The sequence below is a fragment of the Ictalurus furcatus genome, chromosome 20 (assembly GCF_023375685.1).
Source record: "Ictalurus furcatus strain D&B chromosome 20, Billie_1.0, whole genome shotgun sequence".
Lineage (NCBI taxonomy): Eukaryota > Metazoa > Chordata > Actinopteri > Siluriformes > Ictaluridae > Ictalurus > Ictalurus furcatus.
Window position 1 is genome coordinate 7,111,581 of NC_071274.1, and position 144,179 is coordinate 7,255,759.

The window sequence follows — 144,179 nt, forward strand, 5'->3', positions numbered from 1 at the left end:
GGTTCGATTCTCGCTTCTGTTCATTTGCATGTTCTCCCTGTGCTTTGGAGGTTTCCTCCAGGTACTCCGGTTTCCTCCCCAGTCCAAAAATGTGTGTTATAGGCTGATTGGCATTTCTAAGTTGTCCGTAGCGTGTAAATGTGTGCATGAGTGAGCTGTGATGGGTTGGCACCCCAACCAGGGGATCCCCTGCCTTGGGCCCCGAGTCCCCTGGGGTAGGCTCCAGGCTTCCACAACCCTGTGTAGGATACATGGTACAGAAAATGGATGGATGGATGACATTGGACATCAAGGCGAGTGAGAAAAGGTTTTAGGAGCTAACAGAAAAACCTGATTGTTACTGCTTATGTACGAAACTGGTAAAAAATTTTTTCTCTCTGATTAAACACTATTGTAAATGCACTAGCAAGCCCACGCTGTGATGACAGAGCAGCAGACAATGCTAAGCTTTCACTGTATTAACATTAAAACAGCACCAACCAACAAATAAGCACAAGAATGACTAAAATCAGGTGGCTTTTTCATTTAATCACTGGTTGATCTTGGATTCAGTTGTGTGTGAAAACATTCAAACATTGATGTACAGTATTAAATATTACTTTATTATCCATATTCATCATGTTTTGATTTAGAAGCTTGGAGGAGAAAATCTACAGCTTTCACTGAAAATGATCAAAGCTGCAAAAGTCAGTTTTCACAGCTGTGAAACAGATGTAGACTCTGAATTTGTGAAAAAGCAGAACTTGGAAATTTAAACCTTTCCCTTTACGTTTCCACAACATTTCTCTTCAGAAACCTGATGGTTGATTTTTAAATTCCGTGAACCTGGGAGGAATGAGAGACCCGTCACTCATCAGTTCATGCTGAAGGTTCTCTCATCACACTGGGAAAAGGGGTATTTAGGTGATCAGACAAGCCTGCGTTACAGGTTAACCGGACAGCATCGAGCAACGTAACTGGACGACTCCAACAGCACTAATAACAGAATAGAACCGGGTCTGCAGTCACTGGATTTCTCTGAAAGCCCGCTTTTCTACATATTTCACCTTGTGTTTCCTCTTGAACCTGCAAAAAATAAAGAGGAAATATAGAAACATTTTTAATACTGAATCATGTGATGGTGAATTGCATGATAAAACGTTACAGCACCACTTCTAGCTACAAAATAGTTTACTGCTTAGGGCTGGGTATCATAATATGATAAGAAAATACAGATATTGTGATAAGTTCTGTCAATAATTAGCTCTTTTTTTGCTGAAAATCACAAATCAGGATTTTTGTTCCAGTCAGTTTTTTTTAATTTATTCAAAACTGTTACTCAGTCTGTTAGCTATCGTACATATAATGGTATCAGACTGCGTATTTAAGAAATGTCATCGAGAATCATTTTGATATTTCTTGACGTCTCACCTGCCCACATCACTAATGGCCAGCTTTGAAAAACAATGAAAAACAATTAAAAAAAAAAAAAAAGACTCTTACTTGGCCCTCTCTCTGGGTTCGATCAGGTTCCTCTTCTGTAAGCTCTTAAAGCGATCCTTTACTATGCTGCCCTCTGGCTGCAAAATAAAGAAGCACAGGATTATTAGTGGAACAATAATGGGAGCTGAGTGTATGGTGCACACGTCTCTCCGCAGCTACACAGACAGACCTTTAGTGTGCGGAGAGAGCCTGCGAGTTCATCGCTTAACTGTACTTCCAGATCAGGAGCCTGGAACCTGAAGTGAAAAATAAAATAAAAACAGATTTCAAATTCAGGTCACAGGAAGTCACAGCTACAACCAGAATACAGATACTAAATAACTAACTAAGCCATGTTTCCATCCACGTTGCGAATTTAACTTATCCGAGAAAATGGAATATCGCATAAAACATCTGCAAACCCCCCCCCCTCCCCCCTTTCCATCCAACCTGTTCAAGAGAACAAAACAGTCACTTCCGGGGGAACTGGTGCAAAGTATCGATACAAATGGTAACTGTTACAACTGGGGAAGCCACTGCGGCTCTTTTTTCCAATACGATAAGTGACCTGCGCTTCAGACAAAACGCCATCAAAAACCTCATGTTGTCTTGCGATTGGAGACGGATGCCTGATATTGGGGAATCGTAGGAGACAGTTCTGGGAGGTTATTACACCTCAAATCATTTGGCTTTGGCTCAGACATTTCAGAATGACAAAAACAACATTTGAGATGCTGCACAAAGAGATTGGTCCACTTTTCTGAGCCAATTGGGCTATTGTTTATATTATAACTACTATTATTATACAAGTACAAGTCAGTCTGAGTTATAAAATCTGTACAAATAAAGAAACTTTCTAAAATTATTATATTGTATGTGTTACTATACTAATCTAGTCATGTGAATTAAAACAGCATGGGCCCCATTTTTTCCATATTATTTTATCATTCCATACTTATTTCACTGACGTCACTCTGGTTTCTGAACAGCAGGTAGGTGGGGTGGGGGTGGGGGGTTGCAACGGTATTATTCATGTCCTGAATTACCACCTTACCTTTGTGTTTTTACAATGAATCATTACTGTAGTTATCTCTCGGGTGAATACGGTTGTCAGGGCAACCACCGAACCAGGGCTATGAGACGCTATTTCAATACCCATCAGGGTGCCATTATTTTATCTTTCGGCAGCTGGAACAAACATTATGATTGATTTCACTGTTTGGGGCAAAACAGTTTCACTGTACGCTATGGTGTGTTGCTGACACAGAGCGACTACAATCACGCACACCAAACAGTGTAATAAGTCACGCGTCCCTGAAGGAGTACAAAAGGACATGAAACAGATGAATGCCCCTTAAGAGATGTAAGAGGAAGGGGAAGAAAAAACGTTTATACGTTAAGAAAATACGTTTCTACGTTCTTGCTACGGTTACCAGGGAGGTGTCAAGGACTGCTGAAATGTCCAGTCATCGTGTGAATAAGAACAAGTAGCCAATCAGAGTGTAGGACGCTGGATTTGCCGCAGTTCGAGCAGGAAAATACAAGAGTTTCAGATATTTCTCTCATCCCTAATGGCTTGTTTTCACTTGATTTCACAAAAACAAAGCGCAGAGACACTGCAGAGTATATAGATGTTCTAAATGACCAAACAAGTGGACCTCTTCAAGGTTCTGACAGTTACTGAAGGACAACTGAGGAAAAGTGGGATTGAAAGAGCGCCTTTTCAAAACATTTAGCTCTTTCAATATGTCTTAAGCTCATGACAAAAGTAAAACGTCGTAATTATGAATTTACGTGGTGATTTCCGAACTACCTTGATTACATTATCCCACACAGCTTTAAGGTTCATTACAATTAAACGAAACAATATACACTGTTTAACTTGTTCATCTTCACAACTCCAGAGATATGGTGGATTAATCAAACTTTAATATTACATGAACAACGTGGAATTTTTTTTTTTTTTTTTTTTTTTTTTTTAAAATCAACAATTTTTACAAAGATCTTCCAGAACAGATCCCACCATCTTTGCTGTTAAAGTACAAGAGTTGAACGACGGACATTTCTGAGTATTTCATTGTATGTTTTAACAAACTGGAAAGGTGTTTAAAAAGAAACATGAAATATTTTGGATTTTAAGTAAGAAAGCCTGATCTGCATGACCGCGCCAATCCATTAGACCAATCAAAATGGCTGCATTGTCGCAAACATTTTTATTGAAAGTCAGATCAATATTTCCACCAGTCGTCCTGCTGCAACAGTGTGAGCTTTGGTGTTGATTAAAATTCAAAACACTGTGACAGTTATAACTGCTCAAGAGTTGTGTAGTGAAAACAGAATTGGGAAAATGTGGCGGTCGGCACATATCTGTACGCGATATTTACTAAACCAGTGAACGAAACAAATAAATGCTCCACATAGGAGCTGCAATCAGAGCTGGCAAAGATTCAAAACACACATACCCTTGAACAGCAAGCTTGACCCGAACGTCACCTACGGGTGCTGACCCTTTAAGTCGTGTTTGTTTTTGTGGGACGGTTTGAATGCGCAGTGAGAAGTGCTCTGATTAATAGAAAAGTGAGTAACCTTAGCTTGCCCAGGCGGCGAGGCAGTGTTTTCTGTGCCTCCTGTTTTGCTTTACGCTTCATCTGTCTGGCCTTGGTCCTCAGCGCCCTCTGCTTCAGATCTACACCGATGGAGCGCAGCTGGAAAAGCTGCTGTCGGCTGTTGAGCATCTTCCTCTCTGCCTTTCTCCGCAGTTCCTGTTGCATGGACGGAGACAGGAAGCATGGTTCAGGACAGGATGGAAAGCAGGAAGCTCTTTAATCAACCGTCTTTCCCCACCCTCATTACCTTTATCCTCTCTGCTTTCTCCCTCTTCCTCTGTCTCTCTGTTTTTTTCTCCGGCTGTGCTGTAGGCCCGATGGCCGCGTCTTTGGAATCCTCCGCTTCCTTCATTTCCTCGCCCTCATCTTCCTCAATCAGACCTTCGATCTGCTCATTAAAGATGCTCTCCTGTACAAACACACAACATTGTCATCTTGGTCAGAAATGGGGGGGGGGGGGTGTAGTATGGAGAAAATAACTACTGCTAGACCGGAAACAAATGGTTATCTAAATACATCATGTAAAAAAAACAATTGGATGAACTTGAAGCATTCTCTGGAATAAAACGTAATAAAACTACGAGGCATGCTGGTGTATGAAAATCATGAACTTGCCTTCGGAGGTGTTTTAATCTGCTTCTACCACAGCACTTTACTAGAAATTAAATCTTTTTAATTAATGAATGACCGCATAATTTTTAACATTTACGCGGAACCCTAATCATCTACACATTCTTTGTTGTTAAACTGATCAAAACGTTTTTAAATTCAACTTTTATTATTATTACGTTTAGATTATGTGGAGTGTCCAGGTACAGAAGTTCAGGTTTGGAAGTTTACATAGCAACAACATATTGGAGTACACACACAACTCTCTGAGCTGTGCAGAAGATCAACCACACCTTCTGACGAATCAGATTTGAGCATTCTACAGCACTGTGTTATTTAAAAAAAAAAAAAAACCCAAACATACACAGGATGCAGAAAATGCATAGAAATACTGAATCACTTCAGCATTGTATTTATACTAAAGTTTACAACTTGTAACAAAAAAAAGCAGTTCTACAACTGCACCTTTAGTTTTGTAGATTTAGATTCAAATCATGGCGGGAAGAAAAAAAAAAAAAAAAAAAAATACTCGACATGAGTAGCAAAACTAGCTAAGACATTCCCATATTCGCAGCCTCATACGAGTGAGCTATGCACAGCACAGTTTCAACATTATCATCAGTCCACCCCATATACTGCCAGTAACCAAATGCCATCCACGACCCCCGAAACCCGAGCGGATCCTCAACTGACTCCTGTGTACATGCCTTTCAACAACAGGTATTCAGTAGAAGGATATCTGCGCTCAAATGACATAAAATGTGTCCTCAGATGCATGAAGCAAGAAAAAAATAAATCTAAATACAAGGCAGAGTCTGTCCACACACACTGAATGAGACTACACCACTGAGGGTCTTACCAAAATATATACACTACCGGTCAAAAGTTTTGAAACACTCGACCGAAATGTTTCTCATGATCTTAAAAACCTTTTGATCTGAAGGTGTATGATTAAATGTGTGAAATCGGAGGTGTAGACAAAAATATATTTGTGCCAACATATTCATTTCTTTCATTAGAAAACTAACATTTTATTCACAAAAAAAAATACATATTTTTTTTAAAAAAACAGATGAGCAAGTGCCAGTAAGTGTCCAGCGTCGGTGGGAACTCCTTTAACACTGTTTAAAAAGCATCTCAGGTAAATTCCTCAAGAAATCAGTTGAGAAAATGCCAAGAATACATTTCTGGAAATTCTAGACAAAAAGGGGTTTACTTTGAAGATGCTAAAATACTAAATTTTTATTTATTTATTTTGGATTTGTATCACAACATAATTCCCATAGTTCCATTTGTGTTACTCCAGAGTTTTGATAACTATTATTACTCTAAAATAAAAAATTTAAATAATGAATGAGTGTGTCTAAACTTTTGACCGATAGCGTATTTATTGCTTTAAACCTCCATAGCGGGTGTTTTTGAAGAAAAAAAAAAGACCAGTGAGCAGACGTTTCAGCCCATAGCTTTCTTCATACTATAATTAACAATATTATATAGAGATGTATTATATTATATTGCATATATAGAGATATATTATATTGCATATATATATATATATATATATATATATATATATATATATATTATATATATATATATATATATATATATATATATATATATATATATATATATATATATATATATATATATATATATATATATACACACACACACACACACACACACACACACACACACACACAGAGATAAGACCTCAGTGGTCTGGTTCAGTGTGCAGACAGACTCTGGCTTGTATAGCAGGTAATCAAAAAGTGTTTTCCTGGCAAAGATGGATGTTGAACAGTTGTACCTCAGTGGCGATGTCCATCCTATTTATTGCCAGCTTTCTTTCTAGCTTCTCTTCAGCCTTCACCTTTTTCACCTCAACCTCATGGGCCTCCAGCAGCAATGTCTTAAAGAGTAGAATACACACACACACACACACACACACACACACACACACACAATTTAGCACATCATTGTTTATTGCTGAAACTGAAAAATCATTGCATTGCTGAAACATTTTATTCGGACAAACCATGCGTAGGCCATTAAAATGGTAACATCTTAACATGTTCTACTATGTAAAGTACTGAAAACTACAGCCTTTCCAGAACTAATAAATATTTCTGTTTTGCAAATCTTACCCAGATGTTTTAGCATTTTAAAAAGTCTCACCGCTCCAAAAGTGAAAAGTGAGTAAACGGTTTTTATAAAATGCCATCGCCATGGTGACTGCAGCGCAGGAGCATCCTGGACATTTTGACTTTATCCGATTACAGACTAAATTTTAGTACGCATGTGTCTTTCACCATGACATAACCATCAAACAACCTGATCCAATCGGGGGTGAAGAAATCACAATTAGTCAGCAAGGTATTGGACATATCTAGGCAGACTGACTTATTAACGCTCCTTGGACCGAGTTATACTTGCTTATATTTACATGTACGTAAGATGGCTGCTTCACGTATTCTGTGACCATTTGGGGAGTTGCTTGTGTATGTCCACAGATATTAACGTTATGTTTCAGGTGGTGCAATGCTGACAAACAGTGGAGGCAGTGTAGCAGCATGGGATACTACAAACTAATGCAGTCACAAACTGAATCCTTGTGCACAGTTATTTAATACTAGTTTTTATTGTTATTATTACGGATAGTGTTTGAATTGAAAAAACTTCTCATCTAGCCTTCAAACCCATTGAAAGGTCTGTTCTGTGTACTGCATGCTTCTAGATTAGTAAATATTTGCGAGTGTTAAGTCAGAGTTTTCAGTATGATATGCAGATCATGACAACAATCACAATGACAGTGGAATGTGTTAAGAAACAGAGCTTGGGAGACTGTTTAACAACCCCGTGCGTGAAATCGCTACAGATTTTACAGTTTGACAGACAGGAACGTTTAGTCTCAGGTGTGCCTTCTAGTGGACGTCACTTTTAATCCTCCAGATATACACCGATCAGCCATAACGTTAAAACCACCTGACTAATGCTGTGTAGATCCTCCTTGTGCCATTACATCCTGCAGATGCTTGATCAGATTGAGATCTGTGGAATTTGGAGTCCGAGACAACGCTGTTCCTTGAAGCACTCCTGAACAATTTTTGCAGTCTGCCAGGGCGCACTGTCCTGCTGAAACCGCCATTCTCACCACTACATACCGAAAACACCTCACAAGACCCGAGAAGCTCTGACCCAGTCGACCCATCACAGTTTGGCCCTTATCAAAGTTGCTCAGATCCTCACACTTGCCCAGTTTTTCCTGCTTCCAACATATCAACTTCAAGAACTGAAAGTTCACTTACTGCCTAATATATCCCACCCCATGACAGGTGCCGTTGTTAATAACATTGATATCATTACTTCACCTGTCGGTGGTTTTAATATTATGGCTGATCAGTGAACATAAGATGCACAAGCGAAGTATATGAATGAATGATGCTGCTTTGTGAAAAACTTTCCACTTTTAATCCAAGTACTAATCGGCCTTTACTCAGCATTATTTTTGAAAGAAGGCAACAACAAAAAAATTGGTGTAATAAATTTATGGTTTCTTAAAGTTGAGGTGTCAAAGAATGTTGTTGGCAGAAAAACTATATTGATCAAAACCTGATTTTTATCTTGTGCGTGTGTTATTTTTTAATGTATGGCAGGTCTCCAATGTGAGATCTGACGGCTTTCGCAAATCGCCACGCAAATATAGGACGATGGAGAATGCACACCTTCTACAAAAGTACCAACAAGTATCAGCAAGAGCATTGGTGTACCTGGTGAGAAAGGAAATCAGGATTGTATGAGCCTCCAGGGCCGATGACTTCAACAGCAGGAAGGATGGACGGCTTCTCGTTCAGCTTCTCTGGTCTCTGAAGAGAGAGAGATTATATACAGGATCAATGAAGAATTCATGAATTGCTAATACATACAATACAATAGCCACTAGTGAGTAATACACTGGTATATAGGAGATACTGGTGGAAACGTATCGTCTGGTAAAGACGTTCAAATACTGCTCTACTCTAGATGCGCACTATACGCTCGCACACTGTATCGCCAGGATTCAGGTCACGTTTGTCTCGATTCTTTCTGTTCCCGACAACCATTTGGGCCCGAGACTACGATTGGCCGGGAGAGCACTGGGTTCAGATTTGTTGCTGGGTCGTAGAGATTGGTAGAGAAGGGCCAGTAGTGATTTCTAATCATTGGTGTAATGATTCTTCTCACCTTAACCAGCTTCTTCTTGGTCTGCTCGAGGTAGTAGGGATCTGCTGAGTCAGGGCCTGTAAGACAGGTACATGAGAACTGGAAAGCTGAATGACACAGTAATTGTTTGATATCACACTGCTTAGAAAAAGGTTCACGTCAAGCTCTTGTGGTATTAAAGGAAAATAAAATTGACGACTGGGTGGTGTGACGTGGTGTGATGTAGCCTGACTCAAACTGGAACCACCCTGGAGCTGATTCTTTTCCAATTACAGCAAGTGTTCTCTTCCTCTTATACCACAGCGATGTGCCAATACTTTTTCGGTTTATAGTTAACGTTGTGGAACATCTGCAAAACTTGTGTCATAGTAGCTATAAACAGTCTCCCACCGGTTCCCCTGCTGGTTCTTAATATTACATTATGTTATCAGTATTAGATTTCCTTGTTAAATGACACCCACCCGCCCCCTACCCCCGGACTACTCACTGCCTGCACTCCACAGATCGTAGAAGCTTCTCGCTGGATCCTTGCTGCTTAGTGGTTTCTCTTTAACTTGCGGTTGCACTGTCTTGCGTAGCTGCAGGAGCTTCTGACGGCGTGTCAGCATACCCATGGCAGCCATTTTCTCGGCCCTCTCGGCCACGCGACGCAGCTTCTTGGCATTGGGACGCTGGTACGCCAAGATACTGCACAGGAAAGAAGGAGGAATGTAAAAGATGTAACACGTACGATAGTTCCAGTCATCCATGTGTCTCAGGTAGTTGAATTCAAGTCTGATGGCTCAAAACACTGACAATTTACTTCCTCTGCTGTTCTGTGCAAAAGCTTTTTTGGTAATTCAGCAAGAGGCCCCAATTTTTGGCAGTCGCAGAGCAGATGTGTTATGATTTAAAGCGCCCCTATTTGCTATATTAAAAGTGCCCAATTTTGTTTTTAGAGGTCTCATACAACAGGTTTACATGCATCCAAAGTCAAAAAAAACACTAACGTTCTCATAATTTACATTGCAGCATCACCTCTTTTTGCCAGTGTTGCAAACAGCTCGCTCAAGGATTCATACAACTAACCATACAAATGTAGTTATATTACATTAGCTACAATTTTTTTTCACCTAGTCAACTAGGTTCCTAGGAAACCATAACATGGGACTGGGCAGCAAACTAGAGCTTTTACTTATCAAGTGAGCTAGCTAAAGAATATCATTTAACCACCCGTGAACATGCATAAAATGACCAGGAGGAAAGATGGTGTCAGGATGTGTACATGTGAAAATTAACCAAAGCGGTGACTAGTGCGACTTGCACCCACCTTCACTTTCTCTCACTCGGACTGCTCGACAGAGTTTCGATCTGATTTGCATATCAGGTTTCAATTCCGCCAACTGGACACATTATTCCTTATTACTGTAAATCCTTGTGGATGAGATCCGATCTCAATACAAGACACACGAAATGACCCGGTGGATATAAAGTCTTACATAGTTATAATTACGTGATTCGTTCTATCCGGTGTGAAAATGATCTGAATCAAACTGTTTTCAAATCACGACACATGAAGAAACAAAACACATCAGGTGGTCGAGTGAACGCAACAAAAACCAAGCAGCCCTCAGATCCTAGAGGAGCGTTCACACAACAGCTCTCCAGGTCCCAATGAGTATCTTCACATTCCCAAAGAAATACTGGGAGCGCAAGGATGGGATCATCACAGGGCTTGATGCATTTTTACAAATGAGGAATAAAAGTGTGTAGGAATTAATTTCTCATTATATATATATATATATATATATATATATAAAAAATAATAAATAAGTAAAACACACACACACACCACATTAACAGATCCAGGATGACCGGCTCACAAGTGGAAGACGTGATCTACAGGGTGTCCCAAAAGTCTCCATGCATACATGAGGAAATTAATGCTTTTTAGTAAAATATGTTCCAATATTGTTCACACTTTTTTATACATTTCCAACAAAAACATCCTTTAATGCCTTTGATAAGAGAAGAATGTATAGAAATAATTCTCATGGCTGGATCAGGAAGCTGTGGCAAGGTTGTGATGGACTAACAGGAAACATGGCGAACACAGCACACACGCACAGTTGCCAAACTTAAATTCAAAACTGGAATTTGTTCCAGTGACCGGAATGACTGGAAGTGTTACGGACCAACCGAGAAGTGGACGTCCACCAACATCCATTGATGAAGACACAAAATAGGTGCTGGCAAACACAGTCCCTTATGTATGGAGACTTTTGGGACACCCTGTATCTATCTATATGAATGAGAGATGAGTCTTGCAATGATTATACATTTTCCAGCTAGGACAACGACGCAATCTATTACGTGCCCCTTTGTTGTTATCTGTGATGCGGCCATTTACGCCCCAGACCGCAGCTGAATGAGTCACCACAAAGCTCCTTTGAGACTCGTTTGACCCTGTTCGCACCTGTACTTAGAGCTGACCACTCGTGAGCCGATCAACACGGACACATTCCGGGTGACTTAAAACAACGACGAGTTATTCAGCGTCCACTTACTCTTTAGGTGCAGGAACATGGGAATCTGGCTGCAGGATCAGATCTATCCGGAGTGGCTTCGAGCGTTTATCCTTCTTCGAGGCTTCTAGAAAGAGAAATTAAACCACTAAAATGTCGGACATGCCAAAATCACTAGTTATTACAATTTAATGCGAGAACTCAGCACAGGGAAACCAAAACATGGCTAACTTTACAAGTCATTTCATTACACATGCTCCATCAGAAACCAATACTACACCTCATAAAAATGTGTGAAAAATTATTCCATATGTTTTAGGACTTGATATTAGGATCTAAAAGAGCAAATGTTCAGACAAGGACACTAGACGCGTATGGGTGTTCAGGACAGAGCATTAGAAAGATGTCCCAAAGACGAGTCTGAATACCGCACTAACTGAGTGGGATTTCCTCACACTACAAATGTCACGCTTTGATCAAGACGTCAGATAGCTCTGTGCCATAGTGAAAATGTACTGGTTAAGAAATGTGCATTCAACATAACGTTACTATTAAATCAGGAAAGCGCTTACACATTCTTAAACACTGACAGGACATGTTTTGTTTTTTTAAACGACTGTGTGAGTGACTTTTACCTCAGGTGACGAGACAAAGTGATCACTCATGTCTCACTGCACTTTCAGTCGAAGGAAATCTTTAAATACAATTTTCTCCCTTTTCACTTTCGGGGTAACAAACATATATTGGAAAATAGGCCAACAAGTGGGAGTGTGAATGAACAGTGTTGGACGTTTACCTGGCTTTGGGACACTTTTCTTCGCTCCTGTGTCCACAAAGAAGAGACTTTCATCTGGTTTGTCTGCTATCAGACCTCTACAGATGGATAGGAAGAGGAAAAAGAGTCAGAACGATTGTGTGGACTGAAGAGCAGAAGAGGAAAAGTAAACACGAGGGAAGCTTGTATGGAGCTGAAGTAACATTCAGTACAATTTCATACCACATGAAAACAAATTCAATTCAGCTAAGGAAGCTAATTTAATACTTATAAGCCTAAAGGTTACACGCACGAACTGATAAAAAAAAATCACCACAGCCATGGATATCAGACAAGGCTTGCTCTATCTATCTATCTATCTATCTACCTATCTATTTATTTATTTATTTATTACTACATGACACGGGTTAGCTTGATGCTATCAGGACTTACAGTATATTATTAGCTACAAGGTGAGCATGTGCAATTCTTACACCATATACTCAATTAATAATTGTTTATTTATGAAATACAATGTTTACAGTGAAACTGTAAACGTTATACAGAATTAACAGTGATTAAAAACCCTTCGAGAAACTTCCTAAACAAAAGTAACGCCATCGCGTTTCAACCACGTGACCAGAAATCTTTCTCGCACGTGGGCGAAGCATGGATAACTTAAATCAGCGTCGGACTTTACACAAATCCTTCATCTAATTCAATTCAAGACTGTGCGATCTAAAACGCTTCGGATTTCAGATTAAACTACTGAAGAAGTGACACGTTCAAGTTCGTGGGCTGTGCGTGAAACACTCGCAGCTCACCCTGTCGCTCTTTGTTGGAGTCTCACGTCCTCCAAAAACTCCTCGACATCCTGAATGTCGCTGTGCTTGTTCCAGTTCTTTTTCTTATTTTTGTTGACACGCTTTCGACGCCCGAGGTTTGCAATTCCATCATCATCAAGACCTGATTTTATAGGTAAAAAGCCCGGCTGCGATGCCGCCACGCGTTTGTGTTTCCTCGCAGCGGCCATGTTACCGAATTGGAAGGGGGGTGGAGTTTGTCGAGGGGGTTGGGCGATACTTCCTGCTTTATTACCAACAGTGTAGAAAAAAATAACAATAAGACGTTTTGGTTGACTTATTTGTAAACAATTGAATCTGTCTACAGAAAAAAACAACATGTAAGTTTATATCATGCTGCATACTTTGTGAGTTAGCTACAAGGAAACGCTGGGAAAATGAAATAAGCTTATAAGAGCTCCTGTACAGTAGGTGGCGCTGATTCACTCACTATTCACATTCAGCATCAAAGGCTGAATACCAAATGCACCAACGAGTCCCTATGTAGGTGCCATAAATAGGCTCTATAATAACGAATTGTGCGCCCTGTCCAGTTTTTCCTTCTTGATTTAGGATTCAATCCCAGATGAAGACGAGAAGAAGGCGGGTTTGTCTTCACACGTGTGCGTGAAAGTTGTGTTGGAGTTTGCAGAAAGAAACCAGAAAGTAAACAAAGTGTGTAAGCAACAAATGATAATCGATTCTGCATCTGTTACTGGTGTGATTAGTCTGAAGACATATTTTGTTAATTAAACTGTGGGTTTGTTTTCAACCTTGCTGACGCTTTAGCTTGGAGCATCTCAGTGAAGATCAGTAGCTAATCACGTCTGCATCAAATCATTGCTAGCTAGCAGGCTTAACTTCCTGTGCAGTTTCTAGATTGATCAGCTCGCACCTGTTTATCAGTATGCTTGGTGTGTATAGCTGTGTGGGAATAAATTATTCACAGCACTGTTAGTTCTCTTTCTTCTTCATTCGTTCGTTCATTCTCCCTGGCAGGTTTAAAGCCAATGGCAGGAAAATGAGTCTGGTACTGAATGAGCTGCTGCTGTGCTGCCGTGGACTGGACCATGACAAGGCCACCGAGAGGAAGGTACCGAGATTTCTCTTCTCTCTTCACCTCTCAAACGACTGTTACATCAACTAGCTGATTCACTCACTTGTTATTGAGAAAAAAAATAAGTAAATAAAATCAGTTCCTGTTGGAATTCGAGAGCCAGGATAAAGAGACATTTATATACATTTTCATTTTTGCACCCACAAGACTTTTGCTGTTAACAAAAGTAATTAAACTTTTTTTTATATAGACTTTTCATGCTGTAGACACAATACAAGAGTTGAATATTTAAACAAATTACAAAAAAATGTTTTGTAGATTGTCTTATTTTAATTGTACATTTAATAAATTCTGGTAATCCTGTACCCTTACAGTCTGCGTCCAATCAAAAGCTCTGTATAGCACGTTTGTCCTGCCCCTGTAAACAAACTGTCCCCGCCCCTGTAAACAAACTGTCCCCGCTCCTGTAAACAAACTGTCCCCGCTCCTGTAAACAAACTGTCCCCGCTCCTGTAAACAAACTGTCCCCGCCCCTGTAAACAAACTGTCCCGGCCCCTGTAAACAAACTGTCCCGGCCCCTGTAAACAAACTCCCCGCCCCTGTAAACAAACTGTCCCCACCCCTGTAAACAAACTGTCCCACTCCTGTAAACAAACTGTCCCTGCCCATGTAAACAAACAGGGTGGGGACAAATCGCTCTGCAGAAGCAGCTAGTTAGCATTAAACATGGGTTGGTTGTGAAGCTTTCTACATGTTATTCTCCTTTCAAACTATCTACATGTTATTCTCCTTTCAATCTATCGACACCGTATTCTCCTTCCAAACTATCTACATTATTCTCCTTTCAAACTATCTACATTATTCTCCTTCCAAACTATCTACACGTTATTCTCCTTCTAAACTATCTAGCCTTGTCTCGCTGGGTTAGATTTGCTTGCTAGTTTGCCTTCATTTGCTGAATTAGTTCTCAAGCTCATGGTAGCTCTCACTTGCTAGTTTGAGAGAACACTACTAACTCAGTGAGGGAAAGCTAATGTAGAACAGGAAGAGGTTTAAAGAAAAACAGTGTGGGCAGATTGGCAGTGAGAAATCTTACACAGCTGAAAACAAGCTCTGTTTAAACATTTGGCTTCTTATTTAGCCGGTTTGCTAAGCAATCATTGAGCGTGCTTATATTTGAGGTGCGGCACAGGTATCAGTCAAGCTCTTTGATATGCTCCCTGACATCCTGTTTCACATGGCAGCTAACATACAGAATCAAATCACGGGTTTCACGGGCACTTAGTAGAAAACTTTAGATTTTTGTAGAACCAAGCACACCAACACCTGGCAATTGTCGTAAGAAAAATACACAACATTGTTTGAAGGACTGAGGCTGGGGCTGCTTTCTTTCTAGCCCAGACTGTAGATCAGGGTACTGTGCTTAAAAAATAACAACAAAACAGTAAAGTGCTAGTCCTGGTGTTAGCAGAAAGTTAAGTCTTACAAAAGGACAGTTTTGTAGAACACAGGCCCACATTTGGAAATGTTTTATTATTTAAACACAAACTACTTGTTAATATAATATATATTTTGGGTCGTGCATGCATCTGAGAGTTTACAAACTTGAGTATCATAAAAATAAAAAAAATTCTGGAAACTATTACTCTCAACAAATTTGCTGAGAAAAGAAACCATAACAATGATTAACATAAAGTGTGAGCCATAAGCAACTTTTTGTCCAACCATTTCAGCACAATGAACATAATTATCACATGCTGGATTGTTGTTTACTCCATTTCTCTGACGCAACAAGATAAGTGAGCCAAATTTTGTGAAGGGCTTTATTAGTATGCTATATTTAGTTTCATTTTTAGCTCCCCAAGAGCATCCTTGTACATCCTATTTACACTATATGGCAAAAGGATATGGACATCTGACCATATGTGCTTGATGAACATTCGATTCCAGATTTAGTTTGGAATCTAAATGCTGTTATAATAACCTCCACTCTTCTGGGAAGGCTTACCACTAGGTTTTGGAGCGTGGCTGTGGGGATTTGTGCTTATTTAGCCTCAAGAGCGTTCGTGAAGTCAGGCACTGATGTCAAACAAGGGGACCTGGTTCCAGTTTGTCCCAAAGGTGTTCAGTGGGGTTGAGGTCAGGGCTCTGTGCAGGCCACTCAAGTTCTTCCACTACAACCTTGGCAAGTGGTTAGTGGGGAAAGTAAAATAATAAAGTGCTTTTTAAGTTGTTTCAAGCCTGCCTCCAGCCAAATAGGTGACGTGACATTTTTCTTTACCACCAACTCCATCTTTGCTCGCAAAATGATGCACAACAATTTTCATCCCTTGATAATATAAGTAAGTAAACAATTCAATAAGTAGATAAAAGAGTAAGTAAACTAGTCAATAAATCGGTAGATAAATGAGTAAATAAATTAGCAAATGATAACAACTATTGCCCCGTCCCGCCCCCGTGCGCGATAATATCGTGTAATGGTGATCTCACAGGCTGACGATCTGACTAAGGAGAAGATCGCCCAACATTACTTTCCAGGGTGTCCCCCCCAGCCCCCCCCCTTTGCCCTGACTTCTCTGGGATAGGCTCCCCCGTGACCCTGTGTAGGATAAGCGATATGGAAAATGGATGGAAATACTGTTTCATTTTTTCATATTTTATCTAATTTTTTACATCACAGTTACCTAGAGAAACAACTGCACTACCTCCGATACTTAGCAGGACAATAGGACATTGGATATGCTTGCCATTTGTTCTTCATACTAATGAATTACTTTATTCTCCCACGCAGAAGGAGGTGGATCGTCTCCGGAGGCTTCTTCGGGATCCTGAAACGGTGCGGGAACTCGACATTGTGTCCACCAGGAAAGCCTCGGAAAGCAGCACTCAGCTCATCACATGGGATGCTTTGTTCGGGTGTGCGATGCTGATCATGTCCCTAAGCAGTCGTCATCTGGGTGTGCTCAGTGCTTAAATCATGTGTACTGATGTGATGTATTGTAAATAATCTCGCTCCAGGTTCTTGAAGAAGTACCTGAAGAAAGAGAACGAGCTCCTGAAGTCGAACAAATCGAAAGTCTCAGCTGCCACTCAAACCAACCGGCAAAAGAAGATGCAGGAGATCAGCAGCCTGATAAAATTCTTTGTCCAGTGTGCCAACAAACGTAAGCCTTCAGCCGTGCTTGCTCACATTTTGAAAATGTTAACGTATTGAGATGTTTGTACTTGATATATCGTGTTATCATGTCAATTTATATCATTCGAATGTCTACATTTGCTAGATTTTTAAAGTGGGTGGAGCACTATAAAAGTGGGCGGAGCTGTAGAATTGCTACACTTTCAACCATCCCAATCCTCTCTGCTTTCATCGTTGGATTTAGCTGTGGTTGAATGGATTAGCAGGTTAGGTGTCTCAGACAGAGAGCTGTCAATCAGACTTGCTCATTAGAATATTAGGCCACGCCCAGACAGTTCTCAGCTCAGTGTGATAAGAGCTCCTTTGGTGTTCGAGCTGGGATTCATCATATTGCTGTCTTGCATTTATAATTCAAAATTTGCTAGATGATTATTGTAAGGCTCATGTTTGCTGTCATGCAAATATTTAAAAAATATTTTAGCATGAATTATTTTCAGTAGTGTGTATGTGTTCAGCCCATTAGACCTGTCTTCATGCTTATACTTAAAGATGCAACAGTGTATTTTAAGTAAGTAAAAAAAAAAAAAATATATATATATATATATATATATGTATATTCCTTACAAATAACTTGGAAGATATATAGAACCTGATTTAAAATAAATAAATAAATAAATAAATAAAAATCAGTCGCAGGGAAAAAAACCTGCTTGGAAAACTTGCTTGTGTGTGTTTGGATGTGCTTCCTGTCAGTCATTTTCTAGACACTGTACTCTATGGGCCACTGTAGATCCCAGGGGCAGAGCCTCGTGAACATGGGTGGGACTCATTCTAAAGTTGAAGCCACCTAACTGTTAGAGAATTAATCTTGGAGGAAAAATACCTAAGACTAAACTTAATGCACATTTTAAGTAAATAAATGACTTTGTGTATGTATTGTGCCTATTTTGTGGACATCAGCGCTAACATCCACTTTGTCCTCCTCCAGGAGGGCCGAAGTTAAAGTGTGCGTATCTGCTGGCTCATGTGGTGGAGGTTCTGCAGAGCTCCTTTAGTTGTGCTGTATATGGAGAGGACTACAGCAGCATCCTACTCAAGAACATCCTCTCTGTCCGCAAGTACTGGTGTGAGATTACTCAGCAGCAGTGGCACTGTGAGTTTAAGTCTTTATACCTGGATTCATACACTGTATTGTACTTAAAAATGAAATAAAATAAATATAAATACATGTTAACTATTAATAAATATTGAAGTAAAAATAAATATAAACTTTTTTTTAAACAAATAAATAAAAAACATGCATCCAAAAATAACCAAAAAGTAACACTCCAAATAACATAAGAATAGAGACATAAATGAATCGAAAAATACTTTAATTAACACAACAAAATTGGTTAGTGATAGTTTTTATTTCGACTCTAGAGGCCGCTCTAGTACTGTATAATGACAGCAGACCCTTCTCAGATGCTCCCGCAACTGGGAAAAACAATCGTTGTGGATTTACGTTTACATTTATTTATTTATTTAGTGAACGCTTTTATCCAAACCAACTTAGAAATGAGGAAATACAAGCAAAGCGATCTGTCAAGCGGAGAACATACAAGTAGTGCTACCATCCGAGATTTATAATTGAGTTCTAGAGAAGCAAAGTGTGCAGAGTCAAGGTGTAAGAGCCAGAGTGAATTTGTACTTTTTTAAATAATGTAGGGTTGGCATTTTAGGGGTTAGTTATGTGCTCACGGAAGAGGTGGGTCTTTAGCTGTTTTTTGAAAATAGTGACAGATTCTGTGGTCCAGATTGAGGTTGGAAGTTCATTCCACCACTGTGGGACAGATAGTGTGAAGGTTCTGGAAAGGGACCTTGAGCCACGCTGAGTAGGAACTACTAAGCGTCGGTCGTTAATTGATCGCAGATTGCGTGAGGAAAATGTAAGCCTCAAGGAGAGTGTTGAGGTAGGGGGGGTGCTGTTCCAGACAAGGTCTTGTACGTGAGCATCAAGGCCTTGAATTTGATGCGGGCGGCTACAGGAAGCCAGTGGAGAGAGATGAAGATGGGTGTGACATTTTGGGCTGGTTGAAGACGAGATGTGCTGCTGCATTCTGAATCATTTGAAGGGGTTTGATTGAGCTAGCTGGGAGGCCCGAGAGTAGTGCATTGCAGTAGTCCAGTTTTGAGATGAAAAGAGCCTGGACTAGTAGTCGTGTAGCTGTGTAAGATTTATGCTGATAACGCTAGTTCCAGTCAACCTGTAGCGCTAACCTTAGCAAGTGAGAGCTAATCTTACTTTGAGAGTGGAATCTCAAAACAATTGAGAGATACTTGATGATAATTTTATGAAATGTGTGCAATAATAATCAACACTGAAAAGGTGAAAGAGAAACGAAAAATCTGGAAAAACCTTCAACATTTTACAATTTTAAAGATGCAAATAGTAGAACACTTGATCAAATCCAGAGATGTAAATGGAAAAAAAAACAATTCCTAAAAAAAATCACAATATCAACGATATCTCAAAAAATATATCGCGATATAATTTCACAATATTGATATCATATCATCATGTCACCCAGCCTTACTGTGAATATCCTGAACATACCAAGTTGTTGTTCCAGTACTTGCTTGAAAAAAAAAATGTGAAAGTTTTTTTTTTCTGTGTTGAAATTGAAATATTGGTAATGAAATGAAATATTTTCCTTATATTCACTGACTAACAAAACTCGTTTTGTCATTAGCACTTTGTGTTCTGTATTTGGTTTTTCTCACTTCACCCTTCACTTGCGACTTGATTGTCAGTAAAAACTGATTGCCATCAGTCTGCGTTTTTTTTTTAGAAAAGCTTTTTTTTTTTTAAAAGCAGCCACATTCCACTCTTGTCGTAGCAAATTCCCAGTACTGGCTGTAACGTAAAAGGTTTATATTAATGCGCTCATTCTAATTTGTTATGGTTCCTGTAGTAACAGTTCACACACAGGGACTCGTAGGATAGACACTCAAAAATAAATCTAAATGAAGGGAAATAATAATAAATAAATAAATAAACACCATGTTGTTGTGTAACAAAATGTGGTGGTATGTGGATATATAGATGTGGTGAGGCTTTCTGTTAGGAGGTGTTTATGTAACATTTATGGAAGGACTCTCCAGTGTCAGCACTTTATAAGTCAGTACATTTCCAGAAGCAGGAAAGTCTTTGGGACGCTTGCCTGGAAGCTGGAGTCTGACCACCAGATAAACCACTTTCAGTGTGCTTTTAGAAGAGGAAGGAGTACAACAGCCCACCTTATCAGATTGGAGTCGTATGTCCGTGATGGTTTTATAAAAAAAGAAAAGAACATGTGGTAGTAGTTTACTTTGACTTGGGAAAAGTAAATGACACAACCTGGAAATATGGGATTCTAAGAGACTTACATACTGTAAAATACGGTTCAGGGCTAATCAGCCTATTTTTATCTCCAGATTTCTGGCTAACAGAAGTTTTCGAGTTCATATAGGAGCTTCTGTGTCAAATTCCCACACACAAGAACAAGGAGTACCTCAAAGCAGTATCCTCTCTGTTACTCTGTTTATGATTAAAATAAATAGTATTGTAAATGTTATCGGGCAAAATGCATTGTGTAGTTTAAACATATAAAGTCACTAAGGAACCAGTGCTTAAGAGCACTGAACATTATTAAAGTACTCGCAAAAGCAAAATGGGGAGTAGACTACAACTGTCCTCCTCCGATTGTATGTGAGTATAGTTTATGGCTCTGCAAGAAAATCGTACCTGCAAATGCTACAACCCCAATTCCGAAAAAGTTGGGAAAGTATGGGAAATGGTAATATAAACAAAGAGGAGTGATTTGTAAATGTACTTTGACTTGTATTTAAACGCAAAAAAATGTATAAAGACAAGGTATATGATGTTTTACCTAATCAACTGCATAGTTTTTTGAAGATAAGCATTTATTTTGAATTTGATGCATGCAACACGTTCCAAAAAAGTTGGCACGGGGCAATTTAGGACTAATAGCGATGGGACAAGTTGAAATAAGAAGGTGATGTGAAACAGGTGAGGCAGTCGTCTAATCATAGTATATAAGGAGCCTCCAAAAAAGTCCTAGTCCTTCAAGAGCAAGGATTGGTTGAGGCTCGCCAATCTGGCAACAGATGCATCAGTGAATAATCCAACAGTTAGGGAACAACATTCCCCAAAGACAAATCGGTAGGATTCTGTGCATTTCACCTTCTACAGTGCATAATATAATTAAAAGATTCAAGGATTCCGGTCAAATCTCGGTGCGTAAAGGACATGGCCGAAAACCACTTCTGAATGCTTGTGATCTCCGATCCCTCAGACGTCGCTGTCTAAAAACCGTCATGAGTCTGTAATGGAGATCCTGACATGGGCTCTGGAATACTTTGGTAAACCTTTGTCAATCGACACCATTTGCCGCTGCATCCACAGATACAGGTTAAGGCTTTACTATGCAAAGCAGAAGCCATACATCAACACTGTCCAGAAGCGCCGCCGACTTCTCTGGGCTCGGTCTCATCTGAGATGGACAGTAGCACAGTGGAATCGTGTTTTGTGATCCGACGAGTCGACATTTCAAATAGTTTTTGGACAAAACGGCCGTCGTGTTCTCCAGGCCAAAGAGGAAAAGAACCAAGCTGTTATCAGCGTCAGGTCCAAAAGCCAGCATCTGTCATGGTATGTGGGTGTGTCAGTGCCCATGGCATGGGTAACTTGCACATCTGTGAGGGCAGCATTAATGCAGAAAGATATGTACACATTTTGGAGCAACATACACTTCCATCCAGAGCAGGACAACGCCTAACCACATTCTGACCGGATTACAAGCGCATGTTTGCATAAACAGAGAGTGCGGGTGCTAGCATGGCCTGCCTGCAGTCCTGACCTGTCTCTGATTGAGAATGTATGGAGCATTACAGTTGCGCAGCTGAAGAAATGCATTTTGGATGAATGGGGGAAAATTCCGCTTGCTAAACTTAACCAATTGGTGTCTTCAGCGCCTAAACGCTTAAAAAGTGTTATTAAAAGAAAAGGTGATGTTAAACAGTCAACTGTCCCAACTTTTTTGGAGTGTGTTGCAGTCGTCAGATTTGAAATGCGTGTAAATTTTCAAAACAAATTAAATAAAAAAAGTAAAACATCAGATAATGTGTTAATAATGTGTTTTCAATATTCTACAGGGTAAATTGAATTTTCAGATGACCACCTTTGATTTTTTGCATTTTCCATACTGTCCCAACTTTTTCGGAATTGGGGTCCTAGATACTCTACATCATCAAGGCTTGAGACGTTCCGACCTCAAACCCTTTATCAACCAGTATATGTTCGACAAATGGCAAGCGGAATGAGAAAAATGCTGAAATAATAACTGATTTGAAATAAACCTATTAAGAAAATATGCACCTACCCTTTTAAAACTCGACATGATCGAGTGGCGTACACAAGGTGCCGTGTTGCCACACCAGACTGACCCATGGGTATTTACTGAAAGGCGAAGAACCACCAAAATGCTAATACAGTAACACTCACTTGCCCTGGCCAAGCTGGTATGGCAATAAACCCCAATACAATCAAACAAACAAGTCTTTATGACTGAGGGGCTTGTGCTGTCCGGTCTCCCAGTAACATGATGGATGTGTTTTTATTTTGTCTTGTTAATTTAAAGAGGGAGAACACAGGATAGACTGGTGAGGGAATGACTGTTTATAGCTGTTACAACGTAAGCGCTAACAGGAACTATCTTGTATCGTGGACGTGCCATAATATTAAACGTATCTATACACAGTTAAAAAGCATGACGTCTCATTCATTACATTTAAAATGGTAACTGTTGGCGAATAAAACACTTAGGGTCTTGCTGTTGTACGAAAATGATCAACTTCAGGATGGATTACTCCGCTTTTTGTTCGACTGTATTACACCATCACTTCCTTACATATACACCCTCGTTGAATAAATTGGACTGGCTTTTTTTTGGCACCGTACTCAAGTATACTCGAGCATACTGGATGTGAAATGAAACAAGGGGATCCACAATATCAGGTTTATATTTATACATTTCTACTTTTAGGGCGCAGAGTTCAGTTTCAGAGTTCCTTTTGAAGGCATCTGGGTGGACCTAAAGGGGGACGTTTGACTCTTTTTAATAGTAGCGTTCCTGAGCCGTGCGTACCATTTACTATCAAAGTCATTTGGGGAAAACCAGCAGAAAAACCAGACCAACCACGCCATTATGTTGGTATCCATTGAGGGAGGACTGAGGTGATCTGCCAGGTTGCTTACTCCTGCTGTTCCTGGTTCTTAATAAATGCTTGAATCTACATGCAAAATGAAAATGTTTGCTTTGTGAAAGTCATTAGGAAGCAGGGTTTATTTTTGCGCTTGTTGTTGAGTAACTGCAAATTAAATTAATTCATTAATTAAAAAAACAAAAAACCCTTGACAAGAAATCTGTTCTTTCTGGGCACTCCGCCTTCTGATTTTTCTATCCCTGCATAGCTATAAAACCAAACCGGGACTCACATTTCACCCACTACTGGTGCAAATATCCTTAAAGTATTAAAGCGCTGTACTAAGTGAAGTGCTAAGTGTTTGCCTTGCGTAAATGAATGAAATAAGGAAACGTCTGTTGTGTTGGCCTTTGATGCCTAACGTTGTGTGTCTGTTTTTTGTTGTTGGTTGTCTAGGTCTGCTGGATGTGTTTACTTCGTCCAAATCTATAAACCGGGTTTTAGTGAGCAGGATCATTCACACCGTGGTTCAGGGATGCTGCCTTCAGACTAACGGCTTGTCACACATACTCTTCAGCTCTTTCTCAAAAGCACTCAGTAACATCAGGTACTAAAAAATAGCACGTGTGTCATATACGTAATGTAATCTGATTTATTTTTGGATTACTTCAAGGTCAATATAATATATGGTCAGCCAAGTCTAGCAATATTGGCGTCCTTCATAGCATTGACCACACACACAGTCGTTGTTTGAGTTTATGAGGACCGTGTACAGTGGGGTCCAAAAGTCTGACATCGTGTTGAAAATCTGGAACAAAAAACTTTTGAAACAAAAAAATGTGCAACATCTTGAATACTGAATAAAAGTTTTTTAGGTCAGTATTTAAATGTAAGCAAATCAGTGATATTGACCATTTTAACTTCTTTGTGCAAAAGGTCAGATTTTCTGAGAGTCTCATCCCTTCATGTTCAGATGACACATGATGGATTTGATCTAACATGGATCATCAGATTTTACATACCAAAAGAAGTCAGTCAGTTCAAGTGCACACTGCCATTAAGGCAAAAACGGGACATACAAACTACTAAGAAATCCTGAAATTCATGCAAACAATGTCAAACACAAGCAGTTTCACTGGTGGCCTCAGACTTTTGGACCGCACAGTATGTTTGATGCAGCGTAAAGCCCCCAAATCAGTGGATTCAAAATTATTGGCACCCCACAGTTAAAATACAGTAAAGCCCTCTCTGGAGAGAATAACAACCCTGAACCTAATTCCTGTAACAAGGTTGGAGACACTTGAGCCCTCCTGCATGCAGGCCGTTTCACAAATTTGTAAAAAAAAAAAAAAAAATTTTAAATATCCCAGTACCTGACCATCTGCCTCAGTAGCATTTTCTCTATGGTGATGCATGGCAAAAGGACTTTATATGTGAGCAATACAGAAACAGGAAATGTTTAAAGGAGGGGAAAAATACATTAAAAGTACTTTAGGGAAGCCATAATTTATATGTAGGCATATGTTTGTGAGATAAAATACTATTAAAAAAGTTATTATAAGAATCATTTTTGTTAGTGTAAAAATTAGAGGAAAATGGTAGTCGCACCCTCGCCCCCAGCTGGTTGATTACTGTGACAAAAAAAAGACATTGTGGACTTTTCTTTCAGAACAGAGAGACACCTGCAGGTGCTGGAGTACCTGATCTCTGCTCTGAACGTGTTTCTGCGCTCTGTGGCGATGAACCGCAGGAGACGAGTGTGCAGACTGGGAGAGGAACTGCTTCCTTCCATCATGCATGTGTGGAGCGAGATGAGGCCCAGCTCCAGTCTGAAAGAGGAAATGGTGGATTTCTTTAACATACAGCTCAGCGTGCATCATCCCAAAGGAGCCAAGACAGTGGAGACAGGTGAGGATTCTGCTCAGTGCAATATTTGCAGAAAAAAGGCGCTTCTTTAATCTCTTAACAATGCTTACAAGGGTTTGAAAAAGTATTAGTTTTCTTCTGACATCTTTCATAGATACAAAATCACATGGCCTAATGACATGCAAGCTGACAAAATAGGCTGAGCATATGTGTGTGTGTGTGTGTGTGTGTACAGTGCCATCTACTAATATTGGCACCCTTAGAAAAGAAAAAGAAAGCTGTGAAAATTTGTCTTTATTGTTGAACCTTTTGATCTTTTGTTCAAAATAATTCACAAAAATACTCTGCTCTCATGGATATCAAAACACAGGTTTATCAAAAAAAATATATATCTTTGTTAAATATAGGTGTGCAACAATTATTGGCACCCTTTTTTACTTTGTGCTGCCTCCCTTTGCCAAGATAACAGCTCTGAGTGTTCTCCTATAATGCCTGATGAGGTTGGAGAATACATGGCAAGGGATCTGAGACCATTCCTCCATACAGAATCTCTCCAGATCCTTCACATTTCGAGGTCCACGCTGGTGGACTCTCCTCTTCAGTTCACTCCACAGGTTTTCTATGGGTGGAAGTCAGGGGACTGGGATGGTCATGGCAGGACCATGATTTTGTAGTCAGTAAACTATTTTTGTGTAGATTTTGATGTATGTTTTGGATCATTGTCCTGCTGGAAGATCTAACCACGGACCATTAAAAAGCTTTCTGGCAGAGGCAGTCAGGTTTTCATTTAATAGCTGTAGATACTTGATGGAGTCCATGATGCCATGTATCCTAATAAAATGTCCAGGTCACCTTTCATCACGACAATGACACAAAGCGTAAATCCAAATCAACAAAGGAATGGCTTAACCAAAAAGAAGATGAATGGCCTAGCCAGACCCCAGACCTGAATCCAACAAAAGATCTGTGGGGTGAGCTGAAGTCGGCTGTGCACAGGTGATGCCCTTACAGTTTGATGGCTCTAGAATGTTTTTGCAAAAAAAAGTGGGAAAATATTGCCAAGACAAGATGTGACATGTTAACAAACTCTTACGCAAGAAGACTGAGTGGTGTAATAAAATCAAAAGACACTTCAATAAAGTCTTAGTTTAGGGGTGTTTTTATTTGTTACTATTTTTCCATAGAATGTTTCTGATTGTTTTTCCACTTAATTGTTTTACTTTGTAATTTCCCATTGAAGGTGGAAAAAGTTATGACATGATTTAAACTTTTTTAAAGATTTTTTTACTTCACTAAAACCTGGCATTTTAAAAGGGGTATATAGACTTTTTATATCTGTTGTATAAACAAAGGTGTGTGTTTTTGGGTTTTTTTTTGTGGTAAAATTCTGTTTTCTGTCTGCCTGCTAGGATTTTCTCGTTGACGTGTTGTCACCTGTATGTCTTTGTCGGTCCAGGTGCCCACGCAGAGGACTGGGAAAAATGGCGGAGTCTCCTCTACGGCATGTATAGTGCTCTCGAAGGGGAGATCAGCCACATCGGCAGTCGCGGAAAGTACGCTACGGGTTCTCGTAATATCGCTGTCAAAGAAAATCTTATTGAACTGACTGCGGACATTTGCCACCAGGTGACAAATTATTTGCCTTTACTTGACCAGTTTCAGTCAATTACACATCAGCAAATGTATGTAAATATCGTGCCTCACTAGTTTAAAGTAATAACGTCTTTGGCTTTTTCATGGAAGATCTCATTCAAGTTGTCGGCTTTGCAGCAGCTATAATTGTTGAATTGTGTCGGCTGCGTGAAATGGGATGTTTTAAGTTTAATATTGAATGGCTGTGTCTGTGTTGGTCGCTTCAGCTGTTTAGTCAGGATTCACGTGTTGTGTTGAGGGACAGCATGCAGAGCAGCAAGCGGCGGCGTATGGAGCATGGCTGGGAAACGCTGAGGGATCACCTACAACCCCATCACAGCGACTTCGACATGATACCTTGGTAATCCTTTACTTGCTTATGTGTCTAGTAGGGTCTGGGGATTTATAAATCCACAGTTTGGTTAAAGGTAAGGATGGGAAGTGTCATTTTTAACGAGATTGTTGGTGGCGCTGTGGAGTGATATGAATCGTTTAATAGCGTTCTCAAATAGTGTCACCCGAATGCTTGATATTGCTTTGGTGTAGACTCCAAGCTCCAAAATTTCTTCTTCTTCTCCTTCTTCTTCTTCTTCTTCTTCCTTATCCTCTGCATCTCTAGGCTACAGGTGACTGCTGCTCTGACTTCTAAGTACCCCTCCATGCTTCCTGCCCACGAGCTGGGCCCTCTGCTGTCTCTGCTGTGCCAGCTGCTGGGCGAGCAGCAACATCGAGGAGAGAGGGGCCTGTATGTACTGCCCTGCCTGAAGCAGGTGGCTCTGTGCCAGTCCAAAATCTCAGGAAAGAGCCAGGCTCTGCCAGGAGAAGTAGGCCGGATTTGGGCCAGAGTGTGGGCGCTGGCAGTGCGAGGCGTCAGTTCTGCTCACACTGAGGCTCTGTGCCTAGAGCTATTACAAACCCTGGTGCAATGCCTCCTTGTGCCCGTCGACAGAGAGTTCTGGAAGCTGTTCTCTGGCGCCGTGTGTAAACCATCTGCGTGAGTGCTTTTGGAAATCGTCCCTGCTGAAAACCTGTCGCTACGTTTCAAAATGTTTTTTTTTTATAAATACCAAGGGTAAATATCAGACGTTTGGTGATTCACTAAAATGAACAACTGTGAACGCATGTCTCTCTATTAGTACAAAATCTTAAACCCAAGACAAGACTATTGACCCGTCTGTATAAAATTCAAAGATAATATGTGTTGTTTTGATATACACTTGCAGGGCACTTCATTAGGAACGCCTGCAATTACCCAGTTAGCCAATCACACAGCAGCAGTGTATATTGTGATATGCCTCTAACACACCGCGTTAACAAATTGACACCTGTTTTGCGGAAATTCAGTAAACGATAGTGGACTGAAACATTAGGATCCCACTTTAATAAATACATGTTTTCTTTGCTTATTGTTGCGTAGTGTTTCGGCCCTCAGCCTTGCCCAGGCCTTGTTGACGTGTTCGGTTCCGAAGAGTGTGTACAGCAGTGAGTGTTCGTCATCTGTGCTGCTGGATGCTGGCTCTCCACTCTCTCTGAAAGAAGCAATCATTGACTGGCTGCTTATGAATGAGCAGAGTGATGAAATGGAGGAGAGCGTCAGACTTCACCCAATCATCTGCAGGTCCTTACGTCTTAAATATCATTTTCCTTTGCTTTATTCGCCTGTCTAGACGGGTGGCAATATTTTATTGGTACTACAATATAAATGTAATAATTAGTTTAGAATAATTTTGATTGCCGGTATCTTGATCGTTGCTATAATTTTTGCATATTTTGTATAACTAGTAAATAAACATAAGTAGTGTATAATTATTATAACAAGAACACATATTCTCTGGACCTTAAATGTGACTACTAATATCCAGAGCGACTTACATTTCTCTCATTTATACAGCTGAGCAAATGAGGGTTAAGGGCCTTGCCCAAGGGCCCAACAGTGGTAGCTTGGCAGTGCTGGGGCTTGAACTCCTGACCTTCTGATCAGTAACCCAGAGCCTTTAACCACTGAGCCACCACTGCCCCTTAATATAAACCTAGAACTACTGTCTGAGCTGAATTGGAATAGAAAACTTATCTATGCCTTCTGACCAATCAGAATGGAGAATTCTGCAACACTGTCGTATGACGGAGATTGTAGCTCTGTGGAGTGATTACGTTGTCCTGGCATTGTTGTATTGTTTTTACAAAATGTACACGTTTGTGTACAAAATGTACACAAAGCTTTATTATTTTAGAGTGTTCTGGGAATTAGTTTTTTTTTTTTTAAGCTTGTGTTTTTTTTACTTTTATTAAAAAAAAATTTCATAATTTTTTTTTTGGGTCTTGTTTGCAGGAATATTCCTCTAAATCTTATCCCGAGAATTCTGGTGGCTTTGACGGTGAAAGACACCATGGCAGGAATGGCATTTCTCATGAGTTCACTTCAGCTAGAGAGGTGAGTGTATCAATTTCAGCATATAATAATGACAATATTACAGAAAGCAGCCGATAAGTGTCCAGCGTCAGTGGGAACTCCTTTAATACTGTTTAAAAAGCTTCTCAGGGAAATTCCTCAAGAAATCGGTTGAGATAATGCCAAGAATACATTTCTGGAAATTTTAGGCAAAAAGTGTGTCTACTACTTTTAACTATTCTTCAAAAATGTGAAGAAGTAAATTATATTTTATCTCATCACCAAACAAAATACAAACATTTTTGCTTTCTTTAAATACAAAATGGAAATCTGAAAGGATTATTTTGTTAGGAAATTGTAGTTCACTTTTCTTTGGCTGAGCAGTTTTATTTTCCGACAAATTAACCAGGAGAAAATATAGTTTAAATATCTAAGTACATCACCTTCAGCAAACACCTTTTCCCCTAGTTTTAGTCACAGTAATTATTGTGGTTTGCATTTGTAGGGCATGTCATTCCTTCAGGCCACAGATGTTTACATCTGCGTACATTTTTAACACTGTTGAGTTTTCTCCATATTCGCCCTATCCAGTGTATCTGGTCCGGATCGGCCTGCGGAAGCTAGAACCCTGCTGAATGAAATTGAGACACTGTACCTGCAGGTCAGTTTTGATGACGCGGCGTCGCGGTCTGCAGCCAAAGAGGACAGAAGCGGAACATTGAGAGAAAAGCCTCAGCTCACCGTCATCGACTCTCTCAGGACTCGAGTGGAACAGAGTCTTCAGGCTGTAGCGGACCATCTCCTCAACTCCTTCTCTCCTGACGTGAGTCACCTGACCATTTCTATTCGTTTAATTCAGATGTGGTGCAATGAACGTTCATGAAGGTAGTGTTCATTTAGCAAGCACTCCTGTACAGAGTGAAATCGAATTCTCTTAAGGTTAACACCAGCCTCCACTAATTCTACCATGTCAGTCACATTCATTTTCTGTCGTGGTTGCCAAATTTGGGATCGAATTTCTGGCTTCACAGCACAGCGTAAATTCAGAACAGAGTAAATGGTACAATGAAATAGCCTGTCATGCTTCTGCTTTCCCCCCGAACTGCTGATTCCACTTAAAGTGGCAGAAAACTATAAATAAGTAAGGAATAATCCAAAGATAGGTGTGCATTACATTATTTTTTGTTTTTGCAAGATGTGGAGGAAAGAAGGTTGCGTCCATGGAATGCATTAAAATCATGTACTGCACCCCTACCCGTGGATTATCTCGCTTATACAATGGTCACTTGGTCATTGGTGTTTGCAGCGCAAAATTTGACTGAAAGGATAAAAATAACGGTTCATTTTCGTTAGTTATTATATATACGGGTTGTTAGATTTAGAATTCTGCCTTCTCTAAATCATACTTCATTACTTTTATTTGAGTGAATTATAATAGAGAGAGAGCGAGATTAAACTGACTGGAATTACTTGTGCATTACACGGATTAAAAGTACACCTTCCAGCCAGTCAGAATCGAGTATTCCATGGTATAACGATAAATATAAAAATTGCATTTGGACCAACATTGTGTTTTGTAACATACTTTGACACCTCAGTTGTAAGAAAACACAAATATATTTCACCCAAAACGACCTTGACATGTTTTTTATTCCATTATAAGTCTTGTGTAAAGATCACATTTGGTGAGGAGCCAACTTAACAAACCTAGTGGTAAACACAGTGGTCAGTCTCCTGCTCATTCACTCTGTAGAGTTTACACAGAATGGTGTGAAAAGCAAAAATCATCCAGTGAGCAGCAGCGACAGCAAGCCTACAGTAACACAAGTAATCACTCTGTGGTGAGCGATGAAGCATCTCGCAATGCACAACACATCCAATCTTGAGGCGGATGGACTGCAAGAGCAGATCATGTCGGGTTCCGCTAATGTCAACCGAGAACAGGAATCTGAGGCGAACAGTGGGAGCAGGCTTACCGAAATAGTTGGATAGTTAAAGATTGGGAAAAACATCACCCTGATTTGAGGAGTCTTGATTTCTGCAGTGATGTACAGATGGTAGGATGAGAGTTTGGTATCAGCACCATGAGTCCATGGACCCAGCCTGCCTAGTGTCAACAGTTCAGGCTGGTGGTGGCGGTATAATGGTGTGGGGAATGTTTTCTTGGTTCACATTGGGCTTCTTAATACCAATCCAGTGAGTAGAGAAGAAAATAGGTAGGGAAAAGGGGTTTGCCAGGTTATTTCACAATTTTACTCATTATATTTCTGATTGAGATTTAATGAACTCTGCATTAATTATGTCGGCACACTAATATTTCGGTACATCTTTTCCTTTCACGAGAAATGCAACTTTCCGTCAGTTATGTATAAGGCTGTTTTTTCTTTCTTTCTTTCTTTCTTTTTTTTTTTTTAAGACTCCTAATACCTCCCCTGCGTGTATGGTGAGCTGCTTGAGACTTCTTATTGGTACCCTGGGTTCCTTTGTATGCATCGGATTCCTTACTGAGGAAAACGCATGCCACACTCCTCTCTTTCAGAAAGCAAAGGTAACACCATGTGTTTAAAAAAAAAAAAAAAAAGGCAATAAATGTTTTTGTTCTGTGCACACAAGCCATGAGATTGTATTCCCAAAATTTCTCACTCAAAGACTACTCCATTGCTTGCAGGCTATAGCGCAGGACTTCAGTGAATACATTTCCTCTGCAAAGACCAGGTTAAGTGAAGATGAAACTCTGTCCACGCTTCAATCTGTGATGCTGCTGTACTCAGAAAGCATCAGCACGAAGAATAAAGTGAGTTCATTATCCCAGTCATTATAAGGACTGTCAAATAAAACAGTTCAGCTGTTCCCCCCTCTTTCATTTTATAAAAAGATCTTTAAATATAAAGGAGTTTAATATTGCAAGGAGTATAACATAGCATTTACATCCGGCAGGACAGTGTTTCTACACTCTCTCGCAGTTTAGTAATGAAGGCTCTCCCCGCTCGACTGCTGAGTGAGCTGGCGGAAATCTGCAAGATAATGGTAAGTCTCATGCACACAGTTCATTGCTCTCGATAGCTCTGCCACTTTTACAAGTGATTCCTTACAGTTACAGAGTGGGTTTCAAGCTGAATATGCTAAGCTGAATAAGTTGGGAAAAGGAAAAACTGAAATGCTGTCATTATTATTTCAAGATATTATCTCGTTATTAACTCATTATGTAAACATATTAGGTTCATTTTATTTTATTTAGATTGTGGAGTGTTATATATGACCATTGAATATTAGCTTATAATTCTTATTCTTTGTGATGTTTCCAAGATCTTAAGTAAATCAGGCTTTGCACCAGTAGAATTCAGTTATACATTAAACAATGGTTACGTGTGTAACCGCGGTTCTATGAATTTCGGATGACCGCCAGAGGCGGTGCTTTTAACACTTGGATGTCCATCACGTGTATGTGCAGGTCGAGTGTTTGTATCAACAAAATCACCTGTGACCTGGGTGACGTGTGCCTTTTGCCCCGTAACTGAAGGCACGTTCACCCCAGAAGTGACCTCTTGGCAATCTTCTTGTGAATAAGATTAACCCTAACCCCAAAACTGGTAAGCCCTTCCCTCGAAGGCGAAACGGAGGATTTGCCTGTGCTTGGGCGTGATTGGAACGTGAAAATATGTGTCTTTCATGTCGATGGTTGTAAACCAATCGTTCTGCCTGATGCCTTGCAGCATGTCCACTGTACGTAGCATGTGGAACTTGAAAACCTTGAGGTGTGTGTTCAGAGGTCTTAAATCCAGTATGGGGTGAAATCTGCCGTCTTTCTTTGCGATAATAAAGTAAGTGGAATAGAATCCACTTCTGTAAAGTGCTGTCTAATTGCTCGATGGCACCCTTCTTCAGGAGAGCCTAGACCTCCTGGCCTAGGGCCAGAGCCTTGTTTGGGTCCTTGGCTAAGGTCATTTTGACTCCCTGGAACCTCGGCGGTCGACATCTGAATTGAATGTTGTAGCCCTGTGACAGGGTTGATACAACCCAGGGGTCTGACTTAAGTGCTTCCCAGCATCTGAGCTGCTGGCTGGTGAAGCACCTGACCGCGGGAGTGATATAGTAATTGTCTACCCCTTCACCCCTTATAATTTCTGGAGGGGTGACGGCCTGAAGTCTGGCCTAGCTGTGCCAAGCAAGGGGGCTGGGTGGGGGTTGGCTGACGAGACCCCTCTGGGTGTTGTGCTCTCGGCTGGGTAATTGGCTGTGGTATGTACTGAGCTGTATTTGTTGCGCTAGTGGGTCTTTGTCTAGTGGGGTGTTCACGACGCAGACTAGCAAACTGTTGTCTGGCCTGTGTAACCTGTAGGCTGCACTCCAGGGCTTGCTGTGCAGCTGGGCTGAACAGTTCCCCAGGAATAACAGGAAGAGAGCGGAGGGCTGTCCTGCAGGGTTCCAAAAGTAGAGACTGGGCCAGCCATATTTGGTGTTGGTCGAGGATTAATGAAGATATTAGCCTCCCCAACTCCCTGGTCATACAGGCAGATGCATGCAAAAAGGTGTCACTCAGGCTCTGGGCAGAAGGGTCAACCTCCAAAGCCTGCAATGTCTGGGGCAGGGCCAGCATAAGGTGTGACATTGAATTCCCAATACGCCCCATACGTGCTGCTGTGTCATAGCTTCTCACAATGAAGTCATCTATCAACCGGCACTGTGGCCAGGGGCAGCGTGCATCGGGCCAAAGTGCTTCATCAGGCGATAGCACAAGGGTGGCAACAGCCAGCTCTATATTGGGCATGCGGTCAAGCCATGGTTGGATGCATCCTGCATATTATCTAGTGCTCTCCAGTCTGTCGGTAGATGAGAGAGATGTCTGGGGTCATCTGGCAGCACCTCTGCAGCTCCTTGATATATCGAGCTGAGGGTGGGACACAGAGAGCTGCGGACTGAGAGGACTTCCTGAAAAAAGCGCCCTGAGGAGTCACCTGGACAGGTGCTGCATCTAACCCCAGACGTGCCAAGGCCATTTTTACCACAGGCCTGACTGATTGAGGCCTGACTGTCTGACTGGTCTCCGATCCTTTCAGTGTACTGTGGCTTGTCCCCTGCGAATTAGGATGAGAACTGTAAACTGCTGCTTGCCGAATTAGAGCATGCCAACTCCTACACGGCGTTGATAGCAGAGTCACTTACCTCTTGCTGGATAGCGCACTATCTGAAGTTACATAGTCACAAAAAAGGCTAACCGCAGTCTTTGGAGGATGAAAGTTTGTAGCTCCAACCCTACTTCGGGTTACAAGACTACCAGCAGTGCCTGCACTCCTGAAACCTGCTTACCAATGCGAGAAGATAACAAGAGGTCACTTCCGGGGTGAATGTGCCTTTAGTACCGAGGCAAAAGGCACATGTCACCCAGGTCACAGGTGACTTTGTTGATACAAACACTCGACCTGCACGTACACGTGATGGACATCCAGGTGCTGAAAGCACCGCCTCTGGCGGTAAGTAAAAATGAAGTTGAACATCTAATGATTATCGGTAATTACCTTAAATGCAGTGAGATATGATCATGCTTTTGACTACCTACCACTTAAATCTTACTTATTTATACACTAAGACAGTAGTGTACGGTCCTTTATGTTATGTGTTGTCATCATTTTTCACTATGAGCACCATCAGACCATTAATTCAACTTAAAGAGTTAGTTACGCTGAAAAAGGTTCACTTATCTGGGAAACAACATACGGAAATGGAATTTAAGCTAATATTCAATAAGTTGGTCTTCCTGATAGACTGTGGGATGTTGAGTATTAAGTTGGAATAATGAGATAATATGCCAAACTAACAAGTTATACAGTCATATGACATGTACAAATATGCAGAAAATACTGCTCCCTCTTTTTAAATAGCCGATAGCGTTTAGCTTACCTCACACCCTGAGCTAAGCCATACTTGACAGTTAGTACAGTTAGTGGATGTTTATAATTTTGGGGGCGGGACACTTCAGATTCTAGAGAGCATTTGATTGGACAGAAAATCTGATAAGAAGCTGAAGTTGCAGAATGACATCAGAATTGATCATCCATATTGGTGGTAGAGACAGACTACATTTTTAATGCACGTACAGTACTGTGCAAAAGTTTTAGGCACCTGATTTTGTTTAAGTACGAACTATGTTATAGGTTTTCTACATTTTCAAATCAGTACAAAAACATTTTAGATTTCCTAACACTAGTTTTCCAGCACAAAATTAAATGTTAAAGAAAAATGTTTGTATGTCAGTAAAGAAAGCAGCATATTAAGTGGTAAGAGACACTTTTCAGACAAAAAAAAAATATATAATGAAGGCTGCTGGATTTTGCTGCAAAAATATGAAGCAGGTGTGACAGTCAAAGTCTCCAGAAGAACCATGGCTGTTTCTGCGAGATGCTCAGTAAAACTTGCAGCTCATTTCCTTTTAAAACTGCACTAATTCTACATGAGACTACAAATTTATTTAAGCGAAGGGTCATCATACCAAATACTGACTTTTCTTCATTTATTACTGTTTACTGCTCTTTATGGTATTTTTTTTTTAAATATAGAAACATTTACTTTCATTATTTTTAAGACATCTTTGCTCTACATCATTTCTTTATATGTGCCCAAGACTTTTGCACAGTACCGTATCTTCTAAATGGGAATTTTTTTCATTGTTTTGGAACGCACTAATTTCTAGATAAACTTAAGGCTAACATTTTCATACTAAAAGCCACAAAACTTCCATTTTGATTCCAGGGGGACTTTAAAACATGCTCAATTAGTTGCTCTGAGAAATAAACTGTCTCTGTTTTTTGTGTCTGCAGTGGACATGATATTTTTTGTGCATGCATGAGCAGCTTAGGAAATACTGTAGTGTTGTGAGTGGAGGGTGGGGAATTGCGTTTTCACTGGCTAACTATAACTAAAGTTCATCCAACATTTAAGTACAATGGATGGAATGAAATGTTTTTGGGATTAATATATATCAGGCAGTTATTTCTGAATATCTTCTTTTTTTGTCTTTGTGTGGAACATCTCCCACTCCACAGTTAGGTAACTCTGCTAAAAGAGACAGCACAGGGGTTGATAATGATCCGGATGACATGGAGGTGAGCAGAGATCAAATGGAGGAGAACCCACAGGAGGAAGTTGATCTGTTTGATGATGGTGACAGCGCACAGCACAGCAACACCGGAACGCAGATGCTTAATACTGACCTGACGGATTTCCAGCATGGTTCAGGTAAAAACAAAATAAATAAAAAAATAATAAAACCTTTTGTGAACCATGAAGTTATCTTGGTGGTATACCAATTATCAGTCCGCACAGTTTTTGTTGTGATTTAAAAAAAAGTGTTTTTTTGTGTGGAAAACTACTTGATTTGGTAAAATTGCAAATCGCACGAAATTGCTCCGCATGGTCTTTCGCAGTGATGTTTGCTGGTAAATGAGACCCTTTAGCTGTACTCATGTTCGACACGTCAATCGAAGAGGGCTTTGGCCGAATGCGCGTTTTGATAACGTCACATGACGTGTCTTGGCCCAAATCTGCGGAAAACCTGCGTTCATTTTGAAAAATAGTAAGCTCCGCCGAATATTGCGGAGTTTGCTTGATTTCGCATTAATTTCTGCGATCGCTAAATCCTGGAGGGATTGAATTATACCAAAGTGTTGTTGAGTTCTTGATTCGGTTGGTCAGAAGGCGTTGATACATTTTCTATGACAGCAGCTCTGACACTAGTTCTGATTGTAATTCAAATCGCAGGTTTGTATTAATGCACTCGTTCTAATCTAATCCTAATAATAAACAGGTAAAAAAAAAAAGTACGCATGTCACATCACTGATATGATGAAGTTTTCTGTAAGGAGACATTTATTTAACATTTATGGAAGGAGTCTCCAGTGTCAGCACTTTGTACCAAAGCTATAACTTTACGCTTTTTTTCCCCACCATGGGAAGGTCTTCAGGACGGGGGACACCGACTTCTCCGGTTTCTCTGTAATAAGCTGTGTTTTATTAACTTCAGGAGAAAGTGAGGGAATGACCGTTATAAAAAATAAATTAATTAATAAATTAAAGCAAGCTCATTTTGTGAAAGTTCCACAATATTAAACGATAAATGTATAAAGTAATTCATCAAGTAAACAGATTAAAAAGTGTGATGTGTTGCTGTTTATTGAATAAAAATTTGTAGTTGTTGGTAGGGGTGTAACGATCCTTCAGTACTGATTGATAGCCATCAATCCGACATATGAATGCAATGCGTGAGGATTGACGCGTGTATCATTTTTAAGTTTATTTAGGACACTCTAATTCCAACCACGTCCCGAACGCGTTTTTGTCTAGCGTCATTTTCAAGTTTTAAAAACATCAGCCGATGCCACAACATAGCTCCATGAGTGATCAAGAAAAGAAAAACATTTTCTCTTTATTTAGAAATAAATCATGGGTGTGAAGAAGTATGTTCTTACTGAATCACTAAACATTTATGTGAAATTCTACACAGAAATCATACCATGGTGTAGGGTTTATTTTATTCAGCTTTGTTCAGCTTTGTTTTATTTAGTGTGAAAATGGCAAAGCTTTATATTTCAAAAGTCAGAGTTTAAGTTCATCACGGGTCCTTATTTGCATCGAACGATGTAGCATTTCATAGTGAACAAAGCTCAATGCATTCTTCTAACTATATTTTGGTTGCATCTGTGAATTAATAGAAATGTTACTGATTGTGTGAAGTAGACCTGTTATTTCATATCGATTGCAGACCCCTGAATCCATTGAATCGAAATCGCATCAAGGAAGTCATTGACGTGTCAGAAAATAATCGACTCGCTGGTTAAAAGAATTATACGATATTAGATGGTATAGTCATGAAACTTGTCATGAAATGTACACCCCTAGTTGTGGGCAAATGGCTGTGTCGTGAGGAATAAAACACTTTTTAACATGCTGTTATAGAATATTATCAACTTTGCAGCAGTAAAAATAACTCCATCAAATCATCTCCCATGATTCCCATCACGGCACGTTCAATTCCCACGATTCCTATCACGGCACGTTCAAATCCCACGATTCCTATCACGGCACGTTCAATTCCCACGATTCCTATCACGGCACGTTCAATTCCCACGATTCCTATCACGGCACGTTCAAATCCCACGATTCCTATCACAGCACGTTCAAATCCCACGATTCCTATAACTGCTTGTTCAATTCCTTACTTAGTGTGTGATTGAGCAAATTTATGAATACGCAGAAACCCCATAAGAGAAGAAACCCACTAAATAAATATGTATGAATTCCTAACTGTGTGTTTTTATTGTTTATTTGTTTATTGTTTATTTAGGAGCGAGGAGCCCTCTATCACAAGAGCACCTGACCAAACAGGACCTGGCCTTCCTGGACACTCTGGAGTTTCTTGCTTTGTGCGCGTCGTTTGAACAGAGTACCGGCCTCAGCTTTAAACCGCTGGACCTTCAACGCAAGCTGCTAAAACTTTTGGATCCAATGGACTGTGCCAAACCGCTGCACCTCCACATGGTGAATGGCGCATCATTAAATTAAAGAGGTCGATGACTGAGAGCCACAGGAATACGTCTAGGTTTTGATATTAATATTTCAGTTTGTTACAGTCGAAGTGATTGAAGGTGAGAGATGAAGCACTTTTTCTGCCTTTGAGCTTGAGACTGTAGATTAACAGGAGGCCGAGGAATAGGTTTGCTCGTGTGCGTCAATTCTTTTGGTAAACGCTTTTATCGGAGTCAGTCGGAATACAGTCTGTAGAACAGAGGGTGATCTGTTTGTGTGCATCCCTGTGATTTTTTAAAAAATAGGAGCAAGGAAAATGCCACCTGTCTTTTAGAGTTGGTTTTGAAATATTATAAAAAAAATCGCAAGGTATAAAAGCCAAGATAACAATTCAGAACATTCATATGATACACCACAACCCTGACCAGGATAAAGCACTTCCATAAGACTAAGATCTGTCAAAAGGTTAGAAAAGTGTGATTTATAGCAGTAGGAAAAAGAAAACCACAACCAAAAGGGTAAGAAAGACCTTGCCTCCAGAATTAAGCACAAATCAGTCAGTGAATGATTCGGTCTTACAACGAACAACAAGCACTGTCAAGCATGGTTAATCAGTCATATCTATTGCGCATCTAAAGCTTACAGCCATAGCGCTCTGACAAAGCCCGATCTCATCTGATCTTGGAAACAAAGCAGAGTTGGGCCTGGTTAGTACTTGGAATGGGAGAGTGCCTGGGAATACCAGGAGCTGTATTTAACAGCTAAAGACCCCCTCTTCTGTGAACACGTAACTAATCCCAAGAAAAAAAACACCTTACTCTGGCTCTTACACCTCTACTCTGCGCATTTTGCTTCTTCTAGAACTCAATTAACGATCTTACATGGTAGCACTACTTGTATTGTTCTCTGCTTGATATATCGCTTTGCTTGTATTCTCTCATTTGTAAGTCGCTTTGGATAAAAGCGTTTGCTAAATGAGTAAATGTAAATGTAAAGCACTTTCTCCTCTTGTTCTCGTGCAGTATCTGGTTCTGCTGAAGGTGCTTCCGGCAGAGAGGATGTCTCTGAAAGCTGAAGAGTTTGATTTGCTGCTCAGACCGCTTGCGTAAGAGAAATTTTCTGACATTAGACATGACCTCTTCTATCTAGCTGCATGATTTTAAATATCAGTCGCTGCTAATGACCTATGGCCCAGGTTTTGTTTGTGTAGTCCACAGATATTTACACCAAAGCCAGTTTTTTCCCTGAAACATAATTCTGCTTTTGGAAGTCAAAAAATCAGACCAGCACATTTTCATTTAAAACGTTTCCAAAGGTGTTAGGGTGAAGAAATGTTATTTCTAGATTAATACGTAGCGTTAATAATGTCGTTTTGATTTATGTGGGGTTTTTTGGGGGGTTTTTTTTAACAGGGACATATGTTCGCAGTACCGCCAAGATCAAGAGATGTGCTGTGCCATCCTGTTAGCGCTGCTGCCATGTGTGCACTGCCTACGGTGTCCACCTGAGCAGGACGAGGAGATGCATCATGTCCGGGGTGTCCTGCTCAAAGTGCTCTCAGGATTCTGGTGGGTGACGACACAAAGTAGAATAATAATAATAATAATAATGCCATTAAATAATGTTCATTTCATCATTATTATTACTACTACTACTATTATCATATAAATAATTTCGTTAGTTACATTTATATAGCACTTTTCTAGATACGCAAAGCTTTTCGTAGTATTTAAAGTATCTCACAAAAGTGAGTACACCCCTCACATTTTTGTAAATAGTGTATAGACAATTTACATTATCTGTAGGACAATTTGTCTATTGTCTATAGGACAATTTACATTGTACATAGTATAGGAAATCTCCTCAGCCACCACTAGTGTTTAGCATCCACCTCAGTGATGTGATGGCAGCCGTAGTGTGCAAGAACGCCCACCACACACCAGCTATTTGTGGAGAGGAGAGAGTGATGTAGCCAATTCATGATTTGGGATTTTTAGGGGTAATGATAGATAAGGGCCAATGGGGGAATTTCGCCAGGACACAGGAGTAGGTTATACCCCTACTTTTTTTACAATTATCCCAGTGTCCTGGGATTTTTAATGACCACAGGGAGTCAGAACCTCAGTTTAACATTTCATCTGCATGATGATGCTGTTTTTGACAGTATAGTGTCCCCATCACTATACTGGGGCATTAGAACCCCCATAGGGTGAGCACCCCCTGCAGGCCTCAGTAATACCACTTCCAGCAGTCTTAGTTTTCCCCAGGAGGTCTCCCATCCAGGTACTCGTTAGCTTCAGTATGAAACCAGGTGAGAGCTGCAGGGAGACATGGTTCTGGCAGTACTACTGATGTCATTAGTATTCATTTTACTGAATACTGAATAAAAATTTGGGTTTTATATCAGAAGATGAATTAAGAGATGATGGATCAGAATTTCTGCTTTCGTTTCCTCATATTTACATCACGATGTGTTAAACAACTTAGAACATGGCACCTTTTGTATCACACCACTCAATTTTTAGGTGAACAAAAGTATAGGAACAGGTAGTCTTAAAGTAAACAGCACTTAATATTTGGTTGCTTATCCCTTGCTCGCAATAACTGCATCAAGCCGGTGACCCACTGACATCACCAAACTGTTGCAATTTTTCTTTTGTGTTGCTTTTCCAGGCTTGTACCTCAGCTTCTTTCAGTTGTTGTTTGTTTGTTTGTTTGTTTGTTAGATTTTTTTGGGGGGGGTGGAGTTCTCCCTTCCTTCTCTTCTTCAGGAGGTGAAATGCATGCTCAATTAGGTTAAGGTCTGGTGATTGATTTAAGAGGGGACTGTAGTATTGTATTCACAAAAATAATAGAAGTATATAATAATCATTGAGATCAGAAAATAGTATAGTTTTAAGTAAAGAGGAGCGAGACAAATGTGAATAAAGATTCATAATTTTACAAACCGAAAGCTCAGATTTTTCTCCATTTTATCCTCTCCAACAGCTTCTTGGTTAAAAGTGGCAAGTGCACGTCAGCTGTAAGGGCAGCACAGGGACGCTGTTTACTCGCCTTGATGGAAGTAAGAATATAACTCACTTTCGCAAGAAGTTGCCTCATCCGAATGTGTTTAACTGGCTAAGTGTGAGATGTCACTAGCATGAAACTAGACTTGGCTTCTGCTCACAATGACACAGATGTAATAAGAGTAGCAGAATGTGCCAAATGTTAACATACTGTAGACCACATACTAAATATGAGAATATCTACTTTTTATTTATTTTTTTCCCAGAATGCACAGAAGTAGTAGTACAATGCATTGAAAACCAGAAATAATTGTAAACTTTTCAAACTACCTTAAATGTAACGTAACCATACAGCCACGTTCCATTCTGTTTTCATTCAATGAATGACGTATCCATTTATACCACAGCATTGTTGGATTCTGATTTCTGATTGGTCAGATGAAAGTGTTGATTAGTTTTCGGTCACAGCAGCGCTAACAGTAGTGTGCTCATTCTAATACGTTATGGTTTCTCTTGGAACAGTTACATCAGAGGGACTTGTGTAAAAACAAACAAACAAACAAAAAAAAAAACACTTGTGTAAACGTTAACAATCGGAGGTAAAGCTGTAACTTTAAGTTTTCCGACATGGGAAAAGTCTTCAGGACTGAGGACTTGGTAACATTGACAGTCTGGTTGTATTATGTATTTGTTTTGTTTTGTTTTATTAACTTCAAGTGAGAGAGAGAAAAAAACAGAGAGGCTGGTGAGGGAACAAATTTTTATAGTTTCTAGCTGCTATAACATGAGTGATAACAGGAATTAACTTGTTTGATGGACATTCTATGAAGCACCTTCTGACCAATCATATTAGAGAATTCAACAGCACTGCGGTATAAACATGTATAAAACATCAGGAATTAAGGCATATTTAATATTTCATTTGTTTTGTCTTTGTGTAGGTTGACCCTTACTGTAAGTGGGTGGTCTTATCTCTGAAGGAGGAGGAGCTACCGGCATGTGCGCTTTTGCCCTTGCACCTGGCAGACCCCCATCACCATGTTCGCATGCAAGCAGCCATGAATGTAGAGAGGTGTCTTTTTAAAATAACTTGTAATGTTGATATAAAACCTGATATTAATATGACGGTCACGTATAACATACAGTCACTAGTCGTGATCCGGTCAGTAATGTGACCTACAAACATTCTTCAAAAAGTAATCAAAAGCTCTGTAAACTCATCAACGCACCTCTGATGTCTACAGACTGTTCTTGGAGAAAGTAGGTAGGACTGGAGAGCAAAAGAAGATGCTCCCACTAAAACACCAGCAAGCAGCCTTTGAGAACATCTACCTGAAAGCACAGGAGGGGATGAAGATCCAGGTAAATCCCATGGAATAATATCTGTGTCAGGTCACCAGTACGTTCACACTAGCAGGTGACGTGTCACTCGTGTAGATTGTCTGTTGTGGGTGTACGCTGTCCAGGGTTTCTTTTAGTTCTGCTGGGAAATTATAGTAGCCAAAATGTATGGCCTACATCCTACTATACTATTTATACACAACGCTTTTTTAAAAATCCTTTTGCATGAATTACTGCATCAATGCGGTAAGGCATGGAGGCAATCAGCCTGTGGCACTGCTGAGGTGTTCTGGAAGCCCAGGTTGCTTTGATGGCGGCCTTCAGCTCGTCTGTATTGTTGGGTCTGGTGTCTCTCATAGATTCTCTATGGGGTTCAGGTCAGGTGAGTCGGCTGGCCAATCAAGCACAGTAATACCATGGTCAGCAAACCAGTTACTAGTAGTTTTGGCACTGTGGGCAGGTGCAGAATCCTGCTGGAAAAGGAAATCAGCATCTCCATAAAGCTTGTCAGCATGAAGTGAACATGAAGTGCTCTAAAATCTCCTGGTAGACGCTGCATTGACTCTGGACTTGAGAAAACACAATGGACCAACACCAGTAGATGACATGGCACCCCAAATCATCACTGACTGTGGAAACTTCACACTGGACTTCAAGCAACTTGGATTCTGTGCCTCTCCACTCTTCCTCCAGACTCTGGGACCTTGAATTCCAAATGAAATGCAAAATTGACTTTCATCTTCCCCGTGATTGTGGTTGTGTTTACTGAACCAGACTGAGAGATTAAAAGCTCAGGAAACCTTTGCAGGTGTTTTGAGTTAATCAGCTGATTTAGAGCTCTTCTCAGGTCGACATTTCTGTATTATTTTCTAATATTTTCTACTTCTAATATTTTGGGATACTGGATACAAAGTCTGGGATATCTGGGATACTTTGATTTCCATGAGCTGTAAGCTGTAATCAAGATTAAAACAAAAAAAGGCTTGAAATACTTCACTTTATGTGTAATGAATCTAGAATATATGAAAGTTCCACTTTTTGAATTAAATTACGGAAAAAAACGAATTTCCGTACAAACGATATTCAAATTTTTTTAGATGCACCTGTATGATCGGATATGATGTTTTTCTTCCATTTTTGCAAGTTGGACTTAATTTCAGTTGGATTTAAAGTTGTGTGCGGGATACTCTTAAAAAAAAAAAATAAATAAAAAAAATAGTTTTAAAAAATTGCCATATGATTGGACTGAAGAATTGTTTGTAACTGTTGCTTGAATTGAGAAAGTTACTGATGAAACTCAGAAATAGAGGGCTGAGCATGTAAACATCATTCATTAGTGAGTTTCAGACTGCAACATCAGGAGCTAACTAACAATCAGCAGTGCCAAGCATTAGCTAGAGCGATGCACAACTCTCTGCTGGAGAAGCAGTAAAAAAAACAACAACACTGTGCAGAGTTGTGTGTCACGCTTCTCTGTCTGGAGGATGAGTCAGATTGGTGGATGCTTTGAGAACTTGCCTCTATGAAGAGTGCCAGACATGGAGAAAGACTTGCGACTCGAGTCACATTCAAGTGCCTAATTTACTCGCTACCTGAATCGGACTTCTTATTCCCTTAGCTGTCACTCGGCTCAATTGCATGCGGAAAAATATCAGTTCTTGAACACACCCTTATGTGCACAAACACTCGCATCTTCTTGCAGCAGATGATGCTGCTTTCCTGCCTCAAATCGTTTGAAATGTCTGACAGTATCTAGAAACACAAATCCATTGCTCACCCAGGTGAAAAGTTGGGCTCATCATACTTCTGTGGGAAAAAAAACAAAAAAACACCAGACGTTGACGTATCGGCACTGCTTCAGCCACACAGCTAGTTCTTGTGCACATTTTGCCTCAGTTTACTTCTTTCTGTTCGTCCCTACAGAGAAACGGGTCCCCTGAAGACCTGCCTGATGAGACCTTTAACCGTCAGGCGACTCTACTGAAAAGCCTGTCCATGGTGATGCGCTGCAGCCCCGTGTGTGAGAAGCAGGCTCTCTTCGCCCTCTTTCAGTCCTACAAGGAGAACAGCATCGAGGAGAATCTGATTAAAAAGGTGCAGAATAAGTGGGTGGGGGATGGAACGAGTGTGGTGGTGTACCATGAATAGGAGATTTAAAAAATCTAAAATAAAATAAGCTGTAGGATGAAGCAGCAGGACTCTTTATATTAGGTAGAAGTGTGCATGTGTGTGTCCTTTAAGCAGTTTTTCTTTTGCCGTGCAGGTGTTGGCGAGCGTTTCTCTTTCTCTGGGCTACAGAAGCTCTGAGGCATTTGTCTGCTCTCATCTGAATTATCTAGTGGCTGAATGGCTGAGCCAGAGACAGACGGACACCAGCTACATGCTACAGTCCTTCCCTTATACCCTTTTATCCTGCAGCACTCTGGAGGAGTTTTACAGGTGCTACATTTACGCATGTTCCTGAAGATGGAGCGCGTGCACTAATTCAAATATTCGAAAAGGGGCAAATAATCCGAAAAAAGCGTTTCATTACGCGTTTTACCTCATGATTGCTTTAGACCAATTTTATTCAAACTTTTTTTTTTTTTTTTTTTTTACCTCCATGAGGTCCACTTCCCATTTCTTTTTAAATTTTCAAAGGAGAAAAAAAATCATACTGACTTGCGATACTTAAAGGCGCATGATGTACAGCTCTAATTCATCACGTGTGACCCCCCCCCCTTCATTCTCCATTTCAGGTCATCATATCATGTTCTTATCCCACGCTTGATCTTCCTGAACGACTTTGAGCAGGTGAAATCTATCGGGAGTCACCTGAAGCAAGACTGGAGGCAGCTGGTGGCCATCTGCTTCCCTAAAATCATGATGAACATCCTGCCGCACTTCGCCCTCCCCAGCCATGATGCAGAGGCGGCAAAGCAGAGAGAGAAAGCGCACCACGTTTATGACCTGCTGAAGGACGACCAGTGCCTGGGGAAACAGGTGCGAACTCTAATCCAGTTCAGCCAGTCCAGGACGTCACCCGTTTTTTTTGACCTGTTTAAGTCAGAGTAACAAAAAGGTGGGGAATTACTAGGAAAATGACGTCCCAGCCAGTACACACTGCTTTTATAACAATGACCCAAAAGATTGGATTCAATTCAAATGAAGGTTATATTTTATGTTATACTGCAGTATTGTTGAATTCTTAAATCTAATTGGTCAGGATTTGATCTATTTTCTAGAACAGCGGTGCCGCTGCAAACCACAGGGTTGCGTTAATTCGCTCATTCTAATGCGTCGCCGTTTTCATGGTTCGTTCACAGATCCTGCGTTCGAATTCGCCTGCTATCTGTCCTAAATAGGATCCAAGGTTAGAATTAGCATGTCACAAATGGTAGTATGTTGAACCGAGTATCCCAGAGGTACCTGGATGCGCTACTATTTCCGGTAGATTTTCAAAGTATGGATCCATGGACATTTATTTATTTATTTATTTATTTATTTATTTACTGCTAATGTTTCCCACAACTCCTTGTGCGAGGGAGGAGGAGTTTTGTAACGATTTGCTTTTTGACACATTTTAGAGAGGTGTAAATGAAATGTGGGAAAATAAATCAAGGGAATGGTAAATTATAAGTAAATCACATAAGGAATGAAGAAAAGCTGAAATGCAACGAAGAGTTTGTTTATGGTGATGGTGTGCATAACAGGGCTCCTCCATTACGTTTTAGTATGTCCTGTTACGTGTTAGTATGTCCTGTTACATGTTAGTATGTCCCGTTACGTGTTAGTATGTCCCAGTACTTGCATACTCTTTTGTTACACACTCAAAAGTATGTACTTTTCTTTCACAAAAAAGAATATACTTTTAATGCATAGGATAAGCAGGCGAATTGGGAGGCAGTAAGGGATTTGACCTCCACAAATTCTTTTTAAAAAAAAAAAGGTGTGTGTCTCAGATGAAGCTGTCACATTAAATTTTTCAGAGATGAGAGAGTCTTGAGGATGGAGGACATTTTGCGCTCTGCGGTTTCTTTGTAACATGACCAATGACATTTTCGTGCCTTATTAACTTCGATTGAGAGAGAGAGAGAGAGAGAGAAAGCGAGGCTAGTGAGAGATCAGTTCTTTATAGTTGCTATAACATAAGTAGTAAAGGGAACTAACTTGTTTCTGGACGTTGCACGACATTAAATTAAGAAGAAAAAAAGCACCATGTTTCGTTCTTCAGTAAAATAAAAAGCGTTAGTGTTGGCAGATTGCTGCGGTATAAGTGGAATAAAACACTTTAGTGTGGTTTTAAGGTAACGATAATGAACTTTGAGGTAATAACGCATCGCACCACCCTGTCATCGATTTTCCTTTAACTAGACAACCTGTAGTTTGTTTATTTCTTACTTAAATAACAACCCGAGTGTTTCGTGCTTCAAATAGAACTTACCAGAATGTCATGGATAAACAGTCTGTACAGGATTTCAGAGCTGTTTTTTGTGATTTGCTTGATTTTGCTGCGGCTATTTTCAAAAAAGTTTGAAATGCAACTTTTTTGTGCTTTTTTGTGGAAAACTACCTGAATTGTCAAAATTGCAGTCTTTCGCAGCGATGTTTGTTGGTTAATGAGACCTTTTAGCTGGACACGCGTTCAATGCACGTGAATCGAAGAGGGCTCTGGCTGAATGCACGTTGCGATGTCACACGACTCAGTTGCAAGCTCCTCTGAATATCGTGGCGTTTGCTTGATTTTATGGTAATTCCTGCGATCGCGAAATCCTGGAGGGACTGGTTAAAGCACCTTTTTTCCCCACTATAATATTAAAAGGTGACACTTTCTTGAGGGCTCGGAGACACAGCGCTGGACTGATTCAGCTTTTGCTAAACCTGTGTCGGCGTTTCTTCTTTGCAGCAAATCGACAGTCTGATATGCGGCAACCTGGCAGACATTGTTGTCGAGCTGTTGATGACGCTGTACGAGGGCGCAGGATCAGGCACTGCTGAAAGAGGAGACCTGCAGAAGTTTATTGGGTGACTATGCTGTATATAGAGTATAACAGTAATGAAAATATGGTCATATTTCATACTAATTAACTTCCTGTTCTGATTTCTAGGCATTTGTTATTCATAGATTGTCATGCTGTGTCTTGGTGTTGTGTCTTGGTGTTGTTTCTAGGGAGCTGGATCCTGCTCCGAATCCACCTTTCTTCAGCTCACACGTGATTAAAGCAACACTGGATTACCTCAGCAAGTGTCATAGCAACAGTCAGAAGTCTCTGGTAGCCATACTCTCCAAGACACCGGTAAGACCCTGATGTTATTCAGAAATTGCATACAGAGGGGTGATCTCACATTCCTTACTCTGTATCCTCCAGTCTCATCAAGCATTATAGAAGACTCTATAGAAGACTCTTATTTTAACCATCTTCACCCAGGGTGCCAATAATTTCAGAGCTGACTGTATAGAACGAACATTTAGGATGTGATGATAAAATGTCTATGCTAGATAGTACTGTCCCCATCCAAGCCACTGATTGTGTTGAAGACACATCTTACTCTTTGTGCTAGATGTCCATACAGAAGATCCTGACTTCGGTTTGCCAGCGCGCAGCCGAGACCACCAACGCCTACGAGAGGCACCGCATCCTCATGATGTATCACCTGTTTGTGAACCTGCTGCTGTGTGAGGTTAAGGATGGCCTGGGTGGAGCATGGGCCTTTGTGCTCCGAGACATCATCTACACTCTTATACACCACATCAACAGCAGGTCCACACACATACACACAGACACACACACACACACACACACATGTTGGTCTGACTGACTTTATGAGATTCCTACATTAATGTCTACACCGTTGCTATGTAACTTATACCTAACTTCAGTAACCAGGAATAAATCTTTATTGAGCTTTGTTCGTGTTTAAAATAAAAGGGTTCCTCCCCAAATTATTCTTAGCACTATAAAACCTTTGGGTCCTTCATTGCATTAAATAAGTTAAAAAAAAAAAAAGTACAATAAATAATATAGTTCCCACAGAGCAGCACATAATTATCCTAAATGAAATGGTATAGTAATTTAGTGCTCTTTTCTGTCAAACACGTTTATAACGGTGATTATATAATTCTGCAGTAAAATTAAGGGGGGGGGGGCGTAGTTTTTTTTTTTTTTTCCCCTCTCATCTTGTTAACTTGCAAGTCTAGTCTACCTGTCAGAGTTCTTGGAGCCAGTAATTCGAGATGGTCTAAAAGATATTATACCACAGCGCTGTTGAATTCTCGATTCTGATTGACTGACAGACGTTTTGAGGTGTGCAGTTATTTTGCAGTACATGCACGGCTAAAGTAGTTCCAGTCAGGTCTTGTCCGCATTACAGATCCATATCACTTCGCCAAGTTAACTGAACTAACGCCTACAATCCCCCAGAACACACCCATTTAACAGCAAACAAAATGACAGACAATTTCAACGTTCCAGAAATATGTAAGCAATAATTGACGACGGGCCGTTGAATTAGGTGGTAATGTGGCCACGACACGACACAGAAGCTTGAGCCATTGATCTGTAGTTATTGGAGAGAGAGAGAGAGAGAGAGAAAGAGAGAAAAAGCACAAGAGAGCATGTGTGAAAAGCCAGTGAACGAGTATCAATGTTTATTTATTTATTCGTTGTATTTTCTGCAGTAATAAAAAATGAAAAACCCTGTGAACAAGTAGGCTTATGGATATTTTATTTATTTGTTTGTTCTATTTTTATATTATCAGCATGAAATGGAAAAAAAAACTGATCTCTCTCTATCTCTCTATCTCCAATAACTGCAGATCAATGGCTCAAGCCTCCTTATAGCTCTGAGATGCCGGTTTGGAATTAGCATCGGACGCTTAAAGAGATGTGTAATGAACTAGTTTCACACACAAGAGCATTTTAAGGACAAAAACCTGAAAATGGCTTGAAATAAAACATCTGAAGAGTATCTTGAGGTGTGGTAACTGTGGTATAAGTGGAATAATTGACGACAATCCGTCGAATTATTAGAAAATAATACCCTGCTTTGCGTCATGGCCTCATTACCACCTCGGCATGTTCGTTATTCTCTAATAATTCAACGGCCTGTCGTCAATTGTTCCTTATTTAAAAGATGCTTTTTGGATTAACGTTGATGCTTTCTTTCATCTTTGCGCATGAAATAGTGCTTGGCTGGAAGAACAATGATGAGTGGTGTTGGGTAAATCGATATAGTTTAGATCCAGGCTGTATTCCCCACCTTACCAGGATTGCCTCCAGATTCACCATGACCCTGTCCAGGATAAAGCTGTTGACTGAAGATGAAGGAATGAATGAAACGCAGTTATTTTTCCTCAGGTCGGGTCATCAGGACGAGGTCTCTGCGCGCAGTCTCGCTCTGTGCTGCGACCTGCTCACTACCGTATGCCAGACCGCCATCCGCGTCTGCGACGATGCTCTAGAGAGCCACCTACAGGTCGTCGTAGGAACTCTCACGGCACAAGTCACCGAGCAGACGACCATATCTCAACAGGTTGCTTTTAACTCTTACTGTTTGAGCCTGCCTAGCTAGTGCTGTGCAAAACATGGGTTACAAGGGTATATCTTGATAATCCCGATTTGTAAAAGAACACATCGAGTTGATGACCTTGGATTGTTGGTGAAATAATAAATGACTAACTGTTAAAAGATATCGTGAAGATCTTTATACGAGGCACATGTATGGTACATCTTTGTGCCTTTTATCAGATGCTATATTTCAGATAGGTTCTATAATATAACAGCAGAGTATGTTGTTTTTGTGACAGGTGCTGAGTCTGCTCAAGTTTCTGGTGATAGAAAACCCGGATAAAACGTATCTGAGGAGAGCAATCCCTTTGCTTGAGCCTTTTCCTGATCAGCCGGCCTTCGCAGAGCTCCGATCGGCTCAGCATGCGCTCAAATACAGCTCTGGAGCCTTCACCCTCAGACAGGTGCTGCTGATGCTCAGATTTCTATGTTTATTTATCGATATATTGTAGTGCGAAATTAACATGGAACGTTTCATAAGAAAAAAAAGAAAGGATCGATTGAATTCACACGATTAGATTTTTTATTTAGAGCTGTTGACAATGTCTTATATAAAATGATTAAATATTAAATGATCAAAAAAATGCATGATTATTCTTGGGGGGGAAAAAAGTGTCATTTGTGGTTTTAAATTATACAGATCATTGTTTTGTTGTTGTTTTTTTTCCTTTCGCAGGAGATTGAGCATTTCCTGTCTGTGACATCATGTGACTCGCTACCTCTAACTCGAATGGAGGGCCTTAAAGATTTAAAGAGACAGTTACACACTCACAAACAGCAGATTGAGCAGCTGCTAAAAGAATGTCACGGTGAGCAAGAGACCAACGAATTGTCGCATTCCTCTCGCCAAGTCGATTTCAGTTTCTCAACGCTTGGTCAGATTTTACAGTGAAGATCCTCTTACGATAGACCTGCGATTGAAAGAAAGTCTCACTACGTTCCGCTTATGTAATCGATCCGATTCAAGGTTGTGCACCAAATTGAAGTCGCATTAACAGAACTGTTGTAAGTGAATCGAACAGTGTAATTAATCACTGCTGTAGTTGAGCTGCAACTAAATATTGTTTCATGTTATGGCAACATGGTTGGTTACATTTCTTAACACATGTTGTTAAGAAAAAAAGGCACTTCGCAATCCTTTGTGTTATACTAAAGTTTAGTATAAGTTTCAAATGATTTCATTTCAGTAGACGTTTCACTTAAGGACTTTAAGACTTATCCGAGTGTATTTCCTTCGCAAAGCTGATCCTGCCCACAGTGTGCTGGTCAAGCTGGTGCTGAACCTCTTGCAGCTGTGCAAACTGGCAGCCAACCATCCTGGAGGCAGAGATATTTTAGGTGAGCGCTTTCTGTTGCACTCATGTTTGTTTTGCTCATGCTTTCACACGTCCAAAGGGATGTACGGACGAGGCAGAATACAGTCTGAGCATAATCTCTGGATCCACCGTGCCAACCTGACCTGAAGATGTGAAGAAAAATAAAAAAATAAAATAAAAATGGAGAAATGGGTTGCTGAATATTTCTGTTCACGTGTTTAAGCTCCGCTTTTCTTCTCTCAGAGGCTGTTGGGGGTTGCTTGGGAGAACTCGGGCCTGTGGACTTGTCTACCATTGCGCTGCATCATGGGAAAGATCAGATGTACACCCAGGCAACGTCTCTTTATCCTAATGTTCTTCATCAGTGGGTCTCCATCATCCTCAGCTGCATGAACAACGCGCTGACGAACCAGAGGTGACCTGGATTCTGCCAGACATCCTCCTCCTCTTTTTAAATACAGACTTTTGTGTAATGGCGAAATACGTTTACACCTACAATGCGGTGGGTTTATAGACTATGGGGCTTTTCACTGGGTCATGCTAGACCCCGGATAAACGGAATCCTGGGTTGTCTTGTTTCACGTTTCACACTGCTCATACGTTACCTGGGGTTAACAATGAATCCTGGATATTCATAATCTGACGTTTCACACTGTACGATCTTAAACCCTGGGGTAATGTACTTATTTGCATATCTGCTGCGTCAACAACCATGGTTGGATAAATACAGTGTGTGACCGGTTTAAATAAAGGCTCATCTCTCGTGCGTTCACGACGGTGAGAGAAAAAAAATGTCGCCACGTAAATCCTCCTCGGTTGTTTTAAGCCTCCCAAGACACACAAAGGCAAGAAAACAAAGACAGAAAGTCAAAAGAAAGAACTCGGTGAAGCAAATTATATGGATATTTTTTGAAATGCTTTTAAGCCTGGAGAGACTTGTTTACTCGTACAGTAGCGTCATTTTTTTAATTTTTCCCCTCAAACGCTGCAGCTACTGTATACACAACATGCGGGGTTTAAAACGATGATAACCCGGGGTTAAGCGCAGTGTGAAAAGCCCTTTATATGTGTTAAGACGGTTTTAGGAAAGCATGTCATTAACCTACTCTCAAATACAAATTATGCTGAATTATTGTTACAATTGTTACTGTTATCCATAATGACTGTTGTCTTTACTATTAAAATATTTCATTTCAGTGAATAATCTGTGTACCTTGCGTTTAACCATTTGTGTGTGTGTGTGTTAGTATTTCTGTCCGCCAGGCCGCTGCTGTGTGTTTGAAGGACATTTTGGCCACCTCATCCGGTTTGGATTTCTGGGAGCTGCACAAGAGCCAGAGAGACCCAATGCTGCTTTACCTGAGTCCTTTTCGCTCAGCAAAGAGAAAAGCAAGTATCTCCCAGAGAGAGCTGGTGTTATTGTAAAAGTAGGGTCCGAAATTCAGACCCACACGGCTAAAAACAGCTTTTGGGAACCTTTCCTTAAGTGACATTATATAACACGTTAGTTAACATGAACACGCAATGAACTTCAACATTAATACACCATAACTTGAGCTTTTTTAAAAATAATAAACCGTATAAGCTAAACGATATGATCCAATGTCTTGATGAACATGTTCGCGGATGCTAACTCTGAAAATTCAGAACTGAAGCTGAAGAGCACATTTGAATATTTACTGTTCGATACGTTATCATCGTTTAAAAGCACGCTGTAGATCAATTTTTGGTAATTTGCTGTACGTGGACATAATTTTTAATGATGTCTTGAATAAACATTGCTCAATACCTGTATTTCGTTAACAGTTAAACAAACATCAATTAATAACTGTGTAAACTTAGCTTGTTGGCATTACTTGTGGTTTATTAATGCTAACGTTCATGGTTTGTTAATGTTAACTAAAGGAACAATAATGTGAAGCAGAATGCGTTTATTTAATCCCTTTTTGTGATTCCATAAGCATTGTTGTGTCAGTTACTGCAATTTCTTTCAAATTGTTTCTTAAATAAGGTTTTATTCATGTAAATATTGAGAACAATTATGTTCTTTTTTGCTAAATACAGTAGCAGAGATAACACCTAAAGACAAAAGAGAATCCCCATTTAAATGAAATAAATGTCTAAAATAAATGCGTGGGAGTTGGAGGATAGAAGCAGCGAAGTTCTTGTTATTGGCATTCCAAATAAAAATTGCAGTCGTTAACCAAAGCTGAGCTTACAGGCAGGTAGAATTACATTAGAAATATCCAGGATACAACCAGACCACCACCCTGGGGGGGGGAAAAAAAAGCCACAAACTTGGAAGAACAATCCAAAGCATAGTATTACAACCACAAACTGGTGTGTATATCTATATATAAAACTAAGGAATTAAATCTAGATACAGGTGAAGACGTTGAAGGAAATGAACCAGTGACTAGACAGTGGTGATTAGACCAAAACCAAAGCAAAGGAAAACATGGAGTTGTTGCCATTGAAGTTGCTTGCTTGTTTGCTTTTGCCTTTTTTTAGTTTCATGACAAAAATGAGTCGCATCCACTAGTAATAGTTTCTTTATTGTACAAAGTTGTACAACCGTGTCTATCTGTTGCGTGTCCCAGGAGAAGACGGTGAGACCGGAGGTCACATCAGCTTCCAGAGATCGAGTGGACAGTTCAGAGTTGTGGTCAGTGCAGCCTGGAAAACACAAGGAATGGCTAAGGAACTTGTGCATGGCTCTGCTGGACAGTGGAGGGGTCTGCAACGAAGCCCTACTCATGACCAGAGCCCTTTGTGAGGTATTTACACATCACCTTTATTTTTATTTTTACCCCACCCCAAAAAAACCCTAAAACAAAACAATACATGTTGCTACCACCACCATGCTTTACTGCGGGGATGGTGTAGTGTTTTCAGGGTAAATGAGCAGTGGTAGGTTTCCACTGATTGTAGCGCTTTGTGCCAAGCCCAAAATGATAGTCCAGAGAACCTTTCTCCACATGTGTGCTGAGTTTCCAACATGCCTTTTGGGAAACTTGTATGGGGTTTTTCCCTCTCTGTCTTTCTGGCACACTTCCATAAAGCGTTGTGGAGTAATCATAATAATCATCGGGAAAATTTCCTGTTTATCGGTATGTGAAAAAGACATCAATCCCAAGCTACTAGAGAAGCTACAAGCTCCCGTGACTCTCTAGCAATCCGATTGAAGTCTAGCTTTGAGAGATTAATGTACGATTAGATCTTGATTGTAAATATAAAATAGGTCTCTGAGCCCAGGACGTGTTTGTAAAACAGTGGATCAGTTCGCTCTCCTTGGTTGTGTGAAAGACTTGCCCTTAAGACGTATCGGGAAAGATTACTCAACCCGTTGGTCCTTAGCAACCTTTCTTCTCTGCAGGTGAAAACAGATTTCTGCCAAAAGATGCTTCCCCTCTTCATCCATGACATGCTGCTGGGAGACACAAATGGCTCATGGAGGGAACTTCTCTCCGTACATGTCCAGCGCTTCTTCAGCAGCTGCTGCAGACCGGGCGTTTCCGGCAGCCGACCCACCACCCCCATGCCCTCTGATTCAGGTACACATTTCTACTTCACATTTACTACCGCCGTATCATGAGCATTGTCGGTATGTGCCGAATATATTTCCATTTTCCATAGGCATGTATGACATTTAGGTGAGCAAGTGCCGTTTCTTAAAACAAAACAATCCTAAGCGCATGCTCTTTAATAATAAAAAGAAAAAAATCTCTGCAGCGATCAGTATTTTTTACTATTGTTCGTGGGAGGTGGTAGCTCAGTGGTTAAGATGTTAGGCTTCTGATCGGATGATTGTGAGCGGTCACTGCTGGGCCCTTGAGTAAGGCCCTTAACCCTCAACTGTTCAGTTGTATCAGTGAAATAAATGCAAGTCGCTCTGCGTCTCATGGGTGTCTGCCAAATGCCATAAATGTAAATGTTCTTAGCACAAGCCCTTTTTCTATAAGTTTAATGCATAGCTGCATCTACAAGCTTTATGGGTATCAAACTGGATACCGGGTATGGATATTCAGACCATACATTTGAAAACGTTTCTCAACAGGAGACACGGATGTTGGAGTTCAGAGCCAACCAGATAAATGTTCTCTGCGCACCATGCTAGCTGTCATCGACTACCTCAGACAGCAGAGACGACCACTGGGACCGAACAGGTTTATTCACTTTCTCTTTCTCCTCCCTTTGCATTTCTTTAAGGGAAAACCTCCACCCTGAAACACATTAACGCTTGTCTGTCATGCTGATATCATGGTCACATGGTTACAGTGTGTTTCATAGGAGAAAAAGGATTGCGTCATATTAATCAGACATCCATTGTAGAAGTAGTGGAGACGACAAAAGTTGGACTCAGAGTTGTGGCAGAGGCTCAGCTCAGTGATTTAGATGATGGACTACTGATTCGGAAGGTTGTGTGGTTAAATCCCAGCGCTGCCACTGCTGGGCCCTTGAGCAAGGGCCTTAACCCTTGAGTTGTTTAAATGAGATCAATTGTAAATGCTCTGGATAAGGGTATCTGCCAAATGCCATGAATGTGAGCGTAAATAAATATATAAGGTATCGATGGTGCTAGCATAGCATAGTTGAAGCTTTAGAACCTTATCTGTTTGAGCCGAGTGTCAAGATGAGGAGGCAAAAGGGCTGGACAGACTAAAGGAGACTAGTAGACTAAAGCGCTGCTGCATCACTCTCTTTAACCAGTCTTGTTTCATATATTTTTTCATCCTAATCATGTGGGAAAAACATCATTTAACAGTAATCCACTCCGCTGCATGTATGCGTTTACTTGGGCGGGGGGGACACTTCCTGAAGCCCTAGCGCCTTGAAACTCAATATTGAAAACTATGTAAGATTATATTTGATGAACAGGAGATTTCTGCCCACCCGGCCTTTTTTTTCTTAAGCATGTTATTATCAAATTATTCATTTTAATATAAACAATCATGTTTCACACGAAATAAGTCAACTCAGAATCGTGGATGCCACTGAAGATTAATATTCAGGCCAGGGTGGATGTTTCCTTTAACTGGTTATATTTCCATAATAATAATAATAATAATAATACTGTTGCAGTGCTGAGTGTGGAACCGTGTGCGAATCCAACTTCTGGCTGGACCTGAACTATCTAGAAGTGGCTCGAGCAGCACAGCTCTGCTCCGCCCATTTCACCGCCCTGCTGTACTCTGAGATCTATGTGGACAACATCCGCAACAACATGGAGGAGAAGCGCAGGTACCACTTGTAAACTTGCAGGGCTGTGTATTAGAGTGCCGACGTAGTACTGAGAAAAACTCATTTTTATGAGTTGACATCCAGCTGTGTGAAGAACATACAGCGCTGTCACATGCTTATCGAGTCCATTATCCTTGAAGCATGTTTTATTAGACTGTACTGGTCTTAACCCCGTGAGAAACCTTTTTTTATTCAGTCAACATTCTGGAAGAAATTTTTAACCAAGTCAAACCTAATACAATTAGAAAAGGAAAAATAGATTTTAAAAACTTTATATTGAGTCTCTTAGACATTTCTCGCCATGAAAATAACCATAAAAGATGACATGGTGTTCAAACAAACAAACAAACAAACAAACTGTCACATACTTTTAAAAATTGCATTTGAACTGCAGTTAGTATTCAAATTCATTTGATTATTAATTAGGAATCAGTTCAGAATTAAGGTTTTTTTGTCAGATATATGATCTACGCTTCATATTATTGCATTGGTGAATATTCCTCATAGCAGTATGTATATGAAAGTAAATATTATTTACTTTCTCCTTTAAAACTTCCTCCTTTCATATGACTTGGTTGTTGTTGTTGTTGTTGTTTTTAATAATGACTGGTTTAAATAATCCTCTCAGATTACTCTTGAGGGAAAGGGTTGTTTTTTTTGTTTTTTTTTAAATAAATCTTTTTTAAATTTTGTGTGTATATAATGTTGCCATTCTTCAGAGCTCAATCCAGAACATCACGCAGGCTCACGTTTGATGATAACAGCCAAAACCTGTCCATCGGCAGTATGTCTGAGAAGAGTATAGAGGACTCGGGCATGAGCCTGCAGGTAACTCATGTGATAATAGAATCTATTTCTAGTCGAAGGTGTTGGTGTGAGCTGATTTTAGTCGTGCACATTGTGCAGGATATCCTGATTGAGGTGTACAGGAGCATCGGGGAACCTGATAGCCTGTACGGATGTGGAGGTGGCAAGTTGATTAATCCTCTCACTAGGTTAGACTGCATTTGTCACCCTTTTTGCTTGAAAGTGTGTGTGGAAAGAACAGGCATTTAAAAGAACATTATCATACCTAGTACTTACTTTTAATGAAAGCACCTGTTTTTATTTAAATGTGTTTCCCTTTTTTTTTTCTTTCCTTTCAACACCAGAATCAGGACGTACGAGCACGAGGCCATGTGGGGTAAGGCTCTGGCCTCCTATGACCTTCACGCCAATCTCCCAGAGGTGACGAGGCAGGTTGGCATAATGGAGGTAAAGCTGAGCTTGTGAGGTGTCTGAATTTTATGAAATATTGAAATATGGTTCCATCAGTCTTGCAGTGCCTCTCTCATTGATCTTAGCAGTTATGCTCTCTTTTAGGGTTTGCAGAATTTAGGGCTCTGTGGGATCCTGAACACGTACCTGCACGGTCTGAGAAAACACGGGGCTGAGTGGGCACCCGAGTTTCGAGAATTTCACTTCCAAGCAGCCTGGAGGAACACGCAATGGGAAACGGACTTGGACGAGCGGTAGGAGTTTATTTATTTATTTATATATTTATTTATTTTTATTATTTCGAAAGGAACAAAAGCATTGAGGTATAAACGTTGGCCCTCAGTTAAGATTTTGGCTAGTGCTCCTTCCATCATTCCACTCTTTAGAGTTGATAGTCATACAACATTTTTTTTTTTAGATGAGAACATGCTGTGAATACAACTGCGTCATGCAGTAATCACATCGCATCACATACGATACAGTATAGCAGCTATAAACTGTCATTCCTTCACAAGGCTCTCTTTTATTTTCTCTCTTGATGCTAATAAGATTTAAAAGAAAAAAACAAAACACTGACAGTGGAGACTCATTTTGTAAATGTTAATTAAATGCCTTCTAACAGAAAGCTACGAAAGCCCGCTTCCACCACAGAGAAAAAGTAAAAAAGGTGACTTTATATCTCAGAATTGTGACGTAATATCTTGCAATTCTGATATTCAGAATTGAGAGTCTATATCTCACGGTTCTTTATTTTTTTCCTCGCAATTATGAGTTTATATCTCACAATTCTGACATTTCGTCTCACACTTGCGAGTTGATATCGCACAATTTTGACTTTATTTCTCGCAGGTGAGACATGAAATGTGTGTGAGTGAAATGAAATGGAGTCCTGAAATGTGACTAACTTCAGGTAACAGGCGCGCACGAGCGTCTGCTTGTCCTTGTCTTGACTAGCTGATGAGTGTTGTTCTTACTGTGTGTCGAGTAGATGCTTTGTCAATGCATCCTTTGTAATTCATTAAATGTCAAGTACACGTCTTAATTGCGAGAAATTAAGTCCGAATTGCGAGATGTGAACTTGTAATTGTGAGGGGAAAAAAGTCAGAATTGTGAGATATAAAATCGCAATTACTTTTTACATTTTCTTTCTCCATATCAAAGATGATGCATTTTTCTCTATAACTAAATAACAGCACTTTTTTATTTATTTATTTATTTTATATATAAATAAATCCTGGCTTATATTAGGCATTGGTTACGTCAAGCATTTGCCACACAATTCCAATTGTTACTATAGAAATGGGAACATAACAGAATGAGCACATCGATATAAACCTTTCAGAACCATGTCAGCGCTGTGCTGTTATACAAACTTGATCAACACCTTCTGACCAATCAGATTCGAGCGCTTGACGAGGCTGTGGCGTGAAGCTGATTAGATAGGTTCACCACGGTATCGCGTGTGACATGATGGGTTTGTTTTGAATGATTTCATATCTAGATTCATGAATGAAATGGCTCTTTGTTATTTTGCAGGAGTGAGAAACTGGATCCCGGCTTCAACGAGTCTATGTTCACTGCTCTACAAGCGCTGAAGGACAAAGACTTCTTCATGTTCGAGCAAACGCTGAAATACACCAGGTATGCAGGATCAGCGTGAGCATGGGACAATAAAGATGCAAAAAATATTAAACTTCCACAATATATCACATCGAATTCATTTTAGGTAATGTGCCACTTTAGATTTAGTTCAATGTCAAGTGGGCTGGACCAGAAAAATAGACTAGTAACACATCAACAGCTCCTCTTCAGCACGTTTACTACTTCACACTGAATGCATACCAGCATTAGCGTTCACATTTTGTACGTCAAGGAAGCTAGGCAAATTAGCCCATGATATAAGTATAGTTTGCTACATTATTTACACATAAAAAACATAAAAGTTATGATTGCATAAGTATTTACCATTAGATAGAAATATACAAATAGAATTAAAAATATATATATTTTAATGGTGTGTGTTTGTGTGTATGCGTGCGTGTGTGTGTGTGTGTGTGTGTATCTGTGTGTATGTGTATCTGTGTGTGTGTGTGTGTGTGTGTGTGTGTCTCAGAGGCAGCGTGGTTGAGGAGCTCTGTCGTGGCAGTCTGGAGGCCGCGTCCTCTCTCTATCCGGCTCTACGCAGCTTGCAGATGATCGAGGAAATACAAAGCGTCAAACAGCTTTTCAGGTACTTACCTGTTTTGTTGTTTTATGGTCAGTTACTAAATTGTCATACGTGTTTCAGACTTTTCTACATTCTGAGACAAAGGCTTTACAAAATGTGTGTTTTCACCGCAAACAAAAGTCCAAAGTAGGATCTTAACCCCCCCTGCCAAATATGAAAAATAATAATAATAATTCGAATAGTACTGAAACAGGATTATCACATGCTGTTGTGTTGTATGTGCTCATGGGACAGGTTGGTGTAAAAGAGTTTCATTATTATGAAAATCATGCAGTCAAATTCTAATAGAATATATATTAGAGTCAGAACCATTTTTCTTCACTGACGAAATACAGTAGAGATAATAATGTGTAATACATGCAGGGTTAATCTATTCGAGTGTAATAGTTGGTTAGAGATAACAGGGTTTACTACTGTGTGTTAGAAGCACACATTTAATGGAATAGGGAGAAATGGCTGAAATAAGAGAATGGCAAATTTCATTTCATTTGGCAATTTAATCATTAATAACTGATTAACCCTCCTATTATGTTATTGGTCAATTCGCCCCTTTACCACATTTGAGATGTCGTCTGAAATATTGGTTAATCTTTTCCTCATTTATATGCAAATATTTCTTCTTATGTCTCGTCTGACACAAAGGTTTACTGTTTTAAGCTGTTCTTTGCTGGTTTTTTTTGTATATTTAAACTGAGGAAATCATTTTGACCCATAACACAATGGATGTAATTTCCCCCCTCCCAATATGATAGGAGGGTTAAGTAAGGAAATGAAACGAAATGGGGTGTGCTGTTCTAGGAAATGAATCAGTGACAGGGAAGTGTGATGTGTCCTAATGCGAAGCAGAGTTCCAAAGTAGAGTTTTTCTTCTTGTATCACAACAATTGCAATTTTTATTAAGTAAAGAACAATGCTTCATACTTTTTTTTCTTTCTTTCAGGTTTTTAAGTTACATTTAACGTAATGGAATGTTAGTTCCTGTTATCATTTACATTATAACAGCTGTTTGTACACATTTGTTCCGGCTGGTCATGTTACTGAGAAAAAGTTCAGTTCTGGAGAGAGAAAACAAAGTGCTGACGCTGGAGACTCCTTCCATAAATATGACACAAAAGTCTCCTTATAACGTATTAATAAGAATAATGTGTTACACTACGCTCTTCTGTTTGTGTGTGTGCGCATGTGTGTATTTGTGTGTGTGTGTGTGTGTGTGTGTGTGTGTGTGTGTGTGTGTGTGTGTGCGCGCATGTGTGTATGTTAGTGAATCCAGCCAACTGGACATCTGCAGGAAGTGGCATCAGCACTTGGACCTGCTGACAGACAGTGATTTCAGCCTGGTGGAGCCGATCCTGGCGCTGCGCTCATCCATTCAGGAGACGCTTCTCAAATGCGAGAGCGACCCAGACAGGAAGAGCTTCCTGAGCTCCACCTACTCCTCACACCTGATGGAACTGTGCAGACTGGCGCGCACTGCAGGAAACACACAGGTTGGCATGTCCAAGAGCTTGTCCATTGTGCAATATATACAACGGTATTAATTATTATTTTCAAGTAAGTGTGTCTTTGCCATGGGTCAATAGTGTCTCAGTCCTTCTCGGCGTTCGTACATTTTACGTTTGCATTTATTCATTGGCAAACGTTTTCAGTTAAAGTGACGTCCAATTGAGATGAGACGCGAGGAATTTATTTATTTATTTATTTATTTATTTATTTATTTGATTTAAAATTTTAAGATCAGGGGTCCATGAAAAATGTGACTCATTCCGTGGGTCTGCGTTCTAGCTGGCAGAGCGGGCGGTGTTTCAGATGAAACAGCAGAACATGGCCAGTGTGAGCGCTGCTACTTCCTGGGCGTGGCAGCTGGAAGAGGCGCAAGTGTTCTGGGTGAAGAAGGAGCAAGGACTTGCTCTGGGATTACTCAAACAGATGATCGATAAACTGGAGGATCTGGTGAGTGACAGGTCTGCTTTAGGAGTCTGCGTAACATGTTTGTATAGATCAACATTTCCCATGCATAGTTTATATTCCCAGTGGGAATCCTGACACTTCTGATTAAAACTTATCACACTATTACTCAATTAAAACACATGAGCAGGTTGTGAAAATTCTTGGATATACAGTCTCTTCTGAAAATATTGGAACGGCAAGGCCAATTCTTTTGTTTTTGCTATACACACTGAAGACATTTGGGTTTGACGTCAAGAGATGAACATGAGACCACAGATTGGAATTTCAGCTTTTATTTCCTCATATCTGCATCTAGATGTGTTAAACACATTTGAGCATGGCACCTTTTGTTTGAATCCACCCATTTTTAAGTGATCAAAATATTGGAGTGTGTGATTGACAGGTGTTTCTTGTTGCTGAGGTGTGTCCTTTTTAGATTTATCGATTGTTTACACAATGAATAACTCTGAATGTCTACTCTTGGTTTGAGGCCTGGGTTTCACGTGGGAAGGCAGTATTTGTTGTTAAAAAGGATAAACCAACGTAAAGAATAGAGAGCTGCCTACGGGAGAAGAGTAAACCATTTTAAAGCTGATAAAAGAGGGGAAATCAGTCAGAGGCACTGTACAAGCTTCAGGCACAAGCAATACAACAATTTGGAACGTCCTAAAAAAGAAAGAAGCTACTGGTGTAGCTCTAGCTCTCATTTTCATCCCTCTATTCACTCATTTTCCTCCCTCTATTCACTCGCTCATTTTCCTCCCTCTATTCTTGCTCATTTTCCTCCCTCTATTCACTCTCTCATTTTCCTCCCTCTATTCACTCGCTCATTTTCCTCCCTCTATTCACTCGCTCATTTTCCTCCCTCTATTCACTCTCATTTTCCTCCCTCTATTCACTCGCTCATTTTCCTCCCTCTATTCACTCTCATTTTCTTCCCGCTATTCACTCACTCATTTTGACAGAGACAGACACTTTTAGCGACTTTTTTTCTTTTCTTTTCTTTTTTTCTCTCCAAAAAAGCACCTAGTGGCAAATCTAGTGACTTTTTTGGGCAAACCTTAGCTACTTTCCATAGAAGAGAGTGGCCATTTTGTCTTCCAATTTACAGAGAAATTTAATCTAATTAAGAAATAATTAAGCTTTGAGCTTCATCATGCAGCGAGAAAATGACCCAAAACACAACAAAGAACTTCATCAAGGGGAAAAGTGGAAGGTTTTAGACTGACCGAGTCAATCACCAGACCTTACCCCAGCTGAGCAGCATTTCACCTCCTGAAGAGAAGACAGAAGGAAGAAACCCACCAAAACAAAACAAAAAACCTGAAAGAAGCTGCAGTACAAGCCTGGAAAATTTTCACAAAAGAAGAATATCCTGTATTTATATATTTCTGTGAAGCTACATCGGGACAGTATCTGTTGTTAAAAGCTCTACACAAATAAAACTGAATCGAATCGAATGCAACAGTTTGGTGAGGTCAGTGGGTCACTGGCTTGATGCAGTTATTGACCTTAAAAAGACCAATGAAGTGTGTGTTTGTGTGTGTGTGTGTGTGTGTGTGTTTACAGGTGGGCGTGAACTCTGCTGTGTTGCCAGTGTACGCTGAGTGTTTGAGACTATGTGGCAGCTGGCTGGCTGAGACATGTTTAGAGAGTCCTGCTGTAATACTGGAAACCTACCTGGAGAGAGTGAGAGTCATGCTGTTTAAAAGTCTTTTTTTTTCTTTTTTTTTAAACCCCCAAAAAGTTTTTTAAATATGACATTTAAAATGTCACAAAAGATTTCTATTCGCCATTTTCAGGGTTAAAGACCGAAGCCCAAAAGACGTCATTATTTACATGGAGAAAGTTATTCGTATTCAGAGACGTGTGCTGCACCCGCTTAAGCTGATTTTCTCTGAAGGTGTTACTAAATTAAGGTCATGAAATCATAGGCTGTTGTAGGATATTTTATCATGTTTTTTAAGCTTCAAACCCTGCTGGTTTGAAGGATAATCTGACCAAGCAAACACCTGCTGCACTTACAGCTCAACTAAATTATAAGTGTCCATAATTGTAGTCATAAAAAAAAGTTGCTCATCAAAATAAGCAATATCTCTTACGAACATGTCTCCTCCCATCTCCAGAACCACCTTTAAAATCAACTTTAAAAGGGACAGTTCTATTAATTAATTAAGAGGGCCATGTTTAAGCTTAATATTGTCCTTAAATGGTATTTTAGTTTATTGGAGTTTATTTGCGATATTGAAATATGATCAGAATTGGGCTGAACTGAGACACGTCTCCATTTTAGGCAAGCTTTGGAATAGTACTTACGCATGAAGTTATGTCTGATGTATGTGTTTTGGTATTAAACCCTCACTGTGACACGCTTAATTTAACTCGGAATTAGAGGTGGATCGATAGTGGATTTTACCGATGCCGATAACTAAGCCGATAATCGATTAATGAAGCGATAGTTTTTAACATTTATACTGAACGAAAACATAACACTCCCATTCAAATATTGCTGAATTTTATTACAAAAATAAACAGTACTAGCTATACCATAAAAATTTACTTTTTTAGATTAATAAATATAAATTAATAAATATAATAAATATTAAAGTAAATAAAAGATGTACATCCAAACTGAACCAACACACTCACACTTCATACACTTCATACATGTGTGTGAGTGTGTGTGAGTGTGTGTGAGTGTGTGTGAGTGTGTGAGTGTGTGCGTACGAGCGTGTGTTCCAAAATGAATCAAACACTTTGCCAGTGATAGTTTTTATTTCGCCTCTAGAGGCCGCTCTCGTGCTGTATAATGAACGCAGACTCTTCTCAGTCGCTCCCGCAGCTGACGCACGGAGGGAAACTATCGGTGCATATTTTTGCAGATAACCATTCCAGCAATCGATTATCTGTGCTGATTTAATCAGCAAAACCGATCAATCGGTCTCCCTCTACTATGAATACAGCTCTATGATTTAAGGTGACATGTTAATAAATTCATTTTGTATTGTTAAGGTGTGTTGTTATTATTTTTTTTGTCCAGGCTGTCACTGTGGGCCAGGACAGCTCTTCAGAACCTAAACTGCAGCGGCAGAAAACTCAGGCGTTCCTCTCGCTCGCCCGCTTCTCTGATGCCCAGTATCAAAGTATCAAGAACTACATGAGGTCATCGGAGTTTGAGAACAAACAGGCGCTGCTGGAGAAGGCCAGAGAGGAAGTGGAGCTCATGAAGGAGAGAAAAGTGGTCGATAACAGGTCCGCTTTATTTACCGTAAATGATTTTGTAACGGCTGAACATTACACATTTAGGTGTACTTCAGGCTTAAATGAAGTCACACTATAAATTAAACAAAAGCTCCATGAGGGTTTGGTGTGCTTTATTGTCTGTTTCTGTGCAGGTACACAGTGAAGGTGCAGAGGGAGCTGAAGCTGGACGTCCGTGCTTTAGACAACCTGAAGGCCGACCGCAGACGCTTCCTGCTAAAGGCGGTGGAGAATTACACACACTGCCTCGCACTGGGCGAAGAACATGACACCTGGGTGTTCCGGCTGGCGTCACTCTGGCTGGAGAACGTCGACGCGAAGAACGTCAACGACCTGATGAAAGTGAGTGACCGGTGTGTTCAGCAGACATGCGAAAGTTTCTCCTGTTCTGTATAATCGAGATAATCCATTTTTGATAGAGCTTTGATCTAACGCAATGCTGCGACGTCGTATTTATTAACTGCGTTAGTTTTACTGTTATCACAGTTACCACGTGTCTGTTTGCACATATTAGGTAGGTGTCCAAAAGATCCCATCCTACAAGTTCCTGCCTCTCATGTACCAGCTTGCTGCCCGCATGGGCACCAAAATGTCCAGTCCTGGCACTGCAGAGGATGCGGAATTCCACACTGTTCTCAACGAGGTACCTTGTATGAAAAATTTAATTCCTTCCTTCATTCATTCATTTATTCATTTTTCCTTCCACTTTGGCAGCAGGCTGAGAAGGTCAGAGTAGACTTTCTAGGGTGGCAGGCATGTGGTGGGGACAGTCTTTCACTACCTAGATCCATCGTGGTTATGTTAACAAAAATTTGTGATTCTGAAAATGAATCACGTAAATCATGTACATAGCATTTACTAAGGGTAGATTCTGGCTTGAAGATGGGCAAGGAGTGCAAGCGCCCAGTGGGCCACTTTTGGTAAACAGAAGTGGTGCTGCGGGATGAACCGAACACCGGGTTAAGGCACCTGATGCCAACACTCATCAGACCCCATGAAAGGTGTTGGTTGATATAGACAGCAGGACGGTGGCCAGTGAAGTCAGAATCCGTTAAGGAGTGTGTCACAGCTCACCTGCCGAATCAACTTGCCCTGAAAATGGATGGCGCTGGAGCGTCAGGCCCGTACTCATGTCTGGTATTCGTTTTCTCTTTTATATTTTTGGGCCTAAGCCATGACTAATAGTAGAAGTGCATCTGGGGTGGTGTGGAAACCTCAGGAGCTGCCTCATGTGCAGATCTTGGTGGTAGTAGCAAATAGTCAAACGTGGAGCAGGGCTGAACAACAAAGATTCCGTACAAAGTATCAGTTTCTTTGTTTATTCACAAAATGTTCTCAATTTATTGTTTGTGGCATCATTGCTTATACTAATATACAAACAATGTTAACAGTATCTCACAGATGATGAATGCCATTATAACTGTCTTTGCTGCCCAGCTGATCCGTAGGTCATCCATGGACCACCCTCATCACACACTCTTCATCATCCTCGCTCTGGTCAATGCCAACAAGGACGAGTGCTATTCCCGCAGCCGTCTGTCCAAGAGCAGCACGCGGCAGGCTTCGCCCCTGGACCTGGTACATCTAACATCTAATAATAAATCAGCTAGAGTTCATTCAGCTCTTTTTCAGTCTTTGACGGTTCGGTTCAGTGTAAAAACACACCTATGATGATGATGATGATGATGATGACGATGATGACGATGATGATACTGTGTTCTGATTAGAGTTGGCAAAGCGCTAATTGAAAGTCTTACTGATTTGCGCTAAATGCTGCTGTTCTGCAGGACAGAGCCGACGTGGCACAGAAAATCCTCAATGACATCCGGAAGAAGAAGGCACGGCTGATCCGGGGTATTGAGACCCTCTGCCACGCCTACATCACCCTCGCATACATGGATGCACGCGGCCATAAAACTGAGAAGAGTGAGTCATTTCTGTTTAATGCAAAGAATTATGCTGGACACCTTTTCACCACATATTTGTTGTAAAAAAAATTTTTTTAAATAATTACTTTCCAAATATGTGCATCTGGTCAGTTATAAACTATATGTATATATTTATTATTATTATTAATTAACAACAGAAAAACAGTTCTGAGTGTTTGGTGTGTTGGTACAGAGGCAATCCCCATCCCAGCAGATCAACCCATAATGCAGATTAAGGATCTAGAGGACGTCATAATCCCCACCATGGAGATCAAGGTACAAACTAGATTGTGTGGTTTATTTATTTATTTATTTGTTTGTTATTTTTTTATAAAATCCTGAATCAGAACCAGAAAGGTACACTAAATGGCTAAAAGTATTTGGACACCAGACTAATGCACTTCCCACTCCAAACCCATGAGCATTCATATGGAATTGCTCCCCCTTTGTCCTTATAATAACCTCCACGCTTCTGGGAAGGCTTTCCACTAGATTTTGGATGATGATAGAAGGGATTTGCATTAACAACATTAGTCAGGTCAGGCACCGATGTTGGTCGAGGAGGCCTGGCGCGAACTCTGCATTCCACTTCATCGGCACAGGTCGCTCGAGTTCTTAGACTAGATCACTGGCAAAACATGTCTTCGTGGAGCTCTCTTTGTGCCCAGGGGCATTATCATGTTCGAACAGGTTAAAAGGGAATCTTAATGCTATGGCATACAAAGACGTTCTAAACAACTGTGTGCCTCCAACTTTGCTGCAGCATTTTGAGGAAGAACCACATATGGGTGTGATGGTCTGGTGTCCACATACGTAAGGCCCTATAGTGTACCTCTGCTGTTCTGAAGAGGACACTTCACCCCATTGCGAATAAACTATGGCTTACAGACGGCTTTAAAATTCCATTCAAAGTGTGTTTAGTGAAAAGGTTTCGTAATCAGGTGCACTTGAATTTTAATCAGATTATAATGTTGCACTAGCAGTAGTTAATAACACTAAAAATGGTTACATGTACTGAAACTTTTTGTTTTTTAAAAAAAATGTAATTAATAGTTGACATGACATCATCTATTCAGAGGCTGTTTATGACGGGGTTTATTTAGAGAACAGTTGTAGTAAAAGTACATCAGGGGACTAACCCTGTGTTCACACGTGACAGAGCTGTAATCTCAGCAACAGCGACAAGTGACCTCTGCAAATTAGGTAAGACATGGTAAAGGAACAGTTTCAAGCAGCTGATACAAAGGATTCCTTGAATTCTATGGCGTGTGCGGTCCGACGTAGGGCTGGGCGATATGACAAATATATAGTATCACGATACTTGAGGATATTTATACAATACACAGTGTGTATCATGATGTGTAATGAATTATCTCTAAAACAGTAGTAAAATGAACCAAAAAAAATAGTTTGACAAGTTTTTTTTAATCCCTACAAAGGCAAAGAAGATTAACTTAAAAAATAAATACGCCAAGGTTAGCACGTTCGCCTCACACTTCAGGGTCCGGGGTTCGAGTCCCGCCGGGGCCATGTGTATGCGGAGTTTGCATGTTCTCCCCGTGCTGCGGGGGTTTCCTCCGGGTACTCTGGTTTCCTCCCCCAGTCCAAAGACATGCATGGTAGGCTGATTGGCGTGTCCGTAGTGTATGAATGGGTGTGTGATTGTGTATGTGATTGTGCCCTGCGATGGACAGGCACCCTGTCCAGGGTGTACCCCGCCTTGTGCCCAATGCTCCCTGGGATAGGCTCCAGGTTCCCCATGACCCTGAAAAGGAGTAAGCGGTAGAAGAGGGATGGATGGATGGATAAATACGCCAAATCAACAGCATCCAATCAGTATCATTTAATTTATAATTATTCAAAACGTCAAAAAATACATCACAACAATATCTCATAAAAGTGTATTGTGTAATCATTTATCACGATATCGATGTTATATCGCTATATCGTCCAGCCCTAATCCAACGTTTCTTCAGTTCCCTACTCACAACTTTAGTTCTATGCTCAATTAGTTCCTTTATCCTATTCAACAACGGTAGAAAACTGTATAACCGATAACAATAGTTTCATCATCACGGTGTGAAAGCAGGGTTAGTATAGAACATCTCAATATAGAACATCTTAAACATTTCACTGTGGATTTATTTTGTAAATATTATGAACATCGGGCAGAACAGAGTATCCGTTATTACTGATGCTTAGTGTGTGGTGTTGCTGTTTGTGTGCTTTTATACAGGTGGATCCATCAGGGAAATATGAGGATCTGGTGACCGTCAGTTCTTTTAAACCTCACTTCCACCTGGCTGGAGGCGTCAACCTGCCGAAGATCATCGACTGTGTGGGCTCAGACGGTCAGAGCAGGAGACAGCTAGTCAAGGTGAGACAGCTGGGGGAAAAAATAAACTTGCTCTCAGACTTGATTCTAGCACTTTAATGTGTAATGCAGAAGATTCAGTTTTCAGTTTAACAAACTAAATGAATTGTCGATGCCTGAAATAAACCGACCCGATCAGTGTACACTTTCATTGGAAAATACCTCCCCCCCCCCCATTTCACCTTGATCTTTAAACCGTTGAACCATGTACCAAGTGGACAGGAAACTTTTGGAAGGATGTGTAAATATCTGTAAATATCACCAGTTTTTCTACCATTCATCATAGTAATTTGAAAGAGGGAAAAAATTATGGGAGTACTTAAAATGTTGGGAATAACTGCAGTGGTGCTTGAAAGTTTGAAAATAGAAAAAAGAAAATATTTCTGCATAAATATGAACTAAAACATCATCAGATTTTCATAAAAGTCCTAAAAGTAGATAAAGAGAACCCAATTTAAAAATGAGACAAAAATATTGTATTGGTCGTTTATTTATTGAGGAAAATGGTCCAATATTACATATCTGTGAGTGGCAAAAGTATGTGAACCTTTGCATTCGGTATCTGGTGTGACCTCCTTGTCCTTGACCTCAACATCCCAGAGTTGACGCTGTTCTGTACTGAGGAATGTGATAAAATTCCTCCAAGCCGATGTGCAAGACTGATCAACAGTTACCCCAAAGGTTTAGCTGCAGTTATTGCTGCACAAGGGGGTCACATCAGATACTGAAAGCAAAGGTTCACATACTTTTGTCACTCACAGATATGTAATATTGGATCATTTTCCTCAATAAATAAATGACCAAGTATAATATTTTTGTCTCATTTGTTTAATTGGGTTCTCTTTATCTACTTTTAGGACGTGTGAGAAAATCTGATAATGTTTTAGGTCATATTTATGCAGAAATCTAGAAAATTCTAAAGGGGTTACAAACTTTCGAGCACCACTGTATTCATATTATTACATGCCTTAGCTTCAGACGTTTAATATACACGTTTTCTTCCTTTAAGGTCTTTCTTCTTTTCTTCACCGTTTCATCGAATTCTTCACCTTTTTTTCTTTCTTCAATTTTCCTCTTCTTTGTTTTTCTGCTTTTTCCTTTTCATTTTCTTTTTCTTCTTTCCTCTTCTATCATTGTTTTGACTTTTTTCTACTTTATTTTCTTTATTTTATTTATTCTTATTTCTTCCGTTCTTCCTTTCTTTCTTCTTCATTACTATCTTTTATTTATTTCTTTATTTCCTCTTTTTTTCCTTTTTATTTCTTTTGTCATTTATTTTTTTCTTATTTTTTTATACTTTCTTTTTAATTCTTCCTCTCCTCCTCATTATCACTGGTGTATAGGGGCAGGATGATCTGAGGCAGGATGCAGTGATGCAGCAGGTATTTCAGATGTGCTCCACACTGCTGCAGCGCAACGCTGACACACGCAGGAGGAAATTGAACATTCGCCGCTACAAGGTCTACCTTAAAAAAAAAAAAAAAGCTTCTTCACTGCTGCTTTTCTTTTTCTTTTTTTTCCCCTCACCTTTATTTGATTTACTTTTATAGTATATAATGTTTAATATAGTAGGTACAAATGATAAATAGTTGACTGGAGAAAAAAAATTTTAAACTTGAAGATAATCATGAAATGTTAGCTACGAAATGTCTTTGTTTTTTTATAACGGATTAAAATTCTAGGAACTGGTGTTAGTGTAAGTGAATATGCTAAATTCTATTACATGTTATTAAATTGCATGCTAAAAATACGCGTTCTGGTCTGTTGTGTGTCAGGTGGTGCCTTTCTCTCAGAGGAGTGGTGTTCTGGAGTGGTGCTCTGGTACTGTCCCGATAGGAGAGTTTCTAGTGGACTCTCAGAAGGGAGCACACAAACGTTTTCGGCCTCGAGACTGGAGCAACATGGATTGTCGCAGGAAAATGATGGTATGTGTGAATGCTTTTTTTGTTTGTTTTGTTTTGGCCAACTTTTTACCACAAGGGATCTTTTGCAACAAGCAAGCGCAAAGATTGGACTAGTTATTTTAATGTCTCATTAAAAATGCAGCTTGGTTAGGCCCGTCACAATAGTTACATTATCAACTTATCATACAATATACTGTATGGACATGACCTCGATATTGTCCGGTGTGTTTACATAAGAACGAATGTCACCAACATTTTAGCTGTTCACGCTGCTTCGGTCTTCTCGTCGACTCTAGCGCCGTCAAATTAAAATACAAACTTCAAATATTTGTCGAATGTAAGATAAGAAGGCACATTCGAATACAAAAACTGCATACGGTGTTTTTAAGACCTTTGAAATGTGAATTTAAGACATTTTAATGCTAATAAAGGCCTTATTTTTACATTAAGGAATTTAAGACTTTTTAAGGACCGACGGAAACCCTGATCATCCAACAACAGTAGTTATCATGACAGGCTTAAGCTTGGTTTTATTTCTAAAAATTTGTCAAGGAGCTTCTCTCAGACCGACGTCTTTCACTCTCACATCCGTTATGAGTTTTGATTATTGGAAATTTGCAGTTCCTGGCAATGAATGAATGAAATGAATCGATTACCGTCTCATTATTGGTAGGAAAAAATCAACTGGACGTTAAACGTTTGGAAGGATTTATTGTAGGTGTGTATTTTAGACATTCTGAAGTTCCAGTTGCTCCCATCGTGTTTTATTCCTTACTCGAGCAATAAGTTGCCGCTTTTATTTAACACTGAGGATCATTGTTATTTCAGGGAGCTCAGGCTAAGCAGATCACTAATGAAAAAAACGACATTTTTGTGATCTTATGGCTAAATATCATGAGTATTGATTTGGAACTGTTGTTAGGAACTGTGCTGTTTTGCGCCCATTATATGACTTGCCATTGAAATGATCTTTTAACTGTGATATCTATATGATTGTCATGTAGGAAGCTCAGAAGATGGAATTTGACAAGAAGCTCCAAGCGTACATGGAGGTGTGCCAGAACTTTCGTCCCGTTTTCCGTTACTTCTGCATGGAGAAATTCCTGGACCCGGCCATATGGATGGAGAAAAGACTGGCATACACACGCAGCGTGGCTACTTCCTCTATAGGTATTGACACTAGAGGTTGCACAACTACTCTTTTTTTTTTTTTTTTTTTATCATTTCTAGTTGACCAGCAATTTAAAAAAAAATTTAAAAATTAGTTGACGAGTCATCTTATCCACAGTTAAAGCAAAGAACTCTCCAAGCTGCAGTTCAGTGAATTCCCACACACAGACTACAAGTGACATTTCCATCTTCAGTGCTTTTTTTTAGGCTAGACTGTTAACAATAATGTTAATTTAACACTCTTGCGACTCGTGCGGATGAGCTGGCGGCTCAGCTGAGATCACTTAACGATGATAAAATCCTAGATTAATAATCTATGAAGGATGCAGCGCTTACAGCAACATCTGGGAGGTGTTTCCGCCATGTTCGAGTCTGATTTCAGTAGCATCCGTGTCTGGATGGGCATGTCACGCTCCGCTGATCTGATTCTAAGCTAGAATCTGAGTGGGATCTCCCAGCTCTCTGTTATATTCAAAGTGATATCAAAAGGTTTACGGTACATTAAAGCAAAAGGAAATGTAAAAACAAATAAAATAAAAAAGACTTGAATGTGGAATTGAGTTCATCTAGTGTGAAACATTTAGCTGCTTTCTTTATCATTTCTTCATTTTCCCCCACTAGAACGAAAAAGAACATATCTTAATTATTTTAAAAAAATAATTAATAATGATCACGTTTTCTGTTGCATTTTTTGTTATCGGCAAAATTGCATTGGTTTCCGTTTACCATTTTCATTTTCATTGCTTGAACCACTTTGAAGCCCTGAAGCCTGTTGCACAAAGCCAGATTCGGGGATTACCAAGGTAAGTTTGTGTTTAGTTTGAGCAAACTCATGTTTTTTTTTGTTTGTTTTTTTTTTGGTCTCAACAAGTTGGATTGGTTTTAACAGTTTTCATTGTCATGGTAACTCGCAGTACACGGCTAACCTCTTCTCCCGAGCAGGTTTTATTCTAGGTAGAAGAACTCAAACCCAAATTGGACCAATCAGTTGTGAGCGATGTGATTATAAATCTGACGCATCAAAGTGCTTAAAAGGGAAAGAACTTTTAGGGATGGACAAAATTCCCTGGCTTTCCCTGCTGACCATCTGTAGGAAAGATATCAATTTTCAGCAGATGGTGTAGTTTATCTACACTGGCTTCTTGAGCCGCACATTAATGAAGCGCCAAAGCCGCACTCTTACTGTACCACAAACCCTATGCATTGCTTTGCGGTGCTTTGCGAGTGGTACATGTTTTCATGCGGTGGTATTATTCCTATTATATTCTAATAAAACCCTAATATACTTTCACTAATTGATGTTTATTTTATTAATATTTAATGAGAACAATTTTCATTGTTGGGATTATAAGTTTTCAATCTGTTTATTCTCATTGTTAGCCTCTAAAAGTAAACTTATGCATTAACACAATCAGCAGGGTTCCGCCAGCAGTTCTCCTGAGTTTTGGCAGCTGCAACAGTGTTGTTTTTTGCGGTTTAGTGTAGGTTTAAATTCCTCATATTTTCACAAAATAATTTCTTGCTCTTCAACTGAAAGCACCTGCTTTTTTGGCTGTTTGGTGCAAACGTCTAGCTTTCATGTGCACATACAGGCTAAGTAAGCATTGATTCAGGGTTAAAACCTGGGTTGACTGAGAAAGTCGATAACCAGGGTCATGAAACCTGTTAACCTTTAATTAACCCGAGATGGATTTGTTTGGTTTTGTCAAGTCAAAACTTACTCTGAAACTCTGAGTTTGTTCAACTCGCTTTGTGCAACAGGTCTCAGGTTGTGTTTGTTTGTTCGTTCTTAATGGCTGTGTCTCTCACAGTGGGCTACATCGTTGGTCTGGGTGATCGACACATCCAGAACATTCTGATAGATGAGCAGACAGCAGAACTGGTGCACATAGACCTGGGTGAGTGGGGGAGGGGTGTGTATTTGGGGGGGGGACTAACTTCCTGTTTTTGTCAAGTCATTAATTTTCAGTTTTAACAGGCGTTGCCTTTGAGCAAGGGAAGATCTTGCCCACTCCAGAGACTGTGCCCTTCAGGCTGTCTAGAGACATTGTGGATGGCATGGGCATCACCGGTGTAGAAGGAGTCTTCCGAAGGTCAGTTCTTCATTTGTGTCGTCATCGTGTTTTAGTTTTTAATTTCGATTCCACCTCCATAACATGCAGTTTGAAGAGTTGCCCGAAAAAAAAAAACACCCTTCATGAGAGCGACTCACAACACGCAGTCGGAATTCTGTCATGGTCAGATGAGAAGTGACGAGGTTATGAATTGTTTGTCCATGGATTTTCCAGCAAGACCATAACCGAAAATCTTAATGGTTGTAGGGCAAAAAAAAGTCCAGATTTGAATCTCATATATAAGGAACATACAGTAGATATAAAAAGTCCACACACCTATGTTAAAATGGCAGGTTTTTGTGATGTAAAAAAAAATGTCAGAACTTTTCTACCTTTCTTGTGAAATTTAAACCTATTAACCTATTAATATTAATATTAATATTTTGCCAGTCTTCCTTGCAAAAGCATTTCAACTCTTATCAAATCGGCCTGGGCATCTCCTGTGCACAGCCCTCTTCGGGTCACCCCACATATTTTTGATTGAATTTAGGTCTGGAGTCTGGCTGGACCATTCCAAAACCTTGATTTTGTTTTGGTGAAGCCATTCCTTTGTTGATCTGGAGGTTTGCTTTGGGATGTTGTCATGCTGAAAGGTGAAATTCCTCAAACTGTGTCCATGTTTTAGCAGAAGCCTTAAAGTTTTGTACCAAAATTGACTGGTATTTGTAGCTATTCATTATTCCCTCCATCCTGATTAAAGCCCCAGTTCCAGATGAAGAAAAACAGCCCCAAAATATGATGCTGCCATCATCATGCTTCACCATGGGGATGGTGTTCTTTTGGGACACAGTAGGACAAGTTTTTGTGTTTCTGCAAATATAAATAATCTGCTGCCAGTATGCTATTGAGCATGTCTGAGGCAGACACGAGGCAGACACGTTATTCTGCATTTGGATTTGTCCGGCATGTCTTACGCTGCATTTGAAACAGGACAGACCTCTCAAATGCACAGATCCTGCCCAAACCTGCTGTCTGTCCAAAAGGGAACGCAGGGATAGTGACTGGGATGGTGGCGGGGAAGGAGACGGTGACGAGGAAGGTGACTGGGAAGGTAACGGAGACGGTGACAGGGTGGATGGAGACGGGGGATGGAGACGGAGGATTGTGGCAGGGAAGGTGACGGGATGGTGACGGGATGGTGACGGGAAAGGTGGAGGGGAAGGTGACAGGGACGGTGACCAGGATAGTGACCGGGATAGTGACCGGGATAATATGGGCAGGTTACGGGGACGGTGACTGGGAAGGGGACGGTGATGGGGACGGGGACAGTGACAGGGATAGTGACCGGGATAATACGGCCAGGTGACAGTGACTGGGAAGGGGACGGGGATGTGGACGAGGATAGTGACCGGGATAATACGGTGACGGGGAAGGTGACTGGGAAGGTGACGGGGATGGTAATGAGGACGGTGACGTGGATAATACGGCCACCGTAGCAATATCACACACAATAAATAACACGGTATGTCGTGGCATGTGTTATCAGGCAGTTATTAATGAATGTAACTAAGGTTTCTCTCCTTTCTTTTAACTAAGGTGCTGTGAGAAGACCATGGAGGTCATGAGGAGTTCTCAGGAGGTTCTCTTGACCATAGTGGAGGTGAGGGGGGTGGGGCTGTCAGGTCATCCACAGAATCTGGAAACCTGGAATAGTTCAGCCCTAACGTGTGTGCGTGTGTTTGATTTGTAGGTGTTGTTGTACGATCCTTTGTTCGATTGGACGATGAACCCACTTAAGGCCTTCTATCTGCAGCAGCAGGACGAGCAGGCCGAGCTAAACGCCACCTTCAACCCCACACCTGGAGGAGAGGAACCCGAAACCCACCGCAAACCCAGGTTTAACACTCAGACTCTACTAAATGTTTATTAATTATGATTTTATACAGCTTAACTATAGAAAGTGCTTTACAGGGCAGTTTTAACAGATCAGATATGCTGGGATAAACAAACTACGTTTCAAATAAAGCTAGAAAGTTAGGAATTGTGTAGAGGTCTGGGGAAAACTCATTATATGTGTCTGTGGAAGAAATCTGGTAAACAGCCAACAAGGATTTTTCAAAAAAGTCTGGTTTCAGACACAATCTGGGTTCTCTGCCTATATCACTCTGACACCACTACATTTCACTGAGATATTTTATTTAGTTAACTTTCCAACCTCATGGAGGTGTTTGAGTTAGAACAGCAGAAGACCACATCGGGTTCCAGTTCCTGTCAGCCAAGTACAGGAATCTGAGGCTACAGTGGGCACAGACTCAGACTCTGCCTCAATGTTCGGCATGTTCTGCGATCTGAGATGCTTTTCTGCTTACCACCATTGTTTATTTGTGTTCACGAGTGTTTATTTGAGCTACCGTAGCTTTCCTGTCCCTTTGAACCAGTTTGGCCATTCTCACGTCAATAAGGCATTTTTGACAACAGAACTGCTGGAACTCACTTGGATGTTTTTTTTGTTTTTCGCACCATTCTGTGTAAACTCTAGAGACTTTGCATGAGAGAGAGAAAGAGAGAAAGTCCCAGGAGATCAGCAATAATGCACTGAGTATTGTAATGAGTATGAGCAATGAGTATTCTGAAATACTCAAACCAGCCCATCTGGCACCAACAACCAAGTCTTTGAGATCACATTTTTCCCTCTGTTCTGATGTTAGACGTGAACATTACCTTGAGCCGAGAACTTCTTTTCTAAAAAAATGAATTGACTTCAGTTAAGGTTTGATTTCAGTGAGATTTAGGTGGTTTTCACACTGGGCGTGTGTGTTTGCTGCGGTACGAATCCGAGGTTGATTGTTCGAACCCCGCCATCCCGCCGTTGTGGAGAACACAGCATAGCTCGCCATATTTTTGGGGTTTTTTAAAAATTATTTTGGTGCTTTTATGCGCAGTAGTCGAGCTCTTCTGTGTCCCACGAAATCCTCTGCCACTCATGGTTACTTTACTTCCTACACAAGTGCGGACCCGAATACGAGTTGGGTTCATTATGGCTCAGTTCTAGTGCAACCGAACTGCGACCACTTCCTATAGTTAGTATCGGGTTCGGTCCACATGACAGTTTTCACATTAGCAATTTTTCATGCGAAGCGTGCTCAGTTTCAGACTACACTGCCAGTGTGAAAGCCCCCTAAGTTAATCAACCCCAAAGGGCTTGTCTATATGGACCCTACATTTACAGAGCCTACGTCGACAATGTTTTGCGTTGTGGTTAATTAGTTTAATCTCACGCGTGTTGCTGTTTTCCGTGTCAGCAGCGACAGTCAGAGCTTCAACAAGGTGGCGGAGCGCGTGCTGCTGCGGCTGCAGGAGAAACTCAAAGGTGTGGAGGAGGGAACGGTGCTCAGCGTCGGCGGCCAAGTCAACCTCCTCATCCAGCAGGCCATGGATCCTAAAAACCTGAGCCGCCTCTTCCCCGGCTGGCAGGCATGGGTTTGAAACACACACCTGCTCTTGAGTTGTTTCATTATCTTGTATATGCAATTAATCACGTTCATGCTTTGCAAAATGAGCAAAAGTTACTCCTGTACTGTATCTAATTCCATCAGGGATTTCTTGGAAAAGATTCTTTGCACTATCGGATACAGTGATACAGTTGTTTACTACAGCTGAGTGCAAAAGTTTGTGTACCCTTGAATGGACAGGACCCTTGTGGTCCTGTCCCCCCCCCACAAATGAATTATAATCGTATATTTCTGACAACCCTTGATTTGCTTTTATACATAGGCCTATATATTTATGTATTGATCATTTGATGTTGTGAGATGTTCAGAGCTGCTTAATCGGATTGAGCAGGGCCTCATTAGTACTTTATCGACCCACGTTTTAACAGTGTTATAGTAGTTAAATCACATCAGGAGTTAGATGCTTCTTTTAAGAGTACACATTGTGAAATATCAGATGCAATCACGTTTATCAAAAAAAAGTTCAAAATGTTCTTTTCCCATCAGACCGTAATTTCACAATCCCAAAATGTGAAATGCCACAAGATGCGACAAATGATTGTTTTATAGTTCTGTTGTATTACAGGCTGGAAAATGAAGTAATAAATGCAATTAAATATCAGGTTCTTTTGATTCCACAAGCATTGTTGACACGCTGCGTGTCCAGGGGTACGAGATTAGCCATGTTTCATTGAGAAATAACATGACACTGGCTGTGTTTCCATCCAAGTCGCGAATTTAACTTTTTTGTTTGTACCTTTGAGATTAAAGCACCGTTTCCATCCACGTGTTCAAGAGAACAAAACCATCACGTTCGGGGAAACGATCTATCCAAACATACTTCTCGCTCTCCGCCATTTTTACTCTTCTGAGCCCAGTTATCCAGTCACACGATTTGTTCACACAAAGTCACATGAGGAATTTATCCAATAAATGTGTTTCCATCATAGTTTTGTGCGCATGTCTTCTTATCGAGTAAAAAAAATTATCCGCCTCAATTGAGCGCACAAGTTTTTTTTTGTTGTTGGTTTTTTTGGAGATCTGTGTGGTCAGTCATGCTTGGATAAGAGTACTACTCTGACAAGAGTAGCTTAATTAATCCAGTAACACTTTGCAGTATTGTTCTGTAGTTAATATCTAATAATGTGTGTAAAGCAGGAATGAATGAATGAATATTAGGATACTCTGTTGTGCTATTTATAGACATTTGGATAAGATAAGATATAACTTTATTAATCCCCCGTAGGGGAAATTTAGGTCAACATAGCAGCACGAAGGAATATAAAAGAACAGAACAGATTCCGTATTGTAGAAGTATTCACATACTATTTACACTATATAATCAATAATAATTATTTGCAACCAGATAATGTCTCAGATATAATCAGGCTTAAATCTGTCAGTCTGGTGCTGTGGTGTTGTGGAGCCTGAGGGCTGATGGCACAAATGACACAAATGAGTCCGGATGTCCGGAGGATACGGTGAGGATAAGGATGTAAAGCTGCTCAGTCTGGCGGTGTTGCTGTTGCCTTTTTTATCAGCATTGTTGGGGTGAAGAGACCGAGTCCTCACACAGAGTTAAATGTAAAACCCAGATCGGGTCATTTATGTAATTGGGTCGAAAATAGAACGGAACACACTTTGGGTTCATTGTCGTGCAATACAAAACTTGGTTCATATTGACCCTTGTTTCTGGGGTTTTCTATTCACGATTATTCATGATCCAGACAGTGTTATTTGAAAAGATAGTGTATTTATTTTACTTTTCTGAGAGATGTATTTAGTCCTTACATTTAGGACTTGCATTTATTACAATATCCAGCTAAAGACCAATGTAGATGACATGTGGAAACTACTAAGCAAAGAACAAGTCAATAGATTTCGTTCAGTAGAGCACCGTTTTTGACCTCATGAAGATGTTTCACCGTTGAGGTCCTCTATGATGATGGAAAATCCCCACCATTTTATCAGTGTGTAACTTATACAAGTGGGATGCCACTTGATCATGATGATGAGACTGATCTGACACCAGGGTCCAGAATGTAACCATCTATACTGTAGGTATTTTTGTTGTTGTTACAGACCTTCCCCTTTGTTTAGAGATGTTTATGGTGCACTTTTACTTACTGTATATGGAGTCCTTTCCAAATGTACATGGTTGTCCTTTGGTTGGTTGTAAGTACACTCTAAGGCAAAAGGTTTGTGGACATCTGACCTGCTTTTTGAACATCCCATTCCAGATGTAGTCCCCCTTTGCTGATATAATAAACTCTACACTTCTGGGAAGGCTTTCCACTAGATTTTGTAGCATGGCTGTGGGGATTTGTTTTCATTCAGCCACAAGAACAGTGGTGAGGTCAGGCGTTGATGTTTGACGAGGAGGTCTGGCGCAAAGTCGGCGTTCCAGTTCGTCCCGAAGGTGTTCGGTGGAGTTGAGGTCCGTGCTCTATGAAGGACACTCGAGTTCTACCATATCAACCTTGGCAAAACATGCATGGACTTCATGGTGTGCACAGGGGCGCTGTCATGCTGGACAGGTTCAGCCCAGTTAGTTCAGTGATGGGAATCTGTAATGGGACATCTTATACAATTGTGTGCCTCCAACTTTGTTTCAACAGTTTTGAGAAGGTCCACATACGGGTGTGATGGTCAGGTGTCCACAAATAGTATAGTCTATATAGCTGCATCGTTAACCTGAGGAAGCATGCTATAGTTAACCTTTGTCCTCTCAAGCCCCTCAGTAGTCTTAGCACTGAGCTTGTGGGTGCCTGTTTTATTTATATATAATTTTTTGGACAAACTTATGCCATGTGTTAAATCTGAAAACACATTGGCTCAAGTGTGAAGTAACGTATTTAAGGACCCAAATGCTTGCTCAAACTGTTAATTACCCAAAGAGTAACCAACTCTAAGTTTGTTTTAATTATCTGTGAATAAGGTATTACTAAAATGAAGCAGTTAATAATTCACTGTCTTTCACAAGATCTGTTTGTTTTTAAACATACTCTTTAGGAAATTTTAGATCGAAATTTTAGATCAACTTTTCATCATCGTCATCATTATTATTATTTTCCTGACACTTTTGAATGTGTGATTCCCTCCGGACACCAGCAGGTGGCTCCACAACAAGCACCATTTTGCACAAACATGTTTATCACAGACCTTTTTTTTTTTTTTTTTTTTAAACATTTTATTTTTAACATGGTATTCATGGTGTTTCATGCACTTACATTCAGTCTAGTAACCTCAAACTGTACAGCTGGTTGAATTTGAGTGAAGCCTATAGAATCATATTGTGGGGTTCACACAAGCGACGAAGAGCTTGAATTACATTTTTTGAAATGGAAGTAGTTACTATAAAATATGTTTACTTATTTAGTTGGGAAATGGTAGGTTAAGGGTTAAAAATGCTGCTTAAACGTTTCTACAAGTCTCTCACTATCATCATAATCATGTAATTTATAAAAAAGAAACAAACCGATGTCTCTCACTGAAGTTTATCATTTCAGACTTTTGGGGGGGCAGATTTCTCCATCTGCGGATTAATAAAGTATTATCTTATCTTAAATTAGCTCCGCCTCCAGCCAGAATAGGGCTGCTCGGCTCCACCTAATTTCCTTAAAAGGCAACTAAATCTCATACTCTCATCTTCTGGATGAATAAATATTCTTTCATGTTTGTTAATTGTGAAAAGAAAATATTCTAATTCTGCTCACTCTCTTTTACTGTTGGTTAGAATATTATTGTATTGTTTTTCATGTGTCCTACTATAGATATGAGTAGTGTACTATACTGTAGTTACTTGGCACAATTTTATTTGGGAAGATCTGCTTCTCTGCTTAGATATTATTTATTCATAAATAGGGATGTTAATTGACGGTTAATTTTTTGTTTGTTTTGGCCAAAATGCCCCTTTCAGAGTTTAGTACGGACCATTTCAAAAATTTGTCACGCCTACAGATATTGTTTACAGCTGAATGAAAGCTACTTTTCAATAATGCGGCTCTTAACAAAGGATTAATAAAAACCAGCTTTTGTAGAGTATATATCTGTTAGGACTAATTGAGGGCTGGTCTGGATTTTTAAGCTCATCCTTCTTCCTCTCTGCTCCTGGCTGTGTTACACCTACAGAAAAAAACGGTAGCCACTTTACCAGAATGATGATAGGTTTTCTGCTACACTTAAAAAGGATTCTTCAATTAGCATCCCTAAAGAACAAAGAAGTTTGGTTCGGCACTTAAAAGTCTTTGTAGAAACCTGCAACAGAGGGTTTCCCTTTCAGAAAAGGTTTCAGTTAAAATTGTTTTTGAAAGTAAGAATTAGGGACGCATCGAGACAGGTAGTGGTGTTGGATATCGGGCTACTAATGTGCTCGTTTACTCGTCCTTGTAAAAATGCACCAATACCTAATAATACTATGCGCTTTAAGCTTGGTGTAGCCCGACCAGCCATAACATTAGTTATCTTGTTACAGTGGCATTTGTCAAGGAGTGGGGTACTGTATATTAGACAGCAAGTGAACAGTCAGGTCTTGAAGTTGATGTGTTAGAAGCAGGAAAAATGGGTAAGTGTAAGGATCTAAGCGACTTTGTCAAGGACATAATCGTGATTGCTAGACAAGCATCTCCAAAAAGGCAGGTCTTGTGAGGTGTCCCTGGTATGCAGTGGTTTGTACCAACCAAAATGGTCCAAGGAAGCACAACCGGTGAACCGGTGACACGCCACCATCTAGACTTTGCTTGGCAGTCTCTGTGCGATTCACGGCACCTTGTGCATATTTTTTGGACCGTGCTCATTTATTGTGCTCTGCACACTCAGATGGGCTCAGATTCTCACAATTGCTCTTAAGGATACTGTTTAAACACTAACATCTTACACATAAAACTAAGCATGAGATCACACGGTAGCAACCAACACCAACAGAGTTTAATAAAATGTTCTATGAGGCCTCTCATTGCTTATATACTCAGTAGGTTACTCATCCCCACCGCAAACATCAACCATCCAAGGAACCCATTTTTTCCCCCAAAGACCCATGTTTACCACTTAAAACAAAAACGCCTAGAACTAGCTACAACACCGCGAAAAGAATCGATAATAAAAGAGTCATGCAATATCTGAAATAAATCACTGAGGGTGTTTTTGATTGTTCAGAAGCATCAGCACCATATATACAACCTTTTATTTAATTCGAATTTTGAGTAGAAAAAAAACCATTCATAAAGATTATATTTGAATTCCTCTCATTTTGCACTGTACAGTGTTTGCATATAATATTTGCACAGCTTCTAGTACAATCACAATCAAGTACTCATAGAATTTAAAAAAAAAAGGTGATTTTTCATAACCTTTCATTTTGAGCTCTTCTGCATGTGCTATTGTACACCAGCTAATAAAAAAAAAGTGTGCCATTCATATTTAATTTACTATCTCAGTAGCATCATCATTAACGTATTAACAATGAAGTGTCCTTCTAGTGCATTTAAATAGTAACGAAGCCTTCATGTCGGCTTCTTTGGCATCAGTTCATCTTGTATTTATTTCATTTTACCTCTGCGCTGATGCAACCGGCTGTCATTTCTGATAAAGTATGTACTGGATTTTGTGATTTATAATCACAAAAATATTTTTTGTTGAAATATTTTGAGTTTTACCTACAGTCAACTAAAAATCTATTAATTATTATTTAATAATCATTGATTAAAACTGAGATGAACTGATTTCCTGTTAAATCCCTGCATGAAATTTAAACATTTAAGAATACAACGTTCACACACCACTTCCTTCGTTGTGACGTCCTGTGTTTCATTCGTTAATCTTCAGTAAGCGCTTTCACATCCTGGGCGGGGTCGCGGTGGGTCCGGAGCTGATCCCGGGAACACACCCTGGATGTATAGGATGCCATGTCCATCGCAGGACTCCATACATGCACTTACTCACTTCTTGGTACAATTTAGAGTCTCTAATCCACTCACCGGCATGTTTTTTTTCTGGGAGATGGAACAAAACCAATACAGACTTGGGGAGAAATGTAAACTCCACACAGACAGTAAGTCGAGCTCATGATAGAACCGATGAGCCTGGAGGTGTGAGGTAGTAACGCTACAACCACCTCGGTTTCATTCAATTGATAACTCACATACACTCCTAATCAACAGTCAATGGGAACATATTAGTGGAAAATTATGTGATCTTTTACATTAATGTTTGATAAATAACAATAATAAGAAGAAAACACCTCTTTGGTGGAAAGAACCCCAAACCCATGCTACCTTCAGTAGTTGTATTCGCTTCAGACAAGGTTTGTGCTCTTATGAGTCTTCTAATAAACAATTTAATCTTCTAATGCTAAACAGTCGACCATGATTTCAGTCAGAAGAGTGTCCTCCACTCTCGTCCCCAGCCCGCAGCCTGACCGGTCCTATTTTTCGGGCTGAGTTTTTAGGCCCAGCATCATTTGATGCGATTGCGTACTAGCGAGGACTCATCTGTGATTTCTCCGTCCCGCCGACGACACCGGCACGGCACGACGATCAGAGCCAGGAGGATGAGTAGTACCAGGGCACACAGTGCCATCAGGGTGTAGGCCGCAACCCACATTAAAGGTTCCTGCAGTCGAAGGCCGTCTGCACAGCCCGACGCCACACTGTCAGCCAGGAATGGTCCACTTATCTCTGCCACGGTAATGCCGTTACTTTCTTTGGGAAGAGGGTTAAAAAGTAAGTAAAAAAATGCATGTGTTAGCTGGTTACACCCTAGAGTTTTTTTTTCTTGTAGCCAGTAATTAAATTTGTTAAACCTGGCAACACATTTCCATGATTAGCATAGTACTATTAGCTGTAACGTCTGTTTGTTCATCTGTTGGAGGATTTGTTACAGATTCTGCTGTATTTCTCAGTCCAGCATGCAGGGGTCAGGACAATATTGGAAGTAGGTAAATTAATGCAACAATGCAAACAAGAATTTGGAATGTTCTAATGAACATTAGTGCTTGTGACTATTCAGGAGTGGACAAAAAGCCCGGGTGCCTGAGACAAGAAGATTAGGTCCAGACTATTTGTCACCAGTAGGACCAGGAGGCTAGTAAGCTTTTTTTTTCCTTCTCTTGTTCAACAACCAGAGAAGGGAAAAAATCCCTACTTGTTCTGACTTACACAAAGCAATATTTTTTTTGGTGTGTACACTACTGGTCAAAAGTTTAGACACACTCATTCTTTAACCCCCACACACACATTTTAGAACAATAATAATAAAAAGTCATCAAAACTCTGGAATAACACAAATTGAACTATGAGAATTATGTTGCGATAAAAAAAATCCTAAATAAATAAAAATAATTTAATATTTTAGTCTCTTCTGATATACTATACATATACTATAGTAGGAATTTATATTCCCATTTGTGTCTGTATTAATGCACTTGGATAAGTAGCTTCTGCTAACTACCATTTTTTTTTTTAGCCAAGTCAATTAGGTTTCCGAGCAACCAAAACAGGCTTGAGCAGCACACTGAGCCTTTGACTTGTCCAGTGGTTCTAAGAGATGGATTTATGATTTCTCCACCGTGTGGAGTAGTATTAAAAACCCAATGCAACTTTATCTCCGCTACTAGTCACTATTTTTGAGAGTAATTTTTATAAACCTGGCTGTGCAATTGAAACAGAACACTTATTAGTGCCTAGAAAATAACATGCGAGCGACAGGAACGGAACGTCCTTACCGGCGCAAGCGCTCACGGCGAAACCGACCCGCTTGTAGGCGCGGTCGAAAGCCACATAGAAGCCTTCCATGACTGTTGCGCCGATCACCAGGCCGTTCGTGGAGGAGGAGATGCCAAATCGGAAGCAGTTCAGTGTGCCGTCCATGTCCGCGACCAGTTGGATGTAGAGCTGCAGACAGACAATGATCTCCGTGAGACTAGGACAACATTCAATCTTTTCAAACCTCAATAACCACAACGCACATTAAGTACCACATACCCGTGGACATTACAATAAGCTAGGACTACATGAACAAGGTTTAATCTGTACTTTGTGCTCTCGACATGTTCTGCAATGCTTTTTCAGTTTTGTGCCATATTTAAAAAAAAAAGATTGGTTATATTTAAAACAGGCCAAATTAGTCAGCACTTTTGTGACCCAATCACAGAAGTTACAAACAATCACACAGATAAGTTAATAAAGTATTATCTTATAAGGTTAAAGAACAAAGACTGCTCTTTATACAGCTTTATCCAGGACTGTTTTCTACCTCGTTAGTTAGGTTTGTATAAAAGTGTCTGACAGTGTAATATGTTTATTTATTTCTTTGTTTCATTTTTTATTATTATTTATTTTTAAAGCAGCAAGTCAAGATGAGGTTATACTCGAATGCTTTACTTCTTCAGCCTTCATAAAACTGATCATCCAAATATCAAAATCATAAACCAATGTACAAGTCGTATTTATTTAGTCTCTGGTGCAGTTTAATCATCATCATCTGTTCCGCAATGAAACATAACTGACTTTTTAGTCCTCCTGCACTACAGAGGTACTTAAGCTTTAGAGCATATGGCGCTTCACAGACTGGTGTTTAAAACATGAGAGGATTCTTTCAGTCCTCCACTTATCCACAATAGAGGTTTGCCAGTGCTTGGCACAGCAGTGCTGTCTTTTAAATCATCTACCACACAGCCCATTTAGCTCGGTTAATCTTTATGGTAGAGCTGTAAATGATTAATCTTGATCTTTCAGTCGCATGCCGTCTGGCGTCCAATAAAAAACAAACGAACAAACCAAAACCCATTAAACGGATCTTACGTGGCTTTTGAAAAAGCTACACGTCCAATACTGCTAGCACACCTTAGGACAAATGAAAGCAAATATGTTCTTGACTAAATAGTACTGATGAGGATATATTTCAGTCTGGTTTTCAGAAGAATCATAGTACAGAATTAGTGCTGATTAACTGATCTACCGCATGCCTCAGATTGTGGAGATGTTTCTGTCTTGTTGGATTAGTGCAGCATTTGACAGTACTGACCATGAGATTTTTTACAAGCATGAAAACACGTTTGCGTTAGACAAACAGGGTTAGATCTTATTTGATCATTAACAGATTTTCAGCATAACTGGAATTCTTCAGATCCTGAAAAATTACAATATGGTGTGCCTCTAGGTTCTGTTATAGGTCCCCTATATTCTCCTTATATATCCAGACCCTTTTGGAATGTTTGGAAACATAATATTGGCTTTTGTTATATATTTGTCAGAGCAACCTAATTCAAAGGGTACAGAAACATTTCTGCAGCATTGAAGGTCCCAATGAGCACAGTGGCCTCCATCATCCGTAAATGGAAGAAGTTTGGAACCAGCAGGACTCTTCCTAGAGCTGGCCGCCCGGCCAAACTGAGCGATCGGGGGAGAAGGGCCTTAGTCAGGGAGACGACCAAAAACCCGATGGTCACGCTGACAGAGCTCCAGCGTGTCTCTATGGAGAGAGGAGAACCTTCCAGAAGAACAACCATCTCTGCAGCACTCCACCAATCAGGCCTGTATGGTAGCGTGGCCAGATGGAAGCCACTCCTCAGTAAGACAGCCCGCCTGGAGTTTGCCAAAAGGCACCTGAAGGACTCTCAGACAAGACAAGACTCTCAAGACAAAGACTGAACTTTTTGGCCTGAATGGCAACCGTCATGTCTGGAGGAAACCAGGCACCACTCATCACCTGGCCAATACCATCCCTACAGTGAAGCATGGTGGTGGAAGCATCATGCTGTGGGGATGTTTTTCAGCAGCAGGAACTGGGAGACTAGTCAGGATCAAGGGAAAGATGAATGCAGTAATGTACAGAGACATCCTTAATGAAAACCTGCTCCAGAGAGCTCTGGACCTCAGACTGGGGCGAAGGTTCATCTTCCAACAGGACAATGACCCTAAGCACACAGCCAAGATAACAAAGGAGTGGCTACAGGACAACTCTGTGAATGTCCTTGAGTGTCCCAGCCAGAGCCCAGACTTGAACCCGATTGAACATCACTGGAGAGATCTGAAAATGGCTGTGCACCGATGCTCCCCATCCAACCTGATGAAGCTTGAGAGGTCCTGCAACGAAGAATGGGAGAAACTGCCCAAAAATAGGTGTGCCAAGCTTGTAGCATCATACTCAAAAAGACTTGAGGCTGTAATTGGTGCCAAAGGTGCTTCAACAAAGTATTGAGCAAAGGCTGTGAATACTTATGTACATGTGCTTTTTTTGTTTTTTATTTTTAATAAATTTGCAAAGATTTCAAACAAACTTCTTTCACATTGTCATTATGGGGTATTGTTTGTAGAATTTTGAGGAAAATAATTAATTTAATCAATTTTGTAATAAGGCTATAACATAACAAAATGTGGAAAAAGTGAAGCGCTGTGAATACTTTCTGGATGCGCTGTAAGTCAAGATTCACGTTACTGAGTCTTATAATTTTAACATTAATTTTAATACGGAGTTCAATTTTAAGCAATTTCTGTACGAACGTTTTTCTAGACTAACTGGATTTTCATACATATTACTTGTGTAAATGCTCCTGTGAACAATTTACAAATAAATTTGTTCATACTCTGCTTGAATGACGCTCAATGTTCAGGTAAGGTAATTACTAAGTACTAAAGATGCTTGCCATGAAGGGGTTGAATAATTTTGAGACTGGAGAAATCATTATAAGTTGCATTTTCAGTTGAATTTGGGGAAACCACTTGAAGCATCGTTGTAACTATTTCAATTGCTTTTGTTTGATTTGTTTATTGCAAACAGCTGAAAGTCTGTACATTTTGACAATAAACCTGATTTGCAATGGGGGTTGAATAATTTTGATTGCAACTGCAGCTAACTACAGTACAACACAATGGTTAACAACAAACAAACATTAAAAGTGACCATGTAATTACATCTCCCCCAGCAGATGCAAGCAGTCATAAAAGACCAACATTAAAGTACCTGGCTAACACCAGCAAGTTACACTATATGACTAAAAGCATGTGAACACCTGACCATCACACCCATATGTGCCCTTTCCAAAACTATGGGCATTAGTGAGGTCAGGCACTGATGTTGGACGAGGAGGCCTGGGGTGCAGTCGGCATTCCAGTTCATTCCAAAGGTGTTCAGTGGAGTTGCGGTCAGGATGTGGGCCACACCAGTTCTTCCACACCAATCTTCACAAACCATGTCTTTATTGAGCTCGGTTTGTGCACAGGGGCATTGTCATGCTGGAACAGGTTTGGGCTTCTTAGTTCCAGTCAAGGGAAATTGTAATGCTAGATCATACAAAGACATCCTATATAATTCCAACTTTGTAGCAAGAGTTTGGAGAAGATCCACAGATGGGTGTGATGGTCAATTGTCCACTAACATTTGGCCATTTGGTGTAGCTGCTTCACAACTGGGCAACAGCTACAAATTCCCCAAAAGCAAGCCATCAGCCTTGGTATCTCAGACTTAATTTTGTTGAAACAAAGACAAAAATGTTTGTTAACAATAACAAATTCATCTTTGTGCACTAACTTTGTAAATTATGCCATTACACAATGAAATAAATTAAGAAATTTCACGTTATGTGCTCTACTGCATGTTGCAAGAGGCAAGGCGAGAAGATGCCATCTGGCATATCAAATCTACAGTGACCATTTTGTGATAAAATGTTTCACCCTCGAGGAAAAACTGCTTGCTCAGTGTTGGTCTTGTTTGACTAATATAATACTAGCTAGCTAGCAGTAGTACACCTGATGACACCACACCAAAGTCACAAAAATAGCCATGTGATTTTGTTTAGCCAGCACACATGGAAGAAATATAAAGGCTACAGTAAGCCTGTAAGTGCAATATGGTAAAGCGATATGGTGTTCCATTTCAGAAAGTATTAAAATGTAGGAACTTTTTTTGCATTTGTGTTTTGGAAACTTAAAAATAATATATTGGGGAAGTTTGATGATAGAAACGGTTCTGTTTGACTTCAATAAAATTGCTGTAGTTTTCAACTAACTCTACAGTCCCAAAAGTTTCAGATTTAGTTTTATATATATATATATAATATAATAATGCCTTTGACAAAAGAAGAACGTATTGAAATCATTGAAAAATCAGCTGGATCTGGAAACTGTTGCAAGGATGCGATGGACTTTTAAAGGAAACATCGCGAGCGCATCACACACGACACTGTTGCCAAACTTATTAACAAATTCCCAAAGATCGGAAGTGCTATGGACCAACCGAGTCCACGAGCATCCACGGACGAAGGCACAACCAACGTGGTGCTGTCAAACATGGTCTCCTACGTATGGAGACTTTTAGGACACCCTGTAGACAAAAACTAGCGATAACCATAGCCCAAAAATATGACTCAACTTATATTTTTGTCAAAAGTCTAAGACTAAAACTAAATCCAAATCAGCTGTTCAAATTAACACTGTGACTGATAGCTAGCTAATTAGCAAACAACTAAAGTATCTTACCTGTAGAGCAAGAAGAAAGAAAAAAAAAAAACAATTCCACATCACTAGAACCCCTTTTCATTTAGGAAAGTTTGGACTCATTTAAAGCTCACGTTGCTACACAGTTACACTGTTTTAGTGTAAAAGCATGTAAATAATATAGGCTAAAATAAAAATATAATCAATAATCAAGGCTGGGGGTAATTATCTCAACAAATAATTTTTAAAAGGTCTGAGCAGTTTCCCCAAACCATACCCACAGTCCTGCCGTGGTGTTATCTGCCAGTTAATATTGTCTCTACGGAAAATGTAAAGCTGTAAGCTGATACTGCGGCAAAAATGGTAAGGGTTATCATACAGAGAATTTTTGTAGCATGCCAGCACGACTCTGACCTGTGGGAGAATTGTGAGACGAAATGACTGGCTAGTGTTGGTTGCTCTGAGGTAGATTGAGATTTTCGGGAAGAATCCCCACGGTGACTCTCCTTTCATCCAGCAAGCCAACTTGGTCCCAGAGAAGAAACCGGAAGAGAAGTCCTGGATCTGGAGCAGAAAAGCAGAGGGCTCGTGTTCTATACTTTGAAGACAGCAATGCTTTTGATGCATTTCAGAAACACAACCCTGGAAGTGGTGGCTTCAGACTGATTCAGAGTCCAGAAAAGTAAAACAGATGAATTGTTCACATATCAGTATTCAGTATGCTAGCACATAGCTATTTGACTAATTATCTGCTTATAAACTAGCTTATGTTTCTCAGGTTGGGTTCAGAACAGAAAAGTTTAGCGCTAACCTTATAGAACACTGACGTTAGCATACAGGTTCTGTAGCTAAATGTTTTAAGTACCATATTATAATCTTCTGATAATTAGGATAACAGATCATGACAGGTTGAAGGCATTGATTTTATTTTTTGATCACAGACTTGTGTCTCACGGTGTCTAAAATATTATTATATTGTTATATTTGCTATATAAAGTGTTTCCCATAGAGTAAGTACTGTATAGCATAGCAGTAACAGTGGCAGGCAGAATTCTGCCAACATTTACTAGTGAGTGCTCCGTAAAAGCACGCTGTTTCCCACCGTTACATAAACAACGGCGTATACAACAGTATAAATTACCTAGTAATCTGAAGCCACAAAATTCAGTATTCTAAGCAATTTCTGTATTGAATACACCACTAACAAGCTGGCCTTAGTAGTCATTAAACATTTTACATTTAGACTAACTGCTGTGCATTGTGGGATTTTATATCGTATCCCAAATAGTCCACTATATGGTAAACAAACAACAAATTCAGACCTGGAATTGATTCTCAACAGGAAATGCAGCTCAGTGGTAACTGTAAAATCAGAATTAGCCATTCAAAGGGTAGCTGGGCATTTTAAAGTAAGTTTTTGGGGTTTTTTTTAGAAGAATAAAAAACCATTAGCAACACATGGAATTGATGCTTGAATACAGCCTTATGCTCTTTCACATAGGCTTTTGAGACTGGAACACCAATTTTCAAGACCTGTATTTTGGGAGAAGAAAAAAAAAAAGCTTTTCAAACACCAATAATGACTAAACCGCTAAGAAAAATAACCATGGCCATACCATTGACATTTGTGTGATGGCCTCCACGACAGCATCAAACACTTTCACAGGAAGCCGTAGTAACGTTGTCCCGCTGTCCACAATGGCTTTATCTGAATTATACTGAAAACAAAACGCATATAGAAATTTGTCGAGGCCTGTAGCAGACAAAAGCCACTTTCTCTTGTCTCAGGCTTTCATAAACAGACAAAGTTCTCACATCTACACAACAGGAAATTCAATGCTGAGTTGTTGTTTTTCTATCTGTAGCCTTGGAGAGAACAATGTTAGCCAAACCTTTCATAAGTATTTCCAAGCAAAATGCATTTGTGTTTTTATAAAGGTCACAATCTGTTTCTCCCTCATTTTTTCATAATGGATAGCTGGATTTGTTCAGGCACAAAGCTAGTAAGGGAAAAAAAAAATAGAGAAAGGGAAAAAATATGCATATTTTATAGCAGTGGTCACAAAACCTCTTCCATGAGATCAGCATTCCTGCAGGTTTTAAATCGAACACACCTGGTTTATTTGATCAAGAACTTCAGCCAATGATTAGATGGTCAGGTGGGTACGATTATGGTTGGAGCTAAAGTCTTCAGTATGGTAGACCTCCAGGAACAGGGTCAGTGACCAGTGTTTTACTGTATGTACTGTAAAAGTAAATGAAGTCAGATACCTCCCTGCAGTCCAGGTTTAGATTCTTGCCTCCAACTTCCAGTTTCAAGACCTCCACTTGGTAGTACCACTCTTGTACGATGGGCGTATACCACATTGAGCCGCGGTACAGTGTTGGTTCAAGTCCTCCCATGATCTTAAACATGTGAGAAAATAAAACAAATATAACAATAAGAAAGATTTATTACAGAGGTTGTTATGATTTAATCTTGCTTTTTTAAAACAAATCCTATGAGTGTTGTATCAGCTGGGGTATGAAAATCAAAATCTGCCTGGGCCACATCAGCATTTTTGTGAGCCCTTCAAGGACCATAATGCAAGACTGTTCATTTCGTTCAACATATTTTCATGTATTCTATCAATTGAATAACCAATAACATATGCTCTGTAAATAGAATAGGACATTTCTAGGAAAAAGAACGGCTTACAGAAACTATTCGACTCTATAATGTCTACTACAGTATATTAGATTTGAAATGAAATAATGAATATGAGCTCAAAATAGAGCTTTAAAGTGTGGGAAGTAAAGGAAGGTCATGATCCAAAGCATACCACCTCATCTTGCTGTGTCTGCATGCAATGAAACTGGTTCCCTTTTATTTGTTGTTGATGTGAATGCTAAGAAAAGCAGCAGGATGAATTCTGAAGTGTATAGGGCTATACACAATACGCTATATACTCTTTGTATGGCGCATCACACTGCAGATGGACAAAAACCCAAAGCAAACTTCAAAAGCAACCCAAGCCTTTTTTAAGGCAAATAAGTGGAATATTTTGCAATGGCCAAGTCAATCACCTGACCTGAATCCAATTAAGCATGATTTCACTTTCTGAAAGCCAAGAACAAGCAGGAACTGAAGACAAGTGCAGTAAAGGCCTTGTAGAGCATCAGCAGGGAAGAACCTGAGACATCTGCTGATGTCTATGGGTTCCAGGCAGTCACTGACTGCAAAGGATTTGCAACAGAGTATTAAAAATGACAAATCAATTTACAATTAAGTTAGTCTAATTCCAAACTAACCACATATTTATAAAAAAAAACAAACAAACAAACAAAAAAAAAAACAGTGCTGTAATTCCTTCACCGTTCACCTCATATTAAAGCTGAAAGTCATGAGCTCATTTTCATTGCTTAATTTCAAGTCCAATATACTGCAGTAGACAACTAAAATAATATTTTTTTTTCAATGTCCAAGTATTTATGGGCCTGACTGTATATATCAAAAAAAATGTTCTCGTGCAAACTGTAAATTGGTGGAATGTTCATGGAACCACAATGAATCGGCCCCAGACGTGTGCGCCACATGCTCCCAGACTAATGATAAGGAAGGTACAGTAAGAGAAAAAGCCGGGTAGACAGCAGTGGGAGAGAGAGCAGTGGGAACAGCAGTTATATAGAGAACAATAAGCAATGAATGAACTGCACTACAGTCACCTCAATTTCGACACCCCACGCAAAACTCCTCTGCTAAAAAAATGTGCACACGACGCATGCCTAAAAGCATTCAGGCAAATCAGAACTCTTTAGGAACAATATTCTCAGGTCAGACGAAAACAAAAATAGAAAACTTTGGCAATAATTTGGCTCATGTTTGGAGAAAGATAGGCTGCGTGTATGATCTCAAGAACACTATACCACTGTGAAGCACGGCGGTGGGAGCATCATGATACAATATGGAGCCGTTTCATCCCTCCAGAGCGTTAATCGTCGATCCCGTTAAAACACAATGCAACTGAATCTGCCACAAGGACCCATTGAAAGCCGTAGAGATTTTCATGTAGCCCGAAAACTTTCCATTAAATGAACAAACAGCACAATATTGCAATGATAACTGATCATTTGATTTGCTCAAAAACTTCAAGAGTGATGAATTATACAGTCACATTGATAGCCACTTCACTGCTGCATTTTTATGAAGTTTTAGGGTAGGATAATAGTGAGAATCGCGGGCCTGTAAGAGTTAAATCCACATTGGATCAAAAGAGGCAAAACCTCAAGAGGTTGTGTTTTCGTTTTGTTCTATATTCCATGATTATCATAGCGAGAAAGAGAGAGATTTCAGTGAGGTGGGAGGGGAAACAAACTAGAGCACACATTCATATCATCCATCTGCTCATCTCAACAGGTGAAACAGCCGCCTCCACTTTAAACACTTCCATATTGCTAACAGACCGTGCGCTCAGCTGGAGGCCCTCTGTAGCTTAATTAGGCACTCACTAACGAGATGCTCTCTCCACTGTGTGTGTGTGTGTCTGTCGTGGAGCTGCAGTAAGGCACATGGGGACTCAGCGAGCTCTCATGTTTCTTTAAGATGCAGCTGGTGAATCTCATCTGCCCTTGAGGGCTTTTATTTTATATGATTTCGGGCAGCAGGATAATTTGATCCTTGTGATAAAATCCAACCCACTCATGGCTTATTAGTGTTCAAACCTGGCCTCAAGGAATCGTGTGTTGTGGTGCTGCTCTACTTACACTACTTCAGGTTGGGATTGTGCAGACTGCTGCCAGCTGTGCCATGCATATCTACTGTATACTATACACATCCCAAAAGTTGTTATTCTTTTTATTTGACAACAATTTGCCTATAGGGAATCTCTGGTGGCTCGGGGGCCCAAGCAGCTAATTCTAGCTAGAAACAGCCCAGTGGGTTGGCACAATGTACGCTCACCGTTCCGACTTTAATAGGAACACCTGTACATTCATGCAGTTATCTAATCAGCCAATCATGTGGCAGCAGTGCAATGCAAAATAAAATCTTCCAGATACAGGTCAACAGCTTCAGTTAATGTTTACATCAAACATCAGATGATGGTACCAGATGGGCTGAAACTGTGTATCTCCTTGGAATTTCACACGCACAAGTCTCTACAGCTTACACAGAATGGTGTGACAGTTCTGTGGGTGGAAACACTGTGTTGATATGAGAAGTCAGATGAAAATGGCCAGATTGGTTTGAGTTGCCAGGAAGGATAACTCAATCGCTCTTTGCAACCGTGGTGAGCAGAAAAGCATCTCAGGATGCACAATACATCAAACCTTGAGGTGGATAGGCTACAACAACAGAAGACCACATCAGGTTCCACTCCAGTCAGCCAAGAACAGGAAGCTGAGGCTATCATGGGCACAGATTCAACCAAACTGCACAGTTGAAGATTAGAAGAAAAGAAAAGAAAAATAAAATCGCCGAGTCATATTATATCAACGAGCAATCCAGTGTAGAAGTTGTGGAAACAGCAAACCGTGGACTCAGAGTTCCAGAATGCGTGACACAATCGTGCTGAGTTACAGCAGAGACTCGGCTTGTTCACTGCGACATTAGTCTGAACGCTGAAGCTTTGGAGCATGATCAGTTCCCTGAATAACAAGACATTCAGGGTGGATTTCTGCCCTTACATCAATAGACTGTCACTGAAGTACCAAAACATGTATAGCTTAGCAGCTGGTTTAATAGTTATCCTTTAGCACTATATAAAATTGTGTAGGAAAAGCACTTTTTTAAATAAAGTACTAAATAAGCTGCCATTCATCATTTCAGTAGCTAAACATTTACCTTCACAGATAGCCAGCTAGCGCAACACTTGTAACCTGGATGAAGTCTTCGAGGGCTCTTTTTATGGATGATGTCATAAGATACAATAAATGTACAGGTTCGGTTAGTTTACAGTGCAATCAGGGGTGGTGGACAAATCAAAAATTCATTAGCTAGCCCAGCAGGCACTTATAGCAGGACAGTTATGTATAGGATGGCTTTAAATATGTACATTTATTTTTACCCACATACCTGTTCGTTTCTGATTTGGAAAAGATCGTCTGTCATTTCAATAAACCCGTCTAGTAAAAACCGTTCTTCAGTCAGGTCACACCACAGTTCATGCATGTCGTGCAGTTGGTGCTGGGATTTGGAATGAGTGTGCATTAAATGCATTAGGTTTACGCATTTTTTTCTGGTTGTTGAACCTACTTGTACACTGAGCAACTATGGATTAAAGTCTGCTTGTCCCGAGCTAGTGATCTGTCCACTGCTGTTAATTCAGATGTGTATTAGAATTCTTAATGCCGGTTTAGCTTGAAATTGTGCCAGGTGTTGACAGCTGCACCAGCTGTTGCACATCAGTGTAAGTACGGCAGCATGTACTTAGCGTGGATGAGCAAAACAGCTAAAACTCACCAAACTCCCATCTGCTGGGTTGGTGGCAGTGCTGGCGGAGATTCCTGCGCCGCACATCTGGAGAGAGAAAACATCTGGGATGCCTGTCTGCTTCACTAGTGAGTCGAAAAAGGGCTCCACAGATGGGTCGGGCTATGAGAAAGAACAGCAGTGATTGGTTTGATTCAACTGTTTACATGTTTTTAGTTATAATTAATTATGTAGTACAACCTAAATGCTAACAAATCTTTGCTAAAATGCTCAAAAAAAAAGGTTTATTTATTATAATAGGCTTTTAACAGAACAACAGTAGTATCTTACAGCTTCACGTTTTATAAAGGTTTATGACACTGTAATGGTGCAGGTTATGAATTTAACATTAAAACATCAGCGACTCCTTATCACAGTTCGTTGACAACGTCATCTCACAGACCAGCCTGCGCTTAAACAAACACGCTCACACACCCATATCCATATCAACATTCCACAACATTCAGAACGACACTTCCGTCATTTGTCTTACCCGAGCTAGTAAAGGGTATGCCAGTCCCAAAATGCCCTGCCAGTTGATGCCAGGGAGGAAGAAGCCGTCTGAGGTTAAGATAGCAGCGATGTTGATCACAATGGTGCCGTTGGGGCCTTGAGGGATCGTGATGAAGTCTGAGCCCAGCTCTCCCTGCCAGTCACCTTGAGTGTATCTGACTGACACGGACTTGCCACTTGGTTTATATGTACGGGAGCTGCGGGGCAGATTATACAGGCTTCAGTTCAGAACTTCTGCTGATCTATTTTGGTATCCTTCACCTGTTGTAAATAGTGCAACCACTGGTTAGGGTTTTAAGGCTAAGGGTGCGTTCACATGCAATGATTAATTAGTCTGTTTAGGCAGGTGAGAACAATGTAATTGGGTGTGGACCTACAGTAGTGTCCGAGTAAGCGGTGTTCTCAAACTGTTTCACACAAACTCTAGCGCGGCTCAATTATAGTGAGAAAATAATTCAAAACAAATATTTGCGTTGGGTTTTAGGCAACATTTTGTTATGTAAATGTGAATTACTAACACACAAACACACAAACACAAACTCACAAACTGAGCCAAGTGCCTTGTGTTAGGGATATTTGGACTGACAAATAGAAAGAAAGAAAGAATAAAAGACAAATGCAATACATATGTGATTTACAGTGGCGTTTGAAAGTTTGTGAAACTTTTAGAATTTTCTGCATAAATATGACCTAAAGCATCATCACATTTTCACAAAAGTTCTAAACCCAATTAAATAAATAAGACAAAAATATTATACTTGGTAATTTATTTACTGAGGAAAATGATCCAACATATCTGTGAGTGGCAAAATGGGCAAAAAACTAAACATTTGGGGTAACTGTTGATCAGTCCTGCACATCGGCTTGGAGGAATTTTAGCACATTCCTCAGTACAGAACAGCGTCAACTCTGGGATGTTTTTGGGTTTCCTCACATGAACTGCTTGCTTCAGGTCCTTCCACAACATTTCTATTGGATTAAGGTCAGGACTTTGACTTGGCCATTCCAAAACATTAACTTTATTCTTCTTTAACCATTCTTTGATAGAATGACTCGTGTGTTTAGGGTCATTGTCTTCCTGCATGACCCACTTTCTCCTGAGATTCAGTTCAAGAACAGATGTCCTGACATTTTCCTTCAGAATTCGCTGGTATACTTCAAAATTCATTGTTCAGTCAATGATGGCGAGTCGTCCTGGCCCAGATACAGTTAAACAGTTAAACAGTTAAACCATGATAGTACCATCACCATGCTTCACAGATGGGATAAGGTTCTTATGCTGGAATACAGTGTTCTCCTTTCTCCAAACATAACGCTTCTCATTTAAACTAAAAATTCTACTGTCCACAAACATTTGTCCAATAGTCTTCTGGCTTGTCCATGTGATCTTTAGCAAACTGCAAAAGGGCTGTTCGTTTTGGAGAGCAGTTGCTTTCTCCTTGCAACCCAGCCACGCACAACATTGTTGTTCAGTGTTCTCCTGATGTTGGACTCATGAACATTAGCCAATGTGAGAGAGGCCTTTAGTTGCTTAGATTTTACCCTGGGTTCTTCGTAACCTTGTGGACTACTGCACATCTTGCAATGGCTATGAATTTCCTCCATTTCTACACAGTCTGTCTGAGTGAATTGGTGGTTGTAACCTTTTGCCATGATACACTTCAAGAATCATGTGTTGTGAAGATCAGACTTCAATAGATCCCTGTTCTTTAATTAAAACAGGGCACTCACTCACACCTGATTATCATCCCATTGATTGAAACAAAAAAAAAATGACTAATTTCACCTTCAAATTAACTGCTAATCCTTGAGGTTTCACATACCTTTGCCACTCACACATATGTAAAATTGGATCATTTTCCAATAAATAAATAATAAACATTTAATAAATAAATGACCAAGTATAATCTTTTTGTCTCATTTGTTTTACAGGTTTCTCTTTATCTACGTTTATGACTGTTTTAGCTCATATTTATGCAGCTACATAGAAAATTCTAAAGGTATCACAAACTTTCAAGCACCACTGTGTATATATAGGCTAATTATTTATTTGCCTCTCCATGCCATTTTTTGTGATTTCTATGCATACTTGACCAAGGTTTGTTTAAGTATGTTTTCAGCCCTACATACACCGGAGCCAATGGTTTTTTTGTTTTGTTTGTTTGTTTTTCATCCATTTACTCATGCGCAGTGTGAAATCAAACTAAACCAATTAGCAAACAAATTAGCTAATTTCATTTTGCTTCTGTTTTGGGTATGAAAGATATACAAGCACCCCAAGAGTGTATTAGAGTGTACATGGGTCAATGTCATGACTAGAAGCATGCTTTGTTTAGAAAAAAAAATCAAAATCCAACATTGACCACTGAAACCATCCGTTTTACTGCCATGATAAAAAGGGAAAGAGCAGTAAATATTCATAAACTCAGAGATGGAAATAGTTTTAGAGGATCCCATTGGTTACCAAGTCTATAACGGATGTTTACGGCTGTTTAGCAATGACTATGCCTATTTTTTAATGTATTACTATTTTTTTTTTTTTTTTTTTACGATATAGTTATATAAAACTCTTGTCCTCAGGACCTGAGTAATTCCTGCCTCTGTTCTGTTGTGGATGGACCCACATGCATACCCTAATGATTAAAAAGAAATTTTGCTCATCCCAACACAGTTTATAGCCAAGTCTCACCCTTGTTTTCTCACCTGGATACTGTAGACTTGTACACAAGAACTGCTGCTGTAAATCATTAAAACTTATTCACAATGAACATCCTTTCAGCACACAGTGCCATTTCCTTTCCTCTTCTACACCTACAGGTATACTGTAAAGAGTTATAATTTGAACAGGATGGGTTCGCATTCGAGTCCGATTCCTCTTCTTCTTGTCACCTTGGAACGTTTTTCCATGCCACTGTCTTCTCTGAATTCCTTGCTAGGAATCTAATTCTACATGCAGGTATCTGCAAAGCTGTTTTGCGACAATGTCTGGTGTCGAAAGCACTATACAAATAAAAATGAACCGAAAACAGAACATGCGGTTTTGTCTCAATATGCTCAAGTATACAGAAGACACACTGCAGAAAACAGTCTTCTACTGCAGTGCCGTCTGATCTTAAGTTGCTAAAGTCATTTTAAAAATAAGTAGATGCTTCTGTTTAGGAAACGTTTACTTGCAGGTAAACACTAAAGTGGGGCAAAACATCCAAAAACTCCGTCCGAGTCTAAAGCAACATTTATCATAATTGTGTTCGTAGATTGCCATGTTTAAATTTAGCTAACATAATCAGCTCATCTCACTAATTAGCGAGAGTGTAGGAGGGTGTGCAAAATAAGACTCGGTTCTTCCCTCCTGCTGATGTCCCACATTTAAACTGGTATTAAACAATTATCTTCCCAGATTATGCTGCGGTGTTGGCGTGTAAAATTCAGGCTGAGCGCCTCTATATACATTCCCTTCCAACATAGTCAATATTCATGATTCAACCCGATGTTAGTTTGGTCTTGAATGTTCAACTTCAGCTCAATATGGTCAATTTCTGAATGTTATGAACTTAATTCCAAGGAGTAAGTTGCACCAGCAGGTTTGATTGTAAGTCAGGGTGTAAAAGTCTGTCCTAAAGCATCCAGAGAGAGTAGTTAGGTTAAAAACGAGTGTGGTATGCACTACATACATTTACAACGTAACTAGTGTGTAGTGTGTAAAGTGATCATAAATCATGGAAACAAATAGAAGAGTGCGGTTATACTGAATATCGACACAGCTGTGACGTGGCCGGTGGTGAATTGTCGTAGCTAATCAAAGTCGTGCTGATATTAAGAATAACCGCATGATCGCGAGTGCGATATTGCTTTTATATGACAGTTCCATAAACAAGAAATGAATGAGTGACATTTCAGTTTTGCTCCGCTAACAGAAATAGATTCCAAAGAAGCCACACTCACTTTATAGTAAGTCAGCTAGCTTGCTAACGTTGATTTGTACATTCCCGGTACAACTGGCTATTGTATTGTATTGTGTGCCATGTCTGCTGATGATGTTGCTAACACTACTGTAGTAACAGTTTGGGACTAGGAAGTGATATACACAGTGAAATGTCCCAGCACGGTTACAGGAAATATAGACACTCTTGGAACGCCGCTTGACCAACCAAATTAGTGGACCAGAACTAGCTGTTGTATAACAGGAAATATTACATGCATAATTGAGGTTTGTCGAATAGGAAAGGTGTTAATGTCCATCTTTTTTTTCCCATTATAACGCATGTACTTCAAGCTAGTTTGATTTTTATAGTTTTTTTGTATAGATTTTTATAGTAGTTTACTGGTTACGATGTTTGCCAGGGTTGGGGGTTCGATTCTCGCATCTGCCCTGCATGCGTGGAGTTTGCATGTACTCCCCGTGCATCAGGGGTTTCCTCTGGGTACTCCGGGTTCCTCCCCCAGTCCAACGACATGCATTGTAGGCTGATTGGAATCTCTAAATTGTCCGTAGTGTGTGAATGGGTGTGCAAGTGTGCATGTGTGATTGTGCCCTGCAATGGATTGGCACCCCCTCCAGTGTGTCCCTTGCCTTGTGTCCTGAGTCCCCAGGGATATGCTCCAGGCTCCCCGTGACCCTGTGTAGGATAAGCGGTCAGGGCCGGTCAATCCATTAGGGGCAAAAACCCACCACTGCACTACCGAATCCCATTAACAGTACCAAGCCACATTTAACGTTCCTCATGTCTTTTGCTTGGTCAAATTGGTTTGTTGGCGCCCCTAGTGCCGATGTAAATAAGCGGCAGTGTGTGCAAGGTTGGGCATCACAGTGTTTTTATTTTTTTTTTATAAAATTAAAAAAGTACATCATACTTATCAGTCATCACTAGAGATGAACCGATGTATCGGCCAATAATCGGTATCGGCTGATAAAGGCAACATTTCATGCTATGGGCCATCGGCCGATAGTTTAAAAACATCCAATGATCAGGGCCGATTATATCCCGTAAATCAAAAGAGGGCAAGAAAACACAGATTCCGTGCTGTGTGTAAAGATGATGTCTCTTGTGTGGAATGACGACAAAACTGCAGTTTGTAAGCTCTATAAATTTTTACACCGGAAGTGAGCAGCAGTGAAGCGGGAGTTTCAGTGTAGAGTCTTTTTTTTTTTGTCGCGCTACTCGAGCTGAATTAAACCGCCAGTACACCACTGAAAGATTTAAATGAAGATGAGCTGACAAAATATTATATAGCACAGAAAAATATATTTATAGAGTAGTATATTTCATATCCAGTTAATGTTAATATATAAAAAGGTTTATATTATATATGACCAGTTTGATGTTCATTGATGAAATAGAAATGCTTTTGTTTGTGGTGAATGAATGTGAGCCTAACAGGTTTTTTTAGATTTCAGTCAATGTTACCATGAATTAATAGCATTCAATAAGTTAAAAAAATCTTACTTTAATCTTCAGAATTTAGTTCATGTGTTAATGTTAGAGTAATGTGTTTTCTGTTTGAGACCAGTTACTGTGAAACAACTTGTTGAAATGGAGAGAATAAAGTTTTTATTTGCATTTTTTTCAGAATTGTGGACTTAATTATTATTCATTTAAAAGAAGGTATAAAAAGGCAGAACTATCGGTATCAGCCGATATCACTGATTAATCGGTATCGGCTGAGAAATTTAGTATCGTGCATCTCTAGTCATCACTGCTGGTGTGTCTACAGTATGTGACTGAAGTGTGTGTGTGTCAGTGATGATGACTTAGTTGTTTTTTTTTTTTTTTACGGCATTTTGGACGATAACGATCAGGGAATAATTTTTATGCTAATGTTGTTGACGTATTCTCGGCTGTTGAATATGAATCTCGCCTAGGGCACCAAAGGGGATAGGACCGGCACTGTAAGCGGTACAGAAAATGGATGGAAGGATGGAAACTTAATCCACATTTAAATACGCTGAACAACAATTCCTACTTCGAAGTAGCACCTTGCAGTTTTTAGTTATAACTTACTGAAACAGTCATTTGGTGCAACCATTAATTTTCTTTGTCGTTCATAAACTCCAAAGTAGTGCCCATTTTACCTTCAAGCTAGGCTATGTAAATGTGCTGGTGCACTCACTGGTTTAAAGGAATGTAGTTCCAGGAACTACTTTAAGTTCTAACAGAGTAGCTCAGGTTCGTACACAGTTTACAGCCGGCAGAACAACAAGCTGAGGATAAGGGTCATGATCTCACAGTGCTCTGTTGAAGTATGTTGAGACGTAGGGATGTGTCGCAGCAGCTACAGCAAAGTTACTGCTTCCAGTGTCCACCAGGATATTCAACTGAAAGCACACAAAAATAAAAAAAAATGAGCACTGTAAACATGATGAATCATTTCATGAATCGACTCCCACCCTGTGATTCACACGTTGTCTGAGCTTTCAGGAAACTAGAACAGCAAACTTTACAAAAGATTAAGAATATTAACCATCACTCCAACAGCATGGGAATTAATCACATGTTTGCATGGGTAGCAAAGCTTGTAATGACAGCTGTGTGTAAAGAAGATATGAAGGATGAACACTTCTTGACATTTTTAATTTTTCATTTATGATGTAAGGCCGGTGACAAGATGTCTGAACCCAGAAAGAACTACTTTCTGAGAACAAAGAACTGCTACGAGAACAAACACTCAACCTCTCTCACACAAAATTAGCAACTCCATCTGAATTAGCACATGAGACTCAGTGGAGACTAGAAAATGTCTGAGCCAGGAGAGAACCACATTGTGAGGACAGAAACGAACACCAGACCTCTCTCACACGGATTTAGCATCTCCATTTGAATTAACACATGCTGAGTAGAGATCAGGAAATCGTCACTACACGGTTTCCTCCTTCCTCTCCTCACACCCTTCTCTCTCTCTGTGTCGAGATCATCCTAAACACACCCAAAGTCTATATACATTACATAACATGTTTTAATGTGAATAACTATTCATGTTTACTGTATTATACAAAAGGTCTCAGTGCAACTGGAAAATATGGTCTCATTCCCTCAACAGCAGTTTAAATAAAATGTTACATGCCGTTAAAGGCATACCCTCCCAAGGTCCCTCACTCAAATGACCTCCTGTATAAGGTACATCCTTCCACAGACATCAAATTATAATCACAAACACCACCATTTGGTGGACCACAGAGCATCTGGGTATTTAGGGGAGAGCTGGCCAAAGATTCGGGGAATTTGTAGACAGATCTCCCACACGATCACTGTGTGTTGTTTTTCTCTATCAGGTATGCAAGTATTGTCTTTCTTATGTTGTATTATTATGTTTTGAATTTGATTAGAATGTAATGTTGCATGTAATTCTTTCTTATTATTATCAAGAGTAGTGTTGGATTTGGATGTTTTCATACCTGGTTAAATAAATTGTTAGACTTGATTATATTCTGAATTATTCTGAATGTATTGTCTCTAGTAAATTATGGTAAGTCCTTGTTACAGCAAATCTGCGACCAGGTTAGTACAGGCTAACAATTTGTCATTAAGCTAAGTACTTAGAGTGTACAGGCTTGATAGGAAATATCCGTTTAGGACAACATAAAGTTGATCGACCAAGTCTAAATAGGATGAAGTCTAAACCTCTGATTACTGTAATATTCTTCTAGCTAGCGTGTACATAGGAAACTATGGCATGATTATATAAAGCTAATTCTACTCAGATATTATTGGTCTATCTTTGTAGATTTATTGGTCATGACCTCTGGCTAGAAATAACGTTACTGTAATTAAGTGTTACTAACTAAGGGAACTAAGAGACCAGGCTAATGACTTGGCTCTATTTAAGTGTACTTAGTGTGTACAGGCTCGATATGAAATACCCGTTTAGGACAACATAAAGTTGATCGACCAAGTCTAACTAGGGGGAAGTCTAAACCTCTGGTTATTGTAATCTTTCTCTAGTTAATGTGTACATAGGAAACTATGTCATGATTATATAAAGCTAATTTTACTTAGATATTATTGGTCTGTCTCTGTACATTTAGTGGTCATGACCTCTGACTAGAGATAACGTTACTATAACTAAGTGTTACTATCTAAGGGGACTAATAAAGTACTATTTAGGAAAGGGTAAGCATGGGGCGGTCATCTAAATAGTATTAGCCAATTACCCCTGGCTAATGACCAAGACTGGCGAGTTTGTGACCATGAGATCCGCGCACACGACCGGCGCAAGACTCGAAACAGAATCCGAATGAACGAGCACAGTATAAAGTATAGAATCAATTAGAATTAATCAAGTATAGAAGATTAAACGTATCAAAATATGAATAACTAAGTAATGAATACAACATCGAGGTTTTTACAATTGGAGTCAGATTTAATTTAAGAGAGTCAAGCAGAATTGAAATGACAAATTTAAATATATTCACATCGCTTCAAAAAGACAGGAACACGTGGAAATCCTTCTACCACGTCATTGGATACCGTCATTGTGCCAGTGGGTGGACCCCTACAATGAAATATCAATGAGTAAGACACTTCTCATTTACCACACTTGCACACATTTGTCTTACTAGTCTTGTGAGGACCCTCTATTGACAATCATTAATGCAGCTTAATGCTGTGTTACATTTAAATCTAACCTTAATATCAGTAACCAAAACAGAAACCTTGTGGCTCTTTTAGATTTGAAATAAAAGTTGCAGTTTTCTCTTTTTTTGGGGGTAGGGATTGGGGAAACAACAGTATTTCTTTGTGAGGACCAGCCAAATGTCCCCACAAATACAAAACTTCCTTCAAACATATCCTAAAAAAATGCTGCTGTGGAGACATTTGATCCCCATCAAGATATAAAAACATGCCCACACACACACACACACACACACACAGCTAATGATCTAAACCCTGCTCAAATTTTCCAACACACTAACCATCAAGCTACTGTGAAAATCCCATTCAGGGACTCTGCTGGCACAGCTCTCTCTCGCTCTCTCTCTCTCCCTGTCTCCACACACACATATGCTCCTGTTTTGGCAGACGCATGCGAGCAAGCCGCAGCAGTCAGAATAATGTTGTCTGAGCACCAGCTCAACGAGGGAGAACTAATGAGATAACGGAGCAGTGCCATCTTGCCGAGTGGGCAGAGGGGCCATTACAGACATTCCTCATCGTTAACTCCATCATAATAAACCTACTGACTCTGGGCTCCACTATGCCGCCAACATCTCCCATTGTCCCATTTCAAATCAGTTAAGCACTTCAACGCCGCCATTCATTTTAATGGCTTATTATCTCAATCAAACCATACGGAGAGGGGAAAATAAAAATGCTGATTTTATTCAAGCAACTGAGGTGACGTAATGAAGAACGTTTGTTTATCTACAGTGTCTTCTCTTCATAAATCATGTTTTTTTTTATAACCCTGCAGCTATTTGCTAATGTTTTTTTTGTGTAACTAGTTTCCTTATTCTTCACGTACAGTGAGGGAAAAAAGTATTTGATCCCCTGCTGATTTTGTATGTTTGCCCACTGACAAAGAAATGATCATTCTATAATTTTAATGGTAGATTTATTTGAACAGTGAGAGACAGAATAACAACAAAAAAATCCAGAAAAACGCATGTCAAAAATGTTATAAATTGATTTGCATTTTAATGAGGGAAATATGTATTTGACCCCTCTGCAAAACATGACTTAGTACTTGGTGGCAAAACCTTTGTTGGCAATCACAGAGGCCAGACGTTTCTTGTAGTTGGCCACCAGGTTTGCACACATCTCAGGAGGGATTTTGTCCCACTCCTCTTTGCAGATCTTCTCCAAGTCATTAAGGTTTCGAGGCTGACGTTTGGCAACTCGAACCTTCAGCTGCCTCCACAGATTTTCTATGGGATTAAGGTCTGGAGACTGGCTAGGCCACTCCAGGACCTTAATGTGCTTCTTCTTGAGCCACTCCTTTGTTGCCTTGGCCGTGTGTTTTGGGTCATTGTCATGCTGGAATACCCATCCACGACCCATTTTCAATGCCCTGGCTGAGGGAAGGAGGTTCTCACCCAAGATTTGACGGTACATGGCCCCGTCCATCGTCCCTCTGATGCGGTGAAGTTGTCCTGTCCCCTTAGCAGAAAAACACCCCCAAAGCATAATGTTTCCACCTCCATGTTTGATGGTGGGGATGGTGTTCTTGGGGTCATAGGCAGCATTCCTCCTCCTCCAAACACAGGGAGTTGAGTTGATGCCGAAGAGCTCCATTTTGGTCTCATCTGACCACAACACTTTCACCCAGTTGTCCTCTGAATCATTCAGATGTTCACTGGCAAACTTCAGACGGGTATGTATATGTGCTTTCTTGAGCAGGGGGACCTTGCGGGCGCTGCAGGATTTCAGTCCTTCACGGCGTAGTGTGTTACCAATTGTTTTCTTGGTGACTATGGTCCCAGCTGCCTTGAGATCATTGACAAGATCCTCCCGTGTAATTCTGGGCTGATTCCTCACTGTTCTCGTGATCATTGCAACTCCACGAGGTGAGATCTTGCATGGAACCCCAGGCCGAGGGAGATTGACAGTTCTTTTGTGTTTCATCCATTTGCGAATAATCGCAACAACTGTTGTCACCTTCTCACCAAGCTGCTTGGCAATGGTCTTGTAGCCCATTCCAGACTTGTGTAGGTCTACAATCTTGTCCCTGACATCCTTGGAGAGCTCTTTGGTCTTGGCCATTGTGGAGAGTTTGTAATCTGATTGATTGATTGCTTCTGTGGACAGGTGTCTTTTATACAGGTAACAAACTGAGATTAGGAGCACTCCCTTTAAGAGTGTGCTCCTAATCTCAGCTCCTTACCTGTATAAAAGACACCTGGGAGCCAGATATCGTTCTGATTGAGAGGGGGTCAAATACTTATTTCCCTCATTAAAATGCAAATCAATTTATAACATTTTTGACATGCGTTTTTCTGGATTTTTTTGTTGTTATTCTGTCTCTCACTGTTCAAATAAACCTACCATTAAAATTATAGACTGATAATTTCTTTGTCAGTGGGCAAACGTACAAAATCAGCAGGGGATCAAATACTTTTTTCCCTCACTGTATGAAGTGAAACCACTACGTAAAAGGAAACCAAACTTTTGAGATCTGGTGGTGAATCTAGAAAGTTCAAAGTTCATTATTTTGTCCTGTATGCATGTTTGCGCTAATTGAGGAATTTCATCCTCTACTCATTAATTTTCCAACTTTTTCTGGGTTAAACTTTACACAGAAAGGGCTCCGATTTCCATCCACATGCACTCATGTCTAACAAATGCTCTGCTATGCCCATACTCTAGCAGAAGCACCTTAAATTCTTGTTGGATGTATCCACACTAATCAAGTGGAGGTGATGTTGTGGATAGTCCCAAATGTATACCATAAATATTTATCACCTTTACTTCAGTGGATAATCTAAACTGGATACTGTACCAAAAACTGTTTCCGTAATCATAAAGATTGTCCTGTTATCATCGCAGGGCTCACAATATGCTCATACAGATTATCCTTTCAACGCATTGAACTATTCAACTTCACAGTATACAGTTGCAATCAAAATGATTCAACCCCAATTGCAAATCAGGTTTATTGTCAAAATGTACAGACATTCAGCTGTTTGCAATGAACAAATCAAACAAAAGCAATTGAAATAGTTACAATGAATGCTTCAAGTGGTTTCCCCAAATTCAACTGAAAATGCACCTTATAATGATTTCTCCAGTCTCAAAATTATTCAACCCCTTCATGGCAAGCATCTTTAGTACTTAGTAGAGCACCCTTTTGTTGTTATGACCTGCTGCAAACGAGATGCATCACTTCTGGCAGCGTTTCTGAGAAATCTTAGCTCATTCTTCATGAGTAATGTCCTCCAGTTTAGTAATATTCTTGGGTTTGCGTGCTCCAACCGCCTTCTTCAAATCCCACCAGAGATTTCCTATGGGGTTCAAGTCAGGTGACTGTGACGGCCCTGTAGGATCTTCCAGGTCTTCTTCTGCAAACAAGCCTTGGTGGAATTTGAAGTATGCTTGGGATCATTGTCCTGTTGGAAGGTCCAATGACGCCCAAGCTTCAGCTTCCTCACAGACGGCATGATGTTCTCTCCTAGGATTTCCAGATACTTCAATGAATCCATCTTGCCTTCCACATGCTGCAGGTTTCCAGTGCCAGAAGATGCAAAGCAGCCCCAGAGCATCACCGAGCCTCCACCATGCTTGACTGTGGACAGAGTGTTCTTTCTTCATTCTTCTTTCTCCAGACATACCGCTGGTCCATCGTGCCGAAAAGTTCCAATTTTGTTTCATCGCTCCACAGCACAGAATCCCATTTATTATTTATATGATTTGAGCCAACTTGACTTGTGCTTTTGGGTCAGTCGTGGTGTACGTCTTGGAGTTCTGGCATGGAAACCTTCTGCGTTTAGTACGCGCCTTACTGTGCTCACTGAAACCTCAGTGCCTGTTGCCACCAAGTCTTGCTGCAGGTCTTTTGCAGTCACTCGTTGGTTTTTCACAACCTGCCTTCTCTGTTGATAGTGTCCTTTTTCTGCCCCATCCAGGTATTTCATCAATTTTCTGCCCCAAGCCAGTTCAGGGATTTCATGTGTTCCAGCTCAAGCACACCTGGTGCAACTAATGAAGCCCCTGATTAGTTGCATCAAGTGTGCTTGAGACAACACCTGCTTTACATATCTGTGCTGTTGTCAAGTAAATCACGTAATGTAGTGGGGCTGCACGATTATGGCCAAAATGATAATCCCGATTATTTTAATCAATATTGAGTTCTCAATTATTCATTGATTTTAGTGACAACATATTTTTATTGCACTTTCACATTTATTAAGTTTTCTCATGCCACAATATAACGTACAAGTAGGCATGAGAAAACTTGAACTTGTCAATTATGACAGAATTTAGGAACATAGTGTGAGCCATGACAAATTAATTTACCTTCTGATAAACTAAATTTAATATTTTCAGTTAATTTTACAGACTGTATGCAAAAAACAACCGTTAACCTGTTCCACCTTGTAAACAAATACAATAAACCTCAATGTTCAGTGTTTGAAGTCTGCTGCCCTTAAATATATTTAAAGCTACACTATTAGACATTTTCCACTGTCATGGTTCTGGGCTGGAGTCAGTTCTCGACCCGCTCCGTGTATATTGTGTATATATCTGAATAATCTCATATAGGATGTGATTGGGTGAGTTCATTTACCCATCAGATGCAAAGCGCTTTAGTTTAATGGTGTTCATTAGGGACGCACCGATCAGGATTTTTACAGCCAATACTGATCCAGATACCAATCTTTTTTTGTTTAAACTTTAATCAGGAGGTCTGTCATAAACAGTTAAATGTAAGCTCTCTGCTCATGGTCACTGTTAATTGAGTTAAAATAAGAGCAATGAGAAATACTGTTGGTTAATTGATAAATAAACAAGCATAATATATTTATTTTTAAATATTTTAAAAACAATAGAGAGTCCTAATTAAAAGTAGACATGATCCATATTAGGAAAAAGGCTAATAGCTTTCTAAGGAAATAGTGAACTAAGCTTAATGTCAAATTGATATTAATGCAACCCATAGTAATTAAACATTATTCCATTTCTCATTTTATTTATATGTAATGAAGTTATTATAATATCTATTTTTTATATTAAATGATTTATTTATAACAAAGCACATTTGCTGTCTTTACATTTTAGTAGTTTTATTTTTGTTAGTTTATCAGTTTTAGATTGGTTCTCCCAGTACAGTGTCCATGTGTGCTGATAATATTTTGGGGGGAATAAATCAAAACATGGAAACTGGAGTTGACTTTTCTAGTGATTTCTGGCAACCGTGAGTTTAAATGAAGTGAATTAGCGTTAGTGAATGGAGAGCAGCAGCGTACTGTATGTTTACAGACTGAACAGTTGCTAGTCTTGATTATGATTGGTGAGGAATTTTTGAATAAAGAAGTTTGAATTAAACCCACCTTGTAGCATTAGCATTACTATTAATTTACTCCACGCGAAGTTGCTGTGTCTACACGAGCAGGTGCAAGTCCGGGTCATTTTGCGGGATCAATAAAAGATGGCGGTTGTGAGATCGGGAAGTTGAAGCAGATGATGTACAGAGTTACTTGTCATCATAATGGCTTCTCTGCAATATTTACACACTTGTTCGGTTGACTGAGGTGATGAAAAGCAGTGTGAAAGTAACTGTTGCTCGGTGTAGATGTATTTTGGACTTCCTGTAGTTTTTATTCCGATTGTATTATACAACTCTGAACAGGTCACTCACACCGGTGCGCCTAAATATTTATTCACAGTCACACAAAATACTTTTCAGTCACAAATGCGAGTGAAACGGTCACACTGTAGAGCTCTGAGTTTATCTGCAAAGTTTTTTCCCGTTCGGTGTGATGACGTTTAATGTCCCCGACAACCTCTATAGTGCCATTTAGCATCATCATGATTTCTCCTCGCGCAAAGCGCTGGAGCTCGAAGCGAAGCTGGCAGCTCCAGCACTAACATGCAAATCCGTTTCGGGGTTTTGGCACTACAAAATGACGTCATCCCTGCACCGCTCTATGGTGATAGGCTGTAAGTGTAGGAAGCACTTGATTTGATCTGCAGTGGAGTTTTAGCGGAGGACGAACTTTAAACGTTAATATTGCAGTCGATCATGTTCATTTAATCGTGGGCAGTCAAAATCGTAATCGCGATCGATATCCGATTAATTGTGCAGCCTAATAATGTTTTAGCTTTATTAGATGAGAGATAGGCAAACAAATCCAAATCGTGTAACACAGGTGTGGTCAAAACAGGCAAAGGGTCAGGCGATTGGCAAATGGTCATTAACGAGGCTAGACAAAAATCAAAGCAGGCTATGCTATAAACAAGATCAAAACCATGAAACAAAACATGCGGAACAGTGGCTTGGCATGGTGATAACTCTCAATACTTCGCACTGAACATAGACGCACGAGGGGTTTAAATATCAAACATAATCAAGGGTGAACACAAAAGAGCTGAGACTAATGATGACACATAAGGGAATGGTTAATGGTCTGCACTTTTATAGCACTTTACAATTTGTCTCATTCATGCATTCACACACACCCCAATGGTAGCAGAGCTGCCATGAAAGGCACTAATCTGCCATTGGGAGCAACTTGGGGTTCAGTGTCTTGCCCACAGACACTTCGGCATGTGGAGTCACATGGGCCGGGAATCGAACCGCCAACCCTACGATTACTGGACAACCCGCTCTACCAACTGAGCCACAGCCGTCCCAGAAGGTGTATAAGCCGTTTTTCCGTTTTCCACAGCTTCTTCTTTAATTGCTGTGCAGCATTTTATTAGAGCCAGCACTAGTGACCTATAAGTGACTGTCTGGTATGTCTCAAGCTGCAATGTGCCGTATACTCCCTAGTGTGCCATCATCTGCCTTCTCATGACACTCGCATGCCTTCCTCGCAAGGCCAACAGTCACCAAGACACTTTGAATAAAAACAAAAGATTTCTTGTGCGATATGCCTGGTGTCCTTGATCACCTTCATCACCTAATACAGTGCAGTAGATAATACAGTACAAATAAGGGAAACAATGAATGAAATACAGGAGCAGAGACAGGACATAAACCATAACAAAACACACAAGTCAAAAGTAAACAAAGTCAATCTCACTGACAAACCCGGGAGTGCGCACTCACGCTTTGAGCTTGCACTTCGGGTTTTCAAAACGGAGGAAGGGGGAAATACAAGCTACTGTATTATCTACTGCACTGTATTAAGTGATGTAGGTGATCAAGGACACCAGGCACATCGCACTAGAAAACCTTTGTTTTTATTCAAACTGTCTTGGTGACTATTGGCCTTTTGGAAAAGGAGGAAGGCATGCGAGTGTCATGAGAAGGCAGATGATGGAACACTAGGGAGTATACGGCACACGGCACATTGCAACTTGAGACCTAGCAGATCAGTCACTTATAGCTCGCTCGTGCTGTCTCTAATAAAGTGCTGCACAACAATTAAAGAAGAAGCCGTGGAAAACGGAAAAACGGCTTATACGCCTTCTTTTACATAAATTTACACATATTCAAGAGCATGAGTAGGATACAAACTTTTTCTTGGAATAATAATAATACTTACAGTATTTTTATAGATACAAACATCTTGTGTAAATGCTCCTATGAACGATTTATGAATAAATCCAAATCATATCCAGTGTAAGAAAGGAGGCCCAGGGTTTCTTCCTCGCCTTGTTTTTCCCTTTCCACTGGTGCCTCTGGCTTGCTCATCAAATCCGTTTTGTGACTACGTCTACTAAACGTTTAAAAGAGCCATACAAATAAAACGAAATTGAATTTTTGCCTGCCATGAGGTTTTCTAAAAAATGTTAGATGCTAGTTGACTAGTAATCATAATCTTCACTTGTAATACTAATCAATATGATCCAAGAATTCTCTCAGAAATCCAGTCAGGTTTGCTGAAGTTAGCTACATGGCTAGTGAGTGGCCTGTGTTAGGTTTTCACTGCACTTAGCAATTTAAAACTTGAACAAATATCTCGATCTTGGTCTCATCACACCAAAAAAATAAATAAATCTTCGCTAGCCCACTTTAATATGGCTGTTCTTGAGCAATGGTTTCTTTCTAGCCACCCTCCCATACAGTCCTCGTTTATGCAGAGTTCATTAAATTGTTGTCATCTTCACTCCACTCTCAGCCACCGTACTCTGTAAATCCTTCAGAGTAACTGTTGACCTCACTGTGGCTTCCCACATCAGTCTCCGTCTTGGTTTTGTGCTGGATTTTGAGAGACGGCCTTGTCTAGGTAGTGCTGGGGTGGCATGGTGCAGCTTCCACTTCCTCACTATTGATCCAACAGGGCTTACTGGGATGTCCAACCTCATTTTCACTGAGTTCCTTCAGACTGACAGTCTCTTCAATGGCAGTTCAACTGAGGTTGTTTTTCTCCAGAAAATGGGAGCTCTTTTAGCGTTTCACAGGTGAAGACCACTCGTAAGCCAATTATGTCTTTCATCTGGAGCTGCTGGATCTTAAATACTCATGCAAGCAGCATTTTGTCGGTTTTTGATTTTCTTTGAAACACCAATCAATAATAAATCTTGACTTTAAAAATTCACTGTTCAAGAAAACATGAGTTTCCAATCAAAATACTGGCAGGAAGAATATATGTATTTATCATTTGCGATGCAGACAAATCTGATAAATTCCAGGGGGGGTTGAATATTTTTGCAAATTACTGTATATGAATGCCAATGACTTCCTTCTGCCGGCCTGAAAAATTCCACATTTAGACATGCCCATTTTCACACCTATGGTCTTGAAAATAAAAAAAGTACATGTTCTCAAACCTGGGAGAGCGTAGTATTAGAGGACACAGGATTAGACCTTCAACTTGCAACTAGACTTGCAAATATGGTCCTAAATATCCAGCTTCTCTTAGCTGGTATCTTGTTTACTTGCCTGCCTAATGCTCCTCTGAGCCCCCTCCCTTCCTCTCCTCTTCATCCTCCCACTCCAGCGCTTTGCACGCTAGGCTAATCGGCCCACATCAAGATGCTTTGGCTAATTGGCAGGCACTCTCTGTCACCGTGTACACATCTGCTACCTGTTTGTAACAATTAGTAGATGTGAGCCACTCCAGCCGTCGCCTCGGCGGACCTCGACAGATTCAACAATTAGTGGCTTGTTTAAAAAGCCTGGTGTCAATTAACATAAGTACCGTTAATTACATATCCATTGAGGATCTTGGATTGGGTTTTAAATGCTCGCATCATTAGGGTCAGCCTGCTTAGTCATCTAAGGAGAAGATGAGAGGACCGATAAAAGCGCCTGGATAATGAAGATTTCACACAGAGCAACACAGATGGAGCAATCATCAAATCATGATGTACTTGAACTGCATTCACATGACCTGGAGCTCACAAGATCTGCACAAATCACGTGTAAGCCTGAGGGAATGAGCTCATGGTCTTTGGGTTATGATGGGGTGGGGAAATTAGGAAATGAAAGAGGGAATGACTGTGCCGTTTCCTCACCTTGGGACGAAGGGAACATTATTTTGATGTATTCTACATTTGTTTTATGTATAGTTTTTGTTAAGTATTGTACAGTGACCTTATGCCTGATGAAGAGACGATATAAATAAAATGTATTCTTCATCATCTTAATTTTTCTTCACTTCATCAGCTTCAAAGACATTTCAGAAAATTATTACATAGAATTGTAAGTGTCAAACCAAACCAACCACAGAAATATTCTTTGAAATGTTTAAAAGACTGTTTATGTAATATCTTTGAAAAGGGAATGTACTGCTGATCAAGAATTGTGCAGCTCTAATATCCATCCATCCATTTTCCATACCGCTTATCCTACACAGGGTCACAGGAGAGCGTGGAGCCTATCCCAAGGGACTCGGGGCACAAGGCAGGGGACACCCTAGACATTCAAACACTACGGACTATTTAGAGATGCCAATAAGCCTACACCGCATATCTTTGGACTGGGGTACCAGGAGGAAACCCCAGCAAATGTGCTAGCCACTAAGCCACAGTGACCCCCAGCCCTAATATCCAATATCCTTTATATCTTTTAAAAGGGAATGTATTACTGACCAAGAATTGTGAAGTCTTAATATCCCAATAATTAGGCTATACAAATTTATTTCAAATGATTCATTGAATCGGGTGGCTTAGTGGTTAGCACGTTTGCCTCACACCTCCAGGGTCGGGGGTTCGATTCCCACCGGGGCCGTGTGTGTGGAGTTGTCATGTTCTCCCTGTGCAGCGGGGGTTTCCTCTGGGTATTCCGATTTCCTCCCCCAGTCCAAAGACATGCATGGTAGGCTGATTGGCGTGTCCGTAGTATATGTGTGAGTGTGCCCTGTGATGGATTGGCACCCTGTCCAGGGTGTACCCCACCTTGTGCCAGATGCTCCCTGGGATAGGCTCCAGGTTTCACCGTGACCCTATAAGCAGTATAGAAGATGGATGGATGGATTCATTGAATCAGTTTCCCACCACTCTCAGTCTGCTTTCCACAAACTTCCTGCTTGCATATGTTTGCCTAATTATTGGATATTAGGGCTGCACGATTCTTGATGATGTTGGAATCATGATACTTTGGCTTAAGTTTGACATCACAATGCTTACTTGCAATTCTTTGACCAAATTTGTAAGGAACAATGTGTATATTTATTATTAAATAGGTACAATTTTCCCTTTTTTTGCCATTAATCTACACCCAATAATTCGAAACCATGTTTCAAAAAAATTAGGAACAATAGAGTGGATAACAAAAGTTTACAAATCTGTTAAAATCGCAGGTTTTTATGATGTAGAAAATGAAGCCAAGATAAATCATGTGAAGATCTTTTTCCACTTTTAATTTGATATAGCAACCAAAATTAAGTGAAAATCAAATAGAAAAGTTTTAGGAAAAGTGTTGCATTTGAGACTGTGAGGCAGGTGACTGTGCTCAGAATTAACCTCATGAATTCAAACAGAATTCAAACTCATGTTCAAAAGTAATCATCATACACCTGTCATCAATGCAGTGATTCTGATTAACCATAAATAAAGATCAGCTGTTTCTGTAGGATCTTCTTGACATCTGCTTGGTTTCATCTGACTGCTGAAGACATGGTCCAAAAAGTATGTATGGGATCTCATTATTGAGAGATATCAATCAGGATAGGGGTTTTTACCATTTTTTTTTTTAACAAAACATTACATATACTATGGAACCCATGGAAGTGGAGAAAATGGGGAACCACAGGGACATTACAAAGAACAGTACATCCCTTCAAAATAGACAAAAGGACAACACAAATACTTTTCAGGGAGGCTGCCAAGAGACCTACGGCAACGCTAAAGGAGTTGCAGGAATATCTGGAAAGTACTGATTACTCTGCATGTGACAACAATCTCTCTTATTGTCTTGTATTGTTGAAGCCCTTTCTAATAAAAAAAAAAATTAAACAAAAAAAAGCATCCAAGCCCACTTAAAATTTGCCAAAACATACGTGCAGTCACCCAAAACCATGTGGCAAAATGTGTTATGGTCTGATGAGACCAAGGTAAAACTTTTTTTTGCCATAATTCCAAAAGATGTTTGACACAAAAACAAGAAGGCATATCACCCAAAGAACACCACACCTACAGTGAAGCATGGTGGTGGCATCATCATCATCCTTTTAAAGCTGTTCTAAAAAGGCTGGTTATTCTGCAGGATATTACTACATTTAAATATTTGCATATCATATGACGAGAAAAAATCTAAAGGAAAATCTACGCTGCCGTCTGCTCAGTGAGTGCTTTGCTTTTGTCTACATATGTTCTACATTCATGTTGTGTTTTTGTGTCATCTTATGAGCAGCACAATGGATTCACGCTCTAGGTCTTTGTGTTTTTATCCTTGGTGTGCTGTAGCTACTTTAATCATCGAAAAACAACTTGCACCACAAGTAATCATCTCATACTCTCAAGAAAGTGCATAGAACACTAAGGCAATAAGAGGTGTTGGGTGAATAAACCATTCCTGGTGAACATGATCCCTTTGCTGCTCCCTTTGGTCGTAATCTCAGTCAGCTGCCTGCCTGGTAATCATGTGAACTCATGTGAGCTCGAGCTTTCAGGCCCACAGCAGACATATGAAGGAAAGTCTTGGTCTCCCTTGTGTTACCCAAGGGGGAAAAGCATAGTCTCTTTAATCACATGCTGCCCTCAATACCACAAAACCATGATCATAATTCTTATCCAGATCCTTTCTGTTCAAGGCTTCAGAGATCCAGACCATCTGAAATGTGTAGTAGTGGTTGGTTCGTGGACTGGACAATTTCTGTCACCCACCTGAGCACTTCATCAGAACTAATCAAATATCTTTGACATTATACCACATGCTTGGTCACCCAATTAAGCCTTACAATCCTACTGGGGGAAAAAAAACTAAACAATAGAAACCATCACAGAAATTCTAATGGTTTCTACTACAAATTCCATTACAAACCATCAGCTAAGCATTAAAACAATTATCATTACTGGTCCATAACTGTATCTACTAGACATAACATGCCACCAACAGAAGGCAACAAATTACCAGTAGAGACCAACAGGGACAGTTTCCATTATAACCATTAAAAATTTTATGAGGGTTTCTATTGTTTTGGGGGGGGTTTTCAGCAGGGAATAACCGATTACTCAATGTGTTTCCTAAAACCCATTACTAAAATAAACTAGTAATTTCACTGGGAGTCAAAAATAAATAGGTTTCTTTATAACCACCGAACAATACTTCAGATTAAACTTACAAACATTAAAATACTGCCAAAAAGACGGTGTACCAGGTGTATTTTAAACCTCAAGAAATAGAAATTGTTCATTTGGCTATTTGTACTTCACCAGCAAAGCTGTTAAAATGCCTAAAAATGATGATGTATACCAAGTTAAAACACTACAAAACAGTACTAAAATACTACACATTAAAAGTGTAAGAAGTAATAGCGGGGATGTAAAAATAAAATACAACTGAATATTCATGAAAAAGAGAATTTTTTAAATAGCTCTTAAGAAGCCAGTTGAGCTAATGTACTTATTTTATTTTAAAAGCCTATTACGGTAGTTTCAATAAAGAAAGTGGCACTTAATAATATTTTATATGAATATACTTGTATTTATAAATAAAAAAAACAAGTAACATAAAAGTACACCTTTTTAAAAGCAGTTGTGAGTAATGTGAGGTGATTTTCCTCAGGGACAGAAAAAGCTCTCGTGCTACTGTTTTGCTAGTAAACCTACAGTAGGCTAAATAACATCATCCATACAGTAAAGCTGTGAGGTCTGTGATATATATTTCTTTCTTTCTTTTTCTGATATCACAACCTACATATTATCAAAAGTTATATTTATTATTGTGCTCTTATTTGACTGGCCATTTGAACTGAATGGCGTTAATCCAAAACTCAAAAACAACAAGTAGAAATAAATGTCCCAATGGACCTCATGTGTTAAACTGGTGGAAAATTCTGGAACAATGAGAGTGAGGAATTTATTTCACTGTTACAAAGTTTCAGAAGGGATGAGAAGTGTATTGTGAAAAGTTTCTCATGAACTTTTCATCAATTTTGGACCAAACATTCTAGTGTTCATATATATATATATATATATATATATATATATATATATATATATATATATAAAATTAAAAAATAAAGGGTGGGGGGCTTACCGTCTGACCTGGCGTCCCGATCACCATCTGCAAGTAATAACCCCGACCAGCGTCCCCTTCTAAATTATCCACCATGCTTAAGAAGTTGACATTTCCCGCAGGATCCGATGCGAGAGACAGGCCGTCTCCAGATGCGCTCTGGTTTCTCTTTAAGGCACTGAGCTCCAGCAGCACCGACGAGTCCAACTTTCCGCTAAACATCTTCAGAGGGACTCGGTAAAGTGACTCCGAGCTCCAAAAACAGAGACACAGCAGCGGCAAGCTGCGGACAGACATCATAACAACTCACTGAACACAGCAGTAATGTGCTGAGAAAGGGGGGAAATCAGGCTCGGGTCAGAAGACAAAGTCGTGCCGTGTTCGTCTCGCCCATTTCTGACACTTCCGAGTAATTAGTGATGGCAGGTTAGACAAGTCCCAGAGAGAGAGAGAGAGAGAGATAAAAACTGGAGAACTTCCTGAACTTCCATCAGACGGATGTGACGCTTCAGAAAACATTCCAGCACTGCAACAAGTGCCGCATGCAACTTAACGAGTAAATATTATAAATACATAAGAGCGATTTGTTTACTGTGAGCCAAAATGTAATCTTTTTAAGAGACTCAAGAACCTTGATTAACCAGAAAAGCTCATTGTTTTCGATTTATGACGTTTTTATGCAGGGGTTCCCAAACTTTTTCAGGGCAAGGCCCCCCAGATGGCATTAACATTTGACCGAGGCCCCCCTTTTGCAAGATGTCTTTAAAACACATACAAAATACAGACTTCTGAATATATCCCCTTTATCTAAATTAATAATTACATCTTACATCTTTACATTACATTAGGTATTGATTGTGTGTGTGGTTGTCTGAGAGTGAGAAAGAGAAAATATACTAGCGGGAGGGATGGGCTTGGTAGCTCCGACCAAATTGTTGAGGCCCCCCGGGCTCCCCCTGGCGGCCAAGGGGGCCGCGGCCCCCACTTTGAAAACCACTGTTTTTATGGATATCACTTTTATTAATGCCATTTTTAAAATTAATTTTCCTAGATCCTTTCTTGCTACTTGGAACTTCAAAATAAAAAATAATAATAATAAAAACAAAACAAATAAAACTGCACACTATTTTACTAAAAAGCATGTAAAAATATAACTTTTTTGTGGCATTTGCTAAAGTGCATACTATTATTTAATAGAGTAACATATGCTGCCTTTGAACATACTACTGATCCAATTCCACTTTACCGAATGAATGTAATCCGTGGCCTTTAGGAATAAAATAATAGCTAATAAATAAATGTAAGGAAATATTACTAATATAACAGCTGACATGTCTGCTACAAGTCAAACATTGCTAGTGTTTAATAGAAAAGCATAAACGCTAAATCCCCACACAGGCACAGGCAGAGGGGCGTGGCTTACACTGCTGCTTTAATACTATTATAATTAATCAATATGGCAGGACCTAGAGTGCCTGAATATCAACACAGCTGTGATTCGAATTTGGATATAACCACACTCCTCCTTGTGTGATATTGATTTTATACAACAGTTCTATAAACAGAAATTAATAGACACAATTAATTCAGACACAATATGAATACATGTTCTGTTTATTTTTTGCTCCACTAGTGAAAATAGATCCAGAAGAAGCCATGCTCACTTTATAGCTCATCTGCTTGCTCGCTAGCTAGCTCACACTGACTACGTTTACATGGACAGAAGTAATCTAATTATTGACCTTATTCTGAGTAAGACAATATTCTGATTAAGGTGTTTACATGAGTTGCTTTTATAATATTCCTTTCATGTTCCCGTTTTACATGTTATAGAACATAGACCGATTAACGGCACACGTCATTACGTAACCACGCCACGCCGTCCGACGATCCCTCCAGAATTTCACATATCAACATACAATTCGTCTTCGTTATGGTACCGAATACAGTTTCGGGTGTTTAATTTTTAATTTTAGGAAAGCTTCAAGTGCAGTTAATTATTTGTCATGCTATACGTGCAAATAGATGACTGCTTGAAGCCATGGGCTGCGTCCCAAACCACTTACTTACATTCTATATAGTATGTATGCGGTTTTGGACGCAGCCGTGCTCTCTTGTTTGCCATCAAACGGTTGAGCACTGCCGTGTGTGTACATGTCCTGTCGCAAAATGCGGTGAAAACTCCCACATGATGTTAATAGTGTGATTAAGCTGTGTACATGTCTATAATGCACGTCGATAATGCGACTAAAATGGGAATACTCCACATGTCTTAATTCAATTTGTGCTTACTTCGAGTATGACTTTAGCCGGATTAAGGTAATCAGAAATCGCTGTTTACATGGTAGTTTCTTAATCAGACTATTGTCTTAATCTGGTTAATATTGGAATATTGTTGTCCATGTAAACGTACTGATTGATATGTACATTCCCGTTTAAGGTGTTTCTGGTCAAATTGGTGTTACCTTCTTACTTTTCATCTTCAACTGACAAGCTTTCGTATTTTAAGCCAAAAATTATATTCCTGAAAAGTATCGTTTGCCATGTCTGCTGTTGATATAGTAACTGTAATAACTGATGCAGTAACTGTCGAATTAGGAAGTGGAATTTTATATAGTGAACACAGATGAGTAGAGTGATACACACCGTGAAATGTTTTAGTGCACTTATAGGAAATACAAGCACTCCTGGAACACTGGATCCAGATCCTATCCTGGGAACAGTGGGTGCAAGCCATGGCAGGGTACCACTCACACACATATTCACACACTTATTCACATCTAAGGGTAATTTAGCATAGCCTGCTTGCTTACTGTACATACATGCGTTGGGGATGTGGGAGGAAACCTGGAGAACCCTGGAGGAAACACATACAAACACAGGGAGAACATTTGAGCACTAGACAGTAACCCTGTGTTTTAAAATATTAAATATAATATTCATATTTATTGAATATATACTTAAAGGGGTATCCCAAAAACATGTTTTCCCAGGCCACCCCATTGTACCTTTTCTGCTGGAGTCTTTCTGCCAACACAACACAGTCATTAGTGCAAGTGCAACACTAGTACAAATAAGCACTGAAAAACAAACCTAACCTGCCAGTACACACCACCAGGCATTTTGACAGTATAAGCAGAAAGGTACTTTACAGCCAATGCACTGCCAGGGTGACCAGGACTCTGTAACAAAATCAGCCTAGCCTATTCAATACTACCCCAGAAAATCAGCCTAGTTGTCTATTAAACTAGTCTAATTACAAAACTCAAAATACGTGCCTCCCAAATCCTGTATAAAACTCCATTATGGCAAATTATTGTAATATTTACAATGTATCATAGAAAACATTTTAATAAGGTATATAAAAACATGCAGTTTTCTTAAACATCAATGTCTTGAAAATGGCCTCATATTATTAACCATATTGTCTACTAATACACTATTATGCCTATTAATTCACAACATTTTAATCATAACCATTGCCAACATATAAAGTGTTATAGACAACATTTAATGTTGGCCTAAAATTGTCCGGTTTACCTGACTTACATATGCAAAAGCAGTCAAATTCTGCCACTAACACAAAGACAGCATTTTTTCATTTCACCATTTTAGACCTTTACTGCTAGCAGTAATTTCCCTCAGAACTAAGTTTACAATGTACATCTTATTTGATGTTGTTCTTAAATAAACATTACCTTGCCCCAAGAGCATATTTGCTTTTACTAGGCTAATGTTTGCTTACATTTGCATTTTGGTAGTTAAAATATAACCACATCCCTAAAACCTTTTTAAACAATATAAGATCATGAAAATGAATCAAAAGACACGGGGTCTGTGGGCCTGCTATGTATATTTTATAAATATTAGGCAAGCTAGGCTTTCAGCTAGTAATTTTTAAATATATATATACAAAGCATGTTTAAAATCCCTGAAGCATTGTACAGTGATAGACATGCGCAAAACACGATAAAGGCACATATTATCCTTACTTATACCACACTGCTGTTGAATTCTCGATTCTGATTGGCTGACAGATGTACTGCGGTGTGCAAATATTTTTCAGTAAATGCACAGCTAATGCTGTTCCAGTCAGGTCTTGAGCACATTACAGTTCCATATCACTTCGCCAAGTTAACCGAACTAACAGAAAAGTTAGCCTACTGTCCAGCACAGCACACAGATCTAACAACAAGGCAGACAAAACAAAGCAAAGCAGAGGCTTGAGCTATTGATATGCACTTATTGGAAAGAGAGAGTGTGAGCGAGCACATGTGACTGCAGTAATGAGACAGAAAAGCCTGTGATAAAGTAACAATATTTATTTATTTATTCATTGTATTTTCTGCAGTAATAAAAAATTTAAAAGCCTGTGAACAAGTAGGCCTGTCAATATTTATTTATTTATTTATTCAATTTTTATATTATCAGCATGAAAAAAAAACTGTGAACTCTCTCTTTCTTTCTCTCTCCTGCATATCAATGGCTCAAGTCTCCTTATAGCTCTAAAATGACAGTTTGAATTAGCAATGGATGCTTGAGATTGGATGCATAATAACTTAGTTCCATACACAAGAGTGTTTTAAGGGGAAAAACCTGACAAATGGCTGGAAATAAAACATTTGAACAATACCTTGAGGTGTGGTAACTGTGGTATAAGTGGAATAATTCTCAAACAGGAACCCTGGGTTAGACCATAAAGTCACCCCAGAACCATCTGGTTATCAACACGTTGAGGGCCAGCTTATCGCTAAGGAACGCAGTTCTCCCAGTCATTCGATGAGGTGATCATCAGTCAAAAACGATGTCTACAATAATGAGTCTTCCATATGAACATCTTGTTGGGTCTGTCTGGAGAGGTATTAAGAATCTCCAACACAAGGGGGAGATCCAGAATCTGAATCCTGGGGAGCATGGAGGATGGAAGGTGCCCAGCTCCTTTCAGAAACACTGCAATATGCCTAAAAGTTCCCAGTGTAAAAGCCCTTGTGCTTGGCTATAAGCAGTCTTGAAGTGTTACAACATATGTAGCCGTCAGTCTGCAAACCATATCAAGGGGCCAAACCTACGGGTCAGCCAAATGAAAAATCCTCAGTGCATTTCAATCACTAGTGAGAACAGTAGTGGAAACCAGAGACTTTTTGACCCTTCACTGCAATGAATCATATGGTCTACTTCATTACTAGGGATCTTCCCATTCACTGCGAGACTGAGCACCATAAAGTGCAACAGGAGGGTGGATATGTCCTGGATTCTCATTGGTGGAGGCTTGTTGGAACCTTTTGTCTGAGTATGGCCATATCCTTACGCCTCTGGCCACCAGAAGTGACATAAAAAAGAAGAAGTGAAGTGACATAGAAAGACAGTGGAAGGAAGGACTTTGAATGCCTGTCGTTGAAAAGACAACCCCAAAAGGAACTGTGTTCCAGAGTGAGGAGGGCACAAATGGTGCATCACACAGGCTGACTGAGGTGAACCTGTGTAACTAGAGGGATTTAAAGACTCAGACAAGGACCACTGGCATTCATCTAGAGCAACAAGTTGGCTGTGTGAAGTAGAACCCATTGTTCAGAACATGGGATGTATCTTTCCGATTGTTCCTCTGTCCAGAGAAAAACTAAGTGGTTGGAAATTGGTCAGATCCTAAGCCCTGCAGTAACACTGCAGCTCAGTCATCAAAATACCCCTGATGCAGACACCTGATGCAGAGCTGCTAAAGAATTTTTTTGACTGTAAATGTCCTGTCGTCAGTCCTTGTCCTTTATGACTGGCTCTGCAGGGTGGGGGTTGTCTGTTGGATGTCCACCCATGATTAAGTTGATAGTGCTCAGACAGCTGCCAGGAGTCAGAGAGCATAATATTTTTCCATTTAGGGCTTGGATGGGGAACCTATGTGCCACTCAAGGGTGCCATTTGTCCAATCCATTTAGCTGCTCTGGCTTTTGAATCTGATGACTGTCCTCTTCCTTCCAGGGCTTCTTTGGCTGATTCCAAAGGAGTGGCACTGGTTGGCAAGGGCCGACTTGAAAATTAAGCAGATTAGCAAAAAGTGCTGGCTCACATGTTTGTGGTGCAAATAAACTTTACTGCAACATTAAAGTCCTGATTGGAGCCAGTGATGACGTAAAAGCAGAATAACCAGAAGACCATGGTTGGAATGCATATATCCTCCAATATGGATAGTGCCAAGCACACCTATTGTCATCCATATACCAAACTGGCGGAGATATATCCTGTGTCCTATCCTAGGTATCTCACTGCTGGTAGTGAGGTTGCATTCAGATAGCTCAAAAAAGCCCAAAATGCATATGAATTTGAGAAGAAGAAAGGAAATTATTGCCATTAATGATCGCATTTGGTAAGATCACCACATGACATTGTGGCAATTTTATATATATATATATATATATATATATATATATATATATATATATATATATATATATATATATATGTGTGTATGTGTGTGTGTGTGTATACATACATACATACATACATATATATATATATATATATATATATATATATATATATATATATATATATATATATATATATGCACAAGAAAGTACAGGTGCTGAAAGACCTAGAACAAAGCTAGAACATTTGCAAGCATCTGCCATGAAAAAAAAGAATTTCCTTATGTTTTTTGATGTGACTTCTAAAATTGATCAAGATCAAAGTAGACATTACTCTAATACTATATGTTTATTCAAATTGCAGAGTTAAATGAATTAATTTCCAGACATGGAAGTAAAACATTTTGGAAAAATTGTGGACATACTGTTGTTCACTTTAATTCCCTGACTCCCTTATTTTCTTCAATAATGAAACCTTACTAATGCATATTACGTTTTGTGTTTTCCATTATTTTTGTGATGCAGTTTCAGAATAAGCAAGAAAACCGATCAGAAAAATCAGAAGAGTTTAGGAAACTGACAAATTCTGGATTTCTATTTAAGGACTCATGTTTTCCGGTATCAGGCTTCAAGAGACAAATTGCTAATTGGTTAAATACTTTTTGTACATTTCCATTTATAGGAAACAATTTTTTTAATGAATTTATGATATAATATATACTGTTAAATTAAAATAACAATTTTCACTCAGAACATGTGGCTCTATTGATAAATACCTTAAAATAGCGAATAGAACCCTGCAAGATCTTGTACAGATTTCTACCCCTGCTACCAAAATGGATTTTCCCCAACTTGCCATACTCAAAAAGGCCACAGGAGGGCCATGTACTGTAATCTCATTGCATTGCCCCTTTAGAAAATCTAAATGCATGGCTCAGTAAATTAAGCAGATTAGCAAAATGAGCAGGCTCACATGCTAGTTGTGCAAATAAGCATCACTGCAACATTAAAGTCTCAGATTATCAGCGTCCTGATTGGAACCACTGATGAAGGGAAAGCAGACATTTCTCTCTCATTTTCAAATGAACAGTTTGCCTTTTTTTTTTTCACACCAGAGCCACTCTTGTGCTCAGCCACATTCAGATGTCACATGTCACATGTTCCCTAAGCATATTGGCTACATTAACATTAAAAAATGTGAGATGGACAGAATTTTTTTTTAAGTTTGAAGAAACATGCACAGAGTTTGATATTTGAGACCAGGCTACAGGACAACATGTAACGTTACAGTGTTATGTCCAGTGATAGCCTAGCATGGTAACAGAAGATACTATAAAATGCAGGTTCTGATGTAAGACCATACACCAACCCATTACCAAAGTATTTGGAGTACCTCGTTAGATAATACATGGCAGTAGAGACATGTACACAACGTATCTAGTTTAGCTAACCTCTTTAAGCTGATAGTGGCAACACTGCTACACAGATACACAGAGATGATGTTGATCTAAGTGTTCAAAAAGATTAAATAAAACTGTTGACTATCATTTATGAATATCAAGCAAAAAAATTGTACTTGTGCAATTTTGTCCATTTCTTAGTTGCACTTAAACCTACTATGAGGAAGATCCATGTGAAGGGGTATTATGTGTACATGTTCATACTGGCAAAAAATTAGATGCCTATCAAAAATAAAATTGCATAATAAATGGATATGGATACCATAAAGATTTGCACTTTCCAAAAAAGAATTTATGCCCAAGTCTCACATTTGCTTCAGTGGATAATCTGACCCAGATACTGTAGATTTGTACCTGCTGTAATCATAAAGACTGTCCTGTTCTCATCCCAGGACTTTCATTATCAATATGCAACACACTTACAGCATACAGCTGTAGAAGAGAAATATGTATAATCCCACTACTCAGTTCACACAGAAGAAGTTCCTATTTAAGTCTGGTTCCTCTTAAGTTTTCTCCCAAGGACTATTCAAATAAAATATAATAAAACTGAATTGAATAAATCCAAGGTCTTATTTCCTCATATTATATAAACCTTCCAGAAGTTATTAATTAGTTGAGAGTTGTTCCATTGGCCCATGAAACTTCTTATTGTTGAAATGCGAAATCTCTGCACGTTGAATCGTCAAGCCCTTGTACCAGCCGAAATACTAGACCATCCCTAAGTCCATAATGCTTATTTTATATGCAGTGAATCTGTTGGGATCTTCCAAGCGATATTGGATATTGTGTAATTACAGGCAGGGAAGTGAAGCTGCACAATCTGGGATTAAGCTGGGAAGGGGTTGGGTGAGTGCACTGTAATGACCTGTCCACATGTTTCTTTTCCAAAGCTTCTTTTCCAGCCTTGGCCCTTTTATATGAGGCAGATTGGGACATTGTTTGTTGCTGGTGATCAGAGAAGCAGTCCAAATCTGACAGATTCTCGGAGAATCCACAGAAGGTGTCTGAGCTCTGCTAGAGAGTCTAATGCCAAGTCTTGTGCTTGCCTGTGGTCTTTTTCTCTCTATCTGTGTGTGTGTGTCTCTCTCTCGCTCTCGCTCTCCGCCTCGTATCTCTCAATTTGTTAATTCATTGCACTCATCTGAATGTTTATGGCTTCTCCTTAGGGGTTCTCAAGTCCCACTGTGTGTGATATTGGCATGGCTTGCTAAATTAGGCTGAGTGAGAGTTTTCAGTGAGTGTGTTTAAAGATCAATCTGAAAAGATGGTTAATTCACATAAATGGATACAGAAATAAGAAAAAAAAACCTTTTCAGATCTTTTTGCAATGATCTTTTAGTAATGATGATGTTGATGTTGATGTGCATGGTACATTCAGGGACAAAACATCATTTCTACTGTACAAGCAATTTATATTATACATACTGACTGCCATGACACTGTTAGAGAAAACCTTATGGTAACCCTATATATCATGATATCATATATCATCATATATGTCATAAGATATCCTAGATCTCATGAGCATGCAGATATATTACAATGAGCCTTGGGTGCCCATGACCCTAGTTGTCCTTCCTTGTACCACTTTTGGTTGGTACTAACCACTGCATACCGAGGACACCCCATAAGACCTGCCGTCTGGAGAAGCTGTGACCCAGTTGTCTAGCCATCACAATTTGGCCGTGTTCAAAGTCGTTCCGATCCTTACACTTGCCCATTTTTCCTGCTTCCAACACATCAACTTCAAGAACTGACCGATCATTTGCTGCCTAATATATCCCACCCTTTGACAGGTGCCATTGTAATGAGATAATCTCTAGACTAGAGTTTACACAGCTCTAGATCTCTGGTCTAGAATGTCCTGTTGATGAGAGAAGTCAAAGGAGAATGTCCAGGAAGCTGACAGGAAGTCTATAGTAACTCAAATAAACAGTACAACAGTGGAGAGCAGAAAAAAACATCTCAGAACATAAAACACGTTGAACCTTGATGTAGATGGGCTATAGTGGGCACAGGCTCACTGAAACTGGACAGTTAAAGGATGGAAAAACTGTCACCTGGTCTGATGAATCTTGATTTCTGGTGTGACATGCATATTGTAGGGTCCAAATTTTGCATCAGCAGCATGAGTGCATGGACTGTCCTGTTTTCTGTTAACAGTTCAGGCTGCTCCTGGTGGTGTAATGGTCTGAGCCCCCACTACCAATCAAGCATTGTTTGAATGCCACAGACTATCTGAGCATTGTTGCTGTATTTGTTGTTTTTTTGTTTGTTTTGTGTGTGTGTGTGTGTGTGTGTGTGTGCGTGTGCGTGTGTGTGTGAAGCTATACCAATAGCTTCAATTTTCTTCCACCTGCCACAAACCTAGACTCTTATTATTATGACAGCCATGCTTACCCCCCCCCCCCCCCCCACCACCCTCTCTCTCTCGCTCTCTCTTTCTTTCTGTGTTTTTCGGATGTCAGTAGCTGACATGCTACAAGCAGAATAACCAGAGGCAGAGCATTGCTGTTTCTCTAGCAATTCTTCAGGAAATGTAGAGACAGCGTCAGGGTAGAAATTCTCCTCAGTGTTTTCTGCCTGATGGGAGAGCATGAGAGCATCTCCTGTATATGATGCCCTGGAGAGAAAATGCACCGGAACAAACCTACAAAAATAATGTTTTCTTTTTGTAGTGGCTGACACTGAGCTCCTTCTTTTGTCACTCTGATAACAAGATCATCTAAAATCATTACATTTGAAATGAAATGTTTTCTGATTATATTCCTTGTCGGAAAATTTTCAATAAAAGCCTGAAATGAGGCAACAACTGAAATCAGTGATGGATGGTCATAATATTACATGGGAGGTTAAAATCTAATGTCTATCAATAGACCCCTTTGGTCTTTGTAAACAAGTGATGCGCACAACCTGGTTGCAAAAAGATCCGAGTAGCCTAGCACAGTGGTTCCCAAACTTTTCCAGGCCAAGGCCCCCCAAACGGCATTAACATTTGACCGAGGCCCCCCTTTTGCAAGATGTCTTTAAAACACATTAAAAATACAGACTTCTGAATATATCCCCCTTTTTTTTATTATTAATAATTACATCTTACATCTTTACCTTACATTACATTAGGAATTGATTGTGTGGGTGTGTGGTTGTCTGAGAGTGAGAATTTATTTTCACACCAAATCGTTGAGGCCCCCTTGGCGGCCCCTAAGGGGGCCGCGGCCCCCACTTTGAAAACCACTGGCCTAGCAAATTGGCGCTACTTGGATATAATCTGTCTGAATCAAGAATTTTATTCAGGAATCAGATTCACACTAGATAAATTATTATGGGTGTATTATTTTGGTTTATGACTAAACTAACAGGTTTATAAATAAATAATCCACCTTATTCATGTTCATTACACCTGCAGCTGTCTGGGCTAGAAAGAAATCAGCCATCAACCACAGCATCTGTGGTGCTGTTGTTCAATTCAATTCAATTCAATTCAATTTTATTTGTATAGCACTTTTAACAGTGGACATTGTCACAAAGCAGCTTTACAGAAATATATAAATTCAGGATATATATTTTAAATTCATAAATTTATCCCTAATGTGCAAGCCAGAGGTGAAGGTGGCAAGGAAAAACTTCCTGAGATGAGAGAAAAAATGAGAGAAACCAGACTCAAAAAGGGAACCAGTCCTCATCTGGGTGACACTGGATAGTGTAATTATAAATAATTCCCTTCTATCACTGTGTACTATATAGTCAAAAGTGTAACTGTTTATCCAGGGAATTCATTATAGTTTTCATATGAAGTCTATTTTGTTGAGGTTATCAACTGTTCACTGAAGGAGACTTGATGGCACAATCTTGATTGTTTGTATCAATTGCAGTCCAAAGCCATCTTCATGGTTTTTAAGTGGTACCATCTACAGTAATCTCGTGTATCTTTAGGCTGTCCATGTGGGGCCATCCTCAGCAGCAACACGTGGTTTCCAAGTGATGAGAACTCCAACCAGAAGTAGGGCATCAGGATGGATCAGGCATGTTGGGAGAGCAGAAGAGCTCGGGATCACTGGTATCTCAGGAGCAGCATGTGTAGCTTGACAGAGAGAGAGAGAGAGAGATTATTAGGTATGCTAGTTGTCACATAATGGTTAAGGACAATGCACATTGAGTGCAGAGTGCAAACAGGGACTCCAGCAAGACTAGCTATGACAGCATAACTAAAAGGGAGAGCCAGAAGGTAACACAGACATGAGTGCACTCTGGGACATAAAGTGTACAGAGTGGCATTTTAGCATTCAAACATCCCAGTTTACCATAACATTCTATGCCCATGAAGCCTCCAGATCAACTCCTTTATTAACTTTAAAAACTTATTAAACAAGTACGGTTTCAGCATAGACTTGAACACTGCGACGGTGTCTGAGTCACAAACACTAATTGGAAGGCTGTTCCATGACTATGGGGTTTTGTAAGAGAAAGTTCTTCCCCTTGCTGTAGCATTTACTATTCAAGGTACCAACAAGTAGCCTGCACCTTTTGATCAAAGTATTTTTTGATCGTGTCAGATCATAAAAGATCAAAAATTTGTTCAGATACTGCGGCAGAAGACCATTCAGTGCTTTATAGGTCAAAAGTAGCATTTTATAATCAATGTAAAATTTGATTGGGAGCCAATGCATGGTAGATAAGATAGGAGAGATGTGGTCATATCTTCTAGTTCTACTAAAACCTCTGGCGGCTGCATTCTGGACTAACTGGAACTCGTTTATGCTCCTACTGGAACATCCAGACAGTAAAACATTACAATAATCCAACCTAGAGGTAACAAAAGCATGAGCTAGTTTTACTGCATTGTGTAGTGACGTTATATTTCTTGTCTTTGCAGTATTTCTGAGATGAAAGAAGGCTGTCCTAGTAATATTATCTACATAAGCTTCAGATGATAGACTGGAATCAGCAATCACACCAAGGTATTTTACTGCTGCACATGATGAAACAGAAAGGCAATCCAGAGATACTGTGTAATCAGAAAGCTTACTTCTAGCTGTTTGTGGTCCTAGTCCAAGTACTTCTGTCTTGTCAGAATTAAGTAGAAGAAAGTTAATAAGCATCCAATGTCTAATGTACTTTATGGATTCCTCAACTTTCAGCATTTACAAACTGATAATGATCAGGATGATACAGGAGAATAGTGTGATCAGCGGTATTAAAAGCTGCACTAAGGTCAAACAACATAAGAACGGACCCTTATCAGAGGCCAGTAGTACGTCATTTACCACTTTAACCAGCGCTATCTCTGTGCTATGATGAGGCCTAAATCCAGACAGATACATTTCATGAATGTTATTCCTATGTAGGTATGAGCATAACTGCTGTGCTACAACCTTTACTAGGATTTTGGAGATATAGGGGAGGTTTGATATTGGCCTATAGCTGGACAACTGACAAGGGGTCAAGGTCAGGTTTTTTAATCAGGGGTTTGATGACTGCTGATTTAAAAGATTTAGGTACATAGCCAGTCCTAAGGGAAGAACTGATCATTTTTAGAAGTTGTTTGATTGCTTCTGGAATTATCTGTTTGAATAAACAAGCAGGTAAGGGATCTAGCATACAAGGTGATGATTTTGTGTTCTGTTTCACAAAACTCCACCTTTTGTTAAATTGATATGGATGTCCAAAATGAAACCTTTTATTGGTGCACGTTTATACTTGAAAGACATGGTGAAGTCACTCACTTACGCAAGCCATTGCAGAGAGAAATCAATTTCATAGTAATATTGTAAATCACAGTATTTCTATTTCTCTATCCTTGTAATAATCAAAGAATTTCACTTTTAATCATAATTTAATCATGTGCATGATATTGGAATTCAATCTATCAGTGCATGCTTTGAATTGTGTTGACATGTCCAAGCTTTTTTCCTTGTTGGCTTAACTCATCTGTATATTTATTTAATGACCCTGGTTATACAAATAAAAATAAAAGAAACTTTTCTGCAGCTGGTTAGAAACTGTATACCTGGATAATTAGATGTTCCTGTTCAGTGACTGTGTTGTTCCTCACATTTCAGCAGTATTTCAGCTTTTACATGTCACATTGTTTTAATTAATTTTTCCCTCCACATCCAGTTTTGTTTAGCCCTATTCTTACATGCATGCTCATTAGCTAAGTATAGCATGTAAAATGGGAAGGACATGTTCCTGGCAATGTAATTATGATGGACCTATTAAAATAAGACACAGGAGTGCTGTAAAAATGTACACTAAATACTAATCTTACATATGATACATTTATGAACTTCGTTTTTGTTTACAAAATGCTTTTTCATAATTGATATTATCAGAATATATTTGGAACTTGGAAATTCTTATAAAAATCCTAGAATAGTGCTATTTTATTATTAGCACCCTTTCCATGCACAACTGCAATGAAAAAACAGACAAGCCTTTGCCTTTTCGCTAACCAAAACATCTTGAATGTATGCATCATGAATTTAAAAATGGGTTGGAGCTGCATAGCACTCTTTAAGCTGGGGCAGAGCTCATTTCTGGGCCAGGAAAATTTAAACAGAATCCTGAAATTATGAAACTAATGAGATTCATTATATGGCATTATTGAACTCACAGTCTATAGTATCTTTCACATGATGGAATCTAATGGAATCTAGAAACACTTTTAAAGATTAAAAACTGTCACTTTAAATATTTATATCTGCATTTCTGTGTGTGCCACACTTCTAACATTACACACATCAGTACCTGGCAGATTTCTCTCTCTCTCTCTCTCTCTCTCTCTCTCTCTCTCTCTCTCTCCCCTTATCTACATCTTTCCTGAGGGCTATGGTGAGGGTGGTATCTCCAAGGTATTGCCCTTGCCAGCCATCTGTGCTCTGACAGCTGTGCTGTGGATGGAGAGAGGTCGAGTACTAGTGCCCTGCTGCCCTCCCCCATGCCCCCTAGTTCCTGGCAAAGACGCCTGAAGCATCACAACACCATGCAACTGCAAACTGTCTGGTTTCATAACTGCAACTTGTGTTTCACACCAGCTACTCAACCTAAGACTGGAGTGCTAGTGAAGCGGGGATCAATAACAGGCAGTACCAAGTGATGAACCAGTCAATGTTGTAACGTCTAATAAAAAAAAGCTCATATGTAGCAAGAAATGTTATTATTGCTGTAACAGAAGCCAAGCACTAATTCCACCTAAGTGGAGCGGATCAATGGAGATGTAGTGTCAGGTGTTGCCGAATGCTCTGTTCCATGCTCCCCCTTCCTGAATTGTGGAATGGATTGTTCTGAAATGATTACCATCAAGGCCAATCCAATAATGATGCAGCTCTGCGCTGAGCTGAACATTTCAGATTGTGCTCCTTTTTAGACACCTCAGCCTCCCTCTCTCATATTTACACCATCCCTTACTGCCTCCTTTCCACCCGTGTGTGATGTAAGGCTGTGCTGTGATAGCAGCATGGTAATGAAACAAGGGAGCTTCCAGGTATACGCACACACACACGCACACACACACACACGCACACGCACGCATGCACATGCACACCAGTGCTGCAGGATAAGGAACGCATGGTGTGCTTAGCCTTTGGCTGCATGCGAGTGATTGTGTGCAGAGAGGAGAAAGATAAAGAAAGGGGAGAGGGAAAAATGGGGGGGTGTGGGGGACTTCATACATTTTTATGACCACATGAGATAAGGTCAGTTGTGTGCCATCGTTACTAGGCAACGCAGCGCCCTTGAATTCAATCGAGTTTTGAAGCTGAGGAGTCAGATACAAGAGTGCTGTTTGACTCACCTTTTTTTCTTTTTCTTTTTTTTTTAAACAAGCTAGATGATGATTACAAAACCAACATGCTGATTTGAACATCTTTATTCATAATGAATGCTGTCTTAATAGGAAGGACAGACAAATATCTTCCCCAAATATGTAAAAGAATCCTGTCGTACTGAAAAATTCCTCATGTAGAGCCTTACCTCTATTATATTATGCATCATTTAATGGTCAATTAGACCTCTAGTCTTTGTGAAAATCCACCAGTGTGCCGTTAGAAGGCAGAGCGAAAAATGCACTATATAGAGGAGACCGCTCTCACGTACCCCACCCCTTCCCACATCCCCACCCACTCCTCCATCCCTCCCTCTCTCTCTCTCTCTCTGTCTCCGTCTCTCTCTCCCCCTTTACCACCTTCTTCTACCCACATTTCGAGCCCCTCTGTGTCCTAGTTTAGTACTTCAAGGTTGGCTACAGCTATACGCCGGTCCTTGCCTTCCAGCTAACCAATGGTTGCAGTAGCAGGGTGGGGCTCGGACATCGAATGCCAGTGGGAGAGTGTGTGTCTGCGTGTGTCTGTGTATGAGTGAGTGTGTGCGTGAAAGGGAGATGGGGCAGAATATGTGTGAAGCACAGAGCACATAGAGTGAGAAAAAAATGGCTTCCTTGCAGTCATATTCCTATAGACCAGGGAAGGTCAGTTTTGTTTAAACAAAAGGCTGGCTCAGGAGAGGATCAGGTCTCGCTCTCACTATTTCTTCCCTGACAATGATCCACAGTCAAATAATTGGACATTGGAGATTGTTTACATCACTGTAGTTATGTGTGATGCACCATTAGGCAAACTGCTGACCAAAAAAAATTCAAAATAAAAATAAATTCACAGACTGATACAAATAAGTCCATCATTTTGGCTACATTTTCAAAAGTCTGCACCACACATACAAGGTTAAGCATTTATTTGTTTGCATTTCTTTCTCAGACTGAAATATAGGAATACACCCATTTATGATGGATAGATTTGTTAACTTACTATTTCAACTTTTTTAAAAAAAATTTATAATATTTTTCAGTTTCAGATGAAGAGAAAAAAAATATAGCGAAAACTTACAAAGGAAAACTTTATAATGAAAATTTGAGATATGCTTCACCTTTTTACATTTGTTGCTCTAGTGTAACCTTTAGTGGTTCTCTGTAGAACACTAGTGAAGATTTCCTTCTAGGAAGCTACGAACCCTTGACTATCCAACAAACTCTTCTTGTCAGAGTGGACATCAGACAAATTCCTGTCAAGTTGCATTTGCAGTTACTTTTTAATTTTCCATTTGGGTGTATTTCTAATATTGAGTCTATGACTATTACCTTTTTAAGCAAAGTAATTGTATTAACAACTGTAATTTTATCATACACTTTAATGTTTCAAATGTCTTTATTTTTTTACCCACAGTAATGTTTACTTATTACTGGCATTTGGCTAGATTTCTTAGACTAGTTACCGTTTCATTTCATTTTCATGCTGGAAAAAATCTATACTTTTCATTTAAGCCCATTTCAAAACAGACCAAATCCCAAAATGTTTCCTATCCCTATTGGCTTGCTAATTTAATATGTTAGCATTACAATGAACGTCTCTTATGTGAGTATATTAGTAAAGAATAGTCTTAAATGTACATTATTTACACCAGACTTTGGACCTTGGAACAAGGACCTTGGAAGTACCATGCACGTTTGGGCCACATGTGACTGTATTTTGTCAAGAAATGGTAGAAAATTCATGGGAATTACTTTTTTGGATCACATTTGGTGTATTGAGGTGTACTGTCTGAGATAATAACACACAGGTGTGGATCACATGTGGTGTGGATGATGGCACACCATTGAAAATATTAACAGGGTTTGCTTGAGTGTCAAAATTATGCAGTAGCCCATACCTCAGATTAACCCATGCTACTTTAGGGGGAAAATAATTATTTATTTGTAAGCTGTAAAATCACTTTAATTTCTTGAAACTGGTTATTACTATTCTTTACAGTGATGTAGCAGATTTGTAACCTGACAGGTCCTGGGTTCAGTCCTGAGCTTTGTGTTTCCACAAATCAAAAATAAACCTAAAATTCCTGTTTGTGTGGTGTTTCACATGTTCTCACCATGTCTATGTGGGTTTCCTCCAGTTTCCTCCATTAGTCACAGAAGTGGCTAAGGATGAATCATAATGTGAAGCTACCACCCCCATGCTTCACTATTGGTATGGTTGTCAGGGTAATGCACAGTGTTACCTTTTTTGTGTCAAGGCTAAAAACTTCAACTGGACCAGAGAACCTTTTCCCACATGTTTGCTAAAAACTGTAGTCAGAGTGCTGCTCTTCCATAAAACCCACTTTGTGGAATGTCTGGGCTATGAGTTACCCTTTGCCACTTGGTTGCTTCTCTTACTAAAGTCCTCCTTACCTGGGTCTCTGAGTTTTAGTGGATGGTCTCCTCTATATGCAGTTGGGGTTGTGCCATATTCTTGCCATTTTTTTTTTTTTTTAAATAATGGATTTAATTGTGCTATGTGTGTTTTTTATTTTTTATTTATTTTTTATATATAACCAAATCTAGATTGGTACTTTTCCAGAACTTTGTCCCGAACTTAGCTACTATAACTCCATAAAATAAAGAAGTAATAACGTTAAGTATTAAATATGCTGGTGTTACACCAGTGCTCCATCACAGCACTAGCTAAACATTACCTACACAACCCTGTATCTTGGACACAGTCCTAACATGTTCTTTTCTTATTTATATTATGAGGATGATATTAGGAGGAACAGCCAGGCAGGGGGACTGCCTCAGGCAACACAAAGGCAATTCAGCATGACCACACTAACTTTGCTAATACCATATTAGTGCATTTGGTTTGCTGGGGTGCTTCAATTTTCTTGTCTCAGTTGTGAAGTGCAGATTTAGTTATTGTTAATACTCGAGCATAGATTTTTTTTATATATATATAGTTACACCGCCATCCTTGTTTCTGCTTTAATTAAAACTGTCCTTTTTTTTCTTTTTTTTTTCTTTTTTTTTTAAACTTATCAGAGTCCCCTCATTCAATTATTTGATGCTATCTGAACAGTCTTTGGCCTGACTTTTAGTTCAATAATGCTGTAGGCTGTTTTCTTTTAGGAATCTAGTCACTCTGTCAACTCCAGTCAATCTGACCCAACTTAAAGGTCACTTCTCATCTAGCATGGGTCTTTTGGTCTGCTATGTGAAAGAAAGCATGTGAAGAAGTGGTTTATTTTCCTTGAGCTAGTAAAGATTCTTGCAGGAGCAAAATATCTTAGTTAAAATTGTCAATATTAAATGCTGACAATATACAAACATTGCTTGCATTTCAGTGTGCATTGCTTGTGAAGCTACTATATAGCTAGCTAGTTTGACTATTTATATGTTTCAATCACAAGGTGGTATATTATCGGTTTTTCAATCTAGTTCTTCAAAACAAAATAGTTAAACTACCTTATGTTATTGTATACAAAATATGGTTGGAAGTTAAACAAACAACTTCAAGTAATGAGACCAATATGTTAATAAAGAAGTAACTGTTGAATTGATATTGTTAGCAGTAGCTTGATTGTAATTGGGATAAGGACTTATAGCATAGCTAGCTAGCTTTAGCTAATTACTTTTTTAATGACATTTGCTCAGTATTGTATGTTAAGTATTATTTCAGTCATTATGGTTGCCAGAATGTTATAAAATGTATGTAAAGAAATTAGCCTTTTAGTTCCATATCAGGTAACTTTGCCTAAATTCTTTCCACAATGTAACTATACATATTAGAGATTAACCGATATATCGGCTGATAATCAGTATCAGCCGATAAAGAATATTTTTCATGCTATGGGCCATCAGCCGATAGTTTAAAAACATCCGATAATCAGGGCCAATTATATCCTGTCAATCAAAAGAGGGCGGGAAAACACATCGATTTCGTGCTGTGTGTAAAGATGATGTCTCTTGTGAGGAATGATGACATAACTGCAGTTTGTAAGCTCTGTAAGCTCTGCACTGGTAAAATTTTACACCAGAAGTGAGCAGAAGTGAAGCGGGAGTTTCACTGCCTGCTCGACCTCTTGCTGAATTAAAGGGCCAGTACACAGTTAAAAGATTTAAATGAAGATGAGTTGACAAAAGAAAAAGTATATATTGCACAGAAAAATATATTTGTAGAGTAGTATATTTCATATCCAGTTAATGTTAACATATAAAAAAGTTTATATTATATATGACCAGTTTGATGTTCAGTGATGAAGTAGAAATGCTTTTGTTTGTGGTGAGTGAATGTGAGACTAACAGGTTTTTTTAGATTTTAGTCAATTAATTCTGTTAATATGAATTAATAACATTCAATAAGTTAAGAAATCTTAAGAAGTGTGTTAATGTTAATTTTAGTAATGTGTTTTCTGTTTATGAGACCAGTTACTGTGAAACAACTTGTTGAAATCTAGAGAATAAAGTTTTTATTTGCATCTCTTTCAGAATTCTTTTAAATCAATTATAATTAATTTATAAGAAGGCATAAAAGGCAGAACTATCGGTATCGACTGATATCACTCGGTATAATCGGTTTTAGGTATTGGCTGAGAAATTTAGTATTGGTGCATCTCTAACATATATATATATATATATATATATATATATATATATATATATATATGTGGCACACACAGGAAAACAACTTTTGATATGTCGAGATCACAAGAAAATTAAGTCATGATCACGAGAAAACAACAAAGAAAAAAAAATTAATAATGCAATAACTTAATGGCTGCTTAGGGCTCCCATAGGCACAAGCAGATTTAAGGTTAATTAATATGTCACCTTTTCACACCATCAATTATTTTTCCTTACACATTTTTCCTTGCTTTTAGGATGGTTTCCAATGTTTTTTGTGGGACTGGCAATCGTAACCTTTGTGGACATTAGTGTCTGATGCTCAAATAACCCAAATTATTTTTAATTAACTATAAACTTCTTCTATAGACACCTGCTATTTATTGATGTCCAATGACTTGTAATGTAATCCCTAATGATTACTAGCTACCTACTTGTCTTTAAGTATGATGCTAGGGACGGTGGTAATTTTATACATTGTTATATTTGGATCGACGCATGCACCTGTTGTGTTTTTGTCGCCTTCTTTGTTTACAGTGACAAAAAGGATCATATGGCAGTTATTTGGATTCTTTTATTCTTGGCTAATGGGCAACACAACGAATGGGTAACCTGATCCGCCGTTAAGTGGCTCAGAGTCCTCTGGCTGACATTTTGCCAATGATAGGGAAGTCTGTGTTTGGTTGTAAGGGAACCTTGTGTCTGAGCTGAGTTGTCAAAACAAAGGTGCTCCCCTGACAGACCAGGTTTGTGTGTGTGTGTGTGTGTGTGTGTGTGTGTGTGTGTGTGTGTGTGTGTGTGTACATATAAAGCAGTTTAAAGTCCCTGAAGGTTGCCTGGGTCTTTGGAATAGGTGTGAGCCAGGAGGGAAGCCCATCATACTGTTCACGTTTTCCTACAGCTAAAAATGATTCACATTTTTGAGTGATTTTATATGCCTATTTCATAGAAATTTTATCAGGATATATTTTTAAAATAAGTGCCCATCATTACTTCACCAACAACCATATGTAATATGACAGACAATTTAATTTCACCCACTTACTTTTTTTTGTATAGCACTTTTAGCAATGGGCACTGTCACAAAGCAGCTTTAAATTCACAAGGAAGAAATCTTGAGAGGAAGCAGATTCGGAAGTCAGCCCATCCTCTTATTGGTGACAGTGGAATGTGGGGTTTTGATGAACACACTATACACTTGTACAAAGAAAAGGCAAAATTAGGATGTTCGGTAGGAGCATATGATTTAAATACAAGCCTCTGGCATCCAGGTCAGATTATTCACTAAAGCAGGAATTTAAGTCTTAGGCATTTTTGGATACTACAAGTCTTTAGGGTATCCAGGTGCGATTATCCACAACAGCAGGAGATGAGTCACCAGTGCAGAGCGTTCCAGATGAAGGAGGAGGGACCGAGCAGGAGTACAGCATCAGGATGAATGAGAATGTCAGGATCTGGCACCTGCATCACATTGGGTAGCAGCACATATAGAAAGAGAGCACATACTATCAGTTGTAACTGAAAAACAATATCCATGTCATCCATGTATCATTTTACTCCTGCTTCATTAGTCATTTCATTCAAGTTAATACTTGGTTACATTATTATGGCTGGTACATTGATGAAACAATTATTAAAATAAATACTGGACTAATACTGTGGTCACCAGAAATGTCTAAATGTCATAGTTGTTCTATGAACCCTGGATAACCACAAGGGACAGTTAGAATCATGAAGGGACATATGACACATTATTCAAAATCAATGCCACTGTCATACAGCCGTCATGCCCTGGAATCCTCTTGGTGCGAGTTCTGAATGACAACAAACATTGGGCATTCTATTTAACCAGTTTGACTATCATGGGTGGTGGGAATCACATGGAAAACATATAGCACAATGGCATGAGGAACAAAATCCACCTTAAGAATAAATGGTTTCCTGCACTTCATGATCACCCTTACCTTCTTCTTTCCTTATCACATTTTCTCCTCTTTCTACAGAAGAGAAGCTGCAGATTATCTCATCTAGCAATCCAACCACCTGCCCACTGGACCTCATCCCTTTCACAATGCTCCAGACCATCTCCCAAGGTCTTCTCCACGACATTACTTCCATTATAAATGACTCGATAACATCTGGCCATGTGCCCACTGCCTTCAAGACAGCAAGGATTATTCCCATGTTGAATAAGCCCACTCCAGATCTCTTTTCTTTGTAAAGTCCTTGAACATGCTACATCCAATCAGTTGTCTCTCTATCTTACATAGGACAACCTCCAAGAGCCTAACCAGTCTAGCTTCACAGTGGCACACTCTACAGAAACTGCCCATGTGGCTGTTGCTGATCGGATCTCATTGGTCTTCATCCTGCATGGTCTTTCAGCAGCCTTCAACATCATCAATCACAAGACTCTCCTGTCCATCCTCATGAGACTGGGTATACATGGAACAGTATGACAGTTGCTTTGATTTCTATCTAGAGGGACAGGTGTATCATGTGACATGGAGGGAATCTGCATCTGCTCCATACAGACTCTCTACTGGAGTCACACCAGGCTCAAATTCTGGGTCTTCTTCTGTTCTCCCTCTATACCTGCTCTTTCATTGAGGTCATATCCTAACATGGGTTTTCATATCACTGTTACGCTGAAGACGTTCATCATCTCCTTTTCTCGCTCAGACACTCTTGTTTCTGCACAGATCTCAACATTTCTATCTCAACATGGATGGTAGCTTGCCAGCTGAAATCCCAGCAAAACTGATCTGTGGTATATCCCTGGAGATACATCCCACATCAAGATTTTGTGATCTCCCTGGACAATATTGAGATCATACCATCTGACAGCCTTAGGGACAACCAGTTGTTCTTCTTGCCTCACATCACTAAGCTGACTCAGTCATGCAGGTTTCCTCTTTACAACACCAGGGGGATCTGGCCTTTCCTTTCCTGAGGCCACTCAAGTGCTTGTTCAATCCTGTCATCTCGAGATTGGACTACTGGTTGGTCTGCCTCTGCATGCTATCCAACCCTTGCAACTGAACCAGTATTCAGCTGTCAGACTTGTTTTCAACCTCCCAAAGAGGAACCATCAGTATATTCCCTCCACTGGCTTCCTGCAGATGCCCACATCAGATTTAAAACACTGATGCATGAATACAGAGCCAAAAATGGCCAGGCACCCACTGATTTTAAAGCACTTATCACACCCTGCTCTGCAACATGTTCCCTTTGAGCTTCTAGCATGGCTCAACTGGACCCAGCATGCTTCAAGGTAGAAGGGTGACAAGACTCTTCTCTGTCCTGGCATCCCGGTGCTGGAATGAACTTTTTCTGGCTGTCAAGTCAGCCAAGTCACTGGTGTCTCTAGCTTGTGTGTCAATGTTTGAGGTATGATTGTATTAAAAGTGGAGCTAAAATCTAGGAAGA

The 144,179-nt window shown here is 39.7% G+C and overlaps 3 protein-coding genes and 1 pseudogene across 11 annotated transcripts; 2 read left to right on the top strand and 2 right to left on the bottom strand.

Moving 5' to 3' along the window:
* Nucleotides 1–508: 508 nt before the first annotated feature.
* On the bottom strand, nt 509–13,200 carry nop53 (NOP53 ribosome biogenesis factor). The gene is made up of 12 exons (XM_053651066.1): nt 12,965–13,200; nt 12,183–12,259; nt 11,429–11,513; nt 9,370–9,569; nt 8,904–8,959; nt 8,450–8,545; nt 6,490–6,591; nt 4,315–4,476; nt 4,048–4,223; nt 1,652–1,718; nt 1,483–1,559; nt 509–1,065 (listed from the first exon to the last, which is right to left on the bottom strand). The coding sequence occupies exons 1-12, from the start codon at nt 13,171–13,173 to the stop codon at nt 1,005–1,007; spliced, it is 1,368 nt and encodes a 455-aa protein (XP_053507041.1). The 5' UTR covers nt 13,174–13,200; the 3' UTR covers nt 509–1,004.
* Nucleotides 13,201–13,204: 4 nt separating this feature from the next.
* On the top strand, nt 13,205–79,882 carry atm (ATM serine/threonine kinase). 8 transcript variants are annotated; one of them, XM_053651060.1, is made up of 63 exons: nt 13,205–13,323; nt 13,537–13,657; nt 13,982–14,075; nt 16,832–16,956; nt 17,059–17,204; nt 18,165–18,329; nt 23,879–24,029; nt 25,092–25,330; nt 26,745–26,914; nt 27,148–27,281; nt 27,540–27,914; nt 28,338–28,538; nt 29,250–29,351; nt 29,901–30,132; nt 31,726–31,857; nt 31,978–32,103; nt 32,247–32,336; nt 36,350–36,542; nt 38,647–38,840; nt 39,851–39,933; nt 40,241–40,396; nt 41,817–41,892; nt 42,778–42,908; nt 43,081–43,198; nt 45,101–45,271; nt 45,441–45,616; nt 45,916–46,159; nt 48,063–48,181; nt 48,327–48,453; nt 48,719–48,918; nt 50,515–50,689; nt 50,964–51,128; nt 51,401–51,533; nt 51,967–52,062; nt 52,284–52,455; nt 53,288–53,429; nt 54,641–54,817; nt 55,417–55,594; nt 56,098–56,206; nt 57,123–57,281; nt 58,001–58,276; nt 58,433–58,535; nt 58,644–58,792; nt 60,075–60,179; nt 60,652–60,768; nt 62,027–62,252; nt 62,548–62,715; nt 64,282–64,401; nt 65,753–65,964; nt 66,108–66,315; nt 66,488–66,616; nt 67,411–67,551; nt 67,761–67,899; nt 68,095–68,177; nt 70,138–70,278; nt 71,619–71,735; nt 72,051–72,200; nt 73,184–73,349; nt 75,161–75,247; nt 75,328–75,442; nt 77,000–77,063; nt 77,154–77,299; nt 78,706–79,882. In XM_053651060.1, exons 3-63 carry the CDS (start codon nt 14,004–14,006, stop codon nt 78,887–78,889), a joined length of 9,300 nt encoding a protein of 3,099 aa, XP_053507035.1. In that variant the 5' UTR covers nt 13,205–13,323; nt 13,537–13,657; nt 13,982–14,003; the 3' UTR covers nt 78,890–79,882. The 8 variants fall into 8 exon arrangements, 6 of the variants coding, with proteins under 6 accessions (XP_053507035.1, XP_053507038.1, XP_053507036.1 ...); XM_053651063.1 differs by having other exon boundaries at nt 13,271–13,657; nt 58,001–58,109; nt 58,188–58,276; XM_053651061.1 differs by having other exon boundaries at nt 13,271–13,661.
* LOC128624581 (uncharacterized) lies at nt 39,466–39,585 on the top strand (annotated as a pseudogene).
* Nucleotides 79,883–83,800: 3,918 nt separating the features above from the next.
* Nucleotides 83,801–121,670, bottom strand: bace2 (beta-secretase 2). Of its 2 annotated transcripts, none has more exons than XM_053651533.1 (9): nt 120,526–121,670; nt 104,511–104,599; nt 98,267–98,483; nt 97,765–97,896; nt 93,597–93,731; nt 92,942–93,043; nt 91,740–91,889; nt 86,615–86,783; nt 83,801–85,592 (listed from the first exon to the last, which is right to left on the bottom strand). In XM_053651533.1, the coding sequence occupies exons 1-9, from the start codon at nt 120,802–120,804 to the stop codon at nt 85,348–85,350; spliced, it is 1,518 nt and encodes a 505-aa protein (XP_053507508.1). In that variant the 5' UTR covers nt 120,805–121,670; the 3' UTR covers nt 83,801–85,347. The 2 variants fall into 2 exon arrangements, with proteins under 2 accessions (XP_053507508.1, XP_053507509.1); XM_053651534.1 differs by having other exon boundaries at nt 85,439–85,588.
* Between the last annotated feature and the right edge of the window lie 22,509 nt (nt 121,671–144,179).

What these genes read in the sequence shown, in the direction of transcription:
- nop53 (XM_053651066.1), bottom strand. Translation starts at nt 13,173, where the DNA reads ATGGCCGCTGCGAGGAAACACAAACGCGTGGCGGCATCGCAGCCGGGC. An exon ending in CGATCTGTGGAGTGCAGGCA is followed by an intron (nt 8,960 to 9,369) that starts GTGAGTAGTCCG and finishes CCTGTCTTACAG; the next exon opens with GCCCTGACTCAGCAGATCCC. An exon ending in GCTCTCTCCGCACACTAAAG is followed by an intron (nt 1,560 to 1,651) that starts GTCTGTCTGTGT and finishes TTTATTTTGCAG; the next exon opens with CCAGAGGGCAGCATAGTAAA.
- bace2 (XM_053651533.1), bottom strand. Translation starts at nt 120,804, where the DNA reads ATGATGTCTGTCCGCAGCTTGCCGCTGCTGTGTCTCTGTTTTTGGAGC. An exon ending in CCATCACACAAATGTCAATG is followed by an intron (nt 91,890 to 92,941) that starts GTATGGCCATGG and finishes TTTCTGCTCCAG; the next exon opens with ATCCAGGACTTCTCTTCCGG. An exon ending in CGCCGTGAGCGCTTGCGCCG is followed by an intron (nt 85,593 to 86,614) that starts GTAAGGACGTTC and finishes CTCTTCCCAAAG; the next exon opens with AAAGTAACGGCATTACCGTG.
- atm (XM_053651060.1), top strand. Translation starts at nt 14,004, where the DNA reads ATGAGTCTGGTACTGAATGAGCTGCTGCTGTGCTGCCGTGGACTGGAC. An exon ending in GGATTTCCAGCATGGTTCAG is followed by an intron (nt 36,543 to 38,646) that starts GTAAAAACAAAA and finishes TTGTTTATTTAG; the next exon opens with GAGCGAGGAGCCCTCTATCA. An exon ending in AGAAAAGTGGTCGATAACAG is followed by an intron (nt 65,965 to 66,107) that starts GTCCGCTTTATT and finishes GTTTCTGTGCAG; the next exon opens with GTACACAGTGAAGGTGCAGA.